At 37.5% G+C, this 143,469-nt stretch overlaps 1 protein-coding gene across 1 annotated transcript; it reads left to right on the top strand.

Moving 5' to 3' along the window:
- The first annotated feature begins 40,345 nt into the window (after nt 1-40,345).
- On the top strand, nt 40,346-118,583 carry LOC121316443 (ALK tyrosine kinase receptor-like). Its single transcript, XM_041251513.1, has 4 exons — nt 40,346-41,470; nt 83,648-83,755; nt 92,581-92,730; nt 118,378-118,583. The coding sequence occupies exons 1-4, from the start codon at nt 40,726-40,728 to the stop codon at nt 118,581-118,583; spliced, it is 1,209 nt and encodes a 402-aa protein (XP_041107447.1). The 5' UTR covers nt 40,346-40,725.
- Nucleotides 118,584-143,469: the final 24,886 nt, after the last annotated feature.

Here is a 143,469-nt window from a genome sequence, read left to right as displayed (position 1 = left end):
CAATTGTTTTCACATTACAAAACTGTCATTTTCATTGCAGTATTTATTTGTAGACATATGCTACTTTTGCATTTTTATTATTATTTTTCTAATGTTTTTTTTGTTTTGTTTTTGTTTGTTTTCTTGTGTGTCAGTTATTATTGTAATTTGTATTTTATGTTGACTTTCAGATTGTATCGCTTTTTTTATTTGTTCCGCGTTAATTAATGTCTTTAATATCATGTGTTTATATATGGCTATTGCTTTGAATGTGTAACTGTTTAGATATGATTTTAACATGTCAAGAGTGTTCTGTACGCTTTATTATGAAAAACACGCTTATACTCTGTTCGTTAACATGACGTCAGCATATTCTAGAATCAATGAACATTCCACTGTGCACTAACTACTCTTTGCCCGCTATTAGAGATGACAATGCATGTCAACGTTATGCATATTTTATAGTTTGGAGCAGCCTAGGATCATATGAACAAAACTGAAATAAATAGTTGTTTAAAGACTGTGGTTGACGCTGTTTATGTGCTACTGTCATATTACAACAATGTGTTATTGTGATTTATTGTGACTTTTTCATAACTCAAACATAGAAAATATATAGTATTTATGCAACATAGAGCAGTTGTAAATACACGTAAGTAGTTTCCTATCACTTACTGAGCAGCTGTGTGTACGTTTATTTAATAGATGTAAGGAAATTGCGTATTTCTTTAAATTGTGAAATGACGTGCTGACGTGTTGACACAATATGTCAAATGAGTAAAATGCTAGCAGACAGCCATGAAGACCAGGTGTGTTCTTTGCAAATGTGACCTTGACCTTGCAAGAGAGATCCCAAGATGGCCTCTACACTCAAATAGCATACTTACATGTATTGATAATTTAATGTAAAGACAAATATTGCACTGTGATGTAAACTGTTCAACTCAACTAAGTCAGTACTGACCACTTGCAAACAGAATGCTGAGAACATCTCCACCCTTATAAAAGTTTACCCTGGTAAGTTTGCAGTTTCCCTATTTTATTGTCACGTAGGTTATTAGTATAACCAATCCATCCTCTACTAGGGTGCACGCCATGTCACACAGACTATATCCCATACGGTGGACTAGAACTTACCTCAAAGTTTTCACTAGTACAACACGGGGTTTTCCCCATGGTTATAGTATGAGTTTACCATAGTTTATCATAGTTTTGCCATGTGTTTGCTATGCTTTACCCTGCCTCTGTGGTTTACAACGCTTCCCTATGGGTTGCCATGCTTTCACAATGCATTAATACACTTTATTTTTTCCCCATGGTTATAGTATGCATAGTTTATCATAGTTTTGCCATGTGTTTGCTATGCTTTACCATAATTAAGATCATATATAGAAATAGTATTTCTGAGGTTTAAACTGTACCTTTGAATTATACTCCATACATTCAATGTGCTTGGGAACATGAAAAATCATAAATCATACTTTGGGACATCGATTTCTGGACCTTGCAGTGCGCTGTGGCAGCGCGTGTAGTGGTGCTGTAGCAGTGCTTGCAGTGTGCGGTGGCGCCGTGTCTATGGGTTGCCATGCTTTCACAATGCATTAATACACTTTGCTATGCCTTAGTATGGAACACGTTTATATGGGCACAGTTATGTCTTTTAATTATTTCATTTTTATTTATTTTTATTTAGTATCCAATATTTATATAAAAAAAACACATCCAACAATAGTAAAACAAAGTAAAATAACCATAATTGAATGAAGCTGCAACATTATTTAAAATGCCCTGTTGACCACATCTGCCAGATCTGCTAAGAATACATATATAGAAATATTATTTCTGAGGTTTTAACTGTAACTTTGATATTATATCCATACATTCAAGTGTGCTCTGGGAAAATGAAAAATCATAAGATCAAAATTGGGATCTGATTTCTGGACATTGCAGTGCGCTGTGGCAGCGCGTTGTAGTGTGCTGTAGCAGTGCGTTGCAGTGTGCTGTGGCAGCGTGCTGTAGCAGTGCGTTGCAGTGTGCTGTGGCAGTGTGCTGTAGCAGTGCATTTCAGTGTGCTGTAGCAGTGCATCACAGTGTGCTGTGGCAGTGTGTTGCAGTGTGCTGTAGCAGTGCGTTGCAGTGTGCTGTGGCAGCGTGCTGTAGCAGTGTGTTGCAGTGTGCTGTGGCAGTGTGCTGTAGCAGTGCATTTCAGTGTGCTGTAGCAGCGTGATGCATTGTGCTGATGTAGTGTGCTGTAGCAGTGTGTTGCAGTGTGCTGTAGCAGTGCATTGCAGTGTGCTGTAGCAGTGCATTTCAGTGTGCTGTAGCAGCGTGATGCATTGTGCTGATGTAGTGTGCTGTAGCAGTGTGTTGCAGTGTGCTGTAGCAGTGCATTGCAGTGTGCTGTAGCAGTGCATTGCAGTGTGCTGTAGCAGCGTGATGCATTGTGCTGATGCAGTGTGCTGTGGCAGTGTGTCGCAGTGTGCTGTAGCAGTGCATTGCAGTGTGCTGTAGCAGTGCACTGCAGGGGGCTGTAGCAGCGTGATGCATTGTGCTGATGCAGTGTGCTGTAGCAGCGTGTTGCAGTGTGCTGTAGCAGCGTGTTGCAGTGTGCTGTGGCAGTGTGTTGTAGCAGTGTATTGCAGTGTGTTGTGGTGGTGCGTTGCAGTGTGCTGTAGCAGTGCGTTGTGGTGTGCTGCAGCAACGCATTGCAGTGTGCTGTAGAAGCGGGTTGCAGTGTGCTGTAGCAGTGTGCTGTGGCGGTGCGTTGCAGTATGCTGTCGCAGTGCGTTGCAGTGGGCTGTGGTGGTGTGTTGCAGTGTGCTGTAGCAGCATGCTGTAGCAGCGTGTTGCAATGTGCTGTGGCAGTACGTTGCAGTGTACTGTAGTGCTGCATAGCAGTGTGCTGTGGCGGAGCATTGCAGTGTGCTGTAGTAGTATGCTGTAGCAGCGTGTTGCAGTGTGCTGTAGCAGTGTGCTGTGGTGGTACGTTGGAGTCTGCTGTCACAGTGCATTGCAGTGTGCTGTAGTAACACGTTGCAGTGTGCTGTAGCAGCGTGTTGCAATGTGCTGTGGCAGTACGTTGCAGTGTACTGTAGTGATGCATAGCAGTGTGCTGTGGTGGTGCATTGCAGTGTGCTGTAGCAGTGTGTTACAGTGTGCTGTAGCAGCGTGTTGCTGTGTGCTGTAGCGGTTCATTGCAGTGTGCTGTGGTGGTGCATTGCAGTGTGTTGTGGCGGTGCATTGCAGTGTGTTGTGGCGGTGCGTTGCAGTGTGCTGTAGCAGTGTGTTGCAGTGTGCTGTAGCAGTGTGTTGCAGTGTGCTGTCACAGTGGATTGCAGTGTGCTGTAGCAACACATTGCAGTGTGCTGTAGCAGCGTGTTGCAATGTGCTGTGGCAGTACGTTTCAGTGTACTGTAGTGATGCATAGCAGTGTGCTGTGGTGGTGCATTGCAGTGTGCTGTAGCAGTGTGTTGCAGTGTGCTGTAGCAGCGTGTTGCAGTGTGCTGTAGCAGTTCATTGCAGTGTGCTGTGGTGGTGCATTGCAGTGTGCTGTGGTGGTGCATTGCAGTGTGTTGTGGCGGTGCATTGCAGTGTGCTGTAGCAGTGCATTGCAGTGTGCTGTAGCAGTGTGTTGCAGTGTGCTGTAGCAGCGTGTTGCAGTGTGCTGTAGCGGTTCATTGCAGTGTGCTGTGGCGGTGCGTTACAGTGTGCTGTGGTGGCTCGGTGTAGTGTGCTGTAGAGGCGCATTCCATTGTGCTGTGGTATTCTATAATGCAATATATTGCAGTTTGAGCTGTAAATATTACAAAGTGTTTATAAGTATTACTGCTTTAAATGGTAATATTATACAAATATTGACTGGAGTTGAGGCTCATAGAGGATGGCTCTTTTTAAATCCAAGGGGAAATGTTTTCTACTCTTCTAAGTTGAAAACTGCTGTTGATATTTGTTATATTAAACTACTATTTATTAAACGTGTAAAAATATTAAACCAGAGACATTTGGTAATCTTGTTAGGTTATGTCGAAATCATGAAATAATTTGATCTTGATATTACTATTTCATTATCGTATGCTCCCAAGATAATTTGGTCAGAATCTTGAGAAAACGGAAGTAATTACTTCTATTTTTCTGAGATATATTCTGATTAATTACTTTGTGATCATGAGGCAACGGAGATGTTTTTTTGACATATCAAAAGTTTTTTTGAGGTTTTATTTTGTTAACCTTACTGAACTGATCTGGTTAGTATTAACCTTATAAATGAAAGTAATTTCCCTAAAAAAAAAAAAAAATATATATATATATATATATATATATATATATATATATATATATATATATATATATATATATATATATATGTGTGTGTGTGTGTGTGTGTGTGTGTGTGTGTGTTAATAATAACACCTATTTATGCTTTAGAATACCTCTCCTGGCTTTACAATGCTTATCTATGCTTAACATGCATTCCCTAGCATGGCTTTATTAAACTGTTAAGCTTTTAAACTCTTCTTAGTAAACATTTTATAAGGCTATGCAGCCATCACTAGTTTATGTAAAAACACCAGCACCACAGTGTATAGATTAGTATGCAAACAAGTCCTGTTACATCACTTGAGATTCTAGCAGTCTTTTTCATAGAGTCCGATACCAATTTAATATTCTGATTAAGGTATTCAATTACAGCGTTGTAACACTAGAGGGTGATCTTTTCTACAAAATCAAGGCTTCCAAAAAAAAGACAGAGAGAGAACAAAAAGACTACAATTTAGATCACTACCGTACATAACTATATCAAGGTTTGTGACTGCAGTTATGCTTTTGTCTATGTAAGGATGAAACCAGACTGCTGAGCTGAAAATAAACATCAGTGAATCTATTTTTAATGCCGTTTCTGAGCTGTCTGGTTCCCAGTTAATGACACAATAAGACAGAGTAATTAATCATATCTACTTTATTTCAACAGCACTGTGACTTACATTCCCTCGTCTTCCATTAGACATAGTGGAAATATCCTTGATCCTCAGAGTCCTACCAGAATCAAGTGAAGGCTGTGTATTAGAGTACTCACAGGGGTCAAGTAAAGGATGTGTATTGCAGTACTCACAGGGGTCAAGTAAAGGATGTGTATTGCAGTACTCACAGGGGTCAAGTAAAGGATGTGTATTGCAGTACTCACAGGGGTCAAGTGAAGGCTGTGTATTAGAGTACTCACAGGGGTCAAGTAAAGGGTGTGTATTAGAGTACTCACAGGGGTCAAGTGAAGGCTGTGTATTAGAGTACTCACAGGGGTCAAGTAAAGGATGTGTATTAGAGTACTCACAGGGGTCAAGTAAAGGATGTGTATTAGAGTACTCACAGGGGTCAAGTAAAGGATGTGCATTGCAGTACTCACAGGGGTCAAGTAAAGGGGGTAGGCTGCAGGGGCTTGCACATAACATATCCACAGAATGGCATGTGAGAAGATTGTTTTTTACATACTAGTGCAGATCTAATAGTTTAATTTCATTCTCCTTTTTTTTTTTCTTTCAGACTTGGTACCAGATAGTGATGTGTATTTCTCACACATCTCTGATTTCAGGACCAACTTCAGTCAAGCACCTCTTGAGGCCTGCTTTGAAATTTAGTTGCTTCTGTGTTTGATGATTGTCCCTGACAGTAGTCATCATTTCAAAACAATCACACAATCCATCACAACCAGCACAGGTCATATTGGTAGAACTTGCGCCACACCTGTCCTGTTGGCCAGCAAGGTCCTTTTTTAACAAGCTGTATGTGTAAGTATATGTTTAAAGTCTGTTTTTAAATGGCTGAATGATTTAGCTCAGCTGAGGAGCTACTTAGTTCTAGTGGCCTGACATGGATATATGTAACCTGGACTAGATCACCCAATGTGTCTTTGTAGAAGTAACAGCCTGCATCATCTAGTGACTTTTGGAACAAAATTTCCTTTATATTTCCAAGCAAAATAACTGCTGTGCATTATGTGATGCTGCTGCTTATTAATATAGGGATGCTGGGTGAATTTTCTGATATTACTTGCAATATATCTGTGGCAGACAACTAGAACTGAAGAACAGCTCCTTGACACATACTTAACAATAAAAACCACTAGGAACGTATAAAAAAAGTAATGTCATTTAAAGTTGTAAAAGCACAGACAGCAGGGACACATCTGTGACTGAGATTAATAATGTTTACCCCTATTTTTCTACACAACTTGAAATTCCTCATTCTAGCTGCCAAACCTAAGCAGCAGATGTTACACAGAAACCGTGGCCAATGAAGCCGAAGCCTGCGAAGCCGCTGGTCACTCAGATCCCTGGCATGTAAAGCTGAGGCCTGATAAGAACCAGATGGCTTACCCTTCCATAACCTTGCAAGAATTCAAAAGACATAGCAGCGCCCCCTGTAGGCCTCCGTGTAAGAACGTCAGCTTAGTGCCACAGGGATTTGAATCACGCTTTCATGGCTCACCCTGAACCTAAATCAGCAGTGTTTTTACTGGGAAAGCCACTGGGAACCATGGCAGTGCATCTAGCAATGCTACTTACTATACATCAAACAAAATCCTAAACCATGATGATTTCTAATATCAAACTAGTGTATATCTCAATAGTGCTTAGCAGAGCATTTTGCTCTCATGGGCCTCCATCATATTTAATGTATACTATGTGTTTGAGAATGATATCATTAAGTTAATTGCTGTCTAACTAAATCATTCCATAAGTCTTCACGAGTGTGGTATCAGATATCATGTTCAGATAGCATGTGCTTTTATTGAAACTTTGTATTAAATACCTATTTAATGAATCAAAGTGTACAACAGGTATGATTAATGGACTTTTTTTGGGGGGGGGGGGGAGGGTAAACTATAGCACCAACATGTCGAAATAAACCATTAGGATTCTAGTAATTAATATGAACAACAGAAATGTATCTTTGTTTCTTGGGTTCATGTGAGTTTGAATGTATTGTCGTAATTTATAGTTTCTGTAGTGAAATGGTTGGACTCTGCTTGGCTGCTTCATTATACAATGTCCCAAATGACACCCTTGAAAATAAATGGCTCTGTCTTAAGAGGTGCTGTTATTATTAAAACCAGTAGAAAAATACTTTGCAGGTACAGTAATATATGAATTAGCCTTTGTTTTTGTTCACTTTTGCAATTCCTTACAATAGCCTCAAAACATTTTAATGCTTTCTAGAACAAAAATGTGTCACCTAGCATCTCTAGAAATGCCAGTGGATGATGTCAAACATGTACTGCTTATTAGCATCAAGATGTCCAAGCAATCTTATTTTATCAACAATACTTTATTTATTTATTTAATTATGTAGTTATGTATTTATAAATGCAACCAATGCTTTGCTTTGGGAGTAAAAATAAAAATAAAATAGTTATCTGACGCTTTAAATCCAACACACAATTAAAATACATAAATTGAACTAAACTTTAAAAGCACATCATTCTTAGAAAACTGCATACACGACTCATTCAGAAGCATTTAAATTAGAAAGGAAGGGGGGATAAATTAACAAAAAAACCCAAGAAGGGAAACTACATCAAAACAAGGGCAACAACTCAGTTAAGATAGCCATTAAATGTATTTATCTAAATGCTATAAGTCTCAAAAACAGAATGTTAGAACTTGAAGCTACTGCACTAACAAGTATCTACAATGTGATAGATGTTACAGAAAGTTGGTTATCTGAAAGTGATGGAGACAAATATAATATTAGTGGGTATACACTGTATAGGAAAGACAGGCAGGACAGAAGAGGCAGAGGGTTAGCGCTATTCATTAAAAATTGTCTTGAAGCCCAGGGGTTAAATCTGGAAAAAAAACAAAAAAAACAACGCAGAATCAATATGGGTCAGTATAATGGACAAAAATTCAAAGGGCGTAATAATAGGGTCATGCTATAGACCGTTAAATTCAGATACAGAGCAAAATAATCTGTTATACAATGACATTAAAAATGCTGTAGCAAAGGAGAATCCATACTAATGGGGGATTTGAACTTCCCCCATATAAAATGGGAAAACCCAGTAGGGAACAAGACAGCTGAAACATTGCCAAGGAGGCTAAAACCAATTCCAAAAAGTGTTTCCAAAATTATAACAGCAAAAGAACATTCAAGGAGGAAGTAAAATGTCTAAAAGATACAAATTGCAACATCATAGATGAAGAGAAAAAAATAGCAAATATATTAAATGATTGCTTTTTACAGGTTTTTACAAAGGAAGATATGGACAACATGCCCCGCATGTTGACCTGTTCCTATCCACCTTTAAATAACAGAGGCAGAAGTGTTAAAGGGACTAGGAGCTCTAAAAATAAACAAAATAGGATTAGTGGCAAACACTGTTGCAGCAGCAAAGGTCATTCAAAACTATCTAGACAGCATTCAGAACTGGGCAGCTACATGGCAAATTACATTTAATATAGAATAGTGTGAGCCACTGCACATAGGCAATAAAAATGTCCATTATAAATACCATATGGGAGACACTGAAATTGAAGAAGGAATCTGTGAAAAGATCTAAGAGTTTATGTTGACTCAGAAATGTATTCATCTAGACAATGTGGGGAAGCTATAAAAAAAAGGCCAACAAAATGATTGGATATATATTAAAAAGTGTTGAATTTAAATCAAGGGAAGTAATGTTAAAACTTTACAATGCATTAGTAAGACCTCATCTAGAATATTTAGTTCAGTTCTGGTCACCTAGCTACAAAAAGGATATTGCTGCTCTAGAAAGAGTGCAAAGAAGAGCGACCAGAATTATTCCTGGTTTAAAAGGCATGTCATATGCAGACAGGCTGAAATAATTGAATCTATTCAGTCTTGAAGAAAGAAGACTACACGACGATCTGATTCCAGCTTTCAAAATTCTAAAAGGTATTGACAATGTTGACCCAGGAAACTTTTTCAAACTGAAAAAAGAAACAAGAACCAGGGGTCACAAATGGAGATTAGATAAAGGGGCATTCAAAACAGAAAATAGGAGGCATTTTTTTACACAGAGAATTGTGGGAGTCTGGAACTATCTCCTCAGTAATGTTGTTGAAGCTGACAACCTGGGATCCTTCAAGAAGCTGCCTGATGAGATTCTGGGATCAATAAGCTACTAACAACCAAACGAGCAAGATGAGCCGAATTGCCTCTTCTCGTTTGTAAACTTTCATGTTCTTATGTTCTATAAAAAGCCATTCTGGGTCTACAATGATGATCATCAGCTGTATTCAGTGTTGGTTATGCAGTGTGTTGGTAAGTACTTTGGATTTCACAGTACTCGACAGCTGATCTCTGGAATTGCACTGTTCAGATCTAATAAAGAGAGAACATTTTCTCCACATACATCCTTCATTCGCTTAACAGCTTGCAGCAGTGATGCCTTTACTTTCTAATTTCTTTCTAATTTGACATTGCAGCACGGAGTGATTAATATAGGCTGCCTTTAACAAATGTAATATTTGATCACACTTATTCTGGTTCTTTTTCCTTTCAAATTGAATGTCTGCATTCCAACTCCCCAACTGTACTGCATTAAGATCCTAATTTGCACTCATAACCATGCCACTTAACACCTCGTTGCTTTCTTTGTGCAAAATGTAATTACCGTTTGTCCTGTGTAGGCTTTAGTAATTTAATCACGTTTCTAAAAGGTGTTGAATTAATGATGCTTCAAAATGAAAGAGTAAGTAAATTATACAATCTTAAATTGTATGATGTTTGAAATCATTCTGTTTTTTGTTGTTTTTTTTGTTTTTTTTGTATTTCAATTACTGAAATATCGTTTTTTTTTATATTTTTATTTTTTATTTTAAGTCTGTGTAAGGTGCTTTGACTATGAGGTCAGCAGCTCTTCAGTGGTATAGACAGGCAGCTATTGTTTTATTAGTAAGTTCCAGCTCCATCTAGGGCACAGCAGTGTATGACAGCAAAACAAAATGAAACTTGATCCAAATCACTTTACCACTAGATGGCACTGGTTCATGCTGCTACAAAAAAGCTTTGGGTGATGTAGCCTATGTTGCATATAGAACTGAAGACCAGCTTTTGAACACAAAGCACCTAAAACAGATTTAGAAGAGAAATTAAGATAGCTGTTCTTTGAATGTCTGTGTTCCTTAATTTAGGATCTATCTACTTATATATCTTACAGAATATCTTTGATCGAATGTTATTAGGAGGCATAACCTTTGAAATACCATAGCCTTCATTATTATTGTTTTTTTTTTTTTTTAAAGACTATTTATTTCATTGCTTATTTGATGTGTTTTTATTTGTTTGTTCATTTTCTATTTCATTCAACCCCTGTAACATATTTCTCCAACACCACATTACTGCACACATTTGATCCATAGATGGTGCTCTGGTCCTTCAAAACACTGTAAAGTAAAACTTCAGTGTAGAAGGCACTAGCTGAAATGTTTGTCATCTTGACTTAGTTTTACATTTTTGATGTTAGTGAATAATAATTATTGAGAGATTAATACTGCATAGTGGAAATGAGAAGGTCCTGGTAATGAAAACCAAGGAATAATAAAGTTAATAGTAAGTTTAATATACGTTTTAATAAGATAAGTATTTGACATTTGCAATCTGAATTTAGTTATACCCCTGGTAAAAAAAAAAAAATAATAAAATAGCTAAAGCCATTAGTGTTTTGAAAGCTAATTAGGATTGTTTAGACAAGCAATTACAATGATGACTGCATGTGTACCAGGGCTATTAATAATCATGCGAAGTGATTGGATATTGCACTGTTAAAATAAGAATGTACAGTTGTTACTTAACAGGTATACGTCACCGGTCACATGACTGCCTCCTCAAAATAACACTTTTCCATATTTGTCTTTATTATTAGTCGTAGATAGATGAAATGGTAGCCGTATTATTCAAAAGCTTTCAAGACCTCAAAGGTCTCTTCTTCAGGTGAAAGTAGGACAGAGACTTTCACCGGAAGAAGAGACCTTTAAGGTCTTGAAAGCTTGAGAATAATTATTATTTAGTTAGTCCAATAAAAGGTATCACATCTCCTTCTCTATGTCTATCTTTATTATTAGAAAACGACTGAGTGCGAGCAGCCAATCAGCTTCCAGATCTAGCAGGCTCTAGTTTGCATAGATGCCCGCTGGAACGTTGAAGTGCTTAACTGTGAATTACAAATCAATCCTCTCACAAATACCGGCTTTTTCCCTTAACATTCTAAAAAATAATCTACTCAACATACTTTCTGACGCTGGTCTAGAGACACAAGTGTGACAGCACACCTTAATGAAGGCTTAATTCGCAACTACTGGACAGCAAATCAACAGCGAAGACATGCTTAGTCCACAATTGATCCAAACAACACCCGCCATCAAAACCAGCCAGTCAAAATCCCAACCCTGTTTCAGTTTTTTGAGCACCAGCCAATCCCTGCGTGATTGAATGATGCCCCGCCTCCAACAAGAAGTTTCGAGTTAGACGCAATGCTACACAGACTGTTCAACAATTGTACATGTCCAGATAAATTATAAGAAAGTAAGAGTAAGACCCCAATAAATAAATATGTTAACAATAATAATAATAATAATAATAATAATAATAATAATAATAATAACCTTTTCTATACGTGTATGTCGTTTTTCTATTCTAATTATGTAAGGGAATATTTTCCTCAGTGGAATGTTACCTGGCGAAATATCAGCAGTTCAAGGTAAATATAGGTTTTAAAGTGTAATTGAGTCGTTTTGTATAATTTCTGCCCATCAACTTTTCAAGATTCTCCATTTATTTGACATTGACTTTGTGCAAAAAACATTTCTTGAAAAATAAACTGAGTTATTGATATTTTTTACATTTTTAGGAGCAGACACAGCTGGTAATTGGAATTTGTACTTTTCACACAGCAACATGTGAACTATGTGAGAATCTTGATTAATCTGTGTCTTACTTTAAAAAAAAAAAACATTGATTTTCAATCAGGACTTTAGCACACTGTACAGTAATATAACTTGTTTTAACGTGGAGTGTAACATTATTGAAGAACAGGTCATTGTACTTATGAAGATTTATAGACAATGTGTGGAGGTTGTAAAATGAAATGCATAATCCATTAAATACAGTGGAACATGCATAATACATGATAGTAGCATAATACTTGAAATAGAAGCAGCAACACAGCAGCTAATAGCAAATATCAAGCTTAAACTGTTCAACTAGAGGTCTTCCTAAATGTCTTTCTTCAAGTTGTTTGTGAACCAAATAAGCATATATTACAGTATATTATGAACAAATATTTCATTTTTTCCAATACTAAGGGCTAAGTTAGGTCTGCCTTGTTGGTAATTATTGCAGAGACTACATCCCACCAAGGGGTTTGTTTTGTTTTTGTGAATAAAGATTGATTTAGTTTGGAGATTTTGGGATAACATTTGGCAGGGATGGGGTTAAAAATCCATGCCTCAAAACATGTGCAGAATGTGCCCGTGGTTAAACATGTACAGAAAGTGCCCAGTCTCAAATTGAGTTTGGTTGTCAGTTATTTGTTGGCCATCTGTACAAAAGAGCAGCAGGAATCCAGGTCCTTTATTCTGCTGCTTTTGTAAAACTGAAAGGCTGCACCAGGAAAGAAAGTTGTAGAACTATAGATTTATTTTGGTGTGTGTATATCTTGACCAAGTACATATAACGTGGATACAAAAGTGTTCCACGTGCAGGACCTCCCGTTTTAGCTTGGTTTTGATCTGTTTGCTCAGCATTTTATTGGTAGTTTTGTGTCCTGATTTTGTAAACTACAGCCCTAATGAAGGAACATCGCCCTGAGTGATACCATTGCTGGTTGCCTGCACTGTTTTTGTTTTTGGCTGCAAAAGTAATATAACCTGGCACCTGTGCCATGCTGTCTGACATAGAGCTTTAAAATACGTGTTTCAGTAATATTAGGTTCTTGTTTTATCTAGTGGTGATAAAAAAATAAATAAAACAATAACAATAGCAACAACAAAACAGTAAGCCACAAATGCTGCTTTCTGATTTCTCACTGACCCAAATAAACCAGCGCATTAAGCTTAAAGGAGGAAGTACAGTACTTCACGTCTGTATCATCTATTCCAAATGAACGCAAGTGAAACCCATTACATATGTCTAGTATAATTGCATTGTACGCATAAACTTGAGTGCATAGGTTTAAAACATTTCTTGTTTTTATTTTTGCAAAGGCCATGAGTTACACACTGGCTGAAACAAGTGCAACTAATAACTCCCTCTTGATCCCCTAACTCAGCTCTACTAAGCTCCCTAACCATGTGATGCAAGTGGATTAAACCATATTCCAAAAGCAAAGAAATAATAGGTGGGTTTTAGAACTAGATCATCCCATTAACTTTATTTCACAGGATTATTGCTTATTTTAAACTATAGCATAACTATTAAGCTAGTTATTGTAAATGATTAAATAATACTTACATCTTAGGGTGCTACAGTAGCAGATTTATTTGTAGAAGATTGCATTAAAGAAAATGCTAAGATATTTTAGAAACTGATTGAACTATCCAGTACCAGGTGCAGCTGAGCTGTATCTATATATTTCTCTAATGAAAATCTCTTCTTTTGCACAGCAGACAGACAATGGCATGGGAGACTGAGAGACCCAGCTTCGATATGCAGCACTACTAAGGTTGAGGAGTTAATTTACAAACACAATCCAACATCAGTGCTGATAAACTCAAAACTACATGGTCACCTTACCCAATATGTGTATTTGATAATACTGGTAGATTACATATAATAATGCATGTTTGCACAAAAACCTATTGGAACCTATTAATCTGAAGAGAAGAAAAGCAGTGGCTGGTACTCAAAGGCAAGCCAATGTGTAAAGCTTGATGGAGTTTTTTGTTCTTTTTAAGAAATACCATTATAAAATAAAACACATGTTCAGAATGTAGGTATGTTTGTTATGTTTCAGGTCATATTGACCCAGTGCAATTTCAAACAAATTGAAACGCCAATGAATTGTATATTATACAACCTTTGTATTACACAGAAACCAAATTGCATTGTACCTTAATATTTGTAGAAGGCAGTGAATGAAGCTTGAGCATAGTGTAGAATTTCAAGCATGTAAAAATAGGAAAAATAATACCTTTTCATGAAGTACTAATTGTAACTATGGTAGGTACATTCATTTTTCTTAATATTTCTTTATAAATGCCAGAATAAATATGGCTATATAGAAATGTAGAACATAAAATGGCTGATGTAAGGACAGGTGTAGTACAAACAATTGTGGTTGCAAAATCCAAATTGCTTAGTGGCCAGGCAATTATTTTGCACTGCTGCCTATATAAGCAAATTATTCAACACACAAATAATGAGCTGTAATCATGACAATGAGGGTCACAATTAGTGCCTCCTGTGCATTGGGCTGTTTAGCAGCAGCTGAATACTTACAGCCCAGAGGTGAGGTGAGTTAGGAGTACAGAGAGCAGTAGGTGCTGTATGAGATTTGTGGAGCACGAAAATCAAAGCAAACAAAAAAAATATGTCAGAGGAAGGGCAGCAGTCCTCTTGGCGTGCAGAAAATAAGTTTTCTGAGGCGCTGAGAGTCCTTATGGCTGTCACAGCATGAAATTGAGTTATTTGGAAAAGCCTCAGCTGACATCAATTATGTTACCAAAGAGGCCATATGGTCCTCTATAGTGGAGAAAGTCAAGGCTGTCAGTGTTACCAGGAGGACAGTCAACCAGGTGATGAAAAGGTGAAATTCAGCTATTAGGTCTAGGATGACCTGCGAATTGAGACGATAAAGCCTTACCACCGCATCCTCTGGCATCCCAAACAAAGTGACCCTGGGTATGAATATGCAGGGTCTTCTCCGTCTTGTCCTTCTCCTCCATCCTCAGGCCAATGACAGGTCTCTGAAGTTGTGTGGTGTTATACAGTTCTTAATAACTCACTTCTACAATTGTTTGCACCTTGTCAGAGGTGGTGCAAAGTTTTATTCCAGATCCATGCTCTTTTCTTCATTTGAATACATTTCAATATCATTTAAATGGATTAATGGTGTCAAAGTGCTCATTTGATAGCAGGTGCAGAACACCAAGTGAAAACCATTCTTTATATATGAAGCACTCTGGACTTGGACAGACACACAGCAGAATAATATTCTTAACCATTGATTATTTTATTCCCAAAATTAGAACATTTTTGATAGAAGAAGTGATGTTTGTTTACAAGTCTTTTTGTCTTTTCAACGCTGATGCAAGCTTGTTGTTGTTTGGAAACCTGCTTCCTCATTATTATTCATTCTTTCTAGTCTTCCTGAACATTTCTCTATCCGTTTGCACACTGATAATAAACCAGCGAGAAAAATGGCACACTAAAATCATCTAAGTTTGAGCTGGAGAGATATTTGGAGGAAACACATACAGATTAAAAAAGGCAAGAGCCTATGTCAATTCCTTCAGATATCCCAATACCAAATGGAGGACTATGCACATAAGTGGAAAGAAGTAGAGCAAGCTGTGAAAAAAGCAAGGGCATCATCTCCAGGACCTAATGGAGTTCCATACAGAGTGTACAAGAGTGCTTCTGGAGTTCTACGAATCCTGTGGAAATTGATAAAAGTGGCATGGGAAAAACAGGTTGTACCAAGAGCATGGCATCGAGAAGGTGGAGTCTTTATACCAAAAGAAAAGGATTCTACAAGCATAGGTCAGTTTCGTCCTATTTCCCTATTAAACGTAGAAGGCAAGATTTTCTTCAGCATTATTGCTCAAAGATTGTCAACCTACCTATTAAAGAACTGCTTCATTGACACTTCAGTACAAAAAGCAGGCATTCCAGGTTTCCCAGGATGCTTAGAACACATCAGCGTAATCTGGCAACAAATTCAATCAGCAAAAAAGGAGAGGAAGGAGCTCCATGCGACATTCCTGGATTTGGCTAATGCATATGGTTCAGTGCCACATGAACTTTTTTCGGCAGCATTTGATTTTTTCAGTATACCGATGACAATAACAACTTTAGTGAAAGCCTACTTTGGAGATTTACAATTTAGTTTTTCAACTTCAGAATTCAGCATTACATGGCAATGCCTGAAAGTTGCAGCACCTGTGTTGAAAACTGGAAGAAAATGGACGGCAAAGAAAGCTGTGGAAGATGCTAAGGCTGCCCTTCGAATCGGAGATATTATGGAGCAAGTTCAGCATGGAAAAGGAGGTTTTGGTCTCAGTTCAGCTCCTCCTACAGGGCACAAGACCACCCTGGCTCAATGGAGGAAGCTGGTATTCAATGAGGTGCAAAAGCAGGAGGAGAGGATCAGGTGTGTAAAGGCCATTTCCCAGGCCAAGCAGGGAGAATGGATGAGATGGGAGAGTGTGGAACAACGCAAGATCAGCTGGCAAGACCTATGGACAATGGAACAGAGCAGGATCAGTTTCCTCATCAGATCAGCATATAATGTTCTCCCACCACCACAGAACCTAAACCTCTGGATGGGTGAGGATCCGTCATGTCCTTTGTGTTCATTACCTGCAACATTAAGGCACATTTTGACAGGATGTAAGTTGGGTCTTAGACAAGGACGATTTACTTGGCTCCACGACCAAGGTGCTGCGATGTTTGTCCTTAGCATTGGAAGACAAGCGAAGCCTGACCAGTAAGTTGCCACCAGTTCCATCAAAGCATTACAAACAAAAGATAATATTCCTCTATCCAGGAGAGCAACCACCAAGAAAAGGTGTTAAAATCAAGCCTCACTGAAGACAAATGGAAGCTGCTAGAGACTGGAAGATGCTGGCAGATGTTGGTCAATGGCTTATTTTTCCACCTGCGGTTGCCACCACTAATCTTTGACCAGGCATTGTCTTGTGGTCTGGATCATCACGCCTTGTTCATCTGGTAGAGTTAACAGTGCCATGGGAAGATGCTGTGGATGAGACATATGAGAGGTTGAAACTTCGGTATGCTCAACTAGCTGCTGAAGTGGAGGATGGAGAGTCTGAGTTTACCCAGTGGAAGTGGTTTGTTGAGGATTTGTGGCACACTCTACAACCCAGTTTCTCAGAGACATTTGGTTCAGTGGCCAAGAGTTGCGTAGCAAGCAGCAGAAAGGAGTAGCAACTGGCTGTGGTTGAGACAGAAAGATACTAACCATTCTGATACTAATAGTATCATTTGATAATATATGCCAGTGTTGTTTAATAATATTTTTAATCTCTTGACTATGTAGTAAAAGTCGTGCAAATGGAAGATAATTCTTTGTTGTTCTTATTCACATGAGGATTTATATCTACGTTTTGAACTTTAAAGAGAGCTTTAACCAATCCCTTGGATAATTTCTAGATAAAAAATTGGTCATACATTTTGCCAGCTTCAATATCAAAGTATCTTCAGATTTTAAAACAAGTTCATTTGAGTTGCAAAAATTGACTATAAGGAAGTCTCGTTTTGAGCGGTACAAAGTGAAAGCTAGATGCATGCAGAATATTGTTTTTATCAGTCAGTTTAGTATAGAAGGTGGTATATAAAGATCCCTTATCAAGACATACAGTGATATTGAGAAAACTAACCTTAAATGTATCATATGCCAAACTAAAATTAATAGAGGAAATCAGACCTTTCAAAAAAACAACAAATGCTTTAAGTTCTAGATCATTGCCCAACCATAACAAGAAAATATAATCGATTTACCGTTTCCACATGATGCTGTTATGATGCTGTTATGAAAGGATTATGTCCAAATATACATTATTGTATTGAAGAAATCCCATAAAGAGATTGCCATAGTCGGGTGCAAATGCAGCTCTCATTGCTGTGCCCTGAATTTGTAGATAAAAATCTTTCTCAAAGAGAAAGTCATTTTTAGTGAGAACCGCATGTGCCATCTCAAGTAAAAATGCAGTTGGTGTCTGGATTTCACTTCTATCAAGACAGAATTTAAGAGCTTAAGGCCATCAACAAGTGGACTCCAATACATCCAATTTGAAAACAGTAGTGAGGACACCTGCTAGATTTCTTAATGTTAAAAGTCATTGAAGTAACTTACAAAAAATGATGGTGATTAAGTAGATTCAAGAAAATGCACAGAGTCCTTTTCTTCAGTCAGTTGCCAGGTTTATTGAGATATGCAGGGAGTCTGGTCCCAGGTACAGGACAAACACAATACTCAACATTACAATGTTTGCATGACATTAAATACCCTTCTGTATAGATGGTCCACCTCCCCTTTCTCTGACACTTAACCAATGGTCAAGGTAATTTAATTTATTGTGTGAGTGTGTGTGTGTGTGTGTCTGTGTGTGTAGTCTAGTGTGACAACCTCTGAACTCAGTGCATTCTTCACACTCCTGGAGACAAAAGGTCCATACATCTGCCTTTTGTTATCTCCTTGCGACCCCCATTGATGCCAGTGGGATTATCTCTTTTGATCTCTCTGAAGTCTTTAGAGCCTGTTCCCTTCTAGTCCACAGCATTGTTATCTCGTTAGCTTACAGTCATTGTTGGGCAAGAGTTTGTAGACGCATTGTCTCTATCAATGGTTAGCAGTACATGCAATTTGAACCAAACAGTCTGCTATCTGCAATATTAGTCTCTTTTCAGAAAAGAACACCAGCATAGCTCTGCCAGTCCACATGCGTAGCAAACCCCTAATCAATTCTCGATCCATGTTTTCCAACAGTCATGTTGAAAATGTTTTAGCCCAAGCTTGCCACGTGACAGGGTCTTGCTGTGAAGAGAGAAACGTAACCTTGTCTTGTTGAAACAACCCCTCCCAACAAGCAGTAATAACATTCATACCTAGCAGTGCCCTGCAGGAATTCAAGCACTTAACAATAACAACCCCCCGATCAGGTATCTTCACCCCTCCTACATCAAAATCCATCATGACATACCCTATACAAGGAACCGGAAGCCCATTGGCAGCATTCAAGCTTAGCCAGGAAGCATCTTCATTATGTCCTGCACCACCCTTTGCAAAGTATTGATTATACAGACTTTTAGTGAACATTGTGACTTGCGAACCTGTATCCAGAAGACATTGTACCCTAACTCCATTCACAATAACCCCAACCATGGGACGATCTCCAACCACAGCCTGTACTGGTATCTTGGGACGGGTGTCAATGCAACCTGACGCTTGCCCAGTAGCAGCAGGTCTTAATAGTTTAAACACTCCTGGGGTGGGTAAGCCGTTCTTGGGCATTATCTAATGATGATGTTAAATACAGTCAGGTTTAACCTTGTCAGACACTCTGAATGCAGCCTGCCTTGTGTGTATATCCTTCTGGGGAAATGTTTGTGAAAACCTCCCTGCTGGACAGAGCTTTCTGTTATTTTGAAATGTTATTGCTTCCTGTGAACAAGATGGCTGGTGGGTGACTTCAGACCAGGAAGAGACATATACAGTACTGTGGTATGAAAGCACTGATGCGCAAGTTTATTAATTAAATAAAAAGAGTGAACAAAACAAAACACTTCAAAACAAAGTGGCACAGTGGCCAAATCAGACATGGAACAAAACAAACAAGTTCTGCCTCTGAACAACCCAACACCCCGACTAGCAAAAGCTGCAGGTTTTTATATACGTGACCATCTCCAAAAATTCAACAACAATATAGAGCCAATAATCGTTAAGAACAAAAATGATTTCACTCTAGAAAATGTGTCTGTGTGTGTCTACATTTATATATTTTACAAACTGCTATTTCATTATTATTATTATTATTATTATTATTATTATTATTATTATTATTATTATTATTATTATTATTATTATTATTATTCAAGGTGGGTTGTACCATGAATCACATTGATAATAAAATGACTCCAGCATCAGTCTTGGTTGTGTTTCTGACCTCTATATAGGTGTAACAGACTGTCTAGGTTTCCATAATGAGACTCAAGACAATGAGTCTACGGGGACATCATCAAAAAAACTGTTGTCATCATTCTTGATGCAACATAAACACCAGGCACAAAATTTACTTTGTTTTCTATTGATTCTTCTATTGATTTTTTTGCACAGGCACAAAGTAACAATGACACATCAAGCAGGTTTGCACTAAATCTGAATAAAAAAAAAAAGATATGTCAAAGCATATAAGAGAAAAGGATCACTCACTGCTCAAAGAATAGTGAAAGACAAAGCTGCAGTTACTGCTTATAGCAGGTCACCCTCAAAGTGTTTTGGCTGTGGGCCCCATTGTATGTTTCTCATAAGGTCAAAGACGTGTCGTGACATTTAACTGAAGTACTTATTCCAAAATGTAAAACTAATACGATCTTGCACAAATGCGAATATTAAGAGCATTAAGATTGCAATTACTTTAGCATCTCTTCTGATTACGTAAACTGCCGTCGCAAGCAGTCTGTCTCAGGGGCACATTTTCAGGACAGCTGGGAGGTCGGGTTTAATCATATTATGTTTTCATTGGCCCCTGTAGAAGATAATGGTGGTTGCAAAATAATACAGCATGTTTTGTGGACCATTGAGGTGTCCATATTATTCTAGCTTTTACAACAGGTGACACTGTGTGCTGTAAAATTTGTTTTGCGGATATTATGAAACCATTTCCATTCTGTCACAGTTTCAGAGGCACAAGAAGCCCTGTTAACAAATGCTGTTCGTTTTTATGGCCTCAGATGTGATCACTCCCCCCTATGTTATTAAACCTCAGGTGAACTCACCAATTCCAGTCGCAACCCTATCCTCCACCTCCCAACCTCTACCTTATTGCAGGCAGTGTGTGGCTTTGTCACAGTCTACCCTGCTGACTCTTTCAGAGGGAGAGGCAGGACCAACGGCCAAATATTCAGTAATCACTAACATCACCCATACCAAAAGTAAGTAGTCATGATCCTGACATTGAATTGTGTTAGTAATTATAGTTCCGTATACAATATAAAACCAGATCTCATTTACAAAACATAACTGCAGTATCATTTAACTCAGGAGTTTTTTTATTTTTAATCAATCAAGTTTAAAATTTGCAACCCTATCCTTTCCTGTTAATAAAACCATCCATTATCCGGAACAGTTTCAGGAATATCAAATGTATTATGATTTTTAGCCATTTGTTATTTTTTTTATTTAGTGTGTCCAATTATAATTTTGCCCCTGATTTGGAATACCCAATCACTTTTCTCCTCACTGCAGCAATTCCCCACATGGCTCAGGAGACCTGAAGATTCAGTGGGTTTCTTCCGATCCCACGACCAAGCTTCCTTCCTTTTTCACCCAGGAACTCCAGAGCAGATGTCAGCGAGCTACCAACCTCTGGAAGACAAAGGCCAGCCCTGCAGGTGTCTACTTTGAGTTTACTGGGCGCCCGGCCAGCAGGATTCGCTGTAGAGCGATAAGGAGAGATAGTCCCTGCCGGTTTTACCTCCCTAACCCACAGGAGTGCCAGAGCCAATACGACGCTCCCTTCAGAGTCCCCAGCAAAGACCGATTTACTTCGCACAGCCGAGATGTGAACCTGCGCTTTATGACTCACTCTGTGCACCATGCGGCTACGCTTCTACCAGGCAAGCCACTCGAGGACGCCTTAGCCAGCTTTTTTTAAAATAGATTATGAATAGATTACTGTAAGCATGGTAGCACAAAGTTCCTTCCTCTGATGTAATGTTTTGTCGACCACAAGCAAAGCCATAATGATCACATGCTAATTGAATAGGGTCACCGGATTTCCAAAGCTCAGAACAAGGACACTTAAAATAAAAATAGTTTTAAAACTATGCTGTGACTTGTTTTGTATATTTGAATAGTGTTTTTATCACTATTACTGTTTTCAAACTATACTAACAAAAAACAACAACCTCTGGTTGCCATACAGCCACTGTGCCTTCCCTTTCCAATTAGTGGCCATTTTATTTCTACTCTTAATTTCCAGCATGCCCCAAATTTTTGACAGACAAGCTAAACCTCACTTCAGTTACATAAAGAACTTCTGCAATGTATAATTATGCTAATATATTTTAACTTTTGTTTGTTTAGGATATGAAATTTGCCCTGTAATACCTGTAGGTTGCCTTGGATAATGGTGTATACCAAATAAATTAATAATAATAAGTTCTCACGCACTCTTTACTCTGTTAGGCCAGTCATACAAAGTGTGCAAGAGAAAGTACGCACTCAACTTTATAAGAGGCAGCCAATTTCAATAAAATGCAAATGAAACCCCAATATTAACACAGTTAATCTGTTTATACAGAACCTGTGGTTGTTAATTCTGTGTGCGAGATTTGCACATTCAGCAACATTGTAAGTGTAGTTGCTGTTAATAGGATCCAATGAGGATGTGACTAATATATAATATAATGTAATAACTTCTAGTGGTGATGCGTCACATAATCATACACCCTTGAGACCCAACAGATTGATGTTAATTGGGTTTCATTCTTCTTTGAACTACTTTATAAAGAAATCAACTCTTACATTTTAGTAAACTTTGGTACTGCAAGATAGAGCACATTACAGTATTATAATTCTATATAACAAAATCTGTTGATTTGGATTGTCACCTTGCATTTTTTATTCAAATTGAAAATTGGCTTCCTTGTAATGCCAGTAGATTACAGCAACAGGGTGTCTTTATCTAAAATATCTTCATATGTGGCATCCCACAGTCTTGTGACAAGTTCAAATCAGTTTGCTATTTTCTGCATTCTACCACAGTGGTTTCTCAAAGTTTTTATTAACTAATGAGTTACACGAACCTTTTCAATCCGGCTGCAGAGCTAGGCATAGCATTGAAACAGCCTTGGTCTGGGTGCCAGTGTTTTGCTTGTGACTGCAGATTCAGGGACCCTTAATATCCTTCTTCTATTAGACCTCAGTGCAGCCTTTGACACAGTCAATCATAATATATTGATTGAAAGCATGGAAAAATGACTTGGCCTTACTGACACTGTTCTCTGCTGGTTTAAGTCCTATCTGTCTGACAAAAAATGCTTTGTAACTTTTAAAAACTTCAAATCAGATATTTCTCCAGTTACTCAAGGTGTCCCACAGGGCTCTGTTCTGGGCCCCTTACTCTTTTGTATTTTCTTGTTACCAATTGGCCAGATTATTAGATGCTTTGGCCTCAGGTGTCATTTTTATTCTGATGCTACACAATTATATGTGTGCATGTAACCTGATACAAGGGCTACTGCCTCTGTACTAGTCAGCTGCCTTCATGGAATAAAAATCTGGATGCAACAGAGTTTGCTTAAATTGTGACAAAACAGAAATTATTTTAATCGGTTCCCAGTCTCTTTTTCATAGAGGTGGTCATTTTAATTTGGATGTTGACAATGTAAATGTATCTATTTCCACTGTAGTACGTAATCTGGGCCTTATTTTTTATTCTTCTTTGACCTGCAAAGCCCATATTAAAAATGTCACTAGGGTATCCTTTCTTCATCTCCACAATATTGCATGGATAAGGCTCCTTTTATTTTTCTCTGTTGCTCAATAAACGATTCACACTTTTAGTACTTCTCAGCTTGATTATTGTACTGCGCTTTTATCTGGAGTCTGTACGAGAGTTATAAACAAGTTGCAATATGTGCAGAACTCTGCTGCTCGTATTTTAACCTATACAGCATCTCGGGAACACATTACACCTGCGCTTTTTAAACTACATTGGCTCCCAATACGATTCAGAGTTGACTTTAAGATCATGCTCCTCACGTACAAGTCACTCCATGGCACTCATCTTCGACTACCTATTACCAAGCTACGGTCCATGGGAGATAGAGCCTTCTGTATAGCAGCTCCTTACCTCTGGAATGCACTACCCAGCTCCATAAGAGACTCAGAGACTGTTGAGATTTTTAAGACCTGCCTCACATCTTTTTAAACTAGCTTTTAAGGATCTGAGTTAATGCTGTCTTTTACTTTGCTGAATGTATTTTTATTGTTTTTTATTACTGTATTTTATTTTGCCCTGTCGTTTGTTATCTTGTCTTCCATCAACTATGTTAAGCGCTTTGGGATTGGAAAGTTGCTTTATAAATACAGTTTATTATTATTATTATTATTATTATTATTATTATTATTATTATTATTATTATTATTATTATTATTATTATAATAATAATGCATTTAGCCTAGTTTAGTCTAGTTTGCCATATTTATCAATATGCTTTACCATACCTCGTTGGATTTTACAATGCTTACTTATGCTTTACCATTATTTCGCCCTGCTTTATTACACTTTGCAATGTTTTTACTATGGAAAACTTTTTATAAGGGAGATGCAGACACTGGAAGTGTGTAGCTGCTAACAGAATGTATTATTACATCACCTGAAGAGGCTTATTTTGGTCGTAGAAAGAATTGACTAGTGGAAGCTTCTGAAAAAATGTTACCTTCACTTTATATACTTTTTTAAATGGTCCTCACCTTCCCTATAAAATATACAGAGCACATGATTTTAAGAATTGTGATAACATTTAGTAAAACAACAGACTGAGCTCAGTAGGGATAGACCAATCAACACTTTTTTCTGCCGATCACTTTCAAAGACGAGGTCCAGTAAATTCAATATGTCTGTGTCACAATCTGATGTTATAGTATTTCAATGGAAAATTCTGGCATTTCTATGAATCAATGAAAGGAATTTGCAAAATTATTTACTATAATTGTAACAGGGCAGAGGCTGTTTGAGAACCAACTACTTTGCATAGCACTATGCAAAAGAGCCAGACTGTATTTGACAGGGGTCTGACAGTGCAACAGCTGTGCATCACACAACAGTGCCCATTACAAGTTGTGCTTTATAACAACCTGGGAAAGTTACTCAGACTTGCTGCTTCCCACACTGATGCCCCTGCACAACACCCAGCACAATCCCAGGACTCCAGCTATCATAACCTAATGAAAGAAATCAAGAAGCCAGTTGTAATCAATAAATAACTCTTGCTAAACTTATTCAATTCTCCCTCTCTGCAACACAAACCAAATGAATCACTCTCTTCTAATGTGCTTATACGATCTAGTTTGAGGAAATGCAATCATTATTATAGGCTTAATGTGACATAATGAATGCTTTTATGAATCCAGTGTTCCAGGCATCTGGGTATATAAGACAGCTCAAAAACAGATGCCAGTAAGGTTAGTTATGAACATTTGTCAGGCCATATTTTTTCATTACCCCAAATTACAATTTGTATGTTTTGGTTTTTTTTGTGAAAAACATCAAACTGGTAAAGTCTCTTTGTTGGTTGTTGGTTGTTTCTTGTGTGTTTGTTTGCAGTAATTTGTTTTCCCTGCTCACAGGATGTCTATGAAGAGTTTACTTCTCAGTGGACCAGCCTGCAGAGAAATCTTTCTATTAATAAGAAATAGACAGTTGGCAACCGAAAAAAAAGAAATTACATTTAGGGTGCTTTCATCTATGGTAAATGTTACACTTTTAAATTTCTCCTCAGACTTGAACATATGAGAAAACAATTTGTCAACTTGTGTAGTTGAGAAAAAAAAAACCAGCAGTTTTATTCAATGAACTAAAAATGACGGTGAAAAAATGATGATATATATTACACTGGTGAAGGCACTCGTCGGAATGTTTACTTGGCTTATGGTCTATTTTTGTAAGTTTTCTCAAAATCTACGTGTGTGTGTGTGTGTGTGTGTGTGTGTGTGTGTGTGAGAGAGAATGTAAGGTTGGCAGGGATGGGGTTAAATCTGTCCCTACCAGCATTCACAGGTGTGGTCATTCCCTAATTAGGTAATTGATGCTAATTGGGGAGTGGCCACATGTATAAAAAGAAAGCAAAAGCCTTTGTTTGGGAGAGGAGTTTGGGGGGTGTGCTGTGATTTTGGTATTGTTTTGTATCTATTGTGAAGGCTAATGCTCCATCTACAAGTGATTTATTATTTTGTTTGAACCTTCTATTTTGGCCTTCGTGCCAGTTTATTTAGTTTCTGTTTTTGTGTTTGTTTTTGTTAATAAACTTGAGCACCAGTGCTTAAACTGCAGCTTTCTGTCTCTGAGGTTCTTTCCTGCCAGTAACAGCTTGGGCCGTGATGCTGCCCTGTCACACTCTTACTTAATTAAATATATAAATGCAGAAGTGTGGCAAAGTGGTTAGTAGTGTACAGGTGCAGGTGATCAATAATCAGACAGACAACAATAGTCCAGGTGCAATGACGATTTATTTTTACAATCCAAATGCCTGATGACGAACAACAGTAAACAATAACAATGTTAATGAGAAGCAATACAGCGGCGTATATTGCTTATTTGTAATCTGCGGGTTGGCCCCGAAATAATAACAGTCCCATTTTATTTCACCTACACGCAACACATACAAACACAAACACCAGTCCACAGTGTGTGCTCTAGTGCTCGTAGTGAAAATACAGTTATTTTGTGAAGTGTTCTTCAGGTTCATGCTGGCCTTAAGCGACAGCTCCTGGATTGTGTTTCACCTGTCTAAATAATAACAAACAGTATCTTTAGACACAAGAAGCTGCTTTTAGCCTACATTATTTGAAAGCCATAGCAATGCCATTGCCTCAATTATACTACAAATTTTTAAGTATTTTTTTATTAACCTTTGTTTATCGGAAATAATCACTGTAGTTCATTAAGTGGCAGGGCTTAATCACCTGGGTAAAGTGATGTATTAGTAAGCAGTGGTTTAAGAACAGGTGTCAATAATTAGTGTCATTATTTACCGTTCCGTTATTGAGTCATAATAGAATGACTGACCTCCATAGAAAACAATAGAAGAGCAGCGACCTGTTGTTTAATAATTGTATAGAATTCCTAGTCCCGAATAAAAAAAAATAAAAAAAACTTGTTACTCTTACACTATCAACCAAAACATTTTTTACTGCATTTAAACTTATCAGTAGTTTCTTCATAGTTTTTCTTTTTTTTTTTTTGTCTTGATCCATTTCAATTTAAACTGTTGGAAATGCCAAATCCACAACAGATAAGAAGTAGAATTCCGGTATGTGCTCATTGCAAACAGGAAGCAATAAATAGCAGAACTGCCTCAGGGAAATACTTTTCAATTAGAAGAATCTCTAACAGCGCTGAGCCCATAGTGAAATGACTCAAGAAATCCTGAAGCAATAAACCCAGATGACTCATATTAACAGAGACCACATCAAGTGATAAAGGCAATGGGGTTAGAAAACGGCTTAAAGACAAATGAAGAACTTGAAAGTATTGGTGCTTTAAGGCTGAACTAACGTCACAAGGGGGAATGGATTGTATTTGTAATATGTCTAATGGTCATTAACTTGCAAAGATGACAGCATAGGCACAAAGTGACATTAAATGGCAATCTATTTTAATCCCAACACAATGGCAAAAGATTGATTTTTCTCTTATTAAACTGGTTGTTGCTAACACAATAATTTCATAAATGTGTGATCGTGATTTCCAGTGCAGTGATCTCATGTGTTATAATGGGTAGTGCAATATATATATAAAATAGTTGGTGAGCAATTTTTTAAATGGGCTCATGCCAGTAATAGAGTGCAACCCTAGAATAAGCTGTCAAACTGAAAGGAATGCTCTCAGTCACTTGTCAGCTGAAAAATAAAATTGCTCACCAGAAATTATACAAAATACTCCATGTGGAAGTGTGTGATAAATGACAATTTAATTGGGATACTTGGGCATTGAATTCCTATATCACGCACTACCCCATGCATTATTTTCTTTATCTCTCTCTCTCTCTCTCTCTCTTTCTCTCTCTCTTTTGAATTTTTTAAACTAAATAATAACCTGGAGGACTTCCAGGAGCAGTGGTGTGTGGGAGACACCTTGTGTGATGTGAGTGAGGAGGAGCTCCAGTTTTTGTTTTAATTAAAAAAAAAAATTGTTGTTGTTTTGCAGTGTTTTTATTAATTTTGGCTTTAATCTGTTTTTAACAGAAAGAAAACACTGTTTTTTTTATTGATTTTTCTATGATCCTTTTATTCTGTTTAAAATCTGTTTTTAAGGAGAACATAATGTATTTTAGGATTTTTTTTATTTCTGCTGAGGCAGTGGGAATCTTAATGTTTGTTGTGTTTTACCTTTATTGAATTTTAATGGATTTTATTGGAATGTTTAAATAAAGGATCTTAAAAGTCAGTCTTGCTCTCTCTCTCTCTCTCTCTCTCTCTCTCTCTCTCTCTCTCTCTCTCTCTCTCTCGTTTTCCTTTCTTTTATCACTAAGCTATACATTATGCTAATAAGGTGATTTTGCTTAGGTCATGTAAGTTTATTTTGTTGTTTTAGAAAAGTAGTTTTAGTAGTAAGAACACCAGAGTGTGTCAATGATAGAACAAAGACATGACCTTAAAAGCTACAAAAATATTTTTATATTCAATCAACTAGCAATGCAACATAAAAAAATAGTTATTTATACTATCAGCTATTAACAGTATTGACCTTGAAACTAGCTGAACACTGTCAGGTACAAACACCCAAATCAATCAAAATTTGTCAACATGTTGTATTTTTTTATTCCCATTAGTTGAAGCCCCGGAGGATGTAACCCAAACTCTGAAATATCAATAGAGAATTTAAAATGTATAGTATTGATGCTATAATAAAATCCAAGCAGATCGATAGATAGCTAATGTAGTTCTCTCCTGTGTAGAGTCAGCCACAGATAGCAACTGTTCAGAAAATTGCTACATGATATCAACCTCCGAATTCCATTCAATTATAGCTGGCTTTCAAATCTTTAAACAAGAACTAACCTGATTAGGTATAGACAACATTTTGATGAATACAGTACATGCACAACAACAAGACATACACACAAAACACAGCTTATTAAAATACATTGCTACTTGGAGAATCGCAATGAGAAGAGAGCATCCATTATTAGTTAGTAGCATGCTCAAACAGTATACAAAGATGACTTTACACAGCTACAATAATGAATGATGGGGCAATAATAATTGTAGACTCATAAGCTACACTATAATCTGATCAATTAGTAACAACTGCATGAGATTTAGATTATTGTTCTGAACATATACAATGGTTTTCTTTTCCCAACAGTATTAAGGGTTGTCATTTTATATAACAAAATTTATATCTATAATATATATATATATATATATATATATATATATATATATATATATATGGTGTGTATATATATGTGTGTGTGTGTGTGTGTGTGTGTGTGTGTGTGTGTGTGTGTGTGTATATATATATATATATATATATATATATATATACACACACACACACACACACACAGTGCCTATAGAATGTCTACAACCCCTTTGCTGTGTCAGTGCTCAGAGTTTCATTCATGCATTTAAATGATTATTTTTTACAGACCATGCTGTACACTGTTAAGGGGAAAAAAGTTTTTATTGAGAAAAAAATGATATATTAAAAATACAAAACTGAAAGATCATAATTGAATAAGTTTCCACCCCCCTGAGTTAATACTTGGTGGAAGCACCTTTGGCAGCAATTACAGCTGTGAGTCTGTTGGGATAGGTCTCTACCACTTTTGCACACCTAGATTTGGCAATATTTGACCATTCTTCTGAATTTATCCTGAAATTGTGTGAATCACTGCAATTTAATACAGGTGGAGGCCACTTAACTTGGTGTGTGATTTTGAAGGCGATTGGTTACACCTGAGCTAATTTAGGTTTGTTAATACAAGGGGGGTGGACACTTATCCAACCAAGCTATTTCAGTTTTTATTTTTAATTAATTTTCTACAAATTTCTAGAATATTTTTTTCACTTGGAAGTTGTGGGGTAGGATGTGTAGATAAATGGAAATTAAAACTATTTTAATGCATTTTAATTCCAGCTTATAAGGCAACAAAAGGTGAAAATTTTGAAAGGAGGTGTAGACATGCGATTGGTTCACATCACTACCAGTCCCACCCCTTTTCAAAGGAACACACTTCATTTCTACTCCTCACCACAAGAGAAAGTGGCTGAATGTGAAAAAAACTGCTGAATATTGATTCTGTGCCTCAACAGAAAATGAATTACAAAACACACTGCAAAAAAAAAGATGCTCAAAACTAAAATGGTGATTAAAACATCATTGTCACTGTTTTCTGACTTTCTGAAATTCAAACATATTCAACTCAACGATGTAAACAAATATGACGATGGAGCACTAAACTGTATTATGCAGCAGTCAGCAAACCAGATGGAGAGCTGTAAGCCAAAAAATACTTTGATAACTATGCGGTATGAACTTTAAAAACATGTTCTGTTATTTATTTGTTATTTATGTATTTACTTATGCTGGATCAACTATATTTTAACAACATATTTAAAGTCACATTTACTATCCAACCTTGCCTCACTTATTTTCTTGGCTGATTCATACATTAAATATGTACTGTAGACTCAGCTCATAGCAAAAAAATTAAATGTTCCATGGGAAGACTATTGTTACCTCCAGGGTTCAATGACATCAACTTAAAGCTTAAAGTCAATAACCACGTATACTTAGGACAGTTAGTTTCGATAAAGGAGAACCAAATGTGCGAAATCAACAGCAGAGCAAAAATGGGCTGGAGTGCCTTTTGGAAGATTAAGCATGATTCTGAAATACCCTTATACTGGTCCTCAACCAGTGCGTTTTGCCAGTGCTAAGTTACGGATGCGAAACCTGGACCCTCAATGCAAAAAAGACTAAAAAATGACAAACGACTCAACGGAATATGGAAAAATGCATGCTGCGAATAACGAGATAGGAAAAGGAAGGAATGGATAAGAGCGCAAACAAAAGTATTCAATGTTATTATAAGAGCGAAAAAACTGAAATGGCAGTGGGCTGGACATGTAGCAAGAAGAACAGACCATCTCTGGACCAAGGAGATACTAGACTGGATCCCTGGAGATATAAAGTGACCAATAAGACCACCTCCAGTAAGATGGCAAGATGAAATTAGGAAACACGCCGGAGCAACATGGATGAGGGGCGCCGCAAGACGAGCTTTTGTGGAAGAATCTTGGGGAGGCTTGGATTGAAGAAGGTAGTAAACAAGTAGCGTTCAAGTTAAGGGGAATGAAAGAAATGAATAGAGAACAATGGGTTATCAGGATATATGCAAATCAAAGCCAATCAAATTGTGTGAAAGTCACCTAAAGGCTTCTACATTCACAGTATTTTAAAAGTCAAAGCACAGTATCATGGTATATATCAACGCTGAACATCTCTATGACACGAAATGACTGAAAGTGAGCTAAATTAACCGAGAATATTACGACTTAAACGTATAAACCTATTATATATGATATATATATATATATATATATATATAATAATATATATATATATATAATATATATATATATATATATATTGTTTACAAATCTCGTATTATACGTTTTTAATATTTTTTTTTTCACATAAAAAAGCACACAAAATAGGTTTAATGATTTATTAAAAAGGCTAAATAAATTGCTTTTTCTGCTGCCTTTACAGTGTTTAGGTTGACCATTGACCTCGACATACAACTAAAGAGGCTGGCATAGTTAGAATACAATTATTCCTGGCCCTATCTGTAAAATAAATAAATAAAAATCCTAAATCCAGTTTTAGCAGTTTGTTCTCGCTACAGTCCCTCTCCTACAAAATAGGACAGATTATTTTAGCAAACCTGATCTCCAGATGTTACCATAGCCAATTCTAAACTGTACTTGCTAATTTATTAGCAATGATTATTTACTACATTTATGCTGCAGTCCAACCACACCAGTACAATTTTGTTTTCAAGCCTTGAACAGGGACACACAAAATGATCACTTTTAAAATACTTTTTTTTTTTTTTTTTAACTCTGTTTTTACTGATTTTAATAAAATTTGAGAAATGACGGAAAAATGCTTTAAGGAAAGTTGCTTCAAGTTGTTAAGGAAACTGATTACATTTAAGAGGAGTTTTGTGAATACCAAACTTTATTTTCAAAAACAAACAAACAAAAAATAAAAAAAAGCAATGAGATTTGTAAGGTCTTTTTGTTAGAAGCACTGCATGAACATTAGGAAAGGAGGGTCATTTCTCTGATAACCTCTAATTATAATCATTAAACCGTTATTAGAAAAATCCTAGGACCCGGTCAGCAGTTTCTCAGTGTCTCATAAAAATGGTTTCCTTTAATAGCTACATGGCACTAACCAAATTAATCATATCTTCATTTAAATCTAATCACGCTGGAAAAAAAAAATAAAACTCACTGCATTGTGCATAATAATGATAATACACACAGTTATGAACAGATGCCCTCAAGTGGCTTGACGTAAAAAAAAAAAGAAGAAAAACTTGACTCTTCTGCCTCGTGGAGATACTCTGTAGGTTGTGTAAGATGACAGACAAGGCATTTGTCCATGTTTGATAATGAAAATTTGAGCTAAGCTGAGTCTCGTCAATAATTGATTACTGTAATGCTTTTGTGCAGGTCTGGCTGGTAAAGATCTGCTGTTCTACATGCCTACTACCATATGTTGGACTACAGTATATAGGTTTTAAATGTTCTGTTTTGAAAGAGGAAAAAATGTATTTGTATGTTAAACCATGACATTTGGTCTTGCACTGCAGAAAGGAAAAGAACATTTTGAGTTTGCTTTACTGCTTCACTTCCTGGATTATTTCACCCCAGGTGTGTTTTTGGGGTCAAAGCATTTGATTGGATGAAAAGCATGTCAGTCACTAGGGGAAGCAGCTGGTTGATTACTGACATGCCCTGAAGGGGTGCAGACAATTGAATAAGGAAGTGCAAGACTATCGCAAAGCTAGGCCTGCATACAGGGATTTCTTTAATCTCTAGCAAGTCATGTTTTAAAATGAAAATATATATATTTGCTAAAATATGTGAGACCCATTGTATATACAGTAAAGTAGAACATGTCATATCCAGTTTAATTTGTTCTTAATTTGTTTTATTGGTCTATCAGATATGTGAATCTATCCTGTCTCAGAGGGTTGTTATACCTCATTGCAGTTGCTTTATTAACGTCGTGGCATCAAATTCAGGTACAGCAATGTGTCTAAAACACCAAAGTACAGTACTGCACATCTACTATACAAAGAAAATCAATGAAAATGATTGCAAAACAAAGCATTGTAATTCAGTATTTGGAAATTCACAACACAGCATTTCAAAAACAATTCTTACTATACTTTCTCAGTCAATGCCAAAGTGATTCTTCTTTTTTTTTTTTTGCACCATAAGTGCTTGGTAACCCAAGACAGAAAAGGCACACACACAAACTGGCTTTGGAGGTCGGTGAAAATATACTGTTTCAGCTTTTTACCAGTACAGTAATTATATTATCCCCTTGCTTTCTTGTCTAAAAAGCATGCAATCCACATTCCCAAACCCATCGTCTTTTCTAGTGCCTAGATTTTCTCTGCAATTGAATCTATTCTTTTTTGCTTAGATCTAAATTAACAGTTTCCATATGTACCATTCATTTGGTAACAGTATATGTAATTGACATGCCAGACATCCATCGGTTAATAGAGGGGGTCGCACTGGATATAATAGGTTGCACTGCAGTCACTAGATGTGGATGGTAGGGAAAATGTATTTATTTTGTTATCTATAATCATTTTAGGATTCTACTATTCACCTATCTGGCTGTCTGAGCAAAAACTGTACATAAATACCCATAAAAAATGTACAATAAAATAAACAAGTCAGATTATCCATAAATGGACAGATTGTACAGACATAGAAACAGAAATATTAAATATATTTCTGTTTTAAATTTTTTTGTGGGGACTTGCTTGCGCTCCGAGTTGAAATTATTATTTTTTTCCCCACAAAAATAATCGTACTCTAAAAGTATTTTGGTAAGTGTGAAGGGGTGCGTGTCAGTTATGCGCTAACGCACATTTACTTACAACACAACACAACACTCTACACTGCCTTCACCATCCCAACACCACCTTCTAACACCAGTTATCACCATATTGATAGATCTGTGGCTGGAGCCTTAATTAATCATTTAATTATTTATTGAATTGACCTCACGTGTTTTTGCAGGGAGGAATTTAACCCCTGTGCCACACAATTCCGGAAAGTGTTAGTCATCTAATAATAACAATCAAGACAATTATAGACAAACAAACAAAACACTGGGTCTCTCATGGGTTTTTTTCAGGTTCAATCACACAAACCAAAGCGAAGGAACAGATTGCGTCTCTCTGTCCTCTTTTATGCCATCACACATGACCCCTTGGCAAACGGGTGCAGCCGCCCCTCCAATCCACGACTGCCACATCGTTTCCCTTCCGGGTCGATGCGTTCATGCACTGGTGTTCTGCCCCCTTTCTGGCCAAGGAACTCTGTTCTCGCTGTTTAGCTCCCTCACAGGTCGGGAGGGAGATTAACTACCAAGAACATTGTATTAATGTCACAAGGGCACTATTCATTATTGGTATTTATCATTTTACGGCAGAGTTTGGGTTTTTTTTTTTGCAGATTAGTGAGAAAACTGGGCTTTTATTATTATGTTTTCCTTCAACAACAACTTTTACTTTATTAAAATATGTGCCACACCCCATCAATTAATGAAATAAGTTTCTCGACTATATTACTATTTTTAAACTAAATATGTGCTATTTGCAAGCCACCACTTAATTACTGATACAACATATTAGGTTTTGCAGACAAGAGACTTTTTTTTATTCACTCATCATTCCAAAATGGAGCTTGAACCTTGTCTACCAACCATAGAGTTTTACTTCTATTACATCTGTGGGTGCTTCATGACTATTTTTTTCCCCATAAACTGATGGCTATATCCTGAAATACTAACCTGTGGAAAGGATCTGCTTCAGTGGAACAATAAAATCAAACCATGGAGGTACAAAGCACAAAAGGCTCTGTTTGAAAAAAAAAAAACTTGATTTTTAATAAACAGACATTGTGATGGTCCACTAGTTATAAGATTTGTTTCTTTTTTAAGTTTATCGTTTATCCTCTATTGTCTAATCATGCTAACAAATTATTTTAATATCTTATTTAATATTGTATAGGCCATGTCATTAGCACATTAACACACTTGATTCAAGGTATATGGTAGTACTGAAGCAGCCATCCTATGGGGTTGAAAGAATATTTAGAATGTAGATTCTAATGATTAATAAGCAATTCAATTGGATTAAACTGAAGGAATCTGTGAGAACATCTTTAACAGGAGATTAAGTCTAGCAAACACTTAAAATATTTATTGTGATGTGAAATTTCATTGAATAAGTCTTTGCTGAAAAAAATAACATCAATTGGAATTGTCGTGGCAGATAAAGTGCCAGGAGATTGAACCTATTGTTCAAATGAGAATAATAAAGAAGATAAACTCTAGGGTACCACAACAACACTAGCCCTATGTTAAAGAGAAAAACAATGCTGTGCTCACCGGCTGTCAGGTGTTTTTGAATAGGATGTGAATTTAAAATGTGCCTTGTGGCTGCTTCTTGTTTCTGCTTTGGAATAACTTTTTATGTCTGCAAAAGAAGAAACAAGGACACCTGAAATTGTATTAGCAACTCAGATAATGGAATGAAATTATCCATGTGCTACAGATTTGCTTGTGCAGAGAGCTTTTGAATGTGCGTTTCACCACTGTCTCCTGAGGAGGGCTGAAGAGTAACCAGTGGGGTTCTGAAAATTACAGCGTTACGCGTCCCCATGGGCTGCTGCAACTGTTTAAATAACATATCTGTAATGTTTCTTTTCATTGTTAATATCCTGACAACTTTTTACACTTATAAATAGTATTCATTTCTATAAAAATGTAGAAAGGGATACTTTTTTGTAGAAAGTGCCATGCAAGCAACAAGTTTCAGGCAACTTTTTTGCAAGCAGCTGTATCAAAGGACTGTTGATTTTGTAGAAGCAACATCATAGACTAAATCAGCCAATGAAAGTGATGTAAAAAGTCATGTAACTAGCTCCTTTGCTGTGAAAAAAACAAAGAATAATGGCGGAGAAAATGAATGCAAAGCCAGTGTGGTATATTGTGAGTTATAAAATCGCTTGGATAAATTAAGTGCTGTGATTGGCTGATCAAGATCATATGACCGCATGGCTACTACCTTCTTCAATCCAAGCCTCCCCAAGATTCTTCCACAAAAGCTCGTCTTTGCGGCGCCCCTCATCCATGTTGCTCCGGCGTGTTTTCTAATTTCATCTTGCCATCTTCCTGGAGGTGGTCTTCTTAGTCACTTTATATCTCTTGGGATCCGGTCTACTATCTGCTTGGTCCAGCAATGGTCTGTTCTTCTTGCTACATGTCCGGTCCGCTGCCACTTCAGTTTTTTCACTCCCAGCATGCATCTTGCCATACTCCATTGAGTCGTTAGTAATTTTTGAGTCATTTTTGCATTAGGAGTCCAGGATTCACATCTGTAAATTAGTACTGGAAGCATGCATTGGTTGAAGACTTTCTTCTTGAAGAAGAGTAGTTTCCCTTTCAGAACCATGCTTAATCTTGCAAAGGCACTCCAGCCCATTTTTTTGCTCTTCTGTTGATTTTGCACATTTGGTTCTCCATAGCTGAAATGAACTGTCCTAAGTATACGTAGTTATTGACTGCTTCAAGCTTGATCCCATTGACTTCAATTGCCTGTAGACTGGTATATTTATTGAATATGACTTGAGTCTTCTTCAGGTTCATTTTCAAACCTGCTTTGTTGCAAGCCTCATGTAGTTCTTGTATTCTTGTTTGTAATTCTTCTGGGCACATTGTAAATATGAGGATGTCGTCAGCAAATCATAGGGGATTCAAGTAGGATCTATTGATCTTCAGCCCCTTACTTTGCCAATCCAGTGTTTTGTTCTCAAGTTGTGTTTTCAGTGGTCATTTTGTCTCAAATAAAGGTTTTCATTTAATACAACTTAATAGTAATGGATAAAGTGAGTCCTACTTTTTGTTTAAAGCCATTTGAGCATTATATATATATATATATATATATATATATATATATATATATATATATATATATATATATATATATATATATATATATATATATATATATATATATATATATAATATAATTGAAAAAAATCTGGAAAATTATATGGACACTTAAAAACATGTATACTTTTTGATAAGAAATATCATCTATGTATTGTCTTCTATGTGTTGTCCATCAACATTCTAGATACAATTTCTACATACTGTAGAATAGTGTCCCCTGAAATTTGAAGCAACAATGTAGAAGCAACAGATTTAATTCTACATTTTCTAGCAACATATTGACTAATGTCCCCTTGGCTCAATAATTGTGAAACTAGGAAATCTGGACTCTTCCAAGAGTACTAGATAAAATATAATAGATATTTTACTACACCTGATCTGACCAAAATGTTAGTACATGAAAAAAGCATTCTAAAAACCAATGCAAAGTTAGGCTCTCTGTCTCTTTTTATTGATAGGCACTTCAAAGGTTTCAGCACACCCTTATGCTATTCTGGCAGGCTTGTCAAATCTACTGTGCGAAGGTCTGGTAAAAACAAAGTGTTATCCAGCAAAAGAAAGGAAAGGCTTCATTGTCTCCATTGAAACCTCTCTTGAGAATACAGCAGCCTGAGTTGTTTATTTCTGGTTTGGTAACTTTATTGAGTGTTTTTATGATCTGAAAATGTCGTGCTAATGACCTTCTGGAGTAATCAGCTGTGAGAATCTATTCTAGATCATTGCTTCAGCCCATGAGTAGTACAGCATGAATCTGTTGCATTAGAGACTGTGGACTCACAGAGCTCCTTAGCAGCCTCCAAATAGACATTTAGGGCCCCATTCATAAAAGTACTTGCCAACTGCCGTATTAAAACAAATTTCATTTACAACTAACCAAAGCTGTCCATATTGCTATTCATAAAATGATCTGAGCACTTTATGAATGGGTATAGTCTTTCTGATGACATCATCAGCATTATTATTGTTCCCTGGGTGGTGTCAGTAGCTGTAGCAAAAAAAAAAAAAAAAAAAAAACAGATTCCACTGACAGTAACCTACTACTGAAACCCGAGTCTGTAGCTGCCAGTCACAGGCAGTCTGCAAAACCTGATTCCGATGCCCCTATCGTGTAATAATTTTGAAAAAAAAAAGTATTGTTTAAATAAATACTTTGTATTTTCTTTTTGCTTGGCAACACACACATAAGAGTTCCATTCTTAACTGCAGGATAAAAAAAAATGTTAGAATAATACTGTAATCTCAATAATAATAATAATAATAATAATAATAATAATAGCCCTTTTTAAAGCAGGGAATCAATCATAGGGCAAATGTATGTTAATTAATCAGTTAAAGTTTCATGCCGTATTGCACACTGTACATAAAATGCAGAGATGTAAAAAAAAAATGTGTTTAGTCCAGCTCAGTGTTATAAAACTGGAGACTGAATACTGGTCCTCTTAGTTTAACTTCTTGAACTGGCATAAAATTCACTGATGATGTTGAGATTTTGGGTTTTTTTTTTTTTCCATAAAATGAATATCCATATTTTTTTTTTCTTGAAGTACATTAACCAACCCATGCTGTAGTTTTTTTTTTTTTTTTTTTTTTTAGTGTGGTTTTTTTTCAGTCTTTGTTTTCTTCTATTCCATTTAGCTGTTCCTCATCTACTGTTGTGTCTGTTCTTGCTGGTGCACTTATATATATATTATATTATATATATATATATATATATATATATATATATATATATATATATATATAAATATCACATCATAGCTAAATAAACTCAGAGCCTTTGCCAGAAGATATATTTTCTTTCTTTTCGTTTAAACATCGCAGTATATCCAGTTCCTGCTCCCTCCTGCAACACTGCTGTTGCGCTGATTGAAAGGAGTGGTGCATTGTGGGAACAGAAACCCAGCATTGTTGCATGAGGGAGTGTGATCTGGATACACTGCGATCCTTAGAAGACTTGTTTTAACTCCAGGAGAACGCTCTTCAGTAAATGTTGAGAAATGTATAGCCCAGTTGATTTATGGTCTATTATGTGTGATAATGTTTTTTTTGTTTGTTTTTTTTTTTTGTTTGATTTTTTGGGGGTTTGTTTTGTTTGTTTTGTTTTTATCAATCTGTTTAAATGTATAACTTCGACATTGACCGGGCAGAGGTGTTCCATAAAACTTGAACATTAAAGCAGTCTGAAGCTGGAGAATGATATGATTGATTTGGATAAGTAAGGATTAGATGTTTGAAATATTGTAGCTGACTTTGTTTATTAGTGCATATGTAGGTTACCATATAGTAACCATGAACAAAAAAAGAACAACATGTTAATGTGCTAGTAAGATGGTTGTTAACATTTTATAAACTGAAAAGGGTCATAGGAATAAATACATGGACAACTTTATATTATTTCTCAATGCCTATTCTTGCATTCTAGTGCCACCTGTAGTAGAATCATAGCCATAAAACAGATATTGAAATGAATTCAAATTCACAAAAATAAATTGTATATAAAGCTTGTATTTATTATTTATTTTATGCATTTTATTTACATTCATGAAATCTTTTTCTTGACAGTTACATTGTCAGCATACATACATAAATAAATAAATAATCTACAGGCAAAGACGAAAAAAAAAAACATCGATGTCACTGATGAATATAATAGCATTGCCAAAAAAAAAAAAAAAACTTTAAAAACACCCCGAGGGACATTTTAAATAAATAAAGTTATAGCATTTATATCGTCCGCAGGCTGGCCGACGGGCAGGCTGTCAGTGTTTTGGGAGAGCTGAGACGACTTTTCCTGAGAGACCTTCATGCAGTTTTTCTCCCGTCACAGCAGCTCGATCGTCAGAAGAAGCGACGACAGCGGATAGTGTGGTGGTGATTCATACAGCATAGCAATGCCTAATCTAATGTGGTGCTATAAAATGAACATGCGAGCTGAGACGCTCAACAACACTGTGAAGACTATTTTCATTGTTATTGTGTGTATTATTATTCATTCACCCAAGGATATCTAATCTAGCCCGTTGGCCGCTTGAGCGTGTGTTGGCAGTGACGTTTCATTGAGTTTACTACTAGCTGGCATAGGTGAGTTAAGGCACAGTTTAAGAGCACAGACATACACACACACGGGAACGCGCGTAAGTACTGACATGCAAACAATACACAAATGCATACGCAAACACTGCAAATAAAAATCCAGGGCAAGAGACGAGCATCGTATTCGTGGAACAACTTACAGACAGGTAGTAAGTGTTTGTAAAATACGCTACAGTTGTACTATAGCTTTAGATGAGCAGTTGAAGAGTTGATTTTATCATTTGCGAACTACAAACATGAACAGATTACAACTTCCAGAAACCAGGGGAGCAAAATTACTTTTTCTTTTTTGTGCGCTCCGTTATTTTTAAAAATTAAGTTTGTGTTAAAGAATATGCTTTAAACATCTGGACCTTGTAAGGTTATTTAGTTTAAGAGAACGGATTTAGGATTACTGTTATAGACTATTCTCTGTTGCTGACTAAATTCCCTTTTCATTTCTAAGGAGCATGCAGCTAGGCTGACAGAAGAAACACTTGACAGGAGATGAGCGCACCAAGAGGTCTGTTCCAACAGCTTGAAGAGAACACACCACACAACTTTACCTAAGATAATTCAACTTATCAGATGTACAAACGAGGGAAATGTCATCGGCAAGCTATTTTGCAACTCCGACGTGAAAGCAAACATTAAGTTCCAAGGAAAACAATCTAGTTATACTTTTGTATTTATTTTCTTAGAATTGTTGCTTTGTCTTTGCGCGAGAGAAACATCACTCCGTATCATGCAAAGAAGGCGATTAATTTTCATGATTTTAACAGCTGTGTTTTTAGCTGAGCTGGATCTTTCCTTCGAAAAATCACCACCGGGGATTATTCTTAATAATAACCGCCCCGCATCTAATACTGCTAATGGCAACACTAAAAAAGACGGCAATCAGACTTACATGTCTCGACTTAAGAGAAAAAATCTGGCTGTGGATTTTGCCATCCCAGCTCTATTCCGAACATACTTGTCAAAACTGATGAAGCGCCCACTGACCAGCGATTGTCAGAATTATAATTCGTCCTATGTGGTGCGATCCAGCTTGAGAATGCGCTGCCAGCCTCTGCAAAGGACCGTCTCTACTTTCCTGGAGACAAAATCCGGAGCGCCAAACAGTCTTCAGACTGGTAACTCCAGCGTCGCTGGACAGCTCCCTTATAATAAACGCAAGCGGCCGCTGTCCAAGGTTCTGAATCTAGGTTTGAGCAAAGCAAGCAGAAAATCTAACCAGGTTGTGATTGAGATAGGGGACACGGCCGTCCACACAGGCTGTGGTAGCTTGACAACTGAAGAGGATGCCGCCGTAGTTTTCCTGGAGATGGACCTTTCTCGTGTAGTGGACTGGTGGTTGTGTGACGAGGGGGGCCGACTGAGGATCCGGCTCATGCCCGAAAGAAGAGCACAGATCCCAGAGAGGGAGGAGATGATTTCTGCAGCAATCAGGGCAGCAGATCCCCGTCTTTTTCTTCATATCACTTCCCGAGGTAGGTAGCAGGTCCTTGCTATTTATTTTTTATGTTGCGATTATAGCACTGTATGTTATATTTTGTTTTGATTTTCTTTCCGAGGGAACAAAGCGAAACTTGTATTCAATTAGTTTTCTAAACATTTTTTTTCTTCAAAGGTTAAAGGGACTTTGAATATCTTTTCGTTATTTATCAATCTTGTCTGCTGTTTTGTTAATTGATTATCTATCTTTCCCTCCCGCTCTCGATTTAACAAGGCACACCATTCATAAAAATCTGTCCTGTAGAAACACCATGCCAACAGGATGTTCTTGCCATCTTTGCCAACAAAAACACCTCACTGCAAACGAGCTTTACATGCATGAGCTACTGTTCGAATTCATCTCCCTGTATTACCTCTAAATAAACTGGTGTGGAAATCCCTCATGAGACATCCCTGCACTGTTCCTAGGAAGAAAATGCTCAGGTATTTTGTTCTGATTTAACAGCAATAGCAGATCATATGGTGACAATATAATTATTGTTGTCTACCCTACAATATCATCTATTGTATGTGAACATGAACATAATTTCTTGTAGAGGAAAAAAATACCTTTTGCATTCATAATTATGTTAATTAATTAATGCCTCTTCAAAAGTCTGGGTGTTTCCATCAAGCCAATCTGAGTGTAATCAAACCAATTGAATGGAACATTATCAAGAGATACAGCATTATCCCAACTGTTTGGGTACTCACTACTAGCTACTGGTATAGCCTCATGGGCACTAGCTATTAGCATACTTTTAGTAATAGAAACATTCTTAAAATCCCAAGACAACTAAATCATCACCCCCTCCTCTCATATCTCTCAGTTCTGTTCTACTTTGTACTGTACAATCCTGAGTGGGACGTATCAGTAAAAACATGTATAATTGTGATTTTAAAAATATTTTTTACAGATCTAATAAATACATATAGAACCTGAAATGTCTATAGGAGACTACCAGACTGACAGGCAGACAGAGAGGCCAGCATGCTCACACAAAGTTTTATGCTCATTTACTGGGTGCAATTACAATACTGTTATTGAAAATCTACTGAAAAGTTTAAAATCTTAGATGGAGTTGACAAAGTTAACCCTATAGCCATTACTTTAAGCACAGCACTGTGAGCAGGGCCAGAGAACACAGCTGGAAATAAAGCGAAGACTTAAGACAGAGGGCAGGAGATACATTTTAACAGCATGGTAAGGTGCAGGATGTGTTGCTATGCAGTGTTACTATGCTACATTGCTAATGCTGAATCATCAAGATCATTGACAACATTTTTTAATTAAAACTTGAAGGACAGAAAGCAGATTAAATGCATAGCCTAAAAAGACAATATCTTTTACTAAACAAAACAGGGTGGAGGGAAGGGGTTCTTCAAAATGGTAAAGTTTAATCTGCATATACAAACCTTACATTCACATTCTCAGGTGTTGCTCTTGTGAAGCTGCAGCACAGCTATGAGATTTGGTCATTCAGCTGATCAGGAAAACAACACTGAATAAGACTTTTAAAATACTTAACTATGTCATAAACAATGTGAGTTCATTCAAAAGTCGACCTGCAGTTACAATACATTTCAGGACTTTTATCAAGCTGTTATTGGGACAGATCGATATCAAGAGCCTTTCTATTAACTCACATAAAACTTACTGAGACAAAGAGCTACAATTAAAAGATAATTACTTAAAATCGTAATAGCACATTTTGTTTCTGAAAAAAAAACCTAATTTGAATTTGGAAAAGGAATAATAAACATTTTTACACTAATCGCAAACCACACAATAAATGTCCGACTTGTTTATTTCTAGGTTTACTGGGTGTGTTTCTACCATCATGAAAAAAAAAATGTGCCAATGACAATTTGGAGTAAATGTTTTTGAGAATGAAGCCTGAAAATGATGAGCAGGGCTTGATGTTCACCTGACCTGTTATTGTTAAGGTTGCTTTTTAATAGCATGTTGGTGCAAGTCATTTCTTTAAACTCTATAATAGGAAAAGGTAGAGAGATAATAGATGTACTGTATGCTTGTGAATGTATGATTAGAACTCTTCAAAAAATGGATTTGGTTTTAATTATATATCTGTAATAGGAGCCCTTTGTTACAAAAGACATTTATCTGATGCCATAAAAGAGGCATTATCCCAGTTGTGGATTGAAGCCTTTGTGAGGAAGATTATTTTTTATAATTATTATTCACATTCAATTAAGATGAGACAATAGCATCACTTCATGACAGACAATGCATGATCCAACTGTGTTGCCTTTAGCGATTACATCTTTTTATTGGTTTCTTTGGTCATTTTAATAAAGTTATCAAAATTGAATCCAATGATTGCTGTTTGCTTATCCAAATGGTTACATGTTGCATGGTGTATTAGTCTTCTAAGCATCCAATTATCATGTACGTTTTAACACAAAAAAGGCATCAATGTTGAGCAGATGGAGACTTTGTGGCTCTTGTTTTTTTGTTGTCTTGCAGGTTATCTTGGATCCTAGAGATAAACAATTATTCCATGTACCCAGTATTGCACCTGCTGGCCTACATATAAAAAGACATGCACCTGCTTCTCTCCTCGCAGTTTGGCAGTGTAGTACAAAAACTCTCAAGCTGGTGTGAATATTCACAAAATTACGAGAGTGTATTATATTGTATGATCTCATACAATATAATACAATACGTAGAGGTCATGGTCTAGAATCTTGTGTTCCATCAGTTTTGTCACAAAGGACTGACCAAATCATTTCCCAAGGGTTGAGTGAGGTAAAAGTTTGTTCCTCAGGAGTGGTTTTAGTTCTGTTTTCTTGAATTGTATTCTTGTATTATTTATTACAAAGGACCCTGCAGCATTCCTCTGCATTGTCCAGCATAACAGATTTAGAATGTCTGCCAAACCATACAGTGGGCACAGTGACACAGTACTATGTCGGTAGCAGAAATATGGTTACTTTTGAAACAGTAAACTGAGACCATAGATACAGCTACTTGGATTGATTGCGACATAAAGACATTAAACAGACATAGAAAACATTAAAATAAGTGAAACCATCGTACTGTGAAATATTTTTATGCAACGGAGTATACATCATCTGGTAAAAATTAAAATTCATTCATGTGATGACATAACAGTCCTCTGAGTTCTGCTATTGTATTCTCAAACATCTAAGCCACTCAAAATACAACCCATAGAGAGTGGCTTATATCCTTTTGGGTTTTCAAAGTGTGACACTGATGGCTTGAATTGTAGGGTGTGCCTATAATAGAAGGGATATTTATCTCATCAAATCTTGGAAGCTGTGCAAGGCTGAGCTACAGGTCCTGAGTTTACTCTAGGCATTAAAAAATATAGTGCACCCTATCGAACTATAAGTAAAATAAAGTATTGTGTTCCCCTGCATCGGTAAAGACTCTGTTAACTGTTGATCCTACCTAGGGATGGGAATTTTAAATGTTTAAACATATGAACTCTAAATAAGTGGTTAAACATTGAATAATATGCTAGCTGTATAACCGGTCACATGACAAATTTCACAAAATGCATATTTTGTGATATATTCATTTTAGTAATTTATCATGATATACAGTCAGTCCATCGCATATCCAACAGCTAAGGGTGGATATTACAAAAAGGCAGGGGTTTGGCAATTGCCTCAAGTAGTTTTTCTAATTGGTGTAACAGAAAAATTGACACTGGGGTGGGTTTTATTCTTGGTTGATCTGGCGCTTCATGACATTTCTTTTATTATCCACATTTTTGTTATAGAGTAAAACATAATAACAAACTGGGTCATCTGTTAACATTGCTCATGCATTCAATATGCAGTGATAAAGGTACATTCAAAATATACTTAAATACCATTACAGCTTTTATATTTGTGGATTTAATACAGCAGATTCTAGAGTGTCTATATAGGATAACCAGGGGGCCGTGTTTTATCAAATAAGTGCGGCTACCTCTTAGCCCATATGTTATTTTCTCTAGGGGCAACACATATTTACTTTGTGGATCCATTGAGAAAGGGGAGGGGGTCCGCCTGATTCCACTTAAATGCCATTCATCTTTTAGCAGCTACCATATCTAGATTGAAAAAGTTATTAATTCTTATGTTAGAAAGATAGAAAGACTTAACTCTGTATAAGCCCCCAGGATAGCAATTAATGGGTTAAATGTTGTTTTGGTTTTTTTGTAACACGTTACTCACCGTTCTCTCTATGGCTTACCAGCATGGAAGTTTGGAGCATTCCCATATCATGAGTAGAAAGATGCCTTTCTGGATCTGGGGGAAGAAATGTTTTAGTAACAAATGCAGCTTTTTTGATGTTATGTAGGTTTTGTGTATGAATTAATATACTGTAATTTTATATCTCATGTTGATATAGAGGATTTGGGATCTCTCGCAAATTTCTTGCCATTGCTCAGTGTGGAGAGAGATCCTCAGTTCACCCTCCCACTTCTCTCTTAGGGGGTTTGCATTAGAGGTGGTAAGTTTCAGAAGTTAGTTGTATACCAGTAGTTCTGAAATGAGTTTAGCAGGGTTGGGTTCGAGTAGTGAGGATTCCAGTATAGAATACTTAGGTTTGTCTAAAGAGCTCACTTGTAATTATTGACTATAATGACGCAGCTGTAAATATCTAAAAAAAAAAAAAAAAAAAAAAAAAAAAGTGTGTGGTTGGGATTTGACAATCAAATCCCAACCACACAAATTTGAATTATGTGTAACTGGTGCGAGGGGGGCCATTTTAGATTTTCCTTCATAAAGTTATGTGTCTCTTCCCATATTTTGAGAGACTGATGTAAAATTGGATTCTGATATTTTTTATGGTTCTGGAGTTAAAACAGTATGGAGTGTATGGAAGATCAGGTAATCTAAGAATGCCTTTTTTAATAAGTGTCCATGCAGAGGGGCTATCCTCACCAAGCCAGTAATACAGAGGTCTAAGTTCTGCTGCCCAGAAGTATAATTGGAAGTCAGGAAGTCTGAATCCTCCTTCCCCATATGGCAGGATTAGGGTAGTTCTTTTTGTTCAGGGAGTTCCACAAAAAGTTTCCAATTTTAGTATCACAATTTGTAAAGAATGTTGGCATAGGAATAGACTGAAATAAAGAATTTAATGTAGTATGTTCATCATCACATAGAGTCTACCAATTTAATGAGAGAGGTAGGGTTTTACAAATGTTGTCCATTAGTGGAATGTAGTTTAGCATGTAGGGGTAGTTAAGCTGTCTATCTGTATAAATTCAAAGATATTTAATTCTTTTATATTTTGAATGGGAAGATCAACTCTGTTAGGGGAAGGATCTCACTCTCTGACTAGTTTATCTTCTATCCTGAAATATTACTAAAATCCTCAGTAATTGCAAGAATAGCTTTTAATGAACTCTGGTCTTGTCAGAAAGAATACATTACCATCAGCGTATAAAGAGATTTTGTGATTTTTGTCTTTTATTTCAAAACCTATAATATATAATCAGTCCTGATTTTTTCAGCTAGGGGCTCAATTACTAATGCAAATAGTAAGGGAGATAGTATCATCCCTGCCTGGTGCCCTGGGAAAGAGGGAAATGGTTTGAGATAATTCCATTTGTGCAGGCTCTGGCTTGAGGATTGTTATACAGGGTATGAACCCAATTTATAAAGTAAGCACCAAACTGAAAGTGTTCTAATATTTAAACATGTAGTCCCTCTTGACACGGTTGAAAGCCTTCTCTGCCTTGGGTGAGACAGTGACAGCTGGATTGCCTGAGCGCCCAGCATCATTGACAATGTGAAAAAGAATGCCTTCAGTTAGTACTCGCCATTCTATCCTTAACAAAGCCAGTTTTGTCTGTGTCAAAGAATTTATTTCAAGACTGAGAGCTATTGTTTTAGCTAGAATTTTTCAATCTATAATTTTTAGATCTACATTAACTAGCAATATAGAGTGGTACAATTTGCACATAGAGGGGTCCTTATCCGGCTGACGTATTACAGAAATTATTCCTGGATTACTGGTCAATAATAAATCTTTTTTTTTATTTTTTTAATATGTTTAATGTGGGAGTTATATATATATATTTTTTTTAACTTGTCAAGATAAAATTTCGTGCGCCTTATCTCCCAGCTCATAGCATTTTTGCCTGGTTAAAAGCATTGCTTTTTCTATTTTGTCGGTATTAGTAATATTATATTGGTTTCTTCTTCTAGTAAGTATTTTATAGAGATCCATAGATCTCATCTTAGCGTGTTCAACTTCAAGTTTTTTAAATTTTCGGATTTACAATTGATCCAGTTTCTTTCTGCTCGCCCATGTAATTATCTGTCCACTTAAATACACCTTCAAAGCTTCCCACAGAATAAGAGGGGAGGAGGCTGCTGATGAGTTTATATTTATAAAAAAATGTATTTGAGAATAAATTAATTCTCTAAATTCAGGGTTCTGTAAGAGGCGTGGATTAACTCTCCATCTGTAAAAAGGTGTATAGTTCTCTTTTATAGAAATAATAAGCAAGATTGTAGCATGGTCAGGATAAATACTTGCATTTGACAACACTATGAAGTAGTTCATTTGAAATAATAAAGTAATCAATTCTAGCTTATGTATTATGTAAGGGGGAGAAATATGAAAAATATTTTTCTTTGGGGTGAGTATATCTCCAAACTTTCTTTAAATCATAATTGATCATAAATATATCTAAATATAAATATAAATTTTGACAAATTCTCAAAAAAAATCCTCAGTCCTTGGTCTGTCTGACGATCTAAGACAGGATCTACAACTGAATTATAATCACCTCCTAACCGCAGGGTACCCTCAACTTCATTTTAGAAAAACTGATTGGAAGAAGTAGGGATTATCATAATCAGATGCATATTTATTAATAAGTGTAATTCTTTCAGAGATCCTCCACTTCACCAGTATACAATGGCCATATGTGTTCCTTTCCATCTCCTCTGTTGTACAAGGTATTTTCTTATATGCTGGAATAGAGATCGATCTAGAAGTACAAGTGGAAGAGTTTCTTGTAAAAATAAAATGTTATTGGACGATTTAGTCCATTTACATTCCAGGATATGTATTGGATAGGAGTACTCATGATTGAAACTTACAAAGCCATATATATGTGACTATATCAGTAGACCTGTAAAGGGTTTTAAAGCCTTGTGTAGCGTTAAGAAATAATGCTGTACATAATCTATATCTGCCAATTTTAGACTGTAATGGCTAATGTATATGGTAGTGTTAGCACATATTTACCTGGTTTGTATAACATAGGACATGAAACGTAATATACAACTATCTTATCTATCTGTTTAAAGTGCTTCAACATCCTATCCTATGAGGAAGGCCACACAACAGCAGCCCAGTACACAATCCAACAGAAACTATTATTTACTGTTTCAACTATTTAAGAACAAATTGAGTTCTTGTACAGGGAGTACTTGTAGTCCTGTGCTGAATGACTAATTAGTAAAATAATAATAATATACTGTGTTTACTGTACTGACTAATAGAATGAACTGCACTTTTAACTTCGTTACCATTGGAAACCAGAAATATAAGGTTCTGGTGCTTAAAGAATTAGTAACAGTTGTCAGATATTGGGTAACTGGTAACGCATTACTCTAATAATATGACTTTTGTTAATAATGGGGTCATACAACGTGTTAGATTCTAAATCTAAGTAATAATATGACAGTTACTTTCCGCAAAAAAGAAACAAGTTTGGTGCATTGCCTTTTCTCTGCTGTTCACTTACATTAGTGGGCTTTTCTTTTTTAAACCTGATGCGCTAGACTGCTCTAATGTCCATGCTTCACCATCGATGACGCTCTCTCGTTTCCGGGATGTCTCACAGCAATAATAAGCCGTGGGGCAATCAAATCAGTCTTTCTGAGCCATGTCCTAGAATAATGCTAGGCACGAGGAACCGGAAATGTGTATTCCTACATGCCAATTTTAGCAGTACACTTCAAAAACACAGGAAACTCGTCTACCACCGCACATTTTGAAGTTTAATAGGACAAGACCGAGATGAGGCTTACTTGACTGTATGTACCACTTTTATTTATTTATTTGTTTGCTTGCATAAACAGTGGTGGCCACATTTATTGCATAATCCCATCATTTTTACATTTACTTCTTTATCACCATATAAATTGTTGATTTGCTATTCATGGTTTTATTTAATTCTAACATTTGTATGATTTTCTCTTCATAATGCAAAATTCTTCAGTCAGAAAATTTGCAGTACATTGTTTATGACTGTGCACCACCAATCCCATTTAATTTACACTTAAATTAAAATCACAGCCCATCAGAAATGCTATGTAACATCCTGTACACTCTCCAATCAATTTTATATTTTTCAAATTGCTTCCCACACACCTTAGTCTTAGTATTCCGGTATGTTTTTTATATGGACATCGAGCAATTGGCAAGTCAGTGAGTGCAATAAGATGCATTAGAAAATGACAGATTTGCTACACAAGTTAACAGTTGCGGAGACCAGCACTGGTATTTACATTTACTGGATCCGAAGATGACCCAAAGCCCCAGGGTGTTATTTGTCAGGAGGTTTTGTCAAATGAAACTCTTAAACCTGCAAAATTGAGACACCATTTATCAAATCATTCAGAATTCAGTTGTTTTGGAGGTGATTTAAGAGTTTGAAAGTGCAAAAGAAAAAGATACAAACCAGAGTGTACTGTCCCAACTACAAAGCATCTGGAAACGGGCCATATCTGGGAATTTTTTTTTTCTGCCAAAGGCACAGGATCCCTACACATTTTACCTAAGGGGACAGCTATGAACAAGGACTGATCCTTACAGCTCAGAACTAAGTATTTTCCAAATGGTGATTTCTACTTCCAAGATGATGGAGCCCCTTGCCATCAAGGAAAACAAGTGTAGAAATTGTTAGCAGACAACAGTATCATGCCACTTCAATTTTGGCCTGGAAATCCGCTGCATCTCAATCCTATTGAGAATGTTTGGGGCAAAGAGCAAAGTGGCCTGATCTAATAGTAACAAGGAGCCCAGGAGAATCCAACTGATAGAGATTTTCTGTCATTCATTAAATGATCTGGTCCCCAGGAAGTAGGAACCACTAGCAGGCTTGTCAGTATCTTAATGACTGCACAGGGATAGTCAGGACCTAAATAGTACAGCGTTGCCCAAACTGTTCATAACAGAAAGGTCTTTGTTGGACTTCAAAGGTATGCTGACTCTCCAGGGAAGAAATACTTGAGTTAACAACTAAGTAGAACCAAATCGCCTTTTGGAATGAGTTTCTTTGTTGCATTAGAACATGAAATGTTTGGAACAAGAAGACAGAGTCTGGCCCTCCAAAGCCTACCCCTTGCCAGCAGCAATCTAATTTCACATAGCAGAACTGTCTTTTTTATGATCCTGGTGGTACATACTCTGTGCGTTTATAACTCTGCATGAAGTACCTCCTACCTTCTGTTCTGAACTTATATTTGCTTAGCTTCCATTTGTGCTCTCTTGTTGTTTTTGTTTTTAAACTTATATAAATCAGAAGCTGTTGTAATGCCCTTAAGATAATAGAGGCACACACAGTGCAGGATTTAAATGTTAAATTAGCATTATTAGATATATTATGTTGTCTCCTGGTCAGCAGCTTCATTAAAAAAAAAAAAAAAAAAAACACGCCTTTATCACTCTCACAATAACACTGTACAATGGAGAAGAAATAATACATTAAAAATAAAGATGTGGACAAGAACTCCTAAACAATGAGGGCCAGGCCATAAACAGAATTGGAGGAGAAATGTTTAAAAGAGCACGAAAATAAAAATAGAAGGAACAAAATGCTGATATAAACCTCACAAAGTCATGTTTGCTTTCAGTGGGAGATTCAAGAGAACGTCACCAGATCCATGAAAAATATTTTGGGAAAAAAAATGAAGGACAGTGTCTTTATTTTGAATGTATTATTCCTTCTTCATTGTACTATGCTTGTTGTAGTGTGAGCTATAACAGTGGTGGTTTATTTTTAAATGTTATTCAATTGTGTGTGCTTTAAGAAGCAAAGAATATATAAAATATCATATGGGTCAGAAAATATTATTGTCACACAATAATGTACAGTATGTCTCTCCTTGATTTTGAGACATATTATTGTGTGATAGTATATTCTGACCAATATATTATTATGTTTATATTTTGTATTAATATTTTCAATTATAAGCTATTTATTCTTTAAAGCATTTAGCCACAAAAGGCACCATGTAAAATCTGTAGTTTCTGCCTCAGCTGTCCAGATTCAATAAGTGTTTGCATTACAGCCTACCAAATTTTGAATTAACTGCTTTAATGAAATAAATAGTCTTGCGGTGGAAGCTGGAGGAACAGGGAATTGCATTAATCGATTGTCATGCCATTGAAAAGCTATAAATGCAAGCTTTAGTCCCAACTCAATTGATCTGCATGCCTGACCCTCACCTCTGATATAGGCCCTTGCTGCTTGGCAAGCCTTTTGATAAATGCTGCCTGTAGAAATAGATATATTAAACATAAATAAAATGTAGTGCCTCTTCCTCTATTTAACAGCTTCCATTCAATGAGTAAGTGACCCAACGGCATTGTCCACTAGATGAATGAGGTTTACCCTGTGCGAAGTCAGTCATGTGTTCAATGACCCGTCTTTTCAAATTCGAGAAGAAGCTGGACAGAGTGGGGAGTAACCAATTGCATTTCATAAAATTTCTCTCTTCCCAAACTATTTTCAATAAATAGCAATAACGTTTTGAAGAAATGGCAAGGTAGTTAATAAATATGTCTTATTAAACACCCTTAGAAATTCAGTGTACATGCATGGCACAAGCAATTGCAGAGTAAAAGCAATGGTAAAAACCAAGGAATGCTTGTTTTGAACACTCCCCTTTCAACACAAGTTTCATCACAACTTTTCCAGATATAGGCAAAAATATAAGTGTGTATATTGGATTTCCTCCAATATACAGGATTTTATCCCCTGCACAGAAAAATAATTTTGGACAGAAAAATAACAAACTGAAGGTGCTGTGAAGTATGCTTCTGTGTTCCTGGTTGTACAATGAGTAATTGTGACAGTGTTTTGCGTGTACGATAAAAGCCCTGGGACAACGTCCCTTTAAACTTTCCATAGAAAAGGAAATGTGTGTTCTTAGAATCAGCAGGCATTAAATATTAAAAACAGTGCAGAGAAAGCCACAGAATACACTTCAAAAAATGTAACTTCAAAGAGAAAAAAAGAATATGTGTTCTTTAATCTAGCTGTAATTATAGGCATATGGTGGAGGGGAGAATGTAAGTACTTTCAGATGTGGCGATTCTCTTTCGCACTTTAACAGTGGGGTTTGACTCAAATGCAGAATTCCAATGAAGGGGAAATGTTGTTTCCTCTTATGTCTACATTTGATAACTAGAAAAAGACAGACGAGCTGGTGTGGATCACAATGCATGTGCCTGAACAACATCTGGTGATGCTGTTGGATGATTACTTGGCTCCTTTAAGACAAAATTTGACAAAATTGGCCTCCTCTTGTTTGCAAATGTTCTAATGCTCTTAAAAGTCTACTTTGTGTATTTCTGCCAGTAAAAATGGTGCATATGCTCTATTTATATATTTACACACACACACACAATACATATATACTATGATGTACATGTATATATAATACATATATATATATATATATATATATATATATATATATATATATATATATATATATATAATGAATCTCTATTTAAAAAAAATAAATAACTAATGAATTATACTTACAAAACAAATTAGCTAAATGCTAAACTAGATTGCAAGGCAGGGGTATACCAGCTTTTAGAATCACAGCATGATTTACATCATCCAGCTAACAGTGAGCACTCAAAACCACCACTCTAGGAATTGCATTTGTCTAAGTAAATAGTGGCAGAGTGGTTGAGACCATTATCCCACAAGGCACTATAAATAGACCAGAGAAACTCACAATATGGATCTAAAAGGCCGGTAGTGGCAGTCATACTTGGAAACCAATTCTCAGATTACATCACAGGAAGTGGGCGGGGCTAAAGCCAGATGTGTCATTAATATGCTCTCTGGCCCTGATCTTTACTCAGAATGTGATCATACAATGTCTTAATGTAAATTAATTAACCCTCCATCAGCTGCAAAAATTAACCTAACACAGAAAAGTCTTTTTTGGTGAGGTCAGCAATTCTCTTCTCCTCAAACTCATCCAATCCTAATGGCATCAGTGATGCCAATAAAGTTGTTGTGGTCTAGTTTGCACTTCTTGAGTGCAGACCTACTGAGAGTCTTAGTAGCACTTGCAGGGGGCCCTGTGATGACGTTTCCCTTTGGACATCTGACCAAAAAAGATCTGTTTGGGAATTCTGTCATCTGCCATATGGATGACCTGGCCAGGACAGCACAGCTGTGCCCTCATCAGATAAGCTTCTATACCCCTCATGCCATACCTGATAAGCACTTTTTTGTTCAGCATTGTATCTTGCCACTTGATGCCATTTATCTTCCTTAGACATCAATGCTTATTACTTGTAATAGGGTAAAATGGCCTTACTGGTTACAAATACTCATTTGTACTCAGATTTGGGCATAAAGCATTACTAAATAAAATGTTATCTGCAGTAATTTCCTCATAGTAATTCAATGCTTTTATCATGGGTTTTTACAGTACTTGATCATGCTTGTCTGTGGTTCACTACACCTTAATGTGTAACCTGTAGCTGGAGATGTTCAGGGAGCGTAAGGGAGGAGTGAAAGATTGTTAAATTGGATTACCTCAGGCAGTTTAATTTATTTAACATGAAAGAGCCCTTGAAGAGTTTTTTTTTTAATATATATTCAAGAAGCTTCTACAGAGACATCATCATAAGTTGCATTCATTTTAATTTAAAATAACATGAAACATGCTGACATTAAAAATTTAAAAAAAAAGTCTCACTCATTGCATAAGTGCAACACAAGTATGATTTACTTACATACACAAAAAATAACAGTTAATTTCATCAAAATGGACTGCTGGATTCTGGAAACACATTTGCATAGCCATTGTTCTATTCACACCAATTAAAAGGTATGTATTTTTAGCAACAAAAACAAAAAGTATTTTCATGGAGTGTGCTTTGTTTAATTTAATTAAAAAATAATGAACTACAGTTAACAAGCAAAGTAGATAAAGGCTGAATGAAACTGAGAAGCAGGGGGTTCTCAGCACTGCTCTTAGAATCACAGAAAGACGCTCTGTAAATAGAGCGGTTCAGGGCACACATATTGTTAACATTTGATCTGCTTTGAATGTAAACCCTCATGGTCCAGGTATACTGTATTAAAGGAGATAAGGCTCTGCTGTGGAGAATATCTCGTGTCTTTAATGATGTGCCAGGAGCGGGGAAAAAAATAGGGGTTTGGATTATTGTCAAAGACACAGTGAGTGTGAGGAGTCACAGATTGCTTTATTTGTTTTATTTATTCAATGATTTCTTAAATACCTGACAGCTTCAGTTATGATTGTGACGATGAAGAGGTGCTCATGTTCAAGGCAGCTGTGGTGTGATAGGGTTGTTAGCCCAGTTTCTACCTCAAGATAGAGTTTTACTATCCATCAGAGACCAAGATCAAGCTGTATTTGAAAGACATGGTGGTGAGTTGCACTGACTGACTTGCAATTTATAAAATGAATATATTTGACTTTTGTATGAATTCAATTGTTAGGGGTGCCTCCCATTATGGGGGGGGGGGGGGTCACAAGCCAATAATGAAGGTTGGACCATTGTCAATCACACAAGAAAATTTGTGTAAACTAGAAGCCCCGCAACAGTCATTTTGGCGGGTTTTGGTTTTAAATGTAATTTTCTCCACTTGTGTAACACATACAGGGATGCGCATTCATATACCTTTCTGTCCGTATGTATTAAACATTCTCACAAAGCATGAAACGCGGGAGTGCAGAAATAAAGGAGATATATTACATAATACCTAAAAGCCCCAGGAGCAGTCACATTGACGACCACACAATTGTATTTTGATTATACAGAATGGTATTCTACTATTATTATTTTTATTTATCAGTCCGCAATGTGTTTAGCTGTAATCTGATTAGTCTCTACTCTGACTGAATGAATGACTGACAGTCTATTGTTTTCAATTAGCCTTTTGAAGGCTGGCGCCTGCTTGCCAGCTGCACTGCTTTGGTCAGTCGATTAACATCAGGACTTCTGAAATAAATACTGGAGACCGTGGAGTTTTATTACGCAACAAAATATGGAGTTGATGTTTTGGATCAGATGACACGAAAGTTGCGAGAACATGTTTTACAGTTAGCATAGGAATTTCACATGAAGCATTTGGAGAGGGAGACTGCCAAGCGTGTACCCACAGCTGAAGCTGGCAACCCCGTTGAGAGCCACCAATGTCAGGTTGGCAATAAAAATAAAACTTCAGACAGCTGTGCCCTGTGCAGAAAGACGGAGTGGAGAAGCGCATTATCTGTGTTGATTGTGAACAGCCTTAGACTCAAGGTAAAGGAAAACCCTTTTGTCTAAATTTTGTCTACATTTTTTTAGAACTTCTTGTGCTGTGCGCTTCTGTAAAATGTTTTTTTCTAAGTTTATTTACCTACGTTGTCCAGTTGCTTTTGCTCATCTGAAAATAAGCCAATTGCTGTTGAAAAGTAAAAAAAGTATTGCTATCGTTTCAGTTTTATAAATATGTACCATATGTTATTTATTTACATGTCCTTGATCGGATGTTTGTGGAGTACTCAATAAAAAAAACGAATTACATCCGACTGTTTCTCCTTTCGTTTTACTATTTACAGTGTTTTGAACACAGCCGTCAGAAAGACGGCTACAGGGCCTCTACATATGAGTATATCTCCGGTCCTTCTAGTGTTAAGTGCTGGGTACTCCATTTTACGGATATCTGTTCGGCCTCATTAAAACGCATAGCCCCGACCAGTGAATCTTTTTTTAAAGACAGTTATTTTTTAAGAAAGTTTCCACACATTATCTTACATTAAACAGAGCACAATTGTAATACACTTCTAACCCTCTTTAAACAGTTGACAAAGAGTTAAATGAACTGCAAACTTGATGTCCTCGTCTACTGAATTTGAAGGCCTGTACTGACAGTTTTATGAAGGGGGGGGGGTGATTGAGGCAGCCAGCAATGCTAATGTATTGACACGAGTTAGGAGGACAGAGGCTAAGGAGAACTGGGATTTCAGGTCATAGTAACTAATCTGGAGTTCATGATGTAGGGGGGGGGGGGGGGGGGGGGGGGGGGGGGGGGGGGGGGGGGGGGGGGGGAACACAATGAGGGGTGGGCTCCTTTTTTTCAACGGCATACCTGGGGGGGGGGGGGGGGGGGGGGGGACCCCCATACGACCCATAAAGTTGCCAGTCCATGGAAATTTCAGTACCAATACTCTGTGATGATTTTACTGTGGTGCATTGCAAAACCTCCCAATGCATTCCACCACCAGTGCCTTTTAAAACCTCAACATAACTTCCTTTGATTTGTATGTGAACAGATGTGTACATGTTTTATAACTATAGGACAAGGACAATCTCACTTTTGCTTTCATTGGGATTCAAAGCTTGTCATCAAATGACTAATTCCTCTGAAGTCAATTACAGAACGTAAGCTGCACTTTATTTCTTTTTGCTTTTTTAATTGTTTTCAGCTCTTAAATAGTTGCATATTTCAAGTTAGCTGTAACAGTTTATAAGCAACTTGAACTCTGCAACTGGTTAACAGCTGAACCAGTTAAAAAGGTCTAATTAAGCAAATCACCAGTTCAATTAAGGGTCTAGTTAAGTAATGGAGATCTCAGTTGGAATAAAAACCAGCAGACACAGTGGGCCCCCAGCACTAGGGTTGTGAAACACTGCTCTACAGTCAATTGCAATACATGTTTTCTAAAATGACTACATTTTTCATGCCAAAGGAGAGGGCACTAATGAAAGTCAATGTCAACTGCCTTCAGCGTGAGTTCGCTGTTGCTAATAGAAAATTCTCAGAATTTTCTTTCACTTGTAATGACTCGTCGGGTACCCTTCTGCTGAGAAAAATCCCGAAAATGTTAATGAAAGATCACATACATAATTAGAGGAAAAAAAAAAACAAATAACTTTATTGATCGAATAGCTTTTTGCTTGTCAGAGATTTGTATAGTTTAACTGAATAGAGCTATATTACTGAACTGTCCATGTCTCGGTTTGTTGTTGTTGAAAAATGCTGAGCTCCAGTCAAGCTGACTGGCTGGGATTGGCTGATTCGACATTTGTGGTACAGGACTGGTTACTGTACCTTCAAATAACATATATAGTTCATTTGAACCACCTGCTAGGTTGAACTCTGTGGAATATCTCTCATGATGCTTCTGATATATCCGGAGTAGTGTAGGTTAACTAGCAGCCTGAATAATCGTACCTGACGTGCGTTATAGAATGGAATTGTATGGTCTGAGGCATTTGACTCCTAAAATGAATGTGCTCTGTGCTTGTACCCACAATCCATGTCTAGACTCTATATTGCCTCCTGGCCTGGAGTAACCACACACCAGCCTGGCCATCATAACAACTTCAATCAATTTAATAAATAATTGCACAAACGTGTTGTAACTGGGTGACATTTGGTTAGTTATACTGTATTTTTTGTGATGGTGTACAGGTGAACATTGTGTCCCCATTGCTTCAGAAACCCACCTATACTGTCACCTAATCGAAACAACAGATTTTCTTGAAGTATTTCCTTTGGATATTGGACCCACATCTTTGTTACTGCATATTCTTTAGAAAGAAGAAGACCTTTGTGTTGAAAAAGTTCCAGGGAACAGCGCTGTGTCACTGCTGAGACAGCTAAATCAAATGGAAAGGGAGTGCTTCAGAATAAATGAGGTCTGTTTTAATTACATCAGCAGTGGCAGTGTCCTCTTCAATTATGGGGTTAAGAAATGTCATTTTGTGGCATTTGTTATGTTCTTCGTTAATAAGTTTGGGGTCATAACTGCATACATCCATACAGTATAGATCGGTTGCAGCAACCACATTGCATTATGCTTTTGTTTTAGAGGCATTTGTTGAGAATATTATATTCAGACCAGGTGCTTTTACAGAAATGTACACTGTTGTGCTGCAAGCTGCTGCCGCGTTTTCTACTGACTCACTGGAGTAGGATGCCATACCCAGCACTGAACACATGTTTTAAACACCTTGAACAAGAATAAGAGCATAAAAACAAAAGAACCTAAGAACAAGAGGAGGTCATTCAGCTCATTAATGGTCACCCGGGTTCCAAGTAGCTGATTGATCCCAGAATCCCAAGGGGAGGGATGCCAGCAGCAACAATATAATGTGGCTTGCTAGGCCATTTGGTACACTCTCTGCTCTACAGTATGTGTATAAAATGGTCTCCTGCTCTCTGCCCTGAGTCTGTCTTTAACCCAGTATCCAGCTGTGTTGTCTGGTCCTGGTCTCTGTGCCGAGTTTGAAATTACTGTTTTAAAAAGTTAGATCATGTCTCCCCTGATTCTTTGCTATACTGTTCTAGTTTGGCACGATTCATTTGGTATTTAAATCCTACAGCTCTGAAACCTTTAACATACAGTTTCTTGTGCCACATTTCTGCACCATGTATAATGTGTGTGCATCATGGGTAAAAATGCACCTGGGTGTAAACATCTGTTCATGCAATTGTTTGATTCATGAGTTAGTCAAATCTCGGACTGTCTTGATATGAATGCCTTTGAACATTTTCACTATGCTCCTCCATCTCCTCGTGTTGGAGCTCACAATGCATGGACAGTATTCAGTCAGGATGAAAGGGGGGGGGGGGGGGGGGGGGGGGGGGGGGGGGGGGTGGGGGGGGTCTCTGACAAGGCTGTCAGAAAAGCTTTTTCACGAGGGCAGTCTAATTACTATGAAGATGAAAGACCATTTACTCATGCAGAGGAGAGTAACCGGTTCAGCAGAAAATCTAAGAGATGGGCTGTTTGCTATACATATCATTGAAAAGGCACAATGTATATATTTCATAAATATAAAATGTTGTTACTGTAACAAGATAAGTGAAATTAAACCAGTCAGAAAGGTTACTGCTAAAGTATTTTAGAAAAAAAGGAGTATACATCCAGTGAATCAGAAATGGAAAGGGAGGTTGTCTTCTGTGAGTTTCACCAAGCTAGACTTATTAAACCTATACTGAGATCTACGTTTAAGTACATGTTCTCAGTTCCCACAGCAAAGATTCATTTGAGCAAACATTATTTTAACATTCAGATCTTGTCCTTAAGGAATAACTAGAGGTACCAGACACAACAGTAATGCCATTGCTTCTAATTACATTGGTGCTTGCCTTGGTCCCAGCTTCATGCAATTGTTATTAATATTTACCATTATTATTAATATTTTATAATATTCACAGCTTACCTCTGTGTTTATTATGTCATACATTATAAATACTGATTCTTTTTATTTATTTATTTTTTTTAATCTTGCCTGTTTGCCAAGGTTGTTTGCGATATTAACTGTTCCTACAGCACAAGACGTGTTTGGATTTTTACTGGTCCTCAATAACTGTATATTTACCTGTAGGTACACACATTTTTATCCACACTCTTGCAATCCTGCTACCAGGGCTATAGTGGAAGCACACATGCATGTGTTCGGATTGTCCCATTTTAGAGTTGTACATTTACTGGTTGTGATGACTCTTGGTTAGTACATTCTTTAGCTGTAGGTATTAAGAGTATCTGAATGTGGCCATGCAAGGAGAAGTCTGTCCGTCTGCATTTATGTACTGTATGATTGTCACATTTTGCATTTTTAAGGAATAGCTTATCACATGTTGAAAAAAACAATTATTACACTCTTTATAGTTGTGAGCAAAAACAAAGCCTTATTGACACTCTTCTTGGCTAAAGGGAGGGCACCTCTGTAGCTGTGGGTGTGTGTGGTTATGTTCATGTGTGATGGATAGCCAGATACATTTTTACTTCCATCTGAGGCTTTTATTTTACCTATAGGAATATATAAAACTTACTTTAAGGAGGAAGGACTGCCCCTTACACACATGACATCATCCAGTTCTAGACATCAGAGCAATATAAATAGACTACTGTAGATACAATCGTAGACAGTTAATATTCTTGAAACAACAACAGTGTCCGATGATATCGTTCTCTGAAAATAATAGTGGATTTATACATTACAACAAGACAAAAGTAGACCACATTACGTACTGTCAAAGTAAATCGTGTTTGTTCAACATGAGTGAATGACTCAACACTGGGAATTTCTCCTTAAAAAGATGGTATTTATTGAGCATGCAACAAAATCACACAAAACAGTTATACACATTTAAAAATCACAATAAAAGCATTACAATGAGAACTAAGGTTTTAAACAAGAATTTGCCAATGAAATATTAGTACATACTGGCACTACAACAAGGAATCGCACAATACCTCAATAGATATTTAATATTGTTACCTATGGCCCCTGATCTCGATGGATTAATGATAAAAGCTGAGGGCTTCAGGCACAATCTTGTAGTTTCCTTTCTTTTGACTCCTAGAGAGCGCAAAGCAGCAAGCAGGAAGCCAGAGGGGAGGTAGCCAGTAGCCAGAGATCAGAGAGCAGAACAGGTTGCTGGAGATCAGGGAGCTAATGTTTACAGTTGGTTTTATACTTTTCAAATAAAGTAATCGTTTAAATTTCCCGCCACATGATTGGCTAGTTCATGTCTGAACTGGGTTTGTAATCTGTATTGTCCACCCACCCCCCACCCCACCTGACTAGTTTATTATCATAATTTAGAAAGGGGAAACTTTTAAACATACATAACTTTTGCTGAATAATTCTGATTTATTCTGTATTCAAGTTATATTTTCAATAAGAAATTACATTTGTTTAGACACCAAATATGTTGTGATTTGACTTTGGTTAGTCATCGTAAACAGTTTCATTTTCTTAGGAATTTATTACCTGGGTTATTCTGTGCTTGTTAGGATGTTTAAGAATAAAAATCTTGCATCTTGTTTCTTTCTTGCAGGCTTTGTGCTAAACCCCCCTTTCCTCACTAGACAGAGTAATTAAATCGCAGCAGCGGGTTTGATTAGCCTTTCCTTTCCTGAGTGCCTGCCATATTTGAGGTGTTAGATAGATTGTTATCACCAGGCAAAGCCAGACGTATTACATTAGATTTAATTAGATTTAGTTTTCTGTTAAAATGTAAAATATCCATAACATTTGCAAGATATTTGTGATGACAAAGACTATATGATCTACACTAGTAACTTATTCATCTATTACGTTTGATTCATTCCCAACTCAATCCTTATAACTACCCAACCAAGTGAGGTTTAGGGAATTGGCATGGAGCTATTCTATTTTTATATGGGATAGACAAGAGCTAGCAACAGCAGCCTCCTGATATTAGCATCTACTGGCTGCAGAGTGCAATGGCTGGATTTGCATAAGATCGGGAAGGCTGTCAGTTCTCTAGCCATCCCACAGCACACTCCCACCTCATCTCCCCAGCCCTGTCAAATCGCATTTTAAAACAACTCAGGAGAAAACTGTGTTCCAAGGAGGAGGTTGCATTTTATCACAGAGAAAGCAGGTTGAATTGTAATATCCAAACAGCTCATCAGACTTTCAATGGGTTATTCTTTCAGGACTCCAGAAAGTAAATTTAATGAAACACACTGCAATTTGTCATATGATTTTCTGTAGCTGCCTCTAACAAAGTCCAATGGATCATTGTCAGCCCTGCAGGAAACTAAAGCTGGCTGCCTAATGGCAGGCATTTAATAAGAAGGTTCTCCCAGAGAGTTCTCTTTTGGAGTAAGTATAGCTTTTGGAAAGACACCCAACTGATGGAGAGCTTTAGTAGTCCAGTAAACCCAGTGTATTTTAATTATCTATACAGTGGCATATCCAAATAGTGCCGCCTTTTATCTATACTTTAAGCTATCAAAGTGTTTTCCTAGTAGTTCCTTTATTGCTCCCATCACTCATAAATACGATGGAAAAAAGTCTTAGATATCAGGCCATACAACTAGTTTGCTTACCTATGCTTTTATTATGCTTTATTACACTTTGATATGCTTCTACTATGGCACACATTTATAAGGGGGAGTAATTCTAAATATAATGAGATCGATGGTTGATGTTTACATACAGTTCAACTTTGACCCAGCTGTCTAGGTGACCAATACCTTTACCAAAGCTTTTGATTGTTGTTGCTCATTTTCAAGTGTTAACCAACCCTTATTAGCCTTTGCAACATTATTACTGTTCCTCTTTCCTTTGTTCCTTGCTTTGCAAATTTTTAAAGTACCTCTGTGACAACATTATAAAAAAAATAAACAGTTTCTTCCTGGTATATAATCACATTCTGTATGCTCTGATTGCAGCTAGACCTATAGGATTGAAACTGAGCTGTGGCATAGGAAAGCATTTAGTACCAAGAAACTGCAGAAACTTTCACTTCTATAGAATTTACTTTAATTGAAAGTATCTTCACAGGAGAAGAAAAGTGAGCAAACAATGACATTGCTAATGTTAATAAGAGGTGAGAAAATGAATATTAAAGCCTTGGTTATCATTCCACAATAAAAGTGTTTTTACACTGCGCTATCTCAGAGGTGTAACATTTATTTCAAACTATTGCAATCAAGTATCAAAGATCCAGATTGTGTTTGAATGAGGACAATGGTGGGAAGATAGTCAAAGGTAATGTGGTAGGCTTTGGGGATCAATCTATCAGGAGACCCTCAGCTGAGAAACGATTAAACTTGAAAACTAAAAAATTGAATATTTCTCAGTTTATTGTTTTGCGTGGAGAAAATTAGTTTAATATACTTTATTGATTCTCAGTTAATAAAATGTTCAGTTAGTGTATGAATGTGATTATTATTATTATTATTATTATTATTATTATATTATTATTATTATTATTATTATTGGTCAACATTATTAAAACAAAGAAGCGTCATTTAACAGAAACAAAAAACCAGTGTGTGGCACTCCCCGTCACTTTGACCAAAATTAAGGTGAAATAAAGAGATAGACATACCATCAATTACCAATTATTTTGTTATTTCTTACCATATGGCATCTCTTTTTATTGTCTTTATAACCACTGACACTGGCATTATAAAGAGCATTATATTTTTCAACTTTCATAATTAAATTCTCATTGATGTCTTTCTCTTTCATTTCTGTGGTTATTTCTGTGTGAACGAGACAGTGACAGTCTGACAGCCTCTCCTTCGACTCTGAGTGTCAACTGTCCGAGTAATGACCTGTTGTGTACAGAAACATAAAAGGTTCGAGCAGACAAACCGCCAGTTTGAGACAACAAGGTATTTCTATCTTTGGAGTAAGGGGGGAGTCTGCATAGCAGCTACAGGAATCGTTGTATAAAAAGTGTCGCAGCCTCACAAGCAATAACAAGCTGATGCACAAACGTGAGAATCCACTGCATGGCCGTGAGAATCTGAAAATCGTGAAAAACCGTGAGCTTCACGGGTAAACCTTGAGACTTGACATCCATTGGCTAGTCTTGAAGGGGGCGAAAAGACCCTTTGTGTAGTGATGGAGCTGAATTTCTACTAGTAAAATATAAGCATTTTTTGTTTTGCTTTATTTTGATGTTATAAACTAATTTTTCTGCTCAGTTTTCTGTATGGCTGATACGAACACAGAGCTGGAGGTTGAGATGTTGTAACAGGCCACAGCAAATAAGAAATCATGTACCTGTTAATAGGGTCATCATGCAGTGTCTTTTGTGGTGTCCCAAAAAAGGAGTTGCTAACAGTAAATTAATTGTGCAATGGTTATATAACCAGGCACAGACTGTTTTCTGCTAAAATGCAGTTAATCCTTTGGTCTCATATATAACCCCATGTGCCTGAGTATAACCGCCCCGACCAAAGATGAATATAAAGCAGGGTGTTTAGAAACAGGCTTTACTGCACAGCTGCATGGTAAACCGGGACAGTAACACTGATAAAGACCACATTGGAACCTTGGAATTGGATTTTTAAACCTACACATAAACTCAAACATATAGTAGTTAACCTTTTAAAAAGTTTACTAATCATTTTTCACAGTATTTTTTGCAGCTTTCCCTTACTTTTCCAATGGATGAACTATGCATTTACCTTCATTTACAACATTCAAATGAACTTATACCTTGTTTCCACAGTCAAGCCATCTCGAGTGCACTCAAGTACTCCCGGGTTAGCCTGAATTTTCCAAAACTTGAGTTCAGGCGCAACGCGAGTTGGCTAAATAACAAAAAAAAAAAAAAAAAGCGTTTCCAGGGTTTCCTGAGTTATTACATGAGCTGGACAAGTCTCACTCATGTTATCGCGAGAGGTGGCCAGATAGTAACCAGGTATTATTGACATTGTAACACTGTTATCATCAAACACAGCAATGGATACTTTTCCAGAAAATTCACCGCAGATTGTCTTGTGATATTGGACCGGATCCTACAGTCGCATCTAATCTGTTATAATAGAGGAATGTTTTGAGATCGTTTCCGCTTTTGTTATTGTGGTCCTTGATTTTTCTGAAGTCTAATATTAATATTAAAAGATCCTTGAAGCCGATTTTGAATTACCTGATCTCCCCAAACAGTAATCAGTGATAACGTTTCTCCATGATTCCACATTGCATAATGTGCTGTCTTGTTAAATGTTTATTTATTTTTTATTTATTTTAAAATTACAGGAATACTATTTTTTTTAACTGTAATTTGCAATTCGGTTGTGTACTCGAGTTGGCTTGACTATGGAAACGAGGTATCACTTTTTACATTCACTACTACTAGGGATGCATAAAAACCGGTCCGATATCCGGTTCAGCCAAGCCCAGTAGTCAAAAAAAAAAAAAAATTCAGATTGGACTTCACATCAGCGGACCATACCGGGTTTTCTCTACTGAAGTGGTCAGCACGGCAGTAAATCCCAGATCTGGCTCCCATTGCTGATTAATGCCTCAGGACTCTGTTTATCAGACTAAAAAGACGCTTCGGGTGTCTGTGACACTGCCGGTGCTGTAATCAATTCAGTACCCCCTCGGAAATCTGTCTCCCCTGGCGCAGTTTAAAAACTTAATGCTTTAAGTCTTAAGAGTATGCACTGTTTTGTTGCATATTTTCTTCATTGTACTAGTTTGTTCACAGATATTCGTTTATATGTGTTTTATATACAGTACATACAAGGTTGGTATTGACAGTGAGAAGCACAGGGATACCAAATTAGACAGCTGACAATGTCTTAGTCTATGGCTGTATTATTGGTCTCCCCTGTGCATTTCAGGCAGTGGGGCTCCTAGAAATGTCAAACTTGCACAGTGTGTCTACCTGTACCTCATTATCACACACAAACGGTTTGATTGATTGGGTGTATTTACAGTGAGAAACACAGGGGATACCAGATTAGACATCAGACAATATCTTAGTCTATGGCTTTCTGTTTAATGATGTTTTAATGTTCTGCTATTTTGAATGTTATTCTATACTGTTCATTTTCTTGATAGAGAACAACTTATTAAAATATTGTATAATTTTTAAAAAGATAATTGCTTGAGGGTAAACACTGTCCCATGTCACATGGGAAAGAGAATTTAAAAGATCATATAACATCTTCACAGGATCTCGTTTACTACATGACAACATATACACTAAGTGTACAAAACATTAGGAACACCTGAGTTGCACCCCCTATTGCCCTCAGAACAGCCTCAATTTGTTGGGACATGAACTCTACAAGGTGTCAGAAGCGTTCCACAGAGATGCTGGCCCATGTTGACTCCAATGTTTCCCACAGTTGTGTCAAGTTGGCTGGTGGTGGATCTCTATTCCGAATAGCTGATTCCATCTCATCCCACACATGCTCAATTGGATTGAGATCTGGTGACTGGGCAGGCCACTGCAGTAAGCTGAATTCACTGTCATGTTCATGGAACCATTCCTGGACAATCCTAGCCTTGAGGCATGGTGCATTATCCTGCTGAAAAAAATCCATTAGCAGATGGATACACTGCTGCCATGAAGGGATGCACCTGATTGGCAATGATGTTCAGATATCCTGTGACATTCAAACGTTGCTCCACTTTTATCAAGGGGCCCAATGTGTGCCATGAAAACACACCCCACACCCCACCACCACCAGCCTGCAATGTTGACATGCGGCATGATGGATGCATGTTCTCCTATGGTTTTCTCAATACCCTAGTCCTCCCATCAGCGTGAAACAGCAGGAACCGGGATTCATCAGACCAGTCAATGTTTTTCCAATCCTCCAGTGTCCAGTGTTTTCATTCCTTAGCCCACTGCAACCGCAGTTTCTTGTGTTTTGCTGAAAGAAGTGGAACTCTGTTAGGTCATCGGCTGCCATACCCCATTCGTGTCAAGGTACTACGAGTTGTGTATTATTTTATGGGTCTTTCAGCACCAATGTTGTACTGGACTGTCAGTTGACTAACTGTAGCCCGTCTGTTGCTCTGCACAATTCATGTCAGCCTCCTTTGGTCTCGTTCATCAATGAGCCGTTTTTGACCACTGGCCTGCCGTTGGCTGGATGTCCTTTGGGTGGTGGACCATCTTTGATACACATGGAAAACTGTTGACCATGGAAAACCCAGCAGCGTTGCAATTCTTAACACATTCAAACTGGCGTGCCTGGCAGCTACTACCATACCCTGTTCAAAGGCACTTACATTTTTTGTTTTCCCCATTTACCCTCTGAATAGCACACATACACAATCCATGTCTCAGCTGTGTCAAGGCTTAAAAATCCTTCTTTAACCTGTCTCCCCTTCATCTACACTGATTGAAGTGGATTTAACAGGTTAAATCAATAAGGAATCATAGCTTTCACCTGGATTCACCTTGTCAGTCTATTTCATGGAAAGAGCAGGTGTTCCTAATGTTTTGTATACTCAGTGTACCACTGTTTTAGGTGTACAACAACAACACTAACATATGACAGTATTAAAGAGTAATTTGTGAAGACAATCTAAAACTGAAGATATATGGTGGTTGGTTTTTTTTTGTTTTTTTTTTTGGGGGGGGGGGGTTGTGCTGCTTAAAAAGTTAATGCTTTAAGTGTTAGGTGTATGCGTTGTTTTATTGCAGTATTTCATTCATTGCACTAGTCCTAATCTTTTTAAAACAGAGAGAAAAAAAAAAGCTTGCTGTCCCAGTGTTTGTGCGATGGACCAACCCACATACCTAGCTACTACTGTTATATCTTTTTCTCTTCTTTCAACGGACTTTCTGTTTCATGAAATATAAGGACTATCCTCAAAAAATAAGCAGTTATAAATGTGTAGATCCATCTACTGGCCCAGGCAAAATTATAATATTAAAGAGGACCTATGGATCAGCCTACTGCTTCCTCTCCTTGAGATCAGTATTCACATTAGATGCTAAATCACCGAATTCTGCAAATTGTTGCTCAATAACAGGAATATTTGACACAGGATGAGGAATATCACTTACTAACATTTCATTCACACCACGATCACGATTCCCAAGTTGATGATGATGGTCGAGAAGGGCCATATCGGCCTATGTGGACACACATAGGTGGCAGAGAGATATATTTACCGTGGCACTGAATAGGTTAAAAGGAGTCTTAAAAATATTTCATTAACATTATCACTGGTCCTATTGTGTTGACCTGAAAAGCCTTACAAATACAGTGCTCTTTTGTGATTTATGGCTTAAGGCCTTGTTGCACAAGTCAATGTACTAGCAACATATATACTATATATATATATATATATATATATATATATATATATATATATATATATATATATATTTATATATATATATATATGAAGATAATTTTAACATTTTAACTTGATCTTTAGTTGAATAAGACGTTTGTCTTTGAACCATAAGGTCTGTGTCCAGCCTTCGTCTCTCCATTGAATTCAATGAGCTGACATGCCAATTCATTACAGTCACACCCAACATGGTGCTAATCCTGACCCCTGTGGTTGAAACAGGTAATTCAAAGTCTGTGCATTGTTATTCTGTAACTATAGCACATATGCTCGCTTTCAGACACGATTCTAGTAAGGGTGAAACAGTATTGCAAGTAAGCACACAGGCAGTCCAAAACAAAACTGAGCCTTGTATACACCCCTGTCTCAGTAAAACTACATGGAATAATGTATTCATTGATTGACGAATTGGCCCAACAATCAAGGCCCACAGTTTCTTTAGATCAGACACATTCTCACATGGAAAACAAGTATTTAAATCAATGCCCAAAATTAACCATTTCCTGAGTTATGATAACACACATTTACAAAAACTATTGAACATTTATAAAATAATAAAGTTAACACATTGAATATGAAAATAAAGATAACATTGTTATTTATGTAATTGGTGGAATAATACAATTATAATGTAGAATATGGCAATGAGTGGTACGTTTTGGGGTAGATGCATGGATACGTGCAAAGTGATCTGCGGGGGCAAAACCACCCATAACGTGGCAGTAAATCGTGTTTTGCAACCAGCGGCTAAAAATGCGAAGTATGTAAAGATGGTGTTCATCTTGCGTTCTGCACCCGCTATCAAATTTGCACTTTGCCATCATTAATCCATTGCAGTTATATTGAAATGCATTCAGATGAAGAAAAGAGCATGGAGTTGGGTGGGATCTGGATACTAAGCTGGCACAAACATTATAATGTGATGTAAGGATTTTGCTTTTCACTTAGGCAATTGCTGACCCTCCAAAAACTGTGCAACTCTTCTTACAAGATGCAAACCATTGTAGGAGTGAGTAATTAAGAGCCGTATAAAAGCACACACCTGCAGAGACCTGTCATTGGCCTCAGGGTGGCTGCTATCCCTGCACATGTAAAAGTGCTGTGTTCTCTCCATTACTTCTCAGAAAACGTTTCTTTTCTGTGAGCCAAAATAACTTTGCTGCCTTTCCTCTGACTTTTTTTTTGTTTGTATTTTTGTTCTCTGCAAAATGTCATACAACGCCTACTGTACCTCTGACTCCAACACTTCTAGGCTGCAAGTGCGGCCTTAAATAGACTGATGCTCTCACTGAGACCCTCATTATCATAATTGCGGATTCATTCTCTAAAAGTCACTCTGAATCATTAGGGACAACAGGTGGTCATGGTTATGAGCCCTATGCTGAACTACCTCCCTGAACCAAGGTGGCTGTGTACAGTAGGTGTGCCTTTGAAAACCTTTCTGCAACCAGTTTGAGAACCACTGATGTAAAGCATCCCTTTAAGCTTGTTGTGCCTGGCCCAGGGAAGCATGCATCTGTGTGGCGAAAAGCTTGCTGTCTCTGGAGCTTTAAGTTCACTTAACAGTCTACCCTTTGCTCCATGCAGAAAAAAGTGGACATTAAGTTAAATGCAAAATGCTCACTTTAAATCAGGTAGATTATACACAATCTACAGCAATAGACGTTTACTGAAAGTATATTTCATGTGGGAATTAACACCAAATCCTGCATAAGAATATCGGTATACAAACAAAAATGGAAAAACTGCAAATCATTTTTATTATAGACTGCTGAGGACTTTCATCCAATCAGTTTTGCTTTTTGTATACCAGGATACACAGAAACCTAACAATTCAGGACATCAGACATCCCATATGAAGTTTCTACTGTGCTTTATTTTCAACATCGACATGGATGACACCTTCAAAAATGATACTCGGGGCACCTATGATTTTCTCCTGATAACCTTTTCCCTCTGTTAAATGGAAATGTCTATTGACTAAATAAAGGTTGGTAATGAATCGATAACAACATGTTCTATTTTTTATAATGTGTATATTAATAATTAAGCAGTATCAAGTTATAGGACTGCAGGAGTCTGTTCAGAGTGCTGACATTATCTTATACACTGACGTTCACCATCCAATATTAATCTCTATACCTAGGCTAAATACATTGTTAAAGATATGCTCATTAAGCAGAAGAAAATAATAACATCAGTAGTCTCTGTCTCCCTGCAGCTCCATGCGATCTCTAATTGCCCAGGTTTGGCTGCAGTAGGTACTGGAGGAAGCTGTTTAATCTTCAGTGTGGATCATTTAGCAGCTCGTAGCATCCCCAAAGGCAGCTGGGCTAATTACCAAGGGAGAGTGTCTTCAAACAGCCTCTCGAGTATCATGAATAATTGAAACAAGAAGCAAGAGAGATGGCAGAAGAAAGCAGGCTGGCACTGCCCATTAATGTAGGGTACAATGAGCAAGAATAACAAAGAAACATCTTGAGATGAAGACAGCATCTCATAGCAAGTAACAGAATAGAGAATAAGTAAATGCAGTTCAGCTATTTCAGGTTTCTTTGCATATAGTTTAACTGGTAAAGAGAAACAAAGGTAGGACAATGATAAATCCCAATCCGGTAAAGCCATAAGAAGATCAACTTTAGATCACCCTTAGAATAGGGCCACATATATAATAATAATAATAATAATAATAATAATAATAATAATAATAATAATAAACCATTTATTAAATATATTTGCACTTTAGGGTTGAGGTACTCCTTTTGCAACTAGAAATATTTGTACCATTTATTTTCCCAAAAAATGTAAATATAATATCCCAAAGTTACTCCACTTGATGTGTCTAACTAGTGGATTAAGCAGGTTTAGTCCACTTGCTTGTTAATCTCGATTGCAGCGTACCAGATGATAATCACCACAGGTGAATCATCCACTAAATAGGACTAAACAACATCCGGATTGCAGCGTATCAAATTGGATGCGAGATGATCCTATTCAGGTGGACTAAGTTAGTACTATGAAGTATAAGACTAACTTTGTATGCTTGCTCGTCCTAAGTTTGCACAGCACATTTTAACATGAAGATAGCGCCATTATTCTCTGAAATGGCGTCTAAAAATGAGTGAAGTGAAAAGTGAACCCTTTGAAGCTGTTGGTTCAGTAAGGTTCACTTGCAGTCACAGAAATGTCCTTAATAAAATTGACAATTGCACTGTAATGATATAATGTACCTTAATATATTGTTGAAACACTATATTAAGCAATTCTTCATTTTCTTCGGTAGACAGCGAATGTATCCGGTAGTTTAAATCCACTACATGAGCAACGTGGCACCCTTTTCCTTTTTGCCTAATTTATTGTGATTGAGGAACAAAGTGCTCGGTTTTGTTTTTTTCATGAAAATATTGTGAAAACTTTAATAAAGTGCTGCACAGTAAGATACTGTGTATTTAAATAATAAAGCATCCATGTCTGATGTATTCAATTTAAAAGCAATAGGCTACCTGGAAGTAAATATGCAAGTACAATCCATGTGTGGAATGTGCATAAAAAGACAATTACATTACGAATATAGGTGTACTTTCACTTAAATGTCATCATTAATATATTTACTAGCTTTTTTCATATTTCTGACTTTTGCAGGTTCAATATCTTCAAAGTAGTTTTTTTTTTTTCTTAATATATATTTTTTTTTTAATCAAATGCTAGTAAGGACAACGTACACCTAAAATGAGTGAGTTTGTCATTACGCATTAAATTTGTGATTTTCCATCCACATTTGCAATGGTTTATTAGGGGTTAGTCCTCATTACCGGGCTAACATGTTCAGCTCAGCTAAACCAATTCTCAGGATTAGCCGTTTGGTACGCTGCCATCAGATCTAACTTAGTAGAGTTGCAGGATTTTCTAGTCCTCATTTTAGTCCATTTGATGAGGACTAAGTCACTGGTACGCTGCAATTGACTCTTTCGCAATAACAGCAGGTAAACATAGCTTTTAAAGTAAATAAACAAGTTATTTTCTTTTGTATGCTTTTTTTTTTTTTTTGCCAGAGTTGCATTAAATATGATAAATGTGACATGAATAAAAACAGAGTGTGAGGGTAGGATTAATTAGATTTGTTTCTGATGACAAACAGAATCAAAAGTGCAAAAGGGAATTACAAATACAGGCAGGCAGTCTGTTGGCATCACATGTGGAGGTATTGACTAACATAGCTAATACAAGTGTCTGCTGTGACTCTAATGAGTTTTAAAATGCCATTGATGTGCAGAGGCACTAATCTGTCTTGGGTCAGGCCCCACTGATAGAGCAGCGGGATAAGAGGCTGATAGGCAGGATCACTGAGCCCTGACAGCCTTGACAGGACTGGTAGCTATTCATCTGCCCAGCGCTGCCCTTCAGGAAGGTGAGAGAGAAGCAATAGTGTGCATGAGGGCAACGACCTGACAAATACTAAATGGAGCCCCCGTGCTCTGTGATAAGTTACCAGTCAGCACTATTTGTCAATCTGTCTGTGGGGATTTATGGATATTGGAATCGTCCATAACATATATCACTTTAAAAAGTAATGAACGGATGGGAATGCAGCCAAGCGCCTCTCAGCTCTGTCTGTTCTGAATAAAAGCAGGTCGAAAGTAAATACTTATAAACTGGGATCCAACATGCACAGCAAGCAAGCCTGAAAACTTCTAAAATGACTTGGGTGTGTGGCAAAGTGGTTTACGGTGTACACGTGCAGGAGTGCTGCAGTGCTTAATGAGTCAGACAGAGTTATAGTCCAGTTATAGCGCTTGGGGTGGGTGATACAGTTTATCTGGTGACAATTCGTGCAGTGTTGTTGCAGGTTTTTGCTGGCCCTCGGCAACAGTTCCGGAACTTGTTAGGTGTCTAACAACAATAAATCACTATTAGTGACCAAAAACAAATAAACACTCACAAACAGCAATCACAGGGGTTTCCCTGTCCTCCTGGGTTATTTATTTGACCAAAGAGAAAGGAGCCAACCACGTCGCTTCATCCCCTTAGTATACTTTCATACATGACCCCTTGGTAAATGATTGCAGCCACTCCTTCAATCCATGGCTGTCACATCATTTCCCTTCCAGGCAATGTATTCGTGTATTGACGCTATGTCCTCTTCCTGGAGGTACTGACTTCCATTTAACCCCTAGAATGAATTGTCAGGCCAAAAAGTCCAAGGTACTCGGTCCTCGCTACTTGTCACCCTCACAGGTCGGGAGGGAGATTTACCACCAAGAATTTCTGTCACAGGGTGATACTGTCTTTAAAATTAAAATTACTAATATACCTCTTGAATGTAGGTAACGTCCATTTCTTTATCTCCACTGGTTTGACATGGGGGGGGGGGGGGGGGGGGGGGGGGGGGGGGGCATCTAAGCTTGGCTGGTTCCCAGCAGTTGAATGATCTCAAACCTTTGTCAAGTTGGGTCTTTAAGGATCCAAGTGATTCAGCTTTGATAACATAACTAGGCAAGCCATTCAACTACCCTCACCACTCTTATCTCCCTTTAATTTACAATGATGTCTAAGCCAATTGTATCGCCCCAACCTGAAAGAGGGTAGCCAAGGAGATCCAAAGAAAGTTAAGTGTATAAAGTGAGGGAGATACCAACATAAAAAGTAACAGGAATTTTATTTGGACAGAGTATGACAATTAACATGCTAAAACTGGTCCTGTAGAAAACTTCGCTGTAAAATAGTTATCATTCAGCAACTTGTTAGTAAAAACCATATAGATATTTAAATATAGCAGCAGATAACAATGGTCAACAAAAGCAATTCAATCAGGCTCAAAGCACTACAGTATTTTAAATAGTGAGCTTCACACAGACATTGCAAAATGACTGTGATTTTCACTAGCACAATTCAAATGTAAATAAAGCTTCACGTGCTTTTAAATAACACACTTCAGAAACGAGCAGTGATTTTCGTAGAAGAGATGCAAGCATCAATAGAGCACCATGCATCTCCAAATACAACACTTAAATAGCAACAAATTGTGACTTTCACAGAAAAAACGACAGACATAAAACATATAACTTAAACTCTTAATTGTAAACACTCCAGTAGACACCATTTAATCAGTATACATTTTATCTAAAACACGAAGTTTAATGTACTGTATACAGAAATATATTGTGCATAGACAAACACGTAATAAAGAACACTAGTTCTACAAATTCAAAACACGCTGATACAGAAGGGCGCTTGTATTACCATTACACAGTACTCAAAGACATATTGCACATAGATTCAAACAAGCTACCACGGCATAATCGGGACGGCAACAACTGAAGCGAAGGTATTCTTTCACAATTTAAAAAAAAAAAAGAAAAAAGAAGAGCAGTTTTCTTTTGTTTAGACAGGACACCTACACAATAGCTACGACGGTCTAAGAGCACGAGGGTTACTGTCACTGTACCACACCACTCCATAGGGCGAACCAAACTATTCAATATGAATAGCGAAAGTTTAACACTAGCGTCCCATCCAGTTTCCAGCGCATGCAAATAATACAGTTTAAACTTTAAACAATGTTATCAAAACGGAAGTTCAACACCCGCGCGCTCGGCTCACAATTTCCATAACCGGATAGCCCTCCTGTTAAAGTAACCTGACGTGTTTTTATACACCTGGCCCAATTAGCACTACAGTTGCTACGGAGACCCAATATCTTTCGAGCGGTTTAAAGGAGCCGTACTACATTATCAATGTTTTAAAATGTAAAATAATAACTCACACAATACAATCAATAAAATAAACAGAGTATTAAAAAAAATGAAATACATTATACACACAACAAGAAAATGAAATAACAAATCACACTGTCCACCCGTTACACAATGAAGTTCTGAGTTTCATTATCCCACTATGTCCTTAGCTTTAGAATCCTGAAACTAGCTCTAAAATATTTGAGCTAGAACGCCAAATATACCGGAGCAACTAAAGACTGTAGTGGCAGTCCTTCTGACTGTGAGGTTACGGTGACAGCTATGTAAAGAACGGTTGCAGACAGCAATGCTTTCACATAGAAGATGTGTGCACCTTTAAAAAACTAAAATACTGTGCATGAATTCACTTATATAAATGCATATGTCCCTCCTGAGCAGCTAGCATTACCACAGTTGCCCTGCTTGACTCGTACTTCCATCTCCAGTGCAGCTAATTCAGCACCAAAACCCATTGTAAAAGAAAGTTATGGAATCTAGACGGAGTACACGAATATGTTTTAAATCAGTTCAACTGCATTCAGATAGAAATTTGAGTAATACATTTATCCTGCTTCCTGGAATGGAACTGAAAGGTTTCATGGCAGGTGCTTTTTAATGTCACTGAGGGAGAAATCCTAAATCACACAGGAAATTACTTCAGGGTCCCACTGCTGGTGTCAGCAATTAAGTAGCTGTATGATTATCTGGGCAATACATTTCTGTATTACTTTCATCTGGAATGTTTCATTCCTTCCATTTGCAGCAATAGACTGGGTTAACGCACCATTTTCCTGCTGGCTGTCACCACCTAGGGGGGCTAAGGTAGTTATGTTTTCAACAGAAGTTACATTAGTAGTACTACAGCCAAGCATAAATATGTAGCAGAGTACACATCACACAATGAAAAGAAATAAAAGAAAGCAAGCAAATCGAAACTGTAATAGAACGGCCATACCTACTTATAGAAGCCTGTATCAGTACCTGAGCATTTCTGCACCACCTGCCTTAGCACTCTCATTACGGATAGTTATTTTTAGCCATGACATTAAGTTGTCAATCGATTTAAGCAGAGAGTGCTCAAAGAATGTATTCTATCTAACTGAGTATGTGAAAGGACTCTTAAGTTAGCATTCATTTAAAACATGTTTTTGGTCAGTCTTAAATGTAATGCTTCTTTTGTAGTTTTCAACAAGCCCTGGATAGTCAATAATGGCGAATTTAGAAGCCACTCTCTTTTTGTGTAAACTCTCACCCTCTTATGTCCAAACTTCTACTTTTAGATTTGCAAGATAGCATTCAATGGTCTACTCACTTTGGAAGCTCAAAACAGATTTCTAACACTTGCTGCTTAGAAACAACTTCTAAATTCTTATTTATTCAGGTCAACCCTTAGATTTGAAAGCATCACGTATCATAGTATTTTGAGTTGCTTTGTATTGGTTTTTAGTATTGCAGTTCTGATCAGTTGACTTTTATGAAGAAAAAAGACAATAACTGTAGTTAGGGGTGTGTCAAGTTTAAATGGGAGACCTGAACTGAAGGGGAAAGAAAAAACATATGCAAATGTGGTCAAGCTAAATTGGAGAATTGATTGCCAAGTTAACTTGGCCATACGTAACAAGGAGGAGCAAGGAAGACAGTTTCTCTATTCAGCTCAGAACTCAAGAGCAAAAGGTGCATGCCCTTGAGCCTTTTCACAGGAATAGCCTAACTTGGGTGAATATTGAGTGCTGTTTATATTTATGTTTAAAAGCCAAAGTGAGGCAACTTTTGTGGATTTGATTGGTCTTTGAAAATAAAAGTATGCTCCCAGTGCTAAACTGCATGTGTTATTCTTGCCGCGAGCCAGCCTTGACCACAACGCTATCTTTTTACAGTCCTCAGTTTCAAAGGGATTGTACTTCAAAATTGTCATTAATAGCATAGGAAAAGCTGCATTTAATGTCCTCGAGAACAGAGAATCGTGTTTAGGGAAAAGGCTTAGAAATGTAATTTACTCTTAAGTTGCATTGGCTGTGAAAGGGGTTATTGTTGATGCTTCGCTGGTACAGTTTTCACTACAGAGAAGATGCATTTCACAATAAGGCAGTGAAGCTGATCTTTCACCTTTATTTTAAAATGCCCCATTGCTTAGCACTTGACAGTCCAATTTGGTTGCTATTGTACTATATAAAAAAGTACATATTTCACTGGCTAAACCCTAGACTGTGCTATGGAAGCTGAAAGATAAATTTGCATATATTCTTCAATAGATTTCTATAAACAAAGTTTTAAAGAAGTCTTAACCAAGGTGTGATAGTGTAGTATCATGGCTCAGGCTGTTACCAGCAGGAAAGAGACTCAGAGACAGAAAGCTGCAGTTTAAGCACTGGTGCACACGTTTATTAACAAAAACAAACACAAAACAAGAACAAAATAAACTGGCACGAAGGCCAAAATAAAATGTTCAAACAAAAGAATAAATCACTTGTAGGCTGGGCACTAGTCTTCCCTACCTTTGCAAAACAATACAAAAATCACAGCACACCCCCCAAAACAAAGGATTTTGCTTCCTTTTTATACATGTGGCCACTCCCCAATTAACACCAATGACCTAATTGGGGAACTTTGATTGCGGGTAGGGACAGACTTAACCCCTCCCTGCCAACCTTACATTCTCACACACACAATATTTACAGCAACAGGGCTTCTGCCAAGCCACGCAAGGATTTAAATCCATGCGTTTATCTTGTACTATGACTTTTCTTCTTGTGTACATACATATCAGCAACAAATTAGTACACTAGTAATAGCCATGTACTGCCACTTTAATGAACGTTACAAAAAGTTCTTAGTCCAGTATTGTGTACAACGTTCTACACTTTAAACCTATGACAATGTGAATACCCATGTAACAGACAGTGTCGTGTGATACACTGTCGTTAAGGTTTCTGCCCCCTGCTGGTGAGATGAGATGAGGTTAAAAAGTCCAAAACCATGAATGCTGATGAGTTCAGTTTTGCACAGTGGTTAAGATGCTTCCTTTTAGTTCGTGACCAGCCACTGCATGAACTGCAATTCAGATTTCTCTCTTATACTGGTACGAACCTTAATCACACAGTAAAAGTGTTGTGTTGACATGTTCCTCTCCACTTGAATGTCACAAAAATATTTAAAGTGTCCTGTGACAAAGTGCCCGCCCCTGTGTATATTATCTGTTATGTGTTGCGTGTGGTGTGTTTAAATGTTGGTGTATAGACATTGGTACACGGGATATAAACGGGTCTGTGTAACACGAATGTTTAAAAATGTATATGTGTATTTAGGCACGAGGATTGCACAGCACTTCACGTGCAAGTAAAATGTAGTAATATGTGAGCACGGGGAATTGTACTTTTTAATTCACGTGCTGGGATTCAAGTGAATAATTAATTGGTAATTGAATCCCAGCACAATAGTATATATAGATGCACGTTGTCACATACTCGCGGTTGGGTGTTCGGGAGTGGAGAACGGGAGATAGAGATAGAGATAGAGATAGAGATAGAGATAGAGATAGAGATAGAGATAGAGATAGAGATAGAGATGTGTAAATATAGATTTCAATTGTTTGTGTAGCATTCGTCCACTCTGTGTTTTGTCCGTGTCTATTCGTTTTGTTTGTCTGTTTATTTTGGCGCGAAGTGCCGTGTCCTGTCTTTTGTTTGTTAAACCCTTTTATTTTACAATAAACCGGCGCCAGCCAGCGCCATCATCATTTCATTTCATCCGTCCTGTGTTTTGTGTATTTCATTCCTTTTCCTGGTTCTGACACCGCCCACTTCGGCCCTCTCTGTGATATGTCCTTAAATAAGCAAGGGATTAGCTGTCAACAGGAGCCAAGGTTTAGTGACAATGCAGAGCAAGGCAAGCAGAAATGTATTCAGCCATTGATATCTCTTAATCACTGCTATGGATGTACTTAGATAACACTGCTACTGTAAATTAGGGGTGCTGAGAGGAGCAACAAGCTAACAAGGAGTTCTGGGCACAAAACCAACCATGATGCACACCACAAGGAAGTATGGTGCAAAAGGGCCAGGCCTGTCTGCAGGTGTGGTCACAGAGTTGTTAAGAGCTTGAACCTCATCTCATTGAATTGCAATGGCACTGCACTACACCACGTTGCAAGGGCAATGCAAAATGCAAACAAGTTCCTGTGCACTTGAAGTTTTAGAGAGGAGGTTTCTACTCAGCATGATATTGTGTCTTAAATGAATACTCAAGGGTCAACTTTTCAGGGGTCTGGGGTAGAGGCTCATTGTTATTCAGTGGCAATATGAGGAAGGGATGGAAACAATATAGTGCATCATGGGGTTATTTTAATTGTCTAAAATACCTGTTAAAGTTACAAAACTAAAAATAAGGGTTACATTCTCATTTGAAAAAGTAATTTAAGCTTCGGAGCAAAGAATATCAACAACTGTTGGATTGTAATGGCATTGTAAAGAAAATATTAAAGATTGTGGAAACAAGTGTGACACATTGATATTATCTTAATTGGATACCAACAACTATTGCTTGAACTGATGTAGTTCAATGCTTTGCATCCACTGTTAATACCTTCTGCAAACAGACAACACTATAGACTAGTTACATGGAATAAACAGTCATAGTGGTTCAGAGTGGAAAGCTCACAAGGAGTATTTAAATTCTGATGTTTTTCACTCAATGTCGTATTGCATTCCCTATGTGTGTACTCTATGTGTGTACAGAACTTACAAATAAATATGTTAGTAAGGAATATTTAATAGGATTTCTAGAAAATCCTATACAATTCTGATAAGAATTCTTAATATATCATTAGGTTGGTGAATCCGAGGAGAGAGGAATGATTGTGCTGTAACCTTGACGATAGATTGTAAAGTTTGATAACCCTGTTTGCGTGTTGAAACGAGTAGACCAGTTGCACTCACTGCATCCCATCATCCATCATCAATCTGATAAAAAGGAACATTCCTCTAAGGACATTTCCATATAAATCCCATTTAAAGATACAGCTTAGACATACTGTCATGCACCAATGCCAACGTGCATTAAATGAGATTGCTGAATGATAGAACAGCAAGGTTTCTTTTTTAAGGATGGTTATGTTACTCTGAAAAATTGCACATCATGAAAAATGCTTTTTACTTAACATTTAATTGCATCCTGATTTAAAACTGTGGATTTTTAAAACCTTTGTATTTGTATTCTGAATGTTTATTAAGACTTAAGTTGGTAGTTTTCTGTTCCAACAAATATTGGAGACATGAAAAGATAGCTGTGTGAAACGGGGTTCTAATTTAATGGAGGACTGCCCCTGGCAGCTAGCATCTCAAAGGGAAACAATGTACCATCTACCATCTTTTAGAAATGGTGACCAGGGCTCTGGGCAACAGTCATTTCTGCCCCCTGTGCAACTAATTCAACTCTGAGTAAGGAAACAGACCGTCTCTAGAACCAGCTCAGTTCAGAAATTCATGTTTTAAGAGTCTTTTAAAAAATAATAATCAGTGAAAACAGCAACAAAAAATGAAACAGCAAACAGAATTGCAACTGTAATTAAGACAGTAAAGAGGCAGGAAGCTAAGTATCGACGGCTGTGCAATTACAGTTAATTTGCTTGTTGGCAAGATATGATTGACTGGTTAAATCACTGTGCTTATTTAAAGTGTTACAAACCCCCCTGCAAAGTTTATAATAAACGCATTACCTTACCTTTGCTGTGTCCCGTGTTGCCTTATATTTTTTAACATATTGCCGACTCTTTACATTTTTAATCACACAGCGTGACTCTGAAATCAACTGGGTAATACATCTCCTAACATTTACTCGGGAGCATTTGCCAGGATAAAAAAAAAAAAGAAAAAATCTAATAAGGATTGCAGCATATCCAGATCATGCTTGCAACAACACTGATTTTCTTTTCTCACAATCTGAAAGGACTCATTTTCAACTTTTTTTTCATTAAGGGATCGAATAACGTCATACCACACACTTATATATAATATATATATATATAACTATCATAATATATATATAATGTATATATAACTGTCAAGAATATGTCAACACAAACTGCTGTGATATGGGCAACGTGGGATAGACTGAAGGTAAAGTAATGTGTTCTTGCACACTTTACGTATCCTAGTAAGGAGAGCTTGTATGAGTTTGCAAATCTATCGTCACAACTACTATTGCTAATAAGTCATAAACCAGCTGGCAACTTCATATTGTCTGTATTTTCCTTTTTAAAATCTTACGGCACTCTTCATTTTGACCTGTGACCTATCATGACCATATTGAGGTCATATAATATTTTGGTTTACGGATGATAAAGACCCAATATTGGCTTCATATTCAACAGACAATTATATTCTGGGATTTTCTAGATCAAGTTCAATCACGGGTGTCATACAAGATAAATGACATGGCTGTACCTTTGGTTTCCTTATTTAAGTATGATTATCAATGTTGTCCAGTTACTATGAACCGATTTACAGCTGCATTGCTTTGACTTTGGGGTTTTATAATTGGTACACAGCTGTCTTCTATTATTTTGTCAATTGTTCCATTAGATGGTGTCCATTAACATTAACTGTTTCAGTGCCACATTCTGGTGGGAGTGGTGCAGTTTATTTAGACCTGAGCTCTGATTCAACTCTTTGAGGATTGCTCTGCACTGCTACTGCATATCTGAAAGTGTTTACTGTGGTATAAACTAAACCTGTACATTGCGTGATAAGAGTTCCTCTATTTAGCACATTCCATCTATTAAAAGCTGTCACCACACTCTTAAGTACTCTATGCCCCATTCAAAGCCACAGTGTCATCCAGCTAAAGAAATTAATTTAAAAATCCCTTACTGTTTTATGGTCTTTGCAATCAAGGCAAATGGTTCTAGGTTCTGTTGCTCCAATATCATGACTCATGAATGAAGTCTATTGCAGTATTTGGAAGATGACAGGTACTTTAATCAATTAACAGGAATGTATTAATTTAATTAATTAACCCCCCCCCCCCCCCCCCCCCCCCCCCCCCCCCCCACCCCCCCCCCCCCCACCCCCCCCCCCCCCCCCCCCCAAAACATACACACAAACACAAAATAAATTTAAAAAAGAAATTAAGCAAAGCGCTGATCCTGGCAGGAAACTCGCATTAACCTTAGTTCAAATCACGTAAATATCAAGCATACAATATGTTAGGTGATTCCAATATCAGACTAAATCGTCAGTTTATTTTGAATAGCTGGTTCCTTATTTGTCCGTCAGAAAGCAATATGTACAATGATCGGCAAGGAAAGGATTTATAGTTGACCTCAATCCACTACATCTCCGCTGTGCACCAGAGTTCGCCTCCTCCCCATGTCTCCCAACGGCCATTCTTTCCACTTATCTGCTAGCTAATTCATAAGCAGTGGTACCTTGAAATGCAAGGCCAAAGGCCAAAAGGAATGTAGCATAAAGTATGAGCTTTCTGACTGAAATTAAAATATACGCTTACTAGCAAGAATACATGTTGTGCTTTTCTAAATAACATCACACAAAAAACACCCCTAATATAATTTTCCTGGGTTATTATTGCTTTAGGAAACCATTCATCTTGGTTTTGCTGGTCTTTCTCATAATAGAATACCAAAGGCTAGTATTAGATCTAAGGCAGCTCCATTTCAATACAAAAGGAAGTTTATGTGTAGTATAAAGGTCAAGTTTACCTTTAGATTGAACTACTATGGGATATTCTTTTCCTGGTGTACAGATTTTTTTTTTTCTGCTACTTGTTACATTTTGCAACTTTGCTATTACAGTCTGCGCAACCTTGTTTTCAAACATGTATGTAATATCCTTTTGTTGGTTGCAACAGAATTATTTGCAATAATATTAAATAAAATTGGATTTTGAAGGTGAATACGCTGGCAGTTGTTATATTGTCTGATGAACCACCCACTTATTCTGTGCTGTTACATCCTGGCTTTGAAATAAAAAAATATGTGCAACTGAATATCGGTGAGCTTGCATCTTTATAGAAAATGGTTTGTGAAAGATATACTGTGTGTTTAGGCTGCAGTCCAGTGCATTTAGGACTACACAGGGAAGATTTTAGTTTGATTTAAAACAATAGTACAAGTAATATTATCATACAAAAAGCAATTTACAAAAAGCAATTTAACTGACTTACAGAATACACATGATTCAGAGTCAAGTAGATAAACATTTCAACAAAGTCTATTCAATGAATTTAAACAGTGACAGATCTAATTACCGCCATCTTTTAAATCACTATAGAGGCCCCTGCCTTTGTATTATTTGCACAGACAAAAATACTCTACAGACACACAAATCCTTTTAAAGACCTTCTGGGAGAAATTAATGCGAATTTAGACACTCTGGGATCGTGAACAGTAAATCACTCCCAATGCAATCCCAGAGTCCTAGTCTACTCCGATAAGCCCCTTTGACACTGGCATGCTCTACCAGAAGTGTAGTGTTAATGAAACACACCTCCTCAATGAAGAACTCATTGGGTGAGCTCAGAGATTCTGAGAATCTATTGCAAGGCAAGCATGTGAATTCTTCTTACCCCAAACCTTCTTGTGTTTACTTGTTTAGGGGACAACCAGACAGTGGAAGATGTGTTGCCTACTCTTCCTAACTACTGGAACTTCACCTGGACGCTTCAGGATGATTCGCAGCTTCCTGCAGAGAGAGTGCAATCTGGTAAGGAGATTTTACCAAGCATCCTCTGCCTGCTAATATCCATCCAATATCATGAACCATTTGGATGATCAAGCCATGTATCTACACTATGGCAGGCAACTAGGACTGAAGAGTAAAACCTGAACTCAACTGAAAGCACCAGAATATTTGCAAACATCAAAATAAAGTTCATGGGATACAGAAAAGCCTTTGTTGCTGCAGTCACAATTTTGAAGATTTGTGAGATGTATTTTGGGCCACAAGCTGGGATGTATTTAAACCCTGGATTTTTATTGTTATCCCTAATCATTCCCCTTTGACAAATGCCTTGCAATATTAACTAAAACTTTTTTTCATTACTTTCCTGTTTCTATTGTATATAACCTTGGAATGTCGAAGCTTTTAAGTAATTAAGTATCTTTCTTATTTTCATGACACGTGGCTCTCTCTGATAGACTGCAGTCCTACAATTTATTAGCTTAAAATGATGTTGGAGGGATTAGTGTGGTCCAGTGGTTAAAGAAACATGCTCGTTTAACCACGAGGTACCTGGTTCAAATCACAGATCAACCAGTGACTCATTGTGTGACCCTGAGTGAGTCTCTTAAGAGCTTTGTGATGGTGGTCCACTATGAAAGGGGCTATATAAATAAGATTATTATTATTTATATTGTGAATGTTGGTAAGCATTCAGATATCCCATAACAAGAAGCTCTCTAATATAGTTTAAAATGAATGACACCAATATTAATGGGCATAAGACTATATGTGTATATGTGTATGTTATAGTTAATGATTTTCAACATGGTTAATCCTAAAGTTTAGATCTTTAGGGAAATAAACAGAATTTAAAAAACAGAATGAGTGGAGAATGGTGTGTTCTATTCTATTCTATTCTATTAAAGTAATTGCATCTAACCAACCAATCCAATGAATCTTATTTGTTTTGCACTCCCAATAGCTATGTAAGTCTCAAATGAGCAGTTTTGAAAATAAAACAAAAAAAGACATTTTTTCATTTTCAAAACCTGGTATCTGTTTCTACTTTAGGTTAAAGGAAATTTCCATGGTCTGTGCCTTTTTCACAGGAAATGAGGTATACTTGCACTTTCTGGGTCATCAACCTCAGAAGTGTCTTCTGAGTCATAGCATGTTACTGGCTGAAAGCATGCCACTCAATTGGGGGAAACAGCTGATTGGTTATTGACAGGAAAGGCAATTTGAGATATTCAGGTGTAATGACCAGGCAAGTGCAACACTATTGAAAACATTGCTAGCATACAGAGGTTTCTATAACCATGTGTAGTACCAGACAACATGTTTTGAAATAAAGACACATGCTTAAAATAACGTGTGTTTTTTTTTTTCAAAACTGGACATTTGAGACATATCATTTACAGTGAATGAAAGTGCACAGCAGGTAAGATTTATGGAATTATTTTGTCACCTACAATCATGAGGTGCCGGGAAATTACAGCTCTGATATGCTGAGGTGGGTGTTTATGGAATCTGAAGAAGTGTTCCAGAATGTTTATATGTAATATTTATTCATCACAGTCCCTCTCCACTATAGGCAATAGCCACACATTGATTGTTACACTGTTCTAGCCCTTGAGGTATTAACTGTATCATGTACATTTTATTCTTACACTAAGCAATAGTAAAGCATGATGCGCACACAGATTCATTTATTTTTCATGACAGATTTCAGTTATGTTGGATTTCACTGCAGTGTGTTCATGGTTAAACTTTTTTTTTTTTTGCATCCTAGGTGTGCTGAATTTCAAAGGTGTTTCTTTTCAAATTTAGACAGGAGACAATAAGTAGCAGTTCTGAATGTAGAGCAGGCACACAGCGATTTGTGAGTCCCAAGTCAATGCACTATAGTGGTTGAAGAATCTGGAAATCATAAGAACAGGTGTGATGCACAGGTATTTAATGTTTCATGACTTGTACCCTCCAGGAGGCACGCGGTAACTGCTTTGTTCCTAGTAATGAATTAATTGACTTCAGTATTATTAAAGGGGATCTCTGCGGTTGTCTTTTTTTTCTCTATTATAGATTATATAATGACTGGGTTCAAAATGTGATAGTCGCATATTTCACAAAGTTGTATACTTGACCTATCCATCACTGCAGACAGATTGTCAGTATTGATGCTGAAAACCTTTTCTTCAGCCGCAGCTCCCAAATCAGCAAAGGTATAAGACCAGTGGTATTCAAAGCTGTGCTGTGGGCAAATTTGTGTCCATAAGACCAGAGTGTTGTGCCCGTAACGGCAACTGACATGTATAAGTTACTGCAATACTGACTTATACATAAGGGGAGAAATAGCCATTGTATTCTACTGCTGTACACTTTAATCTCTGCTTTTGTGCAATTTATTAAATCTGTGTTCCAGTGTAATTTTGTTTAACATTTGTAATAAGAAGTTGGTTAAACATCGAGTTCCATTGTCCTCACTCCTTACCTTTCAACAGCACCCTTCTAAAAGTTTACCACAGCATTGTATTCACTGTATTTTTGCAATTTTACCATGCATTTCCTCCGATTATACCATAGTTTATTCTGGTGTTCCATTCTTATTAATTTACTTTACCATACTTCTCTATTCTTTACAATGCTTACCTGTGCTTTACCATGCTTTCCCTGTGCTTTATTACACTTTGCTGTGCTTTTACTATCAATCAATTAACCAATATTTATTTTTTATAGTGCCTTTCACAGTGGAGCATCATCACAAAGTGCTTTACAAGATAGTGAGGAACAATGCATAATACATTAAATACAGTGAATAGTACATTAAATACAAACAGTAAAAAAAACAATGCAAATACGTTAAATACAGGCATATTACATTAAACACAAGGCTAGGATATGAATTCTAAGCATTGTGGATGCGTGTGTCATACAGAATCATACTAATAAGATGGAGTGAAAAACCTAAAATAGCAATTTTGACAACAGCTAATAACAAATATCAGGCTTGAAGAGCATTGAAACCAAGAGAGAACAAATGGGTCTTGATTTGAAGCAAGCGACTGTGGAAGCGACAGAGTTCCATAGAGGTGGGGCCATGAAGCTAAAAGAGCACTCTCTGAGTCTGGTGCACTTTTGCTTGGGTATAACAAGCAAGCCAGAGTCAGAGGACCTCAGCTTGCGTGCAGGGACATAGCAGGTCAGCAGGTTGGAGAGATACTCTGGACCTGTGTGATGAAGGGCCTTGTAGGCAAGCAGGAGAATTTTGAAAGTAATCCTGAACTTTACAGATAGCCAGTGCAGCTGGGCAAGACATGGACTAATGTGATCATGTTTTGTTTACATCTGTTAAACTATGGGAAACTTTTATAAGAGCACTCCTTACCTTTCATCAGCATGACTGATCAACACAATCATGTTCACTAATTGCACAAAACTTCAGCCACAGACAAGTGTGTTTAACAGTGGAACCATATAGTCATAGTTCTCATTTGACCATTACTGCCATTCCACTACTACCCCATTCCATTCCATTCCCACTATAAGGTCATGTAAACAGACCGCGCCTCTGGTCATGTAGCCACCCCGGCTCCGGGTTCCGCTGCCGAGGAACAGTTCCTCGACCCCGGCAGCAGCTTAAGGTGAAACACAAATGGCACAGCCTCTTTTGCTACATGAATCAAGGGGTGGGACTGAGACTGTGACTCAATCAATCAAACTAAATGTACCTTGTTCTTGTGTCACCTCCACGCCTCCTCTTTTAAGAACATAAGAACATAAGAATGTTGACAGATGATAGGAGGCCATTCAGCCCATCTTGCTCGTTTGGTTGTTAGTAGCTTATTGATCCCAGAATCTCTTCAAGCAGCTTCTTGAAGGATCCCAGGGTGTCAGCTTCAATAACATTACTGGGGAGTCAGTTCCAGACCCTCACAATTCTTTGTGCAAAAAAGTGCCTCCTATTTTCTGTTTTGAATGCCCCTTTATCTAACCACCGTTTGTGACCCCTGGTCCTTGTTTCTTTTTTCAGGTTGAAAAAGTCCCTTGGGTCGACATTGTCAATACCATTGTCAGTTAGAATTTTGAATGCTTGCATCAGATCACAGCATAGTCTTCTTTGTTGAAGACTGAAAAGATTCAATTATTTAAGCCTGTCTGCATATGACATGTCTTTTAAACCTGGAATAATTCTGGTCGCTCTTCTTTGCACTCTTTCTAGAGGAGCAATATCCTTTTTATAGTGAGGTAACCAAAACTGAACACAGTATTCTAGATGAGGTCTTACTAATGCATTGTAACTTAATTACTTCCCTTGATTAAAATTCAACACTTTTCACTATATATCCAAGCATCTTTTTTATAGCTTCCCCAGATTGTCTAGATGAAGATATTTCTGAGTCAACATAAACTCCTAGGTCTTTTTATAGATTCCTTCTTCAATCTCAGTACCTCCCATATGATATTTATAATGCACGTTTTTATTGCTTGCGTGCAGTACCTTAAACTGTTCTCTATTAAATGTCATTTGCCATGTGTCTGCCCAGTTCTGAATGCTGTCTAGATCATTTTGAATGACCTTTTCTGCTGCAACAGTGTTTGCCACTCCTCCTATTTTTGTGTCGTCTGCAAATTTAACAAGTTTGCTTACTATGCTAGAATCTAAGTCATTAATGTAGATTAGGAATAGCAGTGGACCTAATATTGATTCCTGTGGTACTCCACTTGCTACCTCGCTCCATTTTGAGGTTTCTCAAATCTATGTGCATGCATGTCTTTGAAACCCTACTGCGTTCCGTTTGAGAATTAATTTTTTATGCAGGACTTTGTCAAAAGCTTTCTGGAAATCTAAATAAACCATGTATATGCTTTGCAATTATCCACTGTCAATATTGCATCATCAAAAAAATCAAGCAGGTTAGTTAGACACAATCTCAATTTCTTAAAACCATTCTGACTGTCTCCCTGGATACTGTTACCATATATGTAATTTTCCATTTTGGAACTTATTATAGTTTCCAGAAGTTTATATATAATAGAAGTCTGGCTTATTGGTCTATAGTTACCTGGTTCGGTTTTGTCTCCCTTTTTGTGAATTGGTATTACTTTTGCAATTCTCCAGTCTATCAACCCCGTGTTAAGAGACTGTTGCATGATCTTGGTTAGCGGTTTGTAAATAACATCTTTCATTTCTTTGAGTACTATTGGGAGGATCTCATCCAGCCCAGGGGATTTGTTTATTTAAAAGCTTCTAATCCCCTTTAACACTTGTCTCTTTTATACTAAAGTTATTTAAAACTGGATAGGAACAGGTCGACATGTGGGGCATGTTGCCCAAATCCTCCTTTGTAATAACTTGTGAAAAGTAATAATTTAATATATTTTCTTTTTTATCTCTTTGTCAATGATTTTACCTCCTCTTTGATTGTTCTCTTGCTGTTACAATATTGGAAACACATTTTGGAATTGGTTTTAGCCCCCTAAGCAATGTTCATTTCTACTCTCTCTTAGCCTTTCTAACTTCCTTTTTGTCTTGTGTTTACAGTTCCAAGTACTCTTTCTGTGTACTTTGTTGTTGGTCCCTTTTAAACGCTCTGTAAAGTGCCTTTTTTCTCTGAATATATATTTTTTAATTGATCTATTAAACCATTTTGGCAATTTTGTTTTAGATTTGTCTACTTTTGTGATGTAATTGTTTTGCGCTGTAGTACTACATTTTTTAAAAACAGCCATCCTTTTCCATGGATGTGTTCTCTTTTTTTACTCCAATCTACTTCTGTTAGTCTTTGTTTCATACCTTCATAGTTTGCCTTTCTAAAATTGTAAATTACTTTATGGGTTTTAGGAAGTACTTCAAATGAGATCCTGTTGTGGTCTGAGTTTGCTAGTGGTTCTCTGACCTTTGTTTTAGTTATTCTGTCTTTGTTATTTGAAATGACTAAATCAAGGCATGCCTCCCCTTTAGTCGGTGCCTTGACAAATTGTGTTAGGAAGCAGTAATTTGTCATTTCCACCATTTCAACTTTGTCTGTTGTGCTATATTATATGGGGGAAGTTGAAATCCCCCATTAATGTGGCTTCTCCTTTGCTGCACACATTTCTAATGTCATTGTATAACAGATTATTTTGCTTGGTGCCTGAATTTGGCAGTTTATAGCATGCCCCTATTATTATGCCCTTTGAATTTTTATTCATTATTGATTCTGCATTGTTTTTTCTTCCAAATTTAACACCTGGGCTTCAAGACTATTTTTGATGTATAATGCGACTCCTCCGTATCTTCTGTCCTGCCTGTCTTTCCAATACAGTGTATACCCACTAATATTATATCTATCTCCTCTCGGATAACCAAGTTTCTGTAACACCTATCACATTATAGTTACTTATTAGTGCAGTAGCTTCAAGTTCTAACATTTTGTTTCTGATACTTCTAGCGTTTAGATAAATACATTTAATGTCTGTCTTACCTGAGTTGCCACCCTTGTTTTGATGTAGTCTCCCTCTGTTTTTTTGTTGACTTTCCCCTCTTCCTTTCTAGTTTAAATTCTTCTGAACCTCCTCAAGGATCCTGTCTCTGAGTAGATTGGTTCCATTTTTATTTAAGTGCAGTCTGTCCCATCTGTTCAAGGAAGGTGAGGCCTTCCTGTGTGCACCATGATTTCAGTCATGCATTTAGATTGTTTATCTCCAGCTGTCCATATGCTCCATTGCAAGGTGCCAGCAGTATCCCAGAAAATACCAGAGTTTTGGTCTTGTCTTTTAATTTCTTTCCTAGCTCTCTGAATTTGTTGTGCAGGGATTTTGGTCTGTCTCTTCCAATGTTGTTTGTACTAATGTGGACGACTACAACCGGGTCATCTCCTGTTCATTCTAGGAGCCTGTCCACGTTCTTAGTGATGTGTGTGACTAAGGCTCATGGAAGGCAGTATATTGTTGTAGTAAAGGGGGTCCAGACTGCGCACTGAACTTGCTGTGTTTCTCAATATGGAGACCCAACAATCATGACCTCCCTTCTTTTTGCTGTCTGACCACTACTGTTAATAGGGTCCTGGATGTTGTTGCTTTTGTTCTCTTGATGTTGGTTTGCATAATCTAAATTTTGAAATGACTAAAATGTGTTTGATGTTTTGATTTCTGGTGGATGTGTTTGACAAAGTTTCTTTTTTCCTACCTGAACCTAGCTGTTTTAACCCTCTTCTATCTCTGCCCCGCCCCTTGTCTCAGAACGGCACTGAATTTGAGTTTCAGTTTGTGATCCGAAAAAGACACGCAGCTGTTAGAATTTGAGCTACATTAATTTCCCAATTATGTATTTTCTGATGAAAGCAATTCCAGGTTTCATTTCTCCTTACTGCTTCTAACTGCTCTGCACTTTTAAACGATCCACTTCTCACATGATGTCGCTCCCACGCTCTCGCTGGAATGTGTTTCTCTCCATCTTTACTACTAATCTTTGAGGCCCAATATAAAGAAGGGACCTCTGGGCCAAACCAAAAAATCTATTCACACAAACCATTCAGAGCCATAGCCTTGTCACTTAAACTAGACTACAGTTTTATAAAAGAGGATCGGTGCAGTTATCTGTTCTTCTCTGGGATCACGTGGTTCATGTTAATGAAATCAGAATGCAAAACCACTTAGAAAGCTATTCTGGAGTGGATGGAACTCATAGTTCACCTTTGCGTAAATGGCATGCAAGTTTCTTTTATAGTACTCCATTGGGGGTGCAGAGATAGTTATTTAAATGACTGGGAAGTAAAATGTTAGATTGAATAAAGCTGTTAGCTACTGATTCGGATGGATCCTGTGAAAGGGGTATTTGTTCAGTCTTGTTTGTCTCTACATGTGGCTTTGAAGCCTTACTAAACCAGATATAACTGATATTATTCCCTTCTACAGCATGACAAGATAACTATCCTTCAGATCATTTCGTATCTGCTGACAGCAACCTTGTATAATTAAATTGCATATTTTGAAGCACTTGTACATGTTAATTTTAATATTACTTCTTTTTTTTTTTTTTCAAGTATGGAACAATGTAATACACTGCTGTAATTATTGGACAATTATTGTTCCTTAAACATTTTACCCCAGGTTGGTACAATTATTACCCAATTCTCATTACCTAATGTGCAATCGACATGTGATATAATTGTGAATGACAATTTAAGTTTTCAATGATTAATGTTTGGTGTGCAGCTGTATTCTTTGATTTTATTAGTTGCATCTCTGGTAGTGTTCAGTAAACACATACTAACCGCACTGTTTTAACCTCTGTATCAATGGTTCAGATATTTTTCACATTTTGCTTCATGTTTACAAACCATCCGATCTGCTATGACATTTCCTTTTGATTGTTCCCCCAGGGATGCTTTGTTTTTGTTCACAAAAACTCACATGTCTGTTTTTTTCTCATTTGTCTAAATGCTTTGGGCGGTTTAAAATATTGCCATCAATATTTCATGTTTGCAGTGACAAAAGAGATCCTTTACTTGCAATTCTTTTTTTTTCTGATGGTAAATGGAAATAATTTGTCACCAACAGATTCCAGTAGCACTGGCCTCATTGTCTGATGCTAGTGCAGGCTCCATTATGGGTTTGACGTTTGTGATATATGACTAGAGAATATAAAATAGCAATTTCAGTATCTTCAAAGAGGAAGGATCTTGAATTAGCTGGAATATAGAAATATAGTCCATACCACAGTAAACAAAATCTCTCTGGAGCAAAATAAACCAAGTACCTCATCAAATCACCTGTCAAAGGAGGCAACAGTGCAAGGTGACATCTCTTATGAAAATAAGATACGTGCTCATTCAGCAGGCTGAATAATGTTGATGGTGTTTTTGTGCCGTTCTCTCCTGTTGCAGAGATCAGTTGTGATTTCGAAGCCCCCTGTGATTTCGAATATGCCTCAAATGCAGATGAATCCAACTGGAGGTTGTTGACAGCCAAGGGCCTCTCCGAGGAGGGCAATCCCAGCGTTCCCATGGAGGATTTCTCTGAGAGATGGGTGGAAGGTAAGGAGACAACATTGAGCAGATCATGTGCATTGGTGTTTGGCAGTATTGCAGTTATATATTAGCATTACTGTATAATTATCTGATGGCATGGTTCTTCATTGCTGTGATTGTTTGCTGGGACGAAAAAGGCTTTTCATATTTGAGGTTTGAGTCTTTTTTTTATTATTTTTTAATTAGCTGGAAAACAAAAGTATACTTGTACCACAGTAAACAACTGGGTGTTATTTATTCTTCCTGAGTTGTGGTTTTCTGTCGTATACCATGGTAAAAGCATATTAAGTGTAGTAATAAAGCAATAACACACAAAAAGGTGTTGGTTGTACTAATACAGCCTACGTCAATTGTGTCATTGAGCTTAGAAAATGGCTTATTTTACTAAAATAAAACCAAAACAAAAAACGCTAGATTTTAAACTTTAAATGACATTTCATTGAATATATCCTTCCGCCAATGCAAAATAGTCCCTAGACTTTGTCTCTAGAGGGCTACTAGGTGGCTAGAAGCACTTATTACTGCTGAATTAATTGTTAAATGTAAATGTGTTTTCCTATTTATTTGATAATATACTGCAGCTTAAATGTATTGTTTTTTTTTTTCTGAAAAGAACTAAAAAATATATGAAATATAACTGCCTACTTGTATGTTTTATACACATTGGTATGCCAATTTGAAATTACTGTACGCTCTGCACCTTTAAATTTTAAATGTAAAGCCTTTGTTTATGTTCACCATCAATCCACAAGACTTTTAAAGTTGCAGTGTGTGTTGCTTGCTTGCTGGGAGCCACTGAAAGCAAACACAAACAAAATGGCTCACTGCATTTTAATTCACATTCACAGGGTTTCCATGCAGGTCAATTTACACGTGAAATGGTAAAGCACGTTTACGTTTGGGAGAATTGCTTGTGTAAATCAGATTTGTGGCCCAAAAAAGCGTCCAAAGAGAGGGATAGGGTAAATCTCATTTACTCGTGTAAATGACGAAACACACGGGAAAATTCACGCCCAGTTTTGCATGGAAACCCACATTTCATGTGTAAATGTTAAGGGGCGTGTTTATCCTTAAGTGACATCACTATAAATATTGCAAGGGAGCAGGTCAGTTGTTACTGTGGATTCCAAGATGGCAGAAAGTAGTGGCTGATGGGTGGTTTTATGGTTGCAGTGGTGTACCTCATCTTAACGATAATGCGGGCAGCTTTTTTTTATTATTGTTTTTTGCGATGTCTGGCCTGTCATGTTGTATCTCTCTTGTGGGTTTACAGTTCTGTATAAAACCAGTTACACCTGGTGTAGCTATGTACGTGTTGCAGTGCCTCTGGACAAACTTGTAAAAACAGCGATGAACTGTGGTTTTATGCACCCCAAAAACACATTGCCAAATACCCGGCACTCAGCTGAGTAACCCTAACCCTGTACTCAGCTGAGAATGCCAGCCTATACAAAGCAATCTCCACTCTTATTTTTCCACTGGTACAGGAGGCAGTATGTAATTCCTTTTTCAGCCAGATGGGCGAGTATGTGTCCAAACCATCCTTTCGCAAGCCATTGGCACTAGATAACAAGGTAAAAGGATTTGCTGGTAGAGGATGTTTGGAGCTCCCAGAACAAAGGGAAAACATCCACTGTTCCCAATCCAGACAGCCTTGGGAGCATACGTGGAAAATGTCTGGCACAGAACTTTAGAATCCTACATCTTTGCTACAGTTTCATTTCATACCTATCAGTTAATTTTTAATAAATGAATTAGTTTAAATGGATTAAATACTAAAAAGCAAATTCACATATCAACCCCCACCTTTCCCATTCATTTGCATGACGTCAAGTGAAAAGCCTGGTTTACTCGAGTAAAATACACTGAGTGAATGGAAACACAAAAAAACATTTTACATGAGACGTTTCTCTCAAGCTAAAAAAAAAAACATGCATGAAAACTCCACCAGTGTCTACCTGAATACTTTGTGAATAGACAACTTATGCAAATGCTGATCATCTGCATTTGGTGCTAAAGCCTGAGACTTCAAAGGTATTGTTGCCAACCAGAAAAGACATGCAAGGAGATTAACTGACATTTCAAATTTGTACGATTCCGTTTACCTTTTGACTTCATGGGCATCCAGTAGTTATAAGTAATCCCAGACAAGGTTCACAGCAAATAATAGTGTAGAAAACAAACCTTTTACATGTTATGGTTTCTTCAGGGTAATAAATATTTCTGGTATACCATTATTAATTTGCAGAACCTGAAACATGCAGTGATTGACACTTTAAATAAACACATATAAAGCAGGCTTTGCAGTTGCTATTTGCTATTACAGTATGAATCCCTTAACTGCTTAGCTGAATGAACCATTTATTTCCATTCCTTGAAAACAAAAGCTGATAAACTGAATTACAGCACCAGAGGTCTGAGAAGCCTGATGGATTCCCAGATCACAAATTGGAAGGAGATTGTCCTGAAATATTCATATAATGTGGTCTTTCCCCTCTTATCACTGGCAAAAAAATTGGATTTGGTTTTTGGTATATTTGTTATAAATTGTTTATGGCAGTGAATGGAGGTTTTTTTTTAGGAGTTGAAATGCTAAATCAGTTTTATGCTTGCATACAGTATATCTCCTTGTTGGTATTCTTTGTCTGTGTGTTTGTTTTTGTTATTTTTCAAATTTGTTTTGTCCCTGATTTTAGTGACCAAAGTGCATAAGCTTTCACCCACAAAGAAGCATTTCTTAACTAACACCATCTGACTTACCCCTTGTCAGGAATAAACTTTAAGAAACACTGCTCTTGAGTAAAATCCTATTTATTTAATTATTAATGATTATTTATTTATTATTTGACTGACTATATATATATATATATGTTCCTCAGGGGACAAAGTTTCAAATTAGTGGACAGAGGTGGGCAGAGTTTTTAGGGTATGTAATGGGTCACCTAGCCAAATGGGTCACCTAAAATATTTTATTTTATTTTTTTGAGGGCACAATGCAAGTAGCAGAAGCATGAAACTGGAAATGCTAAACAGTAGGTTTAAAAATATCTTTGAAAGGAAGCAATATGTGCACATCAATTCAAAAGCTGAAAGGGAATTCTGAGAAATACCAGCAATCCAAAGTAACTCTATTGTAATGAGATGTAATTTGTGCAAGGCCTTTGAATCATGGATGCACATCCCATTGAGTTTTTCATATAGATGACAGGATCATGACAGTAACAGCATAGACAATTTCTAGCCATTCAATCCATTAGTAGCTGAAACCTTTTGCAGTTTGCTCTGCAAGATATTACAGTATTTCCCTCTTTTGTTTTAATGATTAGTAGAGTTAATGATCTGGTTTGAGAGTTGAGATGCAGTGCTTGTAATAAGATATAAGTGGTTTAAAAAGAAGTTTGATATTTTTTTTTCCCTGGTGAGGAAAATTACCCTAAATCCTGTCTTTGTATCATGTAGAGTATATGGAGCTGAAAAACTTTAACACTCAAACAAATTTTCTTCCTTCAATGAGCAAAGCCAGCCAGCTCAGAGGATAGAATAGTTTTAAAGTCTCTGCAAAACATGATTTGTAGTACATTACATTTATATTGCAAGTTTAATTACATCTCCATTGATTAAGCAGCTTTGTTTAGACAGGGTTCAGTTTCAGTGTTTATCGTGCAGTGCTAAATCCTTAACACAGCTGACAAATTAGAAACAGGCAGAAAAAAGTGTGGAGTTGCAGGATTGGGAAAAACAACAAAAAAAAGAAAAAAAATAGAGATGTGGTAGGATTTTGTTGTGGTAATTAGAGGGGGAAACCATGGTTACTGTGTCAACAAAAATGAAATCTACATGGCAAAAAGCAGTCCATTTCTTTTTTAAATCTTTTTTTCCGCCAACATAAAAAATTTTTTTTTATGTAGTATATGGCTTCCTCAGGGGACAAAGTTTCAAATTAGTGGACAGAGGTGGGCAGAGTTTTTAGGGTATGTAATGGGTCACCTAGCCAAGTTGTTGATGCTTAATCAATGGGATCTTTTAAGCCATGACTTTACAAAGTTTTGAGATCAATCAGCTACATTGGTGGGCCACCTCTCTTGATAAACTTTTTTAGGCAGTATGTAAAATCACTGAAGAAAGACAAAAGGCTCCATATTCCAGCAATGGCTAAATCTATCATTAAACACTACAACTAACTCATTGCATTCTGTTCTGAAGACCACTACGTGTCACCATTCTGCTGCATCCTGTTTAAAAACAAAATAAATAAATAATCAGCAAGCAAGAAGTATAATTCCATTTGAGACAAGACTGCTAATTATGAAGACAAATGGGTTTTGATTGTAATCCACTGCTTTGCGAAGAGGGGGAATAGTTGTTCATGCTCCTTGTGCCATTTGTGGATTGTGCGGGGTTAATGGATGTCTGATGCCTTTCTGTTGGCACATTTGCTCTTCTAGCAATGCCAAATGCCCCCCCCCCCCCCCCCCCCCAGCTCCCACTCACAATAACAGCACTCAGATCACAATTGAATTAGCTCCCTGACCTGTGATCAGGGTGCACTTCTTCAGTCCCAATCCATCAGCTGCTGGCCAGACGTCTGCCAGACCTGCGACTATAGCCAGAGGCACTGCTGCTGTACTGTGCATGGGGCTGCTTTTTCCCAGTCAAAGCCAGATGCACTTGTCAAAGGAAAGGTCAGACTGAAACTGAATGCATTCCAGGAATAGAATTAGCAGCTCACCACCTTCAAAAACCAAGTGGAAAGAACTCTTGAACTCACTGCAGGCAGTGAAGCTTAGTACATAGCAAACAGCAACTAAAAGAAATTCTAAGGTTCTAGGTAGCAGGAAGCACAGAAACTGCTGTCTCAGCAAACATCCTTCAAGTAGTGATAACCAAATCTTCAGAATTGTTTTACTACTTCCTAGTTGTACAAGCAACTTTATCACAGGTCGCTATTTCAATTTTATTTTTTATTTTATTTCCCTTTAATTGAGGATATACATATATTTTTCAAGCTATGGGTCAATACAAATGATATTGTGGTTTCCTGGTATATATTCACCTCATGTTCTGAAGGCCACCCTAATTTAAGGGTACATTTAAATATTATGTCATTACCAGAAGAATGATGGACGGCGATTAGGGAGTGTTCAACTCTGTGATAACATGACCAAAATTCTGCCACCAAAATAAAAAATACATATATAATAATAAAGATGAAAGTCCAATATTTATTATTAATAAATAAAGCTTCTCGCAGTCGTGTACTGGGATAGTCATTTAATAAATAAAGCTTCTCGCAGTCGTGTACTGGGATAGTCAAATGAACACTTTTGAGGCTTTTAAAGGGAACTGCAAAGTGCTGCACAAACCTATATTAAAGTTTGTTGTCAGTACTAGAGAAATAACATTACGGAAAATCTAAGGGGGTCGCGAACAGTTTTAATGAGGTCTATTTTAATGATCTAAACAGTGGTGAATCTTAATACTGCCATTCTGTAACTCTGTATTAATCCTGCTGGTGCATTCATTCCCTCAGGGTGATTTATTGTGTCACTTACATGTAATAAAGATACAGTAGAGCTACTATTATCCAAACTAATAAAGACCAGGGGTGTTCAGATAACTGAATTGTTTGGATGATTGCATTACAGCTAGTCATTGATATAACTGGCCCAAGCAAGAAATCTTTAAAGCAAGATTTAATGCAACTACTTTACCAGCACACCGCACTGCTCTGTGGTGTGAATAACAGAGATTGAGGGCTGAACAGTACATTTTCACTGCCCATATAAAAGTTCTATAGTTATAACATAGCAAAGTGTTGTAAAGTATAGGTGAGCATTATAAAGTACAGACAGGTACAGTAAATCATATTAAAAGGCATGGTAAACCATGGTAAATATGTACTATAACCATGAGAAAAGCATGAGAAACTGCAACATTTCCCTAGGTTACCAATAGACTGATCGGATAGCAGAGATGTTGGGATAATTGACCCATAATCAAACTATATTCAAAACAGTGTTGGCTAAAAGTTACCTTTTTGTCACCAGAAATCAATTTACAGTATACTGGTGATTTGACAGTTCTAATATTTTGTAGTGAAATTATATTATGTAAATCAAATGTATTTATTTTGCTGTGTAAGCTGACCATAGCGCAAAAGGTCAGTGGCGTGCTTTGTATCTTTATAATTAATGTCATTCATTTAAATGCGGTGCTTCATTCTGCAACAATCTGGCCTGGCAAACACAATTACGAGTTTAAATAATGAGTCTCATTGAAGAAAATGCTGGCTGGTGTGTGCTGATTTCAGGGGAAACATATTTATTATGAAAGGACAGTTCTGTTAACATCCACACATTTCAGTTCCACGGAGATCTCCTTTCCAGCAAGTCAATTCTTAATCCACTGCAGAGCTTTACAATAATGTAGTTACCTTTTTCATTTACTGTAAATTAATTTCATCAAGCCTGGATACAAGAAACAGACAGGGGTAATGATACTTGTCTGGAAATCAGGAGAGACGGAAACGGTGCTGACGGAGATATATTACATGTTTGCGTAAAGGATACCAATACGTAATATTCACATTCTGCAAGGCCTGGAGTCACATGCAACCAAATTGTGAGATTTTACTTGCACACAATGTGTAAATAGGCATGCATGTGAGTGTTCTGCATAATAGAAACATCTTCTTATGAAAAGCTTAGCACTGACGTACTGTTTTTCTGCAATACAGTCTCCAGTGCAAGACAGTATCAGTGATGAGGAGCAAGACAGCAGATATGTCAGGGTTTGAAGGATGGGTGCTATAGTAGGCTGGTCTAGGTGGTTAGTGCTGAGGGATTGGGAGGCAGAAAGGTCTAGTGGTTAGAACTAAAACAAAGGCCGGAAAGCAATGTGATCTAGTCACTTAATGTTTTTAAGTCAAGGTTAAAAACTCTTTTTTTTTAGATTAGCTTTTGAATCCTGATTTTATATATCAATCTATTATTATTTTAAACTTGTTCACTGTACTTCTGTTTTTAAACCGAGTTGTTCCTTACTTTTATTACCAATTTTGCTGTTAAAATTGTGTTTAATTCTGTATTTTGTTGTTGTTTTGTATTGTATTGTAAAGCACTTTGAGACACTGTGTGAAAGGTGCTATGTAAATAAATAAACTTGATTGATAGCAGCTGAAGGAGTGGGTGGGAGACAGTTTGGTATGATTGTTAGAGTTGAGAGACTGGGAGGGAGGTAGTGTGGTCTAGGGGTGAGAGTTGAAGAACTGAGAGGCAGTGTGGTCTAGTGGTTACAGAGTATGCACTACCCTAAAAACAGATTCAAATTTGTGTGGGCTGTTATCAGAGGGAAAGGACAGGCATTGCTTAACTGAGAGCTAATAAAAGGTTAAGTGCCACTTTACTGATTTATTTGGTACTTTAGAACCAAGAAAGTGCACCATTGTACCCCACCCCCGTTTAATCCTAAAGCATTTGTTGTCAGGAAGCAAGTCAGGTTCACATTTAGTTAAAATATAATCCATTCCATTCATATAATAAAAAAAAAAATTCTCAGTTGAATGCTCACAATCTGGATCTCATTAAACATGTACATGTAACATTGGCGCCAGTGCCCGCAACATGATCAATGCAAGTCAGAATGCAGATTCCATACTTCAGACTTCAGTAAGAACAAGAAGAAATGACCCATCCTTCCTCCCTTCCTTCCTTGCTTCCTCCTTCTTTCCTTCCTTCCATCTCTCAGCTTTATAGACTTTCTACTAGCAACTGTCAAGCAAATTATATTATGTTAACTAGACAGGATTGATCTGTCGAAATGCAACATGTCATTCTGGGGTCCCCATATATTGATTGTTGGAGACGGGAAGACGTTAAACGGGGACGTCAATTAGGGAGTTCGTAGGAGAAACCGTTTAATTAAATTAGGTACGGTAAGGATGCATTTAGCCAGTGCACCCTAACAGTGTATTATAACTGCATATTTGACTCTCCCAGCAAACAGTTCCTAATAGTATGAATCATCCAGGTTTTGTGTAAATTAGACAGTGGGGTACATTTTAATGAGGAGGATAATGTCAGATCAGACCATGGGAGGATTCTGTGGATGAGGCATACTAGAGCCTGGGAAATAAGATGAAACAGCAATGGTAATAGCATTAAACCAGCAGATCATATTAAGTATGAACTTAATAAGGGGTTTTAATTAATCAATATGTAACTCAGGAATTTAGTGTTAAGGAGAGGACATTTTTTTTATTTTAAATCATAAAAAGGGCATCTTAGTTCCACATGTTGCTCCTTTCCTTGAATCAACAGTAAAAGAGCCCTTCACAATAAAATCAAACCACTTCTCCTAACCTCTCGCGACCAGGCAGCATGTGATACAGCCTTTAACGTCTGTAAAAATAGCAGGCAGAGGCAAAGGGAGGCAGTTCAGGCATTTTCTTGTGCATATTTATTTACAAAAAAACTAAATAAAAACTATTCACAAAATAAATGGTACTACGGTACAACGATATACATGATATCCCAGGCAGAGCAAGGTTATTAACAAGGTGTATACTTGTAAGCAGACACAGCTGTAGAGGCTGGGCTGGCAGGTAATCGTCTCTGATTGTTCTGGAGTTAGTTACCTGCTTTCAGTCTGTGAAATAAAAGGAGAATTGTAGTCCTTTGTCTGCTTGTTGTCCTTTGCTCCTTGCCTGGGGATCCTTGTCCAGGCAGATGCACAGATGAAGGGCAAGAGCAGAGTCTAATTAGCTGATTTTAAAAAAGAAAGTATTTCTGTTTTCTTTAATATCTCTTACCGAAAAAAACCCAGAATGTTCATCAGCTGGCTTTTCAAGAGACACGCGCAATCATCAAATTACACAGAATTAGAGAGGGCACTGTGTGAAGCGCAATTTGTCATTACAATATGTCACAGCCATCCTCTTTCTGAGATTATTTGTTCCTACACATCCTTTCACAAAGGGGAATTGTCAACTAATTTCATTTTCAAGCACTTCACTAATCCTTGTAATGGACAATGCTCTGTGCTGTTTCAAGCAGACCCATGTGGATGTACAATATACCTCGCTCATATCCAATAGTATTATTTTTTGTGGGCCGGACATGTATCAAGAACAACAAGTCATCACTGGACCAAGGAGCTACTAGTCTGGATAAAACAACCAAGAAGACCTCCAGGAAGATGGCAAGATGAAATTAGGAAACACGCCAGAGCAACATAGATGAGAGACTCAGCAGGCAGGCTTTTGTGGAAGAATCTTGGGGAGGCCTTCATCCAGTAGTGGATTGAAAAATGCTGAAGATGAATATATATATATATATATATATATATATATATATATATATATATATATATATATATATATATATATATATAGTGATGACGTGACCCCAAGGTGTAGTAAAACACAGGTAGGAGACTTGAATTGCAGTTCCGCAACACTCTTGGTGTTCTTTATTTTTAATATACAATAACAAAACCAAAAGCCAAACTCCGGCAAGGAGCGCTAACTTTACTTTTCTATAGTGGCCTTGTCTAACCACGGGACAGCTACTCGTTTGCCAGTAACAAAACAAATGTTAAACTTAAGTTCTTCAATAATGCGTTTTCTCTCTTTAGCTTCTCTTTCCAACTCCACACACTTACCCGCCTTTCTTACAGCTCCTGGAGATTTAAGCCCATCTGCCAACAATAAATCAAGCCAAACCCTGTGGCCTTCTGGGGAATGTAGTTTCTTCCTGACTCCCTTATAGTCAGGCCAAGGCCTCTAGTGGTTGTACAGTGAAATCACAGGGCATAAAGCTCTTTCCATCCTCAAGCTTACATAGTGCCCTTGAATGACTTTATTTCTCTCTCTCTCTCTCTCTCTCTCTCTCTCTAGATAGATAGATAGATAGATAGATAGACACACACACACACACACACACACACACACACACACACACACACACACACACATAATGGATTAAAAAAAATTATAGATGAACCAAGTTATTTGTGCTTTGAAAAAACATTTGTTATGCCCATCCGTGGGTTCGTCACAATAGAATTACGTTTTACTCCTTAGTCCTTACTGTACTAGGAAAGTGTTATGTTTTTATTAAAAAAAAAAAAAAACTACACAAAAAGTTAAATGTTTACAAAGATTTATCATTCACATGAAACATTAAGCATGATTGAGACCTTCACAGTGCCAACAGAACACATCAGAATGAAAATAGGGGAGTAGCAGGGCCCATTTGATGAGGAGACCAAACCAACGATCAGGAACCGGCAAACAGTACAGCTCTGAAAGCAGACAGCACTCCTAAAAATCACAAGGAGGCAGAGCAACTAGATTAAAGTTTGGGTGGTTTTTCCACCCACCTAGAACTCCCAGAGCAGTCATTTTGACTGCCTTTTACATGTTTTTATTTTGACTAGAGTATTCTATTTTAATATACAAGGCTGTTGTTATCTCTACTGGACCTGGCAGCCACCAATTCCTTTGTTTAGTACAAGGAATGCACCGGGAAAATATCAGTAGGAGCGATTTCATATTGAAGCTAGCCAAAGCGCTTCAGCAGAAACATTTCGATCAGAAAACTGCAAAGCAGCAGGATGCAGCAGCTCAGCCTAGATTCAGTGCTACACCCAGTGACACACGCAAGAGAAAACATATTGTTACTTTAGTTTTAAAATTAACTTTAATTTTTACAGTTTTCTATGTGCATGTACCTGTTGACACATTGGTTTCTTTTTAAATGTTTATTTTATTATAGTTTTTCATTTTTTGAAGTAGTGCTTTATATGTGGTAAGTTAGAAAATAAACCCTTTTATGTTTAATTGTTCATTTAAATATGATATTTCTGCTGTGCAGATGTTTGATATGACATGCTGGAATAAAACTTTTTAGTTGTAGCCAGTAGTTGTCTTTCATTTTAATATTGATGTTGTTTAAAATGTACCCGTCATAATGACTGCCTGCGCCAGTTTTAGGTATGAGTATAACCACAGCAGTTCTACTTTAAGATCTCTTACCACGTTGACTGGATACCATGCTTACTACAGCATTAACACAGTGTGCCACTGAAGCGGCATATTTTAATATTATCATTCATTATCCCATACATTATCCAATGTAGGAAGCCTTTACCAAGATGACCGCCTGGTAACTTCAGCTTCCCAAATGGAGTGTTCTCTCCTAACTCTCCCAGGTCCTAAAGCCCAAGACTTTATTCCTGCCCCATAATATTTATTTTAAACCAAACTTGATTAATTTTAATTATCCTTATCTAACACAGTTATTGTTTACAAAATGTATTCATTAACCCAACTTTTTGTTTTAATCCCAAACACTTTATATTATTTAATTTCTTTGTTTACCAGCCAGTTGGTTTACATTGTCTTTTCACACTTTGTTCATTTTCTTTAACCAATCACTTATGACGTCTAGTATATTATATGTTTACCCACTTCTTTAGAGTTTAAAAGTTTAAAATTCCTATCCCTAGAAAACACCAGCAGAGCTTTTCTTAAAAAGACAAGTTCACACCAGATTGAAACTGATTAGACTCTATTTAGCCACCGAACTAGAATTGGACTTTGTGTTTTGTTGGAGTGAGGGAGAGACGGTTGAAGCAGGGAAAGAGCTCTGAGTGAGTACCTCAGGTCGGCAGTATTATTTTTTAAATACCAGCTGAAACGGAGTCTGCTGGTTGTCAATATAAATTGTAATAGGGTACAGTAACTAGCAGTGGTAATAGTGGTCTGCTGAACTGGACTGGGTTGGAGATGAACTGTTGCAAGTCGACTATTAGAGAGCTTATACCATCGTTACGAGAACTGGGCTAAAGTTCCAGATACAATCGCCGTTACTTAGAACAGATACGTTTGTGTTAACGTGATTAGCACGCAGTAAACGACGGACGGTATAAACTCCCACACAATGACCTAACAATGTCCCCCAGTCACCAGTACAGTAAACAAAACAAACAAATCTTTATTAAGAACGCATTACACAAGTAAAAAAAAAATATTAAAACCTATGAATGTAAAAAAAGTAATGCATGTGCGGAATTGTACGGTACAGGTAGGATACATTACTGCAAATTGTTTCCAGTGAAGAACTATGGGTGACAAACCACCAGCATTTAAAAAAGATCCCAATTCGGCTCTATGTGCAGATGTTGCTCCATAGCACGCCTTAAAAGCAAAGCACACACATTTATCATCGGTCATTGGTGTCAGTTCCAGGCAGAGCATCCTGGTCATCAAGGTAACACAACTGAGAATTCTTCCTCTGACATCCTCTGGTGTTGTCAGAGTTTCAGTTTCAGTTGTATTTTCGTCAGCACTCTCCTCCTCAACTACAGAAAATCCAGCTTTTTGAAGCAAAGTTGCATTGTTTACTGACTGACAGAGTTTCAAGCATGCTTCAGCAAGCGTTCATTTACACTGAATTTTCATGCTGATGCTCATGCTTTTTTCATTTCAGCCATGCTTGCTGTTAAAGTCAGAGCTGTTTTTTTTCAAACTGTAAACCCAACACTGCGTACAGGGATTAAATAGTCAAGGTACAGTACAGGGGCAATCGCTCAGTAACGAGGTGTAAATAACTGAATAATACCCTATTTCCTTTGTGCTACACATGCCCCTGATTCATTGCAGTGATTTTTACCTGCGCTAGGCAGAGGTTATACAAGCTTCTCCTGGTGCTCATTTTAACTCAGAAACAGATGACTGTGGTTAATGAATAACTACTTCAGAAAAACAACATGTTGTAACTTTATTATAGTTCAGTACAAATGCAAAGGCAACTTCTTTTCTACTAATCTAGCCAGCCTACTCACATCAGCCAGCGGTGTAAATGTGCCACTGTTACTGAACGCACTAATACAAAGTACAAAAAGACAACTATTTCTTCTTCTTCTAGAAGTTTCTTCTGCTGTTGTCTGCTTAGTGAATTGAGTTTTTGTTTGTGATGTTTGTCCTGTTATATTAACTGTGTTCTGCATTGAGAGGTCAGTAAATGCTTTTCTCTTAGGTTCATTAAGCAGATGCCATTACCTGTAAGAGGCTTTGTATACCCTTTCTCCTCCTCTGTCTCCTAGTGGCTGCCCCAGCTGGAGGGTGGCCTTCAGGTTCCACTAAATCAGATTATTGCATATAGATGCAGCTGAATATCACTAGCAGAGACAAAGCACGCATTAGCTGGGTGTACTCTGAAAACAGTGTAAATGTCAAGTTCTGTACTATCTTGGCCTTCTACCCTTTGGCAGACTAATCTGTTATGAAACAAGAGTTCTCAAGTTGGAAATATCAAGAAACAGTTTTTTGTCGGCTTGCCAATACCGTAAGATCCCATCCACTACCCTCTCCATTGGAATGCCTAGGGATCGGAAATATGTAATTCTGATCAGATTATTTTTTTCAAGATGCTTCCAAGGATTATATAACGGGGCAGAATAACTAGTAAGAAAAAAACATTTTGCAGTACCCATTACAGTAATTCTTTGTATAAAATGTGCATGCTGAGTATACCATGCACCCCTTGTTTAATGCCTGTTACTTGTGCAGCTTGTATAACACACATCTTCCCTAGCAAAAACACCACAGAATACTATATAGAACATCTTGTATATAGCTTTCAAACTGGATATAAAATGCAGAAATGCTCCTAAAATGTTGCATATTATAAAATTGTAAAGTAAATGTCTCCACACAACGGATGTGATGCGATTTGTCCTGTGATAAAATGGTATATTCACTGCGACAATACCTTTCACACCAGTGGCAATGTCATGGCAACTTTATTATAGAGTAATTAAAATATATTTTATGTTTTATTTGTTTTACTGTAAAGGTTATGTATTCAATCACACACAGATCAATGTAATCTAAAGCATCCAGAGATCATAACTAACAAAAGCAAGAAAAGTATTAACATTACGATTAAATACTAATAAAAAACGGACAAATATATTTTAGTTCTTACTGTCTGACACGATGTGATAGGCATGTCTCCTCTGATTATATCATCAGCTGGAAAAAAATCACACATATGTTAGTCCTGAAATACAGCTAATAAAAATGTAGAATGCATAATCGCTTTTTAGAATGCTTATTTCAGTAAAGGTAAACACATCACACACACACACCAGCTATATCCAGTTCCCTGGAAATGGACTCCCAGATGTTTTCCCTCATTGCCGTAGCTTTATCATTTTTGTGTCCTTTTATTATGCAGCTCCAGGTGTTTTGATACTGCAAGAATTACCTTTTCTTCCGCCATTGTTTACAAAAGGCATGCAGCAAGGGAAGCTGTTCCTCATTGGTCAGTTCCTTAGCTGCCGTGCAACAGAATCTCAAACAGACACCAATACTGTTTTTTTCACATTGCTTCAGTGTCGCCCATCGCTTTACAGGCAGTGTGAACATCTTGTATCAAAAATACATGTTTTATTTTTTTGTGGTGGTGCGGTATGTGGAGACCTTAACGTACCACACTCTAAGAATCAATAGCTCTGCTAGATTTGTTTGACTGCAATGTTGGCACTTTTTGCATCAGGTTAGATGTGTGCCAATATTATGCTATTTTAATCTTTTAATCTGCTCAAATTTGATACACTTCAAAGTTTTGGTATATGGTCAATCAGAGGCATATGCTATATGGGAGATGGAAGGTTAATGACTTCAGCTCCCTTAACTGAAAAGCACAGAGTATAAAATTAAAATCTGCAAGCTCTTATTGGATTCATTTATCTACTGGGAAAAGGGTTCAGAACAAGACTGGATAGTATGGATCATTAAAAGAGTGCTAACCAAGATTTTAAAATGCATGTCCATCTCGTATCAGCACAATCAATAATACCACTGCCCCACTTTTCTTCATTTTAAGATCTTTTGGTTCTTTATATTTTATACTCAGAGAGATTTCAAAGAAAGTGCTATTTTAGTAATGGCTGCTGCTGCTTCCTGGTATAGAACAATTCACTGTGCTATAGATCAATTTCACAGTAATGGTCTAGTTTCACTCCAGCCAGGCCATGCAACCTAACACACAGGAAGCGATTAGATGCCACTATAGAAACAGTATAAAAAAATATTCTCAGCTCAAGAAAAGGTTGTTACCACTCCTTGTAAAAAATATTTCAGAGCCAGGACAATGTAACCTCACCTTCGGCACATGCAAGAGCCCAGTATTCATAAAGCAAAGTTCAGTTCAATTCAGATAAATAGGAAGTGACAAGAACATAGTGTCAGTAGATGTTTTGATAATGAATGTTTTTGACTGTAGCAACTTGTAGGGGAATGTTTTCCTGCAAACAAATGACCCTTGTAAAGATGGGAAGCAGCTACAGAGATGAGCAAGCGTCTGGGTTTTAATGCATTCTTTAATTGAATGGGGCTGGAGTAATGAAGAAGCAGGGAGTGCTTTCCACTCTGTTCATTTATAGATTTACACCCTGTTCATTTCCTGCAGGACGTGTCCCATGTATTCCTTTTGATGTCCAAAGATCCGGCTGTACATCCAGCTAAAGACAGTGTAGCAACCTGCTGATGCAGCCTGATGATCTGTGTGTGTTTTTCCAGTGCATTACCTATTGTTGTGCAACGGGATCAGACAGGATAGGGTGCTGGGATGATCTACTATTTCCAGTCCTTTCCCCTCTGTAGACCCAGTATCGCCCTCAGCACATCCAACTCGGCTTGAAGGAATCACAGAGGCTTCTTCTGGGTCGAGGCTACCACTCCTTTATCCAAAACCATGTTTTAAAAAAGCCCTGATAAAAGGACATAGAGCTCACAAAATGATTACAGTAAATATGTAATACCATCGCAGGTCTTTCCTAAGTGAAAGACACGCATACTGTGTCTGTGTGTGTGTGTGTGTGTGTGTGTTTGATTTTGTAATGTTTTCTATTCCCTGTAAAGAAAATGTGTCTTTGAGATAAAGGGTTAAACGTGTGATTCATTCCAGAGTTATTTTAATATAATAAAGTAAGCATTAAATTAAGCACTTAAATTAAACACTTCAAATTATAAGTATTTAGCTGCAACAGCTGTCTTTGTCCTGGTACTCTGATATTCACTGCTCCAATCCACAACTATTAGACTGCAAGTGTCTGATATATCAGGTCTGATATTTTCTTTTCTTTATTTGTTCTGTAGTTAGAGAGCCTAGACAGTAGACGGATTGCATCTTCCACAAAAAAAATAAAATTATGTGTTGTACAGATGCAAATATTCAGCCCTGAAATTCAGCATAATGTAATTGCATGCATTTACGAAGTATTATGCAGAATCAGTATATTTTTTATTATATGTATATTTTTATTTATTAAAATAAATCTAATTATGAAAAACCCTGTGGTAAAAGTCATAGAAGTCTTTTTTTTTTCTCTGTGGTACTCGAACCCTGTTTTCTCTGAGCTCAGAGATATATTCAATCTGGAGTTGTCTTTGATTTCTGCTCTGTGCTTGGAGTTCCACTCCCTGAGCTCTGAGTGTGATGACCAGGTCAATTCAGGTTTTCCATCAGAGTGGTTTCAAAGCTTCTCCCAGTCTCTTGGCTCCTCATTTGTAATACACTCTCAGAGCTGGTAGACCACAGGTTAAGGTCTTAGAACTGCGGTTCTTTCTGTTATTCAGTGAAGAAGGGTTTGGGAGGGTGTGTAGGGTGGATAGCTGCAATTTTTATCCTTATATGTTAGCATCTCTAAAATCTTCTTTGTTTGTATGTGGACAATTGTGTTCTACTTTGCAGTCTGCAATGTGATGTGAGATTTTTTATTGATTTTGTATTGTTTTTAAGACAGAAAAATCACTGTTGTTGTGTTTGAAAAATACTTTTGTGGAATTTTAAAATATCTTTTACTTCAAAGTGTCCACAGTATTCCACAGTTTAACCCAACCTGATAATGTTACAACATTAGTAAAAAGCATCTTAGAATATTGTTTAATCACAGGGTTGATATGGACGCTTGTTGCTTTCTCACAACTGTCACCCTTAAATCACTGCAATGTGTTGATATTTTTGCAACAAGTAACTGAAAACACTTGGCCAGTAACACATCAGTTTGAAATAAAGTTGCATATTCTCATTTAGCTCTTTAACAGGCTTGACAGCGAGGCTGATGAATACCATCAGCTCCAATGATTGTGACAGTTCAGTAATAATGAATGAAAGGTGGAGGGGTCTCAGAGCCCTGAGTATTCATTGTCCAGGCACGGCTATCTGTTTCTGTTGTATAAAGAGATTGAGAGGCAATTGACCACAGAATTCAGGAAGCGTTTCTGTCTTAATGACAAGATAATGACCAAAAGCTTGAGAGCCCAATTGCTTTATTCACACAAGTCCATACAGTGTGATAGCTCTGAAACACCTGCTAAGGGTGTATTAGTGAAGTAGTTTATCATCTTAAAAAATCACATTGAACAATGACATGAAAAGATAATAACTTTGGAGAATTGTAATTGTCAAATGCCTTAGTTTCACAGGAGCAGTTTCATTCGAGTGATAAATACTGCTTTAACCGTAGGGATGTCATCTGCTTGTAACTGTGGGGATGTCATCTGCTTGTAACCATGGAGATGTTAGCTGCTTGATGAATATTTTTGGTTATTGTATCTCCCCAATCCGGACCTTGTTCAGCAAATGCACTCCCATTGCAGTGAAGTATATTGCCCTGTAGCAGAACAAAATATCCACTGTGGAGGGAAAAATCACAAGATTTTAGTGCATTCAGTTTTGGAATTTACCCCAAGCTTTACTAGCTTGTTTTAAACTTTGCATGCTCCAAAACGGTATTTCACTGACATGAAATAAGAAATCTTACACAATGTGTTGTGTACCACATGTGAACGTGTATAATTCTTTATTTTCTATTAAATATGAAAATAATCTAGATATAATTACCACTTGCACAAAAATTTGAATGATGTAAATCACAACAGGTTTAATCAGATCAAAGCAGCAGGCTGAATTCACTTGACTGTAACTTGCTTAATTAGTGATTTGATTAAATACCAACAGTACCCAGGTATACGGAATGGCTGGGACCCCTAAAATTCCAACAAAATTGTTCAGAGGTATTGACCTGTCAATCAAATCATAAGATCCCATAAATGGCACTACAAGTCAAAACAGGCCTGGAGAAATCGCTCCAGTTCCTCTTGGCTTTATCCTTAGAAAGTATTGATAGGGGCTCCCAAGTGGCGCAGTAAAGGCAATCCGCTTGGAGTGCAGGATGCATCCTATAGCCTGGAGATTGCAGGTTGGCTGAATCCCGCCCGGGTAGGAAGGGATTAGGTCGGCAGGGTAATCCATGGTTCAAGGTGCACCAGCGACCCCTGTGGCTGATAGGGCGCCTGCTGGTCTGCAGTGGAGCCTCCAGATCCGTGTTGTCCTCCGGCACTATAGGATTGGCAGGAACACATTTTGGAAGACACGTGTTTCAGCTTCCGTTTCCTGAGTCGCCGGAGGGTGGCAACGGTGAACCGGCATCAGCTAGTAATAATTGGCCGTTTCAATTCAGGGAGAAAAATGTGGTAAAAAATTAGCAATGACTACATTTATATAAAAAAAGCATTGATGAACAAGTAGAAATCACTATTGTAAATATTCAAGTCGCCTTCAGTCAAATTAATCAAAAAGGACTGATTTTGAAAGCTATTTGAGAACAATGTTGCTGTGAAACCTAGGCTTAATCAAACCAACAGCGATGAAAAAATTATGTGAAAGACAAAAGGGACAAATCTGCTTGTCAATAAAGGCTGGATATTTAGACTAACAGCCAGGTGACAGTCATATCCTAAGGTGAAGGATAATTGCTTTGAAATTACTACAGCTCTGGTGGCTTTTTTTCACGGTGTTTGGGCTGTAATCAGGTACACAGCTCGTAAATTCATGAAGCACAACAACTTCTACTTCTGTAACAGGTAGTCAGGTTACCTTTCTAGCAACTTATCAGACAGCAGAATCTGCTTCCCTTGCACAGAACACTGCAACTGCTGCACTGAATGACTACAACAGCATAAAATGCCATTGTGAATAGATCATATCCTATCAAATGTTGCAGCAAGCTATAGCCTGAGCACAATAGAAACTTGTTTACAAAAGAGTTCTACAGATTAAGCCCAATCAATTGGGAATTGCTTAAATCATAAGACTAGGGAGCAGTGTGTCCTAGTGGCTCTTTGGCCTAAATGCATATTTTACTGCTCAGTTTTGCTGCAGTAATTTTACTGCACACCCACAAGTTAAAATTGTGGGGAAGGGGTTCCTGCAGATTAGCTGCCCTTTAGACCCAGGTTGTTTCACACTGAACGCAAATTGTTGGAGACAATGAAAATATTGTAGCGTGCACGGGAAAAGGCAGCAGCAGGGCTGGTAGGTGATATAATCACACACAAAGACATAAGCCTAATATACGTTTGCATTTAAATCATAAATGCACAGATGGCTTTTTTTTTTGTAATGCTTTCAATGTCAAAACAAATTCTTGTTGAAATTGTAAACACACTGCATAGCTACTGTCAGTTGTTTTTGTGCTGAGTTGCTGATCTTGGCTAGGGTCCCCCAGGGAGTTCTGCATTCTTGTGAGCTAACCTTAAAGTGCCTCAGAGGCCCGTGCATGTCAGATGCCCAACTAGTCCAGGAGTTTCGGAGTTAAGCCCCTACTTCCGGGGTTCGGTTGCTTGGTAAATACTGTTGCCTCAGTTCGGCCAATGAAAAGAGACAATGGGTTTGACAGTGGAAGAGTGGGTTAAAATTGATTAATAAGTGCTGTATAACTTGTTAATGGTGAACTGGAGTAATACACTTGTGTGCGTGGTTTGGAGACAATGACCAGTTCTCTCTGAAGATCATCCTACTCTGTCCAATTGGCTGGCATTAGTGATTCCACTGTGTGTATAAAGTACCTGACGAACAACAAGCCCAACAATTGGAAAAGAAATGGCGAACTCCAAGCTTCAGGGCTTCTTAAAGTCATTTTTCCCCTCACTTCTGTCTCTCATCGACTCATGCCCTTAATTAGAGGTGTACGCACCTATTTATAACAGTGTGGAATCACTGACCCACGCTAACGCTGAGGGATAAAAATGGAATCACAGCAATTTCATAGGCAGCCTCCCGAGGCCCCATTGCAAATGCATCCTGGAAAACCAATCTCATTTGTCGCAGCATTCAGGTTCAGTAGTTCAAAGGCTGTAAAAAAATAAAAATAAATGATTGCTATTTCTGGGCTGGATGAAACAAACATTATTAATCTTCAGACCCTTTCGATTCCCTGTCTCCTCCCGAGCAGTATCGAACTTCACTAAATTAGTTTATATTTCATTGGAGTGTTTTAAAATTGTTTTCCATTCAGAGGGAAAAGAGGGCAATTGGTGCAAAGCCTCTAGACACTCAGGGGTAGATGCACTAAAATAAGCCAGTCACAGTGCAAACATACCACAATTTGCATTTTCGCAAAAACTATACATTTTGTCAAATGTACTAAGAGAAAATATATTCAAGAAGAGAGCCATAATATACCAAGTTAAATATTTGTTGCAGCACTGGGAGTTGTGCAAAAAAATTTTTTGAATAAATAATGAAAGGCAGTTTAATTCCATCAGATTCTATAGTGGGGCCCCCACCTTCATCCCCAAATAAAAAATTTGTTTCTATCAAAAGGCTTTTCATAATCACACAGTAGCCCCTCGCTAAACCGGATATGTTTACCTGACATAAGGAGGTGTCAGGTTTGAAAAAATACAATAAATTTGTACACACATGCAGTTATAGAGCTCGATATATTTTAAATGTATAAATCATTGTGCAGAAATAACACTAATGTATTTTAGGTAGCCTGCACATTACATTATGTAAAAATATAAATATATATATATATATATATATATATATATATATATATATATATATATATATATATATATATATACACACACACAATAGGCCTATACAGTACAGTAGTAAAATCAAATGAATACATAGCACACTTTCTTTTTACTTTAGTCTGTAGGCTATCGATAACAAAATAAATCATGCTGCTGCATTATACACATTGGTGTACAATACGAATAAAAGATGATTTAAAATTGAAACTAATTGATTTTAGCTGTTTTTTTTTTCTTTTTATTATTATTATTTTTAATTTGGGCTACTTAGTTGCTTAGACAATGCATAAAACAGATCATTGTGCCGCGTTCACGAGTACTAATACTTACAGGAGGACTCTCAATTCTCATTAATACAAATTTCAAGGGACCAGCAACAAATTTTGCTTTATACCACAAATTTGTATTATCATGAATAGCCTATAGATAACATGTATACTGTCTGTTTTTATTTAAGTTAGTCAGTGGTGCAGTGCTAAATTGTGCACAATTACAAACCACCTGCACATTAATAGAACAGGTGCATTTCCTATTCCTATATAGATGCTCAGAATGAGCTGGAGGGGTTAGCGGCACATGTGTGCAGTCTATTGCTCCCAACACGTTGGTTAAACCAATGTCATAGAAATTTGTTTTTCAAGGCTTGTAAGTACACTCTGCTTTTAGTGAAAATTAGGTATTAGGTAACATCCTGTAGTAGCTAATTTAACACTTTGTAAAATTAAATCCATTAATTTAAAAAGTGCAGTTTGTGATTTATCAATTAAATAGAAAGCCAGTGTGGACAGTCCAAACTAATTTGCATTGATAACACCATGTAACAGATTTTTTTTTTTTTTTTTGGTTCCTGGGTAGTAAGTGTTATTTCCTAATTGCTTATTCCTCAAAAGTATAGAAAATGGCTATTATTCCCCACAAACTTTGCTTTTGTGACCAGGACAGTGATATTTTGAAATTTACCTATTTTCCAGAACATTCCAGATAGATTCAGTGCTGAGTAAACTTGGAGTAACTTCTAGAACTTTCTAGAACTTTCCAGTAATATAAATAGTAGTATAAACACAGGGGCCTTAAGCCCACCAGTTCAGTTTAGTTCCAGCTGCCTAAGTGGATACACATCTGCATTTTTCTGAGATGGCATCAAGAGGCTGCAATGGTGGCATTCCTGATGGGTCTCCAAGGCGGTTTTACCAAGTTTCCCTGCTATCTTTGCCTTTGGGACAGCAGGGACAGCAGGGACAGCAGGGACACCAAGGCGCACTACCACAGGCGGGACTGGCCACAGGGGACCGAGTTCTCTGTGAGGAGGAACAACGTCAAGTGGGAACCACTGGTGGACCCCCGGAAGGTGCTGATGCCACCACTGCACATCAGATTGGGCCTTATGAAACAATTTGTCAGAGCTCTAGATAAGGAGTCGGCAGCCTTCAAGTACCTTCAAGACTTCTTCCCTAAGCTGTCTGAGGCAAAGGTCAAAACCGGTGTCCTGGGCAATCACAAGGCCGAAAACTATGTGGAGCTGGTTGAGACTCTGGTGAAGAACTACGGCACAATGGGCTGTAGGATGTCCCTCAAAGTCCATATCCTTGATGCTCACCTTGATAAATTCAAGGAGAACATGGGAGCGTACTCGGAGGAGCAAGGTGAGCGCTTCCACCAGGATATACTGGACTTTGAACGGTGCATACCAAGAACAGTATAACGAGAACATGATGGGAGATTACATTTGGGGGCTGATTCGTGAAAGTGATTTACAGTATAATCCTAAATCTCGAAAAACTACTCACTTCTAAATCTTTTGTAGTCATTTTTCTATTACTTTAGTATAAATACATGTTAATTTGGATTCGTATGTTGTTTTTTCTGACTTTATGTGAACAAAAAGACACAAATTTGTCCGTTTTCTCATTGGAAATAGGTAAATTTCAAAATATCACTGTCCTGGTCACAAAAGCAAAGTTTGTGGGAAATAATAGCCATTTTCTATACTTTTGAGACACAAGCAATTAGGAAATAGCACTTACTAGCCAGGAACAAAAATTGTGTTACATAGTGTAATCCGGTTTTATAGCTTGCTGCTCTTTTTACACTAGCATACAATAGATGTAAGATACTGGAGCTAAATGTACTCTTTTGCTCTTCTTTTCAGATTGAAAATTGGACCTCAGAAACACTAAGATAATGAGATGTACAGGAGCAAAGGCACCAGTGGAGCGAGTGATTGCTTATAGATTTTATAAAGGCTTTTAAAAATAGTATTTTGGAGCAAAACTATGACAAGTGGAGCAGTGCAAAATTAATTCAAGAACAAAACAATTTAAAATCGTCCTGTAAAGGGTGATATAAATTATTTAAACTCATACTGGCTATGATACAACCTACTGATAAGAGCAGAGAAAGCACACCATTCACCTCAGGGTAGTTCCCTTAGTAGATATACAGTACAATGCCCATTCACCTCAGGGTAGTTCCCTTAGTAGATATACAGTACAATGCCCATTCACCTCAGGGTAGTTCCCTTAGTAGATATACAGTACAATGCCCATTCACCTCGGGGTAGTTCCCTTAGTAGATATACAGTACAATACCCATTCACCTCAGGGTAGTTCCCTTAGTAGATATACAGTACAATACCCATTCACCTCAGGGTAGTTCCCTTAGTAGATACACAGTAAAATACACTTGTTAGTCAGCAGGTTTTGACAAATGATGTTGTCAAGATGACTTGTCCATGTTTACTTTCAGCAAAGCAAAACAAGCTGCATTGAGGAAAATAAATAAAACATCTCATTCTGTGTTCGTGTTTGGGGATAGTTACTGTTCAAGGAAGTTATCATAGTGTAGTATATGGCAGTATGGTAAAAGCATGGGAAAGTGCAAAAAAGTGTGGTAAAAACAAAGATTGTACTCTCTAACTGCTGTTAAACATGGGTAACAAAATGTTTCCTTGCACACATATTTATTACATAGGTCTCAAAGGGCAGTTTGGAAGATGTATTGATTTTAAAACATAGTATTTGGTAGTACACTAGGGTAAAGAAATCTTGGTTTGCAAGCTATGATCTTGCACTTCTTGGGTCATTCCACCCCTTCACTGGCAAAAACCAATTAGCTGCCTATCCTTTTGACTGCCATGCTTTTAGCTAGTAATATGCTTTGACCCAGAAGGCAATGTTACATTAGGTAAGATTAGTGGTAATCAGGGTTTGGTTTAGTTAATGTCTGTTTAAAGAAATGTCAACCAATCACTCTTAAGAATTTGTCAAAATTCCACTACATTTCTTCATGTGCATTAATGTCATCCTGAGGATAGTTCTAAAGTTAAAAAAAAAACACAACTCATTTTCATGTTTAGCAGTAGTTCCTGAATACAATCTACTTTCTTGTGTTTTTCATAGTGAGTTAATCTGGTGTGTGTAGGGTGAACAGGACTCATGTTACACAGTTTGAACAAAAGTAATTGCTTAGCTTTGCTTTGCAGTCCCCTCTCCCAAACTACTTGGGATAACAGATCTTGTAATAACAAGAGTCACCCTACCCAAGGGGAAAGGGTTTTGAAGTGGGGTTTCTGAAGTGAATAAAATGAGCCCACACACCAGAGAATATCTCTTTTGCAACACTATGTTGTCAGTGTTTACACAAAAATAGATTTATACCCATTTCACAGTGTCTAAATAGTTAATAGTGAGCGTGGATTTAACAATGTTAGATTGTGAGCCACTTTGCTGGCTGTAAGTTATTGTGGATAGAGTACTATTTATGCAGAAATCAGTTTATCATACTGTAGAACAGTAGTAATTAGTGTGAAGGTGTAGAACAGGTGCAGTGCAGGTGCATTAATCCAATGAAACAAACAGACAACAAAGTACGGGTGAAATGGTTTGTTTATTTGTAATCCAGCAGTATGGTGACCAAGCAGTAAATAATAAAGAGCTTGCAATACACAGCAATGTGTATTGCACAGTAATGATAAAGGGTTGCAGTCCTATAAATAATAAACACAGTACTAAACACAACTAGACACAAACATGGTCACCAGTCCAAAGTGAGTGCTGTAGTACTTGTGGTGAAGTACAATTTATTACATGCAACAGTGGTGAACAAGTAGTGCAGTGTTGTCTGGGTTTAGTGCTGGCCGTGGACAACAGCTCTGGATCGTGTTAGACGTCTAGTCTAGTGAATAATAATAATGAAGAGAGTTTTAGACAGACAGACAAAACAAACAAAACAGTTTGCTATAACAATACACAGGTCCTTCTGGTTTCAGCATAACCATAAGTAAGGAACAGATCACATCACTACATCCCCTTTATATACCGTCAACCATGACCCCTTGGTTTATGAGTGCAACCGCTCCTCCAATCCGTGGATGCCACACCGTTAACCTTCTGGGTCAATGATTTAGTGACCGTAGCTCTTTCTAGATGGCCGACTTCTGCCTATCCCTGAGAACGAATTGTCGGGCCATCCAGTCCAGGGCACTCTATTCCCTTTACACAGCGCCCTCACAGGTTGGGAAGGAGATCTAACACCAAGAATCATTTGAGCTCTGTCAGACATAGATTTAAACATTAATGAAAAGTCTGTCTATATTTTGAACTACCTGTACCACTAAGTTTTTGTTTAAATTTTTTGTTTTTTGATTTCAAGTTTCCACTTTATTAACATCCTAGACTGAACTTCCCTTTAAATACACTTGAATATGACTTATCTTACCCTTCTGATGTTGTTCCCTGTGCCTGTGTGTTTAGGTCACTTCCTGTTTCTGAACAGCTCAGGGGGAGCTAGCCCTGCAGTGTTGAGTCCTTGGCTGAGGAGCGACAGTGAGCTGTGTGCATTTGATGTGTCCGTTTACCTACACAGTGGGCAGACAGGGAGGTACATAGTATCGGTCATCGAGGGCGACAAACAGCCACGAGAGATCCTGTCGACAGAGAAAGACACCGCCACAGGGTAAGACATTTATTCAATTTGACGTTGCAACTTATGAGAGTTTAACATAGTAAAGTGAAAGCATGGTCAATCACAGGTAAAACCCAGGGAGTTATGGTAGCGCAAAATGGCAAATCATGATAAATCATGGTTCATATTATAACCGTGTAAAACTACAAAACTAGTTATAAAACTTTTATAAGCACGTAGGGGTTCATGTGGTGCTACTCTGCTCTACTGCCAATCAGTCGAGTGGTATTGAGAGTTCCATTCAGCCTCTGCACCCATTCACAGTACAGGGTGCATATTTCAGGCAGCATCTTGTCTCTTGTGCCAGACTGTCATGATTGCATCATTGTAAACAACACAAGCAGATGGGTTTTCTTCATTAATTGTACTTGCTTTTGTAAACAGAAACAAATTAACTTGTCAACTTCATGAGCTGAGAACATGAAATAGGTTGGCACAAAGCATTTCAGTACTGCCAAAGATAGCCACCCTGCAATTCTGCGCACTCACAAAGCACCCAGGTTCAAAAGGATGACCTAGTGCTTTTCTTATTTGTCAATGGTATATATTTTATTTAATTGGTAATGCTGGTTCAAGAACAAATATTGTTTGAAAATTGTCCCCAACTGTTTTTGTTGATAAGCAAGCCTGAGGTGTTTTAGTCGTTAGCCTTTGATTGATTTTCAGGGGGCTGTGTGATTGACAGAAGTTTCCTTTGTTAGAATGTTTTCTACAAACGTTTCTTTTTAATAGAGTAGTTTTAAAGCACATTAAAAGACCACTTTGTCAAAACATTTCTTAATTTTAACTTGCACTGTTCTTTACTTACCTGATTGTCAGAGAACAATAAATAAACAAAGTTTTTTGTTTTTTTTTATTTATCTCTTGGTTTGCTTGGTTACATCTTCCTGTTTGATTGCTTATCGACCACTCAGGACCACGCAAGAAACACACTATGAGGCATGAGTCATGTTCTAGGCATCTGTGGTGCTTTATTAGAGGCTGCTCAACACAATTAGCAGCTATAAGAGGTGGCTCTTATAGCTGGGGGGGCTCTCTTTTTGTGTTTATATTTTTATTCTATTTTCCAGCGCTTTTGTTCTCCCTGCACAGATCGCAAGGCTCTCCATGCGGAGCGTCAGCCTCTCTCAATTAGACGTGTCAGTAAGCCAGGGAGACTTTAGTTTGTCCTCTATCCTTCCTTAGCTTCCCCTTGGGGGAAGTTCCTTGCATCCTGGTCTTGGAAGTCGATCAGTTTGGCCTCACCCCAGCGAGGGCGGTTTTCCGAGTTGTCAAGGGGAAACCTCTACACTGTTGCTAAAGTCACAAGCACTTAATCTTTATTCTAGTACTCCCTTTACGGAGGACTGGCTCCTGCCTTGTGAAATTACAGTTAACTAGAACTCTTTGGTAACAGGACTTCACATAACCAAGCACACCATCACATGTTGCAGCTAACTTGTTCATAGGTACTGACCCTGGAGGCAGATGATTTAGTTGAGCGTAAGCTTCTGAGATTGGAGGATATGTGAATCTAAGGTAAAGAAGTGTGTCTTAAAAAAGGCAATACAAATGTGCATTATAAATATCATATGGGAGATACTGAAATTGAAGAAGGAATCTATGAAAAAGACCTATGAGATTACTCAAAAATGTATTCATCTAGACAATGTGGGGAAGCTATAAAACAGGCCAACAAGATGCACGGATATATTGTGAAAAGTGTTGAATTTAAATCAAGGGAAGTAACGTTAAAACTTGACAATGCATTAGTAAGACTATTAGTAGACTATTAGAATATTGTGTTCTGTTCTGGTCACCTCACTATAAAAAGGATATTGCTGCTCTAGAAAGAGTGCAAAGAAGAGCGACCAGAATTATTCTGGGGTTAAAAGGCATGTCTTATGCAGACAGGCTAAAAGAATTGAATTTATTCAGTCTTGAACGAAGATGACTGCACGGCAATCTGATTCAAGCATTCAAAATTCTAAAAAGTATTGACAATGTTGACCCAGGGGACTTTTTTGACCAGAAAAAAGAAACAAGGACCAGGGGTCACAAATGGAGATTAGATAAAGGGGCATTCAGAATAGAAAATAGGGGGAGAATTGTGATGGTCTGGAACCAACTCCCCAGCAATGTTGTTGAAACTGACACCCTGGGATCTAGAAGTTCTTTGCCTGCTGTAGGAGGTCCCAAAGGGATTGTGGGATGGTATTGTGTTCCCTTTTTCTAAAAAATACAGACAGAAAATAACTCTACGAGTGATGGAGGCTGATGTGGAAAGGGCTTTTGTGGTTATTTTTTTCTACGTGCTTTACACTATTGTAGACAGTGTAATAAAAACCCAGGTCGCTGATCCAAAAAGAAGACGTGTTGATTGTTCTACTTCAGAAGACAGTGATGATGATTTCGTGTGGTAAGTATTATGTTTGTTTGTGTATTTATATATTTATGTTCACATAATGCAACATTAGCAAGAGCTAAACGTGTATAGACAACATTTTATTCAGACAAGCATTAAATCACGGAGGAAGGCTGAAATGGTGTGTTAAGTCACGGGGATAAAAAATTCTATTAGGGTTTTTTTTTTATTTTTTTATATATATATATATACACAATATACCTACATAAAAATAAAATCAGTCTGTATATACATAGCAAAAAAGAAAAATGCATCTAAATATTTACTTCTTTATTATCACAACATCAAGTTCAAGTTTTAATCCTGTAAATTAGTACTCTTCACAGCTTATAAACAAAAATGTTAATTTTACATACCTTTTAAAAAATAATGTCTGAAGTTAAAAAAGACTGTCTCTTTGTGTGCATCTGTTGCTTCTGCTGTGCTACAGTTTGTAGTTATTTTACATTCTGGTTTGTTTACATCTTATTCGGATACAACATGTTGTCCATTGAGAGGTTTGATGCTTTTGTGGAGAGCCTGTCATCCCGAAGTACATTTTTGTACAGAAAACGTTGTTTCTGTGTCAACTCTTTGCTGTTTTGCTCATTTTTAAAATGTTTGCAATGCGGCAAAATATTGAGTAGTATGAACGACTACATTGCAAAGTATTGCGTAGCGTGAACGATTACAGTGCAAAGTATTGCGTAGCGTGAACGATTACATTGCAAAGTATTGCGTAGCGTGAACGATTACATTGCAAAGTATTGCGTAGCGTGAACGATTACATTGCAAAGTATTGCGTAGCGTGAACGATTACAGTGCAAAGTATTGCGTAGCGTGAACGATTACATTGCAAAGTATTGCGTAGTGCAAACGACTACAGTGCAAAGTATTGCGTAGTGTGAACGATTACATTGCAAAGTATTGCGTAGTGTGAACGACTACAGTGCAAAGTAAGGCAACCGAACTAGTTCAACATCATTAGTGCCAATCTTTTTTTTGTTTTTCTTTTTGATTGAGATGGATTAAAATCACGGGCATCAACAAAAATCATGGAATCCGTGACATACGTGACAAAATCCCAGCCTTGTGCATGATTGTTCATCACTGCAAATGGCATTGTGTTTTTTATGTATGTTTTTATTCATTTATTTAACAAGTAAATGGGCACAATTTTGATCATTTATGAATACAATGCTTAATGCTGTGTATAGACTTGTGCATTACTAATTGTTTTTATTTATTTTTAAATTTTTTTGCAGAGAGCTTACAAGCATATTGTAAAAAAAAGAACAGTGGTTTCAATGTGGGACCGCATAGCCGGTGGAGCTTTCAGTGAAACTGAATGAATAGAAAACTTCAGGTTGTCCAAAGAAACATTCAATTGCATCTGTCAAGCCCTCAGCCTTGCACTGGAGAAGAAAACACCAGTTTCCGTGTGAGTGTCACCGTTGAAAAGCAGGTTGCCATGGCCTCTGGAAATAAACAACAAATGTTGATTACCAGAAAGTTGGACACTTGTTTGGTGTCAGCAAAACAAGTGTTTGTCATTCTGTATATGATGTGTGCAATGCCATCAACTAGATTCTGATGCCCAAAACACCTTTGCAAGCCAACCAGTGCAGTTTGCAGAAATTGCTTCCCATTTCAGCAGGAGATGGGGATTTCCGCAGTGCGTGGGTGCTATAGATGGGTCACACATTCCCATCCCAGAAGACTTTCACCAGGACTACTTCAACCGCAAAGGATGGCATTCTATCCTACTTCAGGGGGTGGTGGATGGGTATGGTAGATTTGGGGATGTTTGTGCTGGATTTCCTGTCAGTGCACACGATGCCCGTGCATTGAAAAAATTGAACCTGTGGACACTGGCAAGTGAAGGACTTTTATTTCCTAACATGCCCTCCAGCATCGGAAATATGGACATAGGTCTCCTAAACATCGGAGAGCCCGTCTACATCATAATTTCTCATTTATCTCTGATTCAGTGGTATAAACAGATTAATACATTACAATGGTGCGATTGAGGGAGCATTGTGTTTTGAGGAACGGTATGGTCTAAAGAACTGTCGGTGCGTACCTTTGGCAAACATGCCTTTTACCAGTAAAGGTACGTGTACCAGAGGTTGAAAACAGACCCAGATTATCACTAGTCCTAGATTTGCATGGTTAATACCCACAGCTGTAGGGCAGTGAGCCTTTTTTTGTTTGCATTAGTTAAAATACTACCTCTCTGGAATGCTGCTGGTCTTACATCCTTTGATGACCCAGACAAGCTGGCGGCCCTTTCCAGTCTCTCTTGGCACCTAGGAGAGCTGGCAGACGCATCTGGATGCTGTGGAGACAATGAGTCTGACAGGTCTTCTGCAGAAGTAAAAACAATAAATAATGAGATTACAGACCACATGGAAAACACAATAACTACAGTGCCTTTTTTAAATGCATAGCTTCGAAACGGCAATTTGATCGTGTATTTTTTATTATTATTATTTTTTACTTTGTTTAATAGTTATTTCAGCAGTAACTTCTCCAGCAAATGATTACTCGCACTACAATAAATTCCACGTGTGTGAGACAAATTAGGTATTGTTTTATTAAAAAAAAAACAAAAAAACAATGTTAGTAGTGTTTTAACCCTTTGCGGTCCTATGTCAGACCAGGTCCGACATTACAATTTTCTCTTTCCAGTCCGATGTTGGACCCCGTCCGACATCATCAAAAAGACATAAAGAACAGGTCTCTAGTTGTTTTTTCTCCGGAAAAAGCGGAGAAAACCTTTCAATGGCCAAGTGAGACCGATAGGAGCGGAATGAAGCCGAAAAAAGTGTGTATCTCATAGCCCCATCCACTACAGAGATAACACGGACATAAACAAAGGAGATAGCTGCTTCCGTATCCAGCACTCAAATAATATCACTGACATTTGCAGAGCTTTTTGAGATGTTATAGTAATAAAATAATGACTTGGATCGCATTATTGAGGAGTTTGGTGATAAAACGAGTGATCAGGACAGGATTTATCAGTATGCATATCAATGGGTGGGGTGTGGTTGTAGATACAGTACTGAGTGTCCTTTTGCATTTCAATGCTTTTTAAACCTGTTTTACTCAGGGAAAAATAATATTTTAAACAGCGTGTGTAAATAAACAACGTGTGTGAAAATAAATTGGACCTGACCTGACTGAGGAGCGCCGAATAAATGGACTGCAAAGGGTTAAATAATGCATATTACTCTGGTGTATAAGGCTTTACAGTTAATTGCAATTTATGACTGATATGTTACCTTACCTGTCTGCCCTGTGCTCCGGGCTCAGGATACTCTATACAGCAAATGCCCGAGTACAATGTGATGAGGTTATGTGAGCGACAGAGTGCCATCTACTTCCTTCCCCTTGATAGACTGAACCTGCCCCCAGATGTTAGCCAGCGTAGGGTTATTTTTTTGTTCCCATGCTAAGTCAACATCTCAGTCCCAGACTTTCAGTATATCGAACAGGGCTATTGTGGCTTCAGTACTAGGAGTCTCAGAAACCTTGCCTGGTAGGTCACACTGGACCCCAATCCCCTTTCCCTGGCGTTTATTAAACACGGAGGAGTCACCCATGAAACTCCAATCTTGTTTCATTAATGCTCCCTCTTATTTTTCCACCCTCTAGTTTAGTTTTTTTTTTTTTGGCGGAACTGCGAGTGGAACAGATCAGCATGCAGCGGAAAAATATTTCCAATAGTTCCCCATGCTGCTCCCATGTTCTGACCGGAGACTGGCTTTACCGTTTTATTTATGGCTATTTCAAAATGTGGCCAGTCTCAACCTAAAATAACTTGGTATGGCAATCTTTTTGCCACAACCACAATTACGCAGCGGGTGTGACTACCAATCATCAAATCTAATTTATTGAGGGGGTAGCCCTTGTGACCACCAAGGTACCCCCTCCAAGAGAGCTTCCAAAATCAAGGTTTACCCATACCCCGAGTCCACTAATGCATGGGTGCTCACATTACCAATCTGCACATCAACAACACAAGGTCCCTCCCAATGATTACCCTTGAACTTACCTGTCGCCAGTGAGGCATTGTGAGGCCTCAGCACACTTCATTTCATGCGGGTCAATTCCTTACGAGGTGGCCAGCCCCATTGCACTGGTAATATTCCAGGGGAAAGGATGCCCATGGATCATGATTGTCCCACTGCCGACTGGCCAGCGGGGAGGGGACCACTGTTCTACCCCAGCTGGGGGTTGAACTCGGCCTCCAGGAGTGAAGGGTGCGAGTGTCGGAGAGGGCCTTGTCCTTGGGCCCGCCATCCTGGGTCTGAAGGAGGGAGGCACCGGTGTTGTTTTTATCAGGGAGGGCAGCAGTGTGGGCATGGAATCCTTGTACCCTTCGGCTAGCCTGATGGCTGCCTCCAGTGTTGGGGGCCGGTGTCGGCTGACCCAGTCACTGGCCTCTGGCCCCAGCAGCTGTATGAACGGTTCAGTGGTGACTAGTTCTGTCACCTCTTCAGTCGTATGTGTGCTGGGGCAGAGTCACCGGGTCACCTGGTCCACCAACTGCTGGGCCATCACTCGAGGTCAGATTCCTTCAGGGCGTTGGTATTCCCAGAACTGACGATGGTGTTTCTATTCCATAATATCCAGCTGCTGGAGTATGGCATTCTTCACCAGATCATAATCCTTAGCCTGTTCATAGGTTAAGGCGTGGTAGGCTGCCTGGGCTTCCCCAATCACATTGGGTCCCAGCTGGGTATCCCACCACTCCCAAGGCCATTAGGCTGCTGTCACCTGTCCTTCAAATGACATTAAATAGGTCTCGGGATCATCCTCGGGATCATCCTTCACCACTTTAGACACTGCTGGTTGGCTGCGAGGAACATGGCATTCATCCTCTCCATCACCACCGCCAAGGTTTCTTCATGGCTCTGTGCCTGATGCTCCATCATCGTTGCCAGTACTATTGGGTCCATCCTAAAATCCTGTTTTCTGACACCACGTGTGAACACTATGTGAGTGGTGCAGTGCACAAAGGGATGTCCAAACAAGCTTCTACCAGTGATGGTATCAGGGGAGTACATGGCAGGTTTACAGTCCCAAACACAAAACAATTACTGTACAATTATAATCCTGGTGCACGAAACTATGCTCTCCAAATTCTAGAGTATTGTGGTGCGTGTCCGTGAGGTGCTGTGTGGGTTGTGATCAGGGATGTGTCCTGTCTCCTCTGTTCTCCTCTGCAACAATAATAAACAATACACATAATGTCTCACAACACACAGGCTCCGGCTACAGATTACGTTTCAGCTCAAGTCACATACTTACATAGCTGCTTCCCCTTTGTACCACAAAACGCCTCACTGTAATCAACCCGTCACCATGGTTTCTCAGTCCACCCCGCAGCTGATTGCAATGGAGTCCATCCGGGTACGTGCAACTACGGGCTCCCCCTAATATGGTCACCTTTTGTTTTCTGCCTACCGTCAAGGCTGCCCATCTAGGAGGAAGAGTACCACCAACCTTACACTGGTCGGGGGGGAGGGAGGGAAGGAGGGAAATTTACAGTTCAAATCCTTTCGCTCTCTATCACACCAATAAATGAGCAGCGGTAGTAGAAATCTACCAAACTTTAGAGGTTAAAGTTACTAAAGAAATTCCTAAACATGCAAGAATTCATCTATCTCAGTGGTTCTCAACCGATATACCACTGTGGACCGCATATGCAGATCTCTATGTGTTTTGTGGGCTACAACCACAATATACACTGCTTGTACAACTACCAAAATTGCTACATGTATTATATCTGTTATCTAACAGCAATGCCATACAAATCAATATTGTACGTTTCATTTCAACACTTTGGAGAATGTCTATCAAAGGCTGTTTAAATTAGTTAAAGACAAAATATATAACTGTTAAAATGTATTTGCTTTACACATACATTAGTGGGCAACTTCCTTTGTTTGAAGCGGTAATTGCTTCACAATCTGGCTGAAGACAGGTCACAGCTGGACATGAAGGCCTTTCTGCCTGCAACTGCTAAGCTGCGATGTTTCTTTCCTTCATCTGTCCCTTTACTTTCTTTCCTTTCTGAAGCCTCACAAGGTCGTTTCTCTCCGTGAACAATAAAGCGATCTATTTTCTCTAGTCTGGCCTATTCAGCTGGCCTGCTCTAACAAACTGATACATTCTTTACATTATTTTAAAAAACAAAATGAGCAGGATGTCACATGGGTTGCAGCTGTTTGCTGATTGGACTGCAAGCGGCCTTCAAGCCGCAGGTCGAGAACCCCTGATTTAGCTCTTGACTTGTCATCTATCTACTGACCTGACCTGTCAGATACCTCAAAGGGTTGTCTAGGTCTTTATTTCTGAATTTTACCAACAAGAGCAGTTAAATAGCATGAATGACATAAATCAGTGTTTTGTACTCAGCATCCACCTTTCCAGTCAAGCCCAGTTCAATGTAGCAGATCAGATACCAAGAGTAAATCCAAAGTTATCACTCTGAACAGCAAAGCATCTGTCCCAAATATGTTCCTTTAAAAGGTGAGGGATTTATTACAGTATTTCAGGTTCTTGTAAACCATCAACATAAATAGTTCCAGAACTAAAAAAAAGTGTTCTACACATAAAATAAATAAATACATTATTATTATTATTATTATTATTATTATTATTATTATTATTATTATTATTATTATTATTATTATAATAATAATAATAATAAATAATAATAATAATAATAATCATCACTGGTACAATTAACTTTTAAAAAGACATCTAGAGTAATCTAAATAATATCTTACCTATTTTTAAGATGCATTGTAACAGTGAGATTAAATATATAAATTACAATATTTTAAATATTGACCAAATAACATGTGGTTACAATATCAATAAAGGGTTCAAATGAAACACTTGCCTAAGAGAATATTTGTGAGTTTTATTTCATCTGAAAGATATAAAAAAAAAAGTTACATACATGATTTTCTGAAATAAGCATGGGCCAGCAGTATCTTGTAACTAGGACATTTGTGTCAAGATCACAGTCCTTTATCCTAATCACCTGACCAAACGTCCTCTTTTGTGGCTGTGGAAGATTAGTGTCATCTGCTCTTGTAAAGCACTCTTTGGAGACTCAGCAGGCCTGTCTGATGTAAGATGTAGGTGCATTGCTGACAGCATGCGTTTAGATCCTATCTGATTGATTTCTTTTGTACGGCTGACTTTGGAAAATCCTTCCTCAGCAGAACAAAGGCTGAAATATTGAAGTGATACCTTCTCCTGATCGTTGCTTCTTTACCTCTGTGCATGTCCCTGTCAGTGTGTTTTATGAAACAGGTAGTCCTAATTGTACAGATTTAATGTGGAGTTCGAGAGGACTGGTAATGATATGCAAAGTGCTGCTAATTGCCCTTCTGATTCAATATCCTATCTCACAGCGAGTGTCTGGCAGTTGATCACTAACCCACCACCCTCCAGCATTACATTACACCATGACATTTTATTTTGCTACAAGCTTCCCTCAATATCTCATTACCTCTGGTAGGTATTCAAATAGATTTAGACTTTTGCTGTTTCAGCCTTTGAACTCCATGGACTCCATCAGTCCAGAGCTTCACACTGAGCGAGAGTAATGTTATATCAGAAATAAAGTATAGACTATATTATACAAATAGATTTTTCTTCAAATAAATTATAAGCCATTAAGAACATGGATTTTAAAACATTTGTAATCCCTCTTTTAAGGATTCAGTTCTGTTCTTATAGAAAAGTATGAAAGTGGCTGAGGAATCCTTCCATTAGGATTTAGATGTGAGAACTAGAGTTGTCACAAGGGGTCTTTTCTCAGACATTTTAAGCGTTGCCTGCATCTCTTACTATGCTTTACTATTAAATATAATAGTAAGGAAGTAACTGAATACTATTATTCTTCAGCTCTTCTCTGAACGTTTGTGTACATTCCCTGCACGTTTGTTTGTGCCTCTCCCAGATTTAACCTGTGTGCTTTTAGTTAAGTTTTACATCATGTGGAGGGGATTCAAAGTTGCAGAGTTTGCAAATCTACAATGAATCAGATAAGTCGCCTCTTGATCTAGATGGGGTGTATCTGGAAAGATCTTGATCTAGCTAGGGTGTATCTGGGAAGATCTTGATCTAGATGGGGTGTGTCTGGGAAGATCTTGGTCTAGATGGAGTGTGTCTGGGAAGATCTTGATCTAGATGGGGTGTGTCTGGGAAGATATTGATTTCTTCATACAGGGCTGCTTGAGTAGTTATCCTCAGAGGGCATTCTATTATTATTCCTCAGATGTATGTACTGTTGCAAGTCATGGACCCCCTGTAATCAATTCATTGTTTATCACAGGTGTATCTGCTGTGCATTTTGTAAACTGAAGCTAACCAAATGTGTTGCTAGCAGCCCTTATGGATTCCAAAGGAAAATAAAGTTATTCTGTGCTGAAGCAGTGCTTGTGTTTGCAGCTGATCAAAGGGAGCTGCCCAGATCTGACAGCAAAGGGGCCAGGCTTTGAAGTGTTTATTACCTGTGGCCCAACTTTGCCATGACAATCCAGTTAAAAAAAATAAATAAATAAATAAAACCAGAACAAAACCTTCCAGCAGCAAAGCGGACAGGAGTGGTTAAATAATTGGAATTAATTTTCAGGTTGGCTTGTTTTCAGTTTTTTTTTTTTTTTTCACAGTGCAACGATTAATGAAATGAAGTGGTTGGCAGCTCTGTGTTGATTATACAATTGTACTGTGAAAAATCAATGATACCAGGGAGCCAACGATACCAGCCACTGACGCAAGCTGCCCACTATCTGCATGAAATTAGGGTTTTGGAGTACTGGGCCAGAATAGCCTCTGTTCATTTAATTAAAACATTTTTAATGTAACTGGACAAAGTCAGCAACATTTAAATTGGGAAACAAAAAAGAAAAAATATCTGCACATTAACCCTAACTAACTAAAAAAAACACCTATGTCTGTGCAAAGTTTTCTTAATTAGGAGGCCTTGCACTACAGTCCCTATCAAATGGATTCTGTGATTATTGCAGCAGTGAGGATAGGAGGATTACAGTGATCTGAATATAAATTATTGTATACTGTAAGTTTGTCAGATAGCAAATGGGGTATCTGACATAGGGTATTCACCAAATAATAATGTCATCTTCCTCCTCCTCCTCCTTCCCCTTCTTCTTCTTCTTCTTCTTCTTCTTCTTAGAATGCAATGCATTTTTATCTGAGACATATTGGATGGATTGTTCATGTTGTGAGTTAATATTAAGAGTTAATAATACTACAGTAAAAGAAGATTCACTAATGGGTGAACAGTTGTGCTGTGACTCTTGGCTAATGATGAAACTCAATGTTACTTTAAAAAATCAATGAGGTTCATTCTATACGCCACAATTTCAGTAAGTAAAATAAGGCACTTTTAAATGCTTAATATACTAAAGTGTCGCCAAACAATCTCCCATGCAATGTAAGAAACAGTGTTTTTTATATCCTGGTGCATAGTGAACAGTCGATCAGTTGTGATTAAATTGAATAGACCCCCCAAAAAAAAACATAAGAAAAACCTGAAGAACAAAATTACATCAATAAAACTGATACTGTGTTTCCATATCGTTTTTGTCCAGCAATGATGCCAGCAGATTGATAAAAATGAACTTGTTTTGATGGTTTTATTACATGTCATCACCCTTGGTTATTAAATTAATCTGAGAGAGCAGATGTATTTGCCAGGTCTGTCACATCTTATAGATATTAGAAACTAATGGATTGAAGTAAATGGATTTATAAAAGAAAAATATAGCACATTGAATAAATCATTCAGAAGAGATTCATAAATGGTTGTGTATAATGAGGGTGAAATGCATAAAAGCGTTACAGTGTCTGAAAGCCAAACATAAATCACACACAGTAGTACAATGAGGGTGAAGCTGGTGACTCATAACAGAGCTAGTGCTTGAGCAGAGGAAGGGGGAGGGCAGTGGATTGTCTGTACAGTACTATAGGGCCCCCGCTCATACTTCATATAACATATATATATATTATATATATTATATATAATATATATATATATATATATATATATATATATATCGAAGCAAAAAAATAACAGCTTTTCCTTTTAGCTGTTGGAAAATTTAATGGTTCTTTATTGTGTTTATCTGGAGTTTTGAGGTTTTGAATCTTGAGAACATAAAAATAGCAGAAAATACTGCACGGCAGTCATTTGTTCAGTTCCTAGCAGGAGAAAGGAACAGGAACAGCAGCTGAAAGTGCCTACCCTTGATTGGCAATGGTGCTCTGAGGCCAAGAGCCAGTCTGTATGAAGGGGATCTGGACTATAAAAGGGGACTTTAAAAACTTGACTGAAGGTGACTTCTATTTTGTTCTTTTTTTATTTGTGTAGAAGAGTAAAAGTGTGAGAGAGAAATTAAAAGCAAACCCTTTTCATGTGACTCCAGTCTACCTTCTCAGTCACAATCTCACACACGTGCTTTATTGTCTCAGGGGTACTCAGTACATCAAAAAGTGTTGGAGCACAGGACATGGCAGTCAGGCTGAAGGAGTGGACATCAAACTGATGTCATTGTTAGAGCAGACGGCCTGAGAGTGAGGATGGAGGAGCTGATACCAGGCTTTACATCATAATAGAAGCTGTGTTAGAGCAAAGATTGTGAAAGTGGAGACAATACCAGCTTTGTATTATACTGTATCAGAGGTCGTGTTGGAGCCAAGAGTGAGAGTGAGGGTGGAGGAGTGTCTAACAGCCTCACTGGTTAGATAGTTTGTTGGAGAGTACCCCCTGATCGATAATGATTGTTTATCAACTCAGTTCTAGTGAGTAAGAAAGATGTGATATCAGTAGCCAGGCTGTCTCTCCTTTGCCTGTTAAAGCAGGTAAATAACACTAACCATCTCAATATGCACAGCGTGACCTTTTGAAATACCACTGGAGGGCAGACAAATAAGGAGAGACAAATATCTAATTGGAGGAATTATTGCTAATTTGTATAGGCTGCTTCTGTCTATTCACACTGAGCAGGAATCCAGAGACACAGATGGCTGTTTGAGTGACAGCAGACAGAAGCAGAGCAAGAGCTACCTACAAAGTGGTGTAATTGATTTCTTCGCAGCAGCTGATGAATTAGTAATATTAATTAGCATAAGATGTGTACTTGCCTCTCAACTGCAATGCATGGTCTTTAGTTGAATGGTAAGACGTTTGTCTTCGAACCGTATGGTTTGTTGTTTGCGTCCAGCCCTTGCCTTTCCATTCAATTCAGTGGGCTGATATGCCAGTTCATTACACAGGCTAAACCAGGCCTTGTATGGCATGGCATCTCTAAGTGAGAAAATAGACATGTATGTGAAATCTATAATGCTAATAATGTGTTTATACAGTATGTGGAATGCTGCAATGGAAAAATCATTCACCCTCAGGGAGTATCGCCATAACCCTTTAGTTTGTTCTATAATAAACTCTGATAGTTAACGGATTAGTTTCTCAAAACGCACATAAGCGTACAATAAGTACAATATGTTTTTTAAAACATATATATGTGGACAATAAGTTTGTAAGAAAGGGTTCCAGTACAACACATCACAATGCATTCTTCTATAGAGCCCTTTAGGTATAATCATCTCACTGTGCAAATAAAGCTGGAAAGCAAAATGCCATACTCAATAAGGGAGTTTTAAGCCTAGATTAAAAGGCGTGGTCTGCCCACGCATCACAAGTACAATGAGTTCCACATGTGCATAACGACTAAAGGCTCTTCTTCCACAAGATTCATGACTTTGGTATCTCTGAGTGGCAGTGACTTTAATGTTATCAAGGCCACTTAGGAACTTCTGACTTTAAAATCAGTTCTGTTTTCAACAGGAAGCCGAAGTAGGGCTTGAAAATGGAAGTGATGTGTTAATTCATTCCTGTGTGAGTCAAAACATGTGCTGTGGCACCTGGAAGTCCAAAACAAAGAGAGTGACAATAATAAATTCACAAGGAAGAGATGAAAGAATGAATCTGAATCCCAGCATCAGCAGATAAGAACAGTGCCTGCAATCTGTCTGCATTTCTCAAATGATAAAAGACAGAGCAAACAACAGAGCGATGTGTGAGCTTCAGAAGATCTAAAATAATAAGACCAAAGAAGGGTGGTGACCATCAGAATGACAAGATCTGGGCAGAAGCATTCAACTGCAGACTATCGCTGGACATCCAGGTCAGAGACAGCTTGGGAAATCCACTGTTGTCAGACTGTAAGAAGGAAAAGTAAATCTGTGTATCAAAGGCATAGCTTTGTTTTCATTCAAATAAAACACCTGAAATAAAATTGAAATACCATAAAAACTAAACAAAATACCATTTAAAAAAGGCTTTTAGAGCAAAGAAAAGCAGCGTTGCCTTGACTGTGGTGCATAATCCTGGGCATAGAAAGTAAATCAAGGACAAAGGAAACAAGTACAAGACAGGTATTCAGGTAAGAGTCTACGTTCAGCTTTATAAGTGAGAAGCAAAATCTTTAAATCGACCAGGAAACCGGCAACCAATGCAAAGACACAAAGACAGTTGTTTTGTCTTCCATTTTCTGGTTAGAGTCTGGTCACAACATTTTTTTAGTTTCGGCAGCCTAGTTACGACCTTTCCTGAAACACCTGCAAAAAGCGTTATCTCGCATTCTCTGGGACAAACATGAACCAACCATGCACACACCAACCCAGAGATGCCAGCATCTGCTTCTACTATGGAGATACAATTGAAAAAACGGCAGCACCAAGCATTTTCATAGGGACAGACAACATCACCTTCAAATGATGACTTGCTGACTTTATTATAGCCCATGCTGTCCATTCACGACAGTGGAAATTGGAATATATTAAGATAGGATGGAAATGTGTGTACTGTATGTGAGCTGGGCAACCAGAGAGATTTCATCACACAGTGTTGATGCACTTGTTTAGCTAAAGCTTACAAATGATCAACCAGCAGCTGTCAAGATGCATAACGCCCTGCTGTGAGGGTTTGGCAAAAATGTGGAAAATCAGGCATCCATTGAAATAATGTTAAATAACTTAATTTTATTTAACAAAACAAGCAAAACAAATTATTTTTAACAAATAATAACTCATTTTAACTGTTGGCTGCAACCCACTGGCACACCTCTATAAGCCCTAGCCTTTTCAGAACTTATACACACACCTGCATCATTTAAACCAAATTGAATAATTAATTAATTGACTGGACCACCAATCAAGGCCCACTGTTTTCTCCATCCCATCCAATTCTCAAATGGAAATGATATTTACATCAAGGCTCAGACTTAAACCTTTCCTGAGTTCAGTTAATCTACACATTTAACAACAAAAGCTAACACTATTGAACAGGTATACAAGAAATAAACACATTTAAATAGGAATTTATAGATAGCACTGTTATTGATGTGTATTTATACTGTAGAATGTGGGAGTAAATGAAAACAAGTACTAGTACAAAATAAACAAGCTACTGTATTTACATCAAATAAACCACAACAATAATCGAATTACATGTGAGAGGTTTTCACCCCATCACACCTGCACTGAAAAGTTACTTCCAAGACCATCATATTAACATTTTTTTGCAGTGATAGACAATTACTGCATTTAGTTACATAAAGGTATTACCTATATTAAGTTCCCAAGCTATCCCTGACCTTCCACTAATTTTAATATTCCTGTATGTTTAACTACAGCTGTTTTTTTTTTTTTTTATTGTCTGTGAAATGTTAATTACTGACACCTCTGGAGGCTGTTGTTCGGAGGAATCAGTTTTGTACCTTGGACAGTTAATTAAAATGGTGATTGACAGAATCAGAAAGCGCTTTCTCTGTTCGCAGGTCAGACACAGAGCCCAACAGGGGCAGTAATAGATGACTTGCTCCTGAACAACGAAGGGTTAACAGCACTGAGGTACTTCCTCTGTCAGGGTCAGGTCATCCCGGAAAAGAGATGTGGCAACCCCAATGCACTATCCTCCATCCACTGCAAAGTCATTTAAGTATTCTTGTATGCTCCCTGAAAATATGTTAAAGATCTCAGTAAAGGCTTCCCAGTGTTCTTTTCCTGAAGCATGTTCTTACGCTTATCAAAATATTTCATTAGCAAAGAGAGTTTGCTGGCAGTAATTTGGTTTCCTTGACACACGTCCTTCTCTAATCAGGTGATGAGCCTTTGTTAGAAAAGTTACCATTGAAAGGAGGCCATTCAGCTCATCAATGCTCATGCAGTTATGCCAGGCCAGGTTTCCTTTAAACACAGCAGAACTAAGCCACAACTTTTAGAGGTTCTTCAGCTTTAGATCATTACCAAGGCTTCCCCAGAACGTCTCCCAGCAGGGCAGAATGATCTGGTACCACAAACAAGACATTCTGCCTAAACTGTGAGTTCTACCACACTTAACACTTAACGCATTTGGGATATATCCAGCTTTAACAGGAATCTGGCAATGGCCAGTAGAGTGTTCATGTAAGCTAGCCATCAGAATAGACAGTGCGTGATAGCAGCAGGCAGTGCAGGCAGTGCAGGAACTCTTACGATGCAATGTAAACAGCATGTATTTTGATGACTGATCAGGTTTAGCAGGGACTGTATTTCAGTCTTATTAGCTTGGGCTTTTGTGTGTATTTTATCCCTAAGTGTCTGAAATATCTGTTTACAAGCTTCAGTGACATTTAATCTGAAGGAGATTCTGTTTTTATGCATTCCATATTTTGATTGATTTTCTTTCTCCAGCTGTTTGTTTTACTGGAATGCAGAGGTAATACATTACAAAGAGAGCAGTCTGGAGCAGGCTACAGTATTTCAAAACCAGCCGAGCAGAACCAACTGCTAACCCTTTATTTGCAGTACATTTATTTAAATCCCAGCTACCCATGTTATCATACCCAATCTAGTAATTCAAATTGGTTATATTTTGTCTAACACTTATAAAGATGAGCACAAACCCAACTCCCAGACTACATCAATGCTGAAAGATTCTGAATCATATCAAAATTATCAATAATGATATTATAATACTAATTATAATAATAATAGCAGTTTCATTTTTTAAGTCCCTTTATGAATTCATTCTTTTTTATGTTTATGTTCACAGTAATTGCATTTGTCATTTTTTATCAGCTGCTCAGTGTTAAGGATTTTCTAAATGTTTATTATAAGTAAACTAAACAGGAGAGTTTACACGTTTAAAGGTAGTAGCCTTACTGATATACTAAAATAAGTAATGAATTTTGGATGATTAAAAGAAAATACTATTGCATTTACTGTGATTATTCAACTCTTTAAGTCAAGTATTTTCATTTTCAATATTCATTTGAAGTAAAAAAAAAAAAAAAAAAAAAAAAGCAAAAGCAATATTTGTAGTTTTAATAGAAAAAAATAATAATAATACAGTTCCGCCCAAATGAAAAGTGAACAGGGCCCAAATCGTCCTGGAGTTCACTCAGTATCAGCAGTGGCAGTGAGGATTGCTCATGAAGTCTCTGAGCTCTCAGGAGAGGAGTGAAGGCTTTGCTGTGCCTCACTGCTCCTTTTATTCAGCAAGCTCTTTTCATGGGCCTTTTGTTTAATGACAGGTACCACTAATACTGTTGTATTTGTTTTAAGCATTAACTTTTTTTTGTTCTATCTGTACATACATATTTAATCAAATGCATATGCACTAAAACCTCTGTGATCTATACTAGTCAGAATCAGGGGGTGTTTGGATAATTAAACTGTCCAGATACATTGAATTACAACTGTGAAATTGTTTTTTGACTTTTCCTATCATGAAATGTAAAAGTTAGCATGAAACCCCTTTGATTTTAATATATAACATTCAGTACTACACTGTTTTGTAACGTTTGGGGGCAAGTTAGTGCATTTTATATGACAAAAGAGCAGAAGAGAACTGCACACAGGCTGCCACCCTGAGGTGTTCGGATAATCATGGTGTTAAACAAACTCATACATTTTTATGTAAATCTAAATGGAGAATATTTTACAGCGGCAATATAAAGTTAAGTGTACTGTTCCCGTGGTTTATGTCCATTTTCTTCAAATTGTCAGAAATTCGGGCATAAACTTTCTCATTTCTGACGCATGACTCCAGATCTTCCTGAAGACTTCTGTCTGTTTTCTCAGCATCCCAAGGCTGTACTTGTCTTTCATCATACCAGCTGCCCGGCAAGTGTACTGACTGATGCAACATAATGACAAAAATCCTTAACCCCGCCCCTGGCTCGGCTCCGCAACCAGATTCAGGTGTCTTGTGAGGCCCAAGTTTCATGGTTTGGTTCTTGGTCTTCTTGACAAATAGCCAGTGGAGAACCACCCGTGCCCGTACTGCACCGAGCCCTCACGGGTCGGACATGCCAGTGGAGACGGGGTATTAGAACAGCAAATGTGCCTTTATCTGGCACACTCTGTTTCCAACTAACTTATCTGACAGCTCATTTTAACAAACTCACAGCCTGTTCAGGGCAATTACTTACACAGTTTAAATGTTCAAACAGTGGCAGATTTAAAGCAGGCAGGATGAAGAAGGGTTGTTGGCAGCTTATTTACCCGATCAGGGCCTGTGCATGTTAAGGGCTGTCTCCCACACTTTGCATGTTTTATCATTTCATTTTTTTAAAGCGATTGCAGCTAACAAAATAAAGTCACACACTGCACATCCATTCATTATATCAGCATTTTTTAAAGCACTTTTTATTTTCTTTTTAAAACATGATATCTAGTGCTGCACTAGGTCAAAAAAATCTGTTTGCAATTCTTGCTCTCAATACAAACACTCATTTAAATTCAGTAAAGTATGATATTCAAGAAACTTTTTCCGAACTAATAAAGTCTATAAAATATATTTCACTATCAAACTTTAATTAATTCCAAAGTCTTTAAATAGGTAATGAGATAAAGGACCCGGTGTTTCTTCACATGAATATCTGTCTCAGTTGTTAGGGTTGGCTGTTTTCTCCCTTGTATTAGTACCAGCACTGCTCAGCTGGTCCTCAGCTATGAGTTTGCTGTTTACCCGCAGTCATCCTCTTCTGAGATTTGATTCAATGGGTGACCTGTCAGAGGAGAAGGAGAAAGTGTATATTATATGTTAAGTCATACAGCCAATGCTGGAAGACAACTCTCCTTGAACACACTTTTTTTATTTAATGCTCCAGCACTGATTAACATTTCAACAGGCATCATTTAGCCTTACAATTACCAGCTGCCCACCCTTTACCGACTCGTTTCCCGAGTGCTAACATTAGATATTACTTAATTAAACCACCGTGAAATATATGAAAAAAACACCAAATTTGCTCTGAATCAGGAATGGCGAGCATAATTTCAATGTGCATTTCAAGATAAAAAAAGTATTCACTAATTCTCATGTTAAAGTTCAGTGAATATGGTATTGTATTAATATCCTAATGGTTATCTGGCATTGATGATTTAAAGGATACTGTAGTTCTGCAGTTATTCCACGTATGAGAATGGGGGTATAACCAAAAAGCATTCCTCGTTGTTTATGAAAATCCTAATAAACACAGCAGGACTCTATGTACATTTTGTGAAGTATTCTGTTTATATAAAAACAGAATACTTTTATAAACAGAAAACTGTTTATATATTCTGTCACTGGATTCTAATGAATGCTGGGATAGATTCCAAAATGAGATCCATCAAAAAGTTATATATGAGCTGTGTTGAGTTGAATGTGTTTATTTAATCAGGGAAGAAATGATTGAGACTCCAACCTAATTTACAAGGGTGTTCTGGCAAGAGAGTCTAATGCAGAAAAGTGCCGTCATGGAAACACAATTACAGCTGTAATCCGATTACCCTGAGGTTCTCCTTGCCAATCAGTGCTGTGTTCAGCTATGACAATACACATTAACCAGGTGAGACTGGAGCGATCTGTCATCAGCATCTGAACCCCCTTTACTCATCAGCCAGTTTCGGTTGTCATCTGTTCATTTAATGAATTTGTTTAAGAGAGTTAAATATGTGAACTGTCAGCATGGGCAGTGGGGCTGGAACAATTTTTATAGTGGGGGTGCTGAAAGTCATTGAACAAAACACTAACCTCTGTATATGATGGAAGCCATGCATTCAGCTGCTATTATGTTAAACATGTTAATAAAACAAAGCCAGCATTATCATCTGTTTATCTATTTAAGTTAAAAAAAAAAATGCTTTACCACAATAATTTCTTCAATGCTTACCATTTTTTTTTTTTTTTTAGCAAACTAATCGAAAATTTGCGTATAATGCTCAGATCCATTTAAGCGCTGCAATTTAGAAATGTTTACTTGTAAAAAGAAGTTGAACAGTTGTATTTTATTTACAGTAATTGTACACAAGGACAGTCAGAAGGCTCCAAACGTTGGCTTGCGATGCTGATGAATTTTGAGGGAATGGACATCTAACACACCCAGAATGCCACCATCTGTTTATAATAGTATAGCTCTACAAAGCAGCACTCACAATTAGTGGCATTTGTGAGGAGCAGATTTTAGCAGGCGGTGCCGCTGAAGAATATTCTTTTTTTGGTGTCTAATGTGTTCCAATCTAACTACTAATCGACTCTCGCAAGATTGCAGCTGCGTGATTTATAAAAATTCCCACCCCTGGTGTGACAGTCAGCACTGATTGGTCTGTTATCATTTGTGTATCGTTTTGCCACACTCCTAGTTCCTACGCCCCAGAGTATGGATCATTTCATTGATTGGTTTTCATTTTTTATCTTTTTTTCACCAACACATTCACAGATTTGATCCCCGGATTTTACCTTGTTTATTCTTGTTCATCCAGATGTAGTACCACTTAAAACCTCTAGTCAGGTTTGCTCAGGCACTGCAGTTGTATGCTTACTAGTTGTGACTGTAGGTCAAATACTATTCTGTTTAAACCATTACATGTTTAATTATGACCGCTTCATCATTGCAGTACGGTTGTGAAATGATTCTATGTTATGCCGCTGTTTTTATAACGGCCAAAGCTACCTGAATTTCAGTTCATATTACGCCTACAGGATGTATGGAAAGGCTTGAGTATCAATGTGGTGATAATGTGAGATAACATTAATTTAAAGTGTGTTTAAATGTTGAATTTCCCAAACAAACACATTGTTAAGAATTATAAATACTGTTTTTTTCCCGAACATCACTGACCAGATTTTTCCTCACAGATTTTCTCCCATTTGTCATTCTGCAGTCATGTGCCTTTCCTCTACCTGATTGAAACATTTCACAAGCCAATACAGATGTTTTCCCTTAATGCCATACAATGTCAGTTACATGTCTATAACTTCCCAGTAAGCTATCCAAACTTTTAGAAGTGCTATGATACCTGAGAAAAGCTGGACCAGAATGTTTTTTTTTTGTTTTGTTTCGTTTTTTTTTATATATATTCCAGGAAGACTGTGTTATCAAGATCTTTATTCAGAATAATACTCTAAACAAGAAATTAATTGTATTTAGATGATTACTGTGCTACTACAAACCAAGTGTCTTAATCAAAGTTAGTGGGGATCCGATATCAGGAGAGTTTTCCTCCTAAGTGGGGCTTTTCCCTTTCCACTGAACAATCAGGACAGACTGACCAATTAAGCAGCATAAATATCACAATCCCGACTGAGTGGTGGTTTTGTGATGTGGACTAATGTCCACTGGGGACTACTTTGAGACCCCCAAACAAATTTCATGTGTGATATGAGTTAGATTCAAACCCAGCCCAAACTAGTTGTAAATTGACAAACATTCTGACTAGAATCTAGAAGACATTGATAAAGATTTCTAATGGAATGTTTTTCAGATGTTAGTTTCCTTTTGTATTACTACACAGGACAGTAATGTAATCAATATGTATATTTAGTATCTTCTTCAGACTGAACCCAGGCGTGTTTACATGAGCGCAGGCGAACAGCGGTACTTCTCTGAATTGTTCCAGGTCATGTAAAAAGGGAGAATTGCTGTTCTCAGAAAACTACTACTCTGGTTTTCTGAAAACTTTAAACCGCTCTGATTGATAACATCCTGTTAGACATGTCAGCAGGTATTAAATAAAACCATGCAAACCTATAAATTAATTAGCTAATTTCAAAACAAGAAAATCTAATTTAAAAGAATGTAGTGAGTGATTTCAAAGCAATTGAAAAGGTGAGAAGCCATAAAACTATCACAGGTTAAACACTTGACTGTAATTGTATATATAAACTCCCAGTTTAGCATACATTGATATTGTGTCAGTTGTATGATCTTTGGCAGTCATCAATGCCATTGATCATCCAAAATATCAGGTTAGCAGGTTCTTTTTTCCAGTAACATTGTGTGATATATTTTTGTGATATTGGTTCACAAAGACGTGATTAGTTTTTTTTTGTTTGTTTGTTTGTTTGTGCGGTTTTTTTGTAGATTATAAATTTGGATCATTTTTTTTAAATAGATTTCTACAGATGCATACAGTCTGTTCTTGAGATTGTATCACTTGTTTGGGGTCCATGACTCAAATAGTAACCCTATGAATCTTTTTGTAATCTTATATTATAGTAAATCCGTACCAATTAAATCTGTTAACATTACAGCTATCGTCTTTCACAATAGAAGCTGATCTCACTTCGTGAAGTCAGTTCTTAAGGACTGCAATGATGCAGGGCTAGTGACTGTAACCCTTTCTATGCTCTCAGCACTCTTTGTGTCTCCTATCCTCTGTCCTAAGTATAGACAAAATAATAAGAAACTATGGTACCAAAAAATAAGACAAGAAAATATTGTCTTCTGTTGAAGTAATAGTAATATTTTCTGAAGTCCTTGTGTCAAAATATTTTTGGATACTTCCACTGCCAAAATTACAGCTGCCTTGTTTATTAAAACCCCTGTGATTAATTTCAGTTTCCAGGCTGGGCGATGCCTTCACTGGACTCAAAATTTCAAAACCACAAACCACCAAAAAAACCAACCTGCTTCCTCAGCTCCCTCTCCCTCAATGAGAAGCAGAGGCCTCCTTTTATATCAGGTGGCTGGGCACTGATTGATCGTTAATTATGATCATTTAATCAACTAATCAACCCCAGCCATGTTCCAAACCTTGATGTCAGAGCCCCCAAATGGGGGCCCCGAATGTCCAAGGTTGACGGCGACGGCGGCCCTGGTCCCTCTGGTGGGAGAGGCGGCGATGGCGGCCCGGCCCCCTCTGGTGGCATCTGTATACCAGTCCTGTCTACTTGTTTAAAAGCTTGCAGCAAGAAACAAACATAAAAACCAGCCAATCTGTATACCAGTCCTGTCTACTTGTTTAAAAGCTTGCAGCAAGAAACAAACATAAAAACAGCAGCGCAGTTTAATTTGCCAGTCAAAGCTGCAGAGACAGTGAGAGTAAATTCAAAGACAGGCTTTCTGTCAATTCTGAAACAACAATGAGACAAACAAAAACAGCAGCAGCTGTCTAAGTTGCAGAATCACCCTCTCAACCACAATTGCCTATGCGCAATGCCCTAGGCTGAGCAAACTCATGACTGTCACTTGGAAAGTTTACAATGACCTGCATTGACTGTTTTCTGATGACAGAATTTTATTTCGATAAAACAACGGTCTTTATCTTTAATCAGAGAAAAGACGTGGTATGCCTGGTATGCTTATCAAGTTTACACTTTGCATGTGCACTGTATCTCGACAGACAGATTTGAATTTTCTTTCATTTACTGTTCCGATAAACAAATTAGTATACCGGCTTTGACTTCAAAAAAGTCTTAGTGTGTGGTTCAGCTTCCAGTAGCAGCTGCTGTCATATCTCCATGCCAACCTCACTGAATAAGGAACCTAGAGAACCTAATAAACATGCATTGTGGGCCATGCAGCAGCACACATTTCTATTTATATAAATCTGTATAAAGTTACCAGTATATGTTACAGCTCTGAAGTGCACAAATTGAAATCCAACAATAAGTTTATTTCTCCACTTGTGTATTTCCATTAATATTACAAGTGTATATAAAACAAAACTAGTTACTTTCATTTTTAATATTCACCTTAAACCTAAAACAATATAACCAGCATATATTAAGGGATATTAGTAAAGCTCTTGTCTCAATTTTTTCTGATCTCAACGATTATGAAACAAACAGCCCCAGTAAATGCTTTGCTGAAATTCTAAAACATGAGCCACTTGACACAAGGGAAGTGCCAGTCACACTGATTGGCGGCTCTCTGAAATGCTATTACCTTGTTAATTTAAAAAATAAATATTACGCAATACCCTTTCCTACCATTCAGTAACACTCAGTGCTGAGGAATGCAGGCAGTTTACAAGAAAAACGCAATCATAATTAAAACGTCACTTACTAGCCTTCAGCATTTTTTTTATTTTTCAAATTCTATATTTTTACGTGACAAAATGGTTACATAAACACAGAATAAAAGGAATGATTGTGATTTTAAGGTAAATATATTTGGAACTGTCAGTGTAA

The sequence above is a fragment of the Polyodon spathula genome, chromosome 5 (genome assembly GCF_017654505.1).
Source record: "Polyodon spathula isolate WHYD16114869_AA chromosome 5, ASM1765450v1, whole genome shotgun sequence".
In the NCBI taxonomy this organism is placed as follows: domain Eukaryota; kingdom Metazoa; phylum Chordata; class Actinopteri; order Acipenseriformes; family Polyodontidae; genus Polyodon; species Polyodon spathula.
This window is presented reverse-complemented; position numbering and strand designations above follow the sequence as displayed.

Excerpts from the sequence above, each read along its gene's own strand:
- LOC121316443 (XM_041251513.1), top strand. The coding sequence starts at position 40,726 with ATGCAAAGAAGGCGATTAATTTTCATGATTTTAACAGCTGTGTTTTTA. Across the intron at positions 41,471-83,647 it reads TCTTCATATCACTTCCCGAG|GGGACAACCAGACAGTGGAA; the intron begins GTAGGTAGCAGG and ends TTACTTGTTTAG. Across the intron at positions 83,756-92,580 it reads TGCAGAGAGAGTGCAATCTG|AGATCAGTTGTGATTTCGAA; the intron begins GTAAGGAGATTT and ends CTCCTGTTGCAG.